Raw genomic sequence first — 142,513 nt, 5'->3', positions numbered from 1 at the left:
ATATTATTTATTATATTATATTTATCTGTTTATTATTTCATATCAACTCGAATAGACAAAAGAATAAAAAAATTATTAATAATAATTCTTAACGGAGCATCTAACTGATCAATTTATTCTTAAATAAAATATTACGAGGAAAATCGAACACAATTTGAAGAGATGGGTCCTACATAAGAAGGTAGAAGAATATTTTGATTCTACTGACACAATCTGAAACTCCCAAGGCGAATTCTCAGCCGTCCAGTCAGCTCCAGTCCCCGAGCAGCCACATTGCAGAAGCTCAACCGTCCGAACGAAGTACAGATGCCCAGACCCCACACCTGGTCAAAGGTTCCTCTCTAGAGTCCGTATTTGTCGCTGCTGTCTCCAGTGAAACCTCAGACTCACACAATAGTCTCACCGGCCCACTTGTCTTTTCAGTGCTACTTTTAGGGTCCCACAACAATCTTTTTTCTGACGTGGCGCACAAATGGCGTTTTATTTACGCCCGCCTCTTATCGTGACATATATTTATCTTGAAATGAACGATCACGATTCAATCATTTTCTAATCTTACAGACTTTACAATTTGAGAAAAAACGCTATATTTAAGTTGCTTTGAATGTTAAGCTCAATTATATTTAATTGAATTCTTTATAAATAATAATGAGTTAAACTATGGAGAGAGTTATGTGAGACTTATTTAAATTAAATTTAAAATGTATTTAGATGTTAAAATAAGTTTAATACTTTTTATGAAAAATTCAAAAAGTTTATACGTCTCAAGTATAAAAATATTTTAAATTGAAAAATATTGTGAGTTTTACCTGTAATAAAATTTTAGATTGGAATGAATTTAGTAATTTGAGAATTGAGTGTTTAGATGTTAGACTTAATTTAAAATTAAACTGAACTCAACTGAGTCTTACTTTCGAGTATTTAAAGGGTTGTAATTCATATATAAATATTACAAGTAGTATTAATTGCTTTCGAGTATTTAATATTGTAGTTATTTTATTTTTCCATCGAATCAAAACTAAATAAATTAATTTTTTTTAAAGATAGAACAAATTTTATTCATTCATAATAGGACATTACAACTTTAACCTGAGACATATAGAATACAAGCCAATTACTTTTTTAAGGCTTTCAATATACAAATTTATTTGTGATTGATATAGTTTAATCTATTACTGTAACTCTCTACAAACAAATAAAATTTGTTCTGCATATAATTATCGTATTTTATGTAATATATATTGTATTATACTTAATATAATTGACCCAAGGGATGCAATCCTTTTGTTTGAAGATGGACTGATGAATATTTTTACGTATCAACATAACAATCTATGTTAGATGATATGTATTGGATTGGATGACATTATGACTCACAAAGTCAGCATGTAAAAATCAACATATAGCAGCAAGCTAGCTAGTAATCTAAGGCCCGCCATGATAATTTCAACCGTCAATGAGTAACAACTACACGCATGCATGTTTAATCCTGCACAAAATTTTCAAAACACGTCAAGAATAGTGATAAATACGACCTTTTCTTAATGCTGATATGAGAAATTTGATCACGATTTTATCAATATGCTTAAGCACCCTCATTATTGGCTAAAAATATTTTGTTTTCCTTTCCTTTAATCAAAGAATTAGGATTTACTGCTGGTTGTCTTGGTTAATGAGCTTTGCTAATCTGACCTCTAAACGGCTACTAGGGCTGCGAGAGGGACCCTCCCGAGTCCCCTGTACAGGTGGTTACTGATACAGGAAATCTTTGTTCATTTTGTCAAAAAGCATTAGGTTGGATAGAGGCTATAAAAGGACGGCTTGGAAACAGATTCCTAGTGAGATTAGCTTTAGACAGAAAGGCAGAGAGAGAGAGAGAGAGAGAGAGAAGGGACTCTGTAGTGTGTTCTCCTTCGTGAACCGTTCTCTTCTGTAAGCACGTCTGAAATTTCAATTTTTATATGCCTGCTCTCGATTTCTGTCCCATCGCCGACTCATCCTCCAAACCCTCTGTTTGCTTCCCCATAAAACGTAGAAAACAGACAAAATTAGAAATCCTTTTTGGCTCATTGGTGCAGATGTGGGCTCTCCGTTATCTTTTTCACGCCCGGTTTTCTTGTTCTCGCTGTAAAAAGTGTTTTAGGATTTCGGTTTATGGTATCCATGCGGTTTTTGTTTCACTTTTTGCCAATCAAACAGTAACTGGACCTGTTTTTTCTTCTTTGGCCCTTTGATTTTATTTATTTTTTTAAATTCAAATTTCAAAAACCTGTTTCCAGTTTCACTACAAATGATGTGCACTGGTTGAACTGTTACTGTTAACATGATTAACTAATTGAAGCTTTTCTTTCTCGTCGTGACAGTGTTATATACAGGGAGAGATGGCTGCGACAGGTACGACATCTGGACAGCCACAGTTCATTGCGAGCACTGGAAGCCGGAGTTTTTCAAATGCGCCGCTGATTGAGAACTCGGATTATGATCAGATTGTTGTTCCTGATGTGAGTTTAATTATATTACTTGTCAAATAATCATCGAGAGCTTGGACTTATACGATACTTTTTTTGCATAATACTGGAAGAAGTATATCCTTGGAAAGTCTCCGGATGAGGCAAGGTCTTGATATAAAGTTATAAACACGTTAAACCATATGCATAAATCTATGGATTTGGGCTCAGATATGTCATATCTACCATTCACACAATCTTCCCTGAAAGCAACCGTTTGACTGTATTAGGCTGTGACGAATTATGCTTACAAGTTATTGACGAATTATGCAATCTTCCCTTGAATTATGCAATATGTTTGGCCAGATAGGTTTTGTTTTTCTCGGAATTATCATCATCAGGAATTTGAAGATATTTCCCACTGATTTCACCAATCTATGGAGCATTTCAATCACTTTTCCAACAGCATTTCGACGACAACTTAGTAGTAAGATAGAGTTATCAAAGAAACCCAATGTGACCGTATTTCAGTTTCACCATCCAGGTCTTTCTAAGGATTTGCTTCGGTTTACTCAATCCTATGATAAAAAATGGACAAAATAAAAACTGAAAATAACTTGTAAGCATAATTCGTCACAGCCTAATACAGTCAATCATGCTGCATCACTTAGGCGGATTATTCAAGGATTGCAAGGATTGTTCCTTTTATGTCAAACAAAGCACTGTAATGAATATACAGATCATCACTATATGATTGGTGCTTGGAGTCCGATTTGGTCTGTGGCTCATCTAAACTAGGAGCTGGCCAATGTACTGCACAGATTGATTATTTACACTTTGTGATGTGAATGAATTAGTGAGTGTTTAGACCTTTAAACCTAATGCACTTCTTCTACATAGCTGCTTGTTGTGAATGTTGCTTGCGAGAAAATCTTTGATTCATTTAGCTTCAAGCAAAATGTGCCTTGAATTCCAGCTGGTGTTCTTTTCTGCAGCACATAAATTGTCCCAGCTGGTGTCCATTTTTTTCTTTCATTGTCGAAGGCTGTTTATGTGTGAATATGCCTGATGATTAGATTGTGGGCTTTACAGTAGGAGGTCCCATTGATGTTAGCACATCTAATGGGAAATTTATTGATTTGTGCCTATTTATATCTCTTTTTGGCAGAGGACAAGCTGGAAAAATTTATTTGCATACATGGGTCCCGGGTTTCTTGTTTCTATTGCATATATTGATCCTGGAAATTGTAAGATTTTAATATCTCATTTCCTTAGGTGCCACCATGAATCACGTGCTTACTAACACATATATCATTCTATATATTTTTTTTCTCACAGTTGAAACAGATCTTCAGGCAGGAGCACAATTCAAGTACGAGGTGCGTATGTCATCTTCTAATGCAGTTATTACCCATTGAAATTCAGTAGAACTTGGTACTTTTTAACATTGTGTGCCAATTACTCTTAGGAGCTCAATCATTTTAGATTTGCCTCCTTATAGATGCCATTCACGAAAAACAATGGGACTTTTTGTCCATATCTTTTTCTGGGAAATAGAAATCAGGACATGAAGTTGGTGATGGTACATTTAATTAAATGACTTATGCATGGCATGAAGAATAGTCACTCTAGCCTTACGTACTTTTGACCATAAGATCACAGCATCTACTCTTTTCCAGGGACCTCCCCTCTCTCTGCGTGTGTATGTGCACGCGTTTTTTTTTAAGTGGGTTGATTTTTCTATTCTTTCATTATCATTTGTTAATCATTCTTATTTTTCTACTCAGCTACTTTGGATCATATTAATGGCTTCTTGTGCTGCTCTCGTTATTCAGTCCCTAGCAGCCAATCTTGGGGTTGTCACAGGCGAGTGATTTGTTTGCATACTTTTTGCTAGATGTGTCCTCCCTGCTTATCTATACTCCCCTGCTATCTGATTTTTTCTTTTCTTCTTCTAAAAGCTGCTTTGTAATTTTAGGAAAGCATTTAGCAGAGCATTGTAGAGCTGAATACCCTAGGGTCCCAAACTTCATCCTCTGGGTTCTTGCTGAAATTGCTGTTGTTGCGTGTGACATTCCTGAAGGTATGAGTGCTTGTTACTTTGAAATTGAATACAGGATGCAGAAAGTGGTGTTGCTATTGAACCATACAAATTAAAAGCAGCTATAGTAGAAGACACTGACTAAGCTGTATGTGTATCAAATAACTAAGGACGATATATTTCTATAGCATCACGAATGCTGTTCGTGACCTCTAACCAGGTCTCTTACAAAGTTTATATATATATATATATATCATGAGCCCGGGCACTTGAATGGCTCATAATGAATGGCTTTGACTTTCACCACCAAATTCGTTTTCTACTATTGGAAGAGCATTCAGCCTCGTGTACTGAACTTTTGAGGACCTAACCTCTGCCATCTGAATATTAACTTCTCTTTTCTGTTATTATTTTTTTAATTCTCATGTCAATATTATGACAATATTTTTGTATTGGTAAGTTTCCCTCCACCTTGTTTCTATAAGGGGAGTTGCTTACAAAATTTTGGCTTTGAAGTTCTTAGGGATGAGGTGACTGGCATAAATGAGGAGCTCCATATCCTTTCCTGTTTTTCGATCAATTTTTTAGCTCTACTGAGAATAATATGCTTCCAATTTTGGTGAAAATAGAAGATTGAACTCGAATTAAGGGATCATGTGGATATTCTAGGATTTTTTTAGTATTGGACAAATTTTAGTTGAAGCATTCATGAGCAAGAGGAATTAGAAGTTTGGAATGAAAGCGTCGGGAAAATGTATAGGTTGGAAGACTGGGTTTAGCAGGTCATTTTATCACGAGGACCGCTTGCTGGCTAAGTTGGGTGCATATATTGTCAAATTGGAAATTTGTCAAAGTTGATGACTCTAAAGGGCAAGGGATGGGCAAAAGGAATGTAGCTTGAACCAGTAAGATTGAAAAGATGTCATACACCTTTTGTGTCTTTTAATAAAATCTTTGAGTACTAATTAAAAAAAAAATGTCATTGTTTACAACTTATGGTAAAGACCCAAAAACAGTAAGATGCTTAAATAAGATTTCAAGGTTTCCTAAGGAGTTAGTAATCATTCTAGACTATTAAGAGTTTTGAGGAATTTCAACTTGGATTAACTGTTATTAAATATTCACCATCCATATATACACTCTTAGTATATGATAATTCTTTTTTGGGTTTTCTTTTTGAGGGAGATAGTAATAGTAAGTGATAATAGAAAAATCTGGCAGTAAGAATTCTGAGACGATAAATTTCTTACTGGTGATTTCTTTGGTTTACAGAGCTGTAGGATTTTTAGAAGAAAGAGAATTCTCTCTTTTGATTATTTTTCTTAGTTGGTTTCCATGCTGTGCATAGTGTTCATATTAGTCTCATGCCATATGTTTTTACCCTAGTGTAACCTATCAATATCAGAACAATTCATGGCACAACACCAACATCAATGCATCTACCTATCCTGAAATTTGGTTGGATAATATTTTTCGTTAGAGATTGACTTTGTGGCAGCAGGCTTCCAATTTATAATTTAATGATTTATACAAATCTTTATGTATGCTTCTTTAGTCATTCACACTTGATTTTTTCTACTCGTCAGAAAACAAAAATACTTTATTTAATCTTTTTAGAAAGCAGAAATGTGTTAATTTTGTTCACTTTATAGATGTACATGTTATTCTGACTCTGCTTCTTCCTATTTCCAGTTATTGGTACAGCCTTTGCATTGAATATGCTCTTCAGTATTCCTCTATGGTGCGGTGTTCTTCTGACAGGGCTTAGTACATTGGTTCTTCTAGCCTTGCAGCAATATGGGGTATCCAGATATATTTTCAATAGTCTTTGATTCCTGTTTGACGACCTTTTTTTTATGCTTTGGAGTATATTTGGAAGACTATTTCTTATCTATTTGATAAAAATAGATTGAGGGTAGTGAACAGTTTTTGATGTAGATAACCTTTAGATAAAAGCTAGTAATGCTTCAAGATTATTACCTCCTTTTTTTCTTTGTTCACAGGTCAGGAAACTTGAATTCTTGATTACCTTTCTTGTACTTACAATTGCTGCATGTTTTTTTGCGGAGCTTGGCTACGCAAAGCCTGCTGCTACTGAGGTTTTAAATGGTCTTTTTGTTCCCCAACTCAAAGGAAATGGTGCTACTGGCCTTGCGATTTCTCTTCTTGGTGCTATGGTTATGCCGTACGTTTTTCGTGTCTTCCAAAGATTACATAAGCTTCCATTGAGTATTTAGCTTATTTTCATTGAATTTTGTTTACTTGCCGCAGACACAATCTCTTCCTCCATTCAGCCTTGGTGCTCTCTAGGAAGATACCACGATCCGTTCGAGGCATCCAAGTAAATATTTTACCTTTGGCGGACAAGTTTTGAACTTTAAACCATGTTCAAAATATCACTGTTCTGCACATTAATTCCAAAATTTAATCGAGCATTTAGCCAAATAAATAAGAGTTCTGTATTTCCTTACCATCTAGTCTCTGTATAAAGAGATTTGATGGTTGGAAAATTTAGGAGGTAAATTTTTCTGTTCTGTTGTGCATGTTCTTATTGTAGTGACTCGAATGATACAGTGGCCACCTGGGTAATATCCTCAAAAAACTTTGTATTGTATAATAAGTATGTGTAATGCTGAAACTGCTCTTCCTTCTTTCAAGTTTTCTACCATTTTACTTTATACAGATAGAAATGTGTTTCAAACCCTAGGGGTCAGGTCAGCTCAAGTGGTAACAGCCTTTGTCTTTTAGGGGTATGCTCCCTCCATATTTAAGGTTCGAACCTTGGGTGCAAATGATTTTTGGAGGCCACATCTCCCATCAGTGCCGATGATTTACTTGATCTGTGTGATGTGTGCACGTTACACGCACCTGGGGTTTAACTGGTTAAAGACATGCTGCATTTATACAGTCGCTGGGAGTCCTCATCATAAAAAGTAAATGTGTTTCAATCACATAATACTCTGCTATAACTTTTTTTTTTTCCCTTCTCTCTGCCTCTTTTGGTTAGAAGGCTAGAAGCCATACAACTTCAATTAGTAAATCATACTTGAATGTTACTTGAATGAAAACAGCTCCTTTATGGCTTGTTTAAAGAACAATTATTTAGTTAATGGTGTTGTTTGCAACAATAGATAATTTTGGTTCCTGCAAGTAGATTCTGGAAATTTTGTAAGAAGAACATCTGATGGCATACTATCTCACAGGAGGCCTGCAGATTCTATCTAATAGAGAGTGCCTTTGCACTAATGGTGGCTTTCCTCATTAATGTGTCCGTTATTTCCGTAAGTGGTGCAGTTTGTAATTCCACAAATTTGAATGCGGAAGATCAGAAGAGCTGTGAGGATTTGGACTTGAATAAGGCCTCATTTTTATTAAGAGTATGCTATTCATCCAAACTTGTTAATGTTCCCATCTTTTTCTTGGCCCTGGCACTTGTTTTCTCACAGAAAATGGCAATGGTTATTAATCCAGATGCTTTGTAATCTTGGTTTTAATTTATTGTTTACAGAATGTCTTAGGTAGTTGGAGTTCAAAACTTTTTGCAATTGCTTTGCTGGCATCAGGTCAGAGTTCTACCATAACAGGAACGTATGCAGGACAATATGTTATGCAGGTACTCTGCTAATTGACCATATATATTTTCAGGTCTTAGCATTTCCCAATTCTTCTTTTTATCCAAAGGGCAGTATTAAACTTCTACCTTTGAAAGCTTTCAGATTTGAAATTTAAAGTTAAGAATAATCTATTATATCTAGCCTTGTCTCCGAATCTCAAAGGATACAGATAAGTTATGTCGGTTTCCTCTTATAGAATGAAAAACCAGGGAATAGAAAAATTATATTTCTAATCATAAAGTATTTGTAAATTAATTTATGGATATTTGCTTCATGACAGCCTTGATCAGTGATTGGGAATTCATATTCTAACTGAATTGTTTTTGTTACTGGTTCAACTTCGCAGTAATGCCTGAATTACTTGGATGCTTTTAAGCAATTACTTTTTGGAAGTCTCATATCATCTTTTGTCTAACTTGGTTGAATTACAAGACCATCACACTAATTATTTTGACCTGACTCATCTTATATTTTTGTTTTTTGGTAGGGATTTCTTGATTTACGACTGAAGCCATGGCTTCGAAACTTTTTAACTCGTTGCTTGGCTATAGTCCCTAGTTTAATTGTTTCACTTATTGGTGGCTCTGCTGGGGCTGGAAAGCTGATCATCATTGCATCAGTAAGATAAAGATATTCTTGCCTGTCAATTACCTTTTTCTTCCAGAATATGTGATCGCTATTCCAAACTTAATTGAATATACTGAGATGCCCTGAGCTTTGTATAGATCTGAACCCTATATTAGTACTAAAATGCATGTTTATATTCACAAATCAATGCAGTTGAATTAGATTTATTTTCAAGTTAGTTTCAAAGGAATAATTCATGATTGCTAGTAAAATAGCCTGATCTGTTATGACTTTATTTTTGCCTTTGAATGGAATGTAAAAGACATTGGATCCCCTACAGCAATAAAACTTCCAAATGTTCCCTAGGTTTTCACATTTTCCCAAATGTTTCAATGATCTTAGTATTGGAAAATTACATTTTGGAAGGGAAAGCAGTCTCTTTCTGCTTGAACAAAACTCTCTGAAGAAAAATAAATTGATTTTACCAATTACCATTGTTTAATTCACCATTATGGTCCCTTGGCTATATCCAAACAGCACCTATACCGCACACCATATAGAAATTCCTCACTGTATGCTAAATGATTATAATATACATCATTGACAGGCTTAATTTGTGGTTTAAAATGAAATTCGTGATCTCATTTTTCAACATGCAATGCTTCGCAAAATTGGATGTTCTTTTCTTTCTCGTTTGTGCTGCAACTTAACTTTGATATGTGTTTTCAGATGATTTTATCATTTGAGCTTCCTTTTGCTCTCATTCCACTCCTCAAATTCACCAGCAGTAAGAATAAGATGGGATTCATGCAAACTCCAGAGCGGTAAGGTTTATTATGAGTAGCAACTCATCTTCCTATTCTATTCCCTTACATATTTGAGTTGTTTAAAAAAATGCATGGCTGCCTAGCTAACCAAATTCACATCAGTGGATTTTCTGCTTGCTATATATATATATATAGGAAAATATTATTTCCACATAAGATTTCTACCGAAATCTTGTACCGAATTTCATTTTATTTTGTTTGAATTGTTTTTAAATGAATTTGTATTTTTTTTTAAAATGTTTAAAGTGTTTAAAAAAATGATAGAAAAAAAGCAAAAAACAAAAACAAAATTGCTTTTCGGTGAGGATTCTCTGTAATAATCTTTTGTGGGTGTAGCATCTTCTATCTATATATATATATATATATATATATATATATATATTAATAATATATATATATATAGTTAAGATGATATAAGATGGGATGAGAGTTAAAAATTGAATAAAATATTGTTAGAATATATTTTTTTTAATATGATTTTTGTTTTAGAATTTGAAAATTTTGAATTGTTTATTTTATTTTGTGTGAAAATTTAAAAAATTTGTAATGATTAAATAAAATGATATGAAATAAATTGAGAAGTGATAAAATGAGTTTAGAAGTATAATGAAAATTTGACTTCTTCATTGGCGTCAGAGGACAAAGTCTCTATCCCTTACTCAGTAAATTACAGACCCCTTCAAATCTTCATTTCGAGAGGGATAATAACTCCGCAAATATCGATCGAAACTTGAACCCTTGTATAGGACTCACTACAGTTAGGCCTGGACGAAGGTTTAATCTTTCTTTTAGCTCAGCTTGGGGTACGTACAACCTGGGCGTACCATATTTACTGGTCTGGAAGTCATGAAATCAATGCGGCTACCAGAAATTTGAAATTATTGGGACATTTGGGTTCTTTGTGAGGGTGCTAACACTTGTGGGCTTTATCTGTGGCGCTTGACAAACATTTTTTATACAACACTAATTCAAAAGTTTGAGTTAGTAGAGTTAGACCTTATAATGCCATATCAAGAACTGAGTGATTGATATGATATTTGTTTACAATAAAATAAATAAGAAAACACAAGACAATATAAATAAATACAAATCCTTAAAAAGAAAAAAAAAATCGGAATAATTTATCGGTAGAGGTAGAAATTGTAGGTGGCCTGAGCATTTTCCAAATAACGCATTGAAAAACGCTAATCTTCGAAATTTGGGTCCGGATTGAGTCTCAATTATTTTATTTATTTATTTTTATTTAGTGATTAAAAATTTATTTTTTAATAATATTGTATTTTTTTTTTTTTTTTTTGAGATTCTTCTCGGCACGGGTCTCGTGCGGTTGATACTGCTTTAATGCATTTGATGATGTTCGGAAAAAGGGCAGAGATTTCTGACCAGTGAGACTGTGACGTGTAGCTAAAGAGTAATTAACAGTGGGAGGGCCTAGGCCTACGATTGTGCGTCTTATCAGTTTTCGCTGGTTGATAACTTGATACTAATGCATTTGATGATGTTCGGAAAAAGGGTAGAAATTTCTGACCAGTGAGACTGTGACGTGTACCTAGAAAGTAATAAAGAGTGGGAGGGCCTAGTCCTACGTTTGTGCGTCTTATCAGTTTTCGGTCCTTGATTAGTGTCATTTTCTATTGCAGATTGCAGCTGTGACTTGGATAATTGGTTCCCTTATTATGGCCATAAATATATACTATCTCCTGACGGGCTTCGTCAAGTTGCTTTTCCATAACCACATGAAACTTGCAGCTGCTGTGTTTCTTGGAATATTTGGATTTTCAGGAATGGCAATTTATTTAGCTGGGATTGCATATCTGGTTTTCCGCAGCAACAAGAAGGCTACGCACCTTCTGGCATTAATGACAACTGAAAATGGACAAACGAGCAATGATACGGGTAGTGGATCAATCATGTATTCTCTACCAAGAGAGGATATAGTCAGCATGCAGTTGCCTCAAAGAAGAGATGCAGGGGGTCTTGACTGATGGTTAGTTGGTAAGCTAGAGTAGTACTAAAAGACAAACTCTAGGACTTGTAGTTTTAAGCTAATTAATGTCTAGAGATGGAGACATGTTAGCTAGAATAGTTTTTGTAATAAATCTGACATTTTTCATATGTTCCTAATTAGCTGCAGCGCCTATTGCTCATGTTGCAGGTGGACGAGTATGCAAACATGGGCACGAGTATGGATTATTTAATGTATAATAATAATAATTTGAAGTCACGTGATCAGTAAGGGTTATAACACTCGAAAATATTCTGCATGTGCGAATCTTTGGGTAGCAATAAGAAACAAAAAATAAAAAACTTAAAATGAGGGAGGTCTTAGACTCTTTTGATGAGAGAGAGAGAGAGAATGCCTAACAAGAAGGTAATTGAGACCTAAAGACGAGGAGAAGATAACGTAAAGAAAGACACCACTTCCAGTCGAGAACATGGAAGGAAAGGTGGCAAGGTGTGAACGACGTCGATATCTCACCTTCTAAGTGAGGAAATATGGTTGAGAAATGGACGGACATCCTAACATTTATCTAAATACAACAAGAATAAGAACAACAATAAAAATCAATTGCCGATCGATCTTTTGTCATTAATGTTGTTATTTTCTTCTTAATTTGAGAGTTTTTGTTTTTTATTTTCGAATCATGTGCTGTTTTCTGTAGCTTTAATTTGGACTCTCCGATACAAAAACCATGCACTGTGATCTAGATATATGATTTCTTTTAACAGGCATGTTTTTAACCCAAATTGTCCATCAGCATTAAAATAAATATTATACAGTCTTCAATATATATATATATATATATATATATGCCAGCACTTCATATTTCGACGATCGAGTAATTAACACCCAAAAGAAAAGACAATCAAGAAGACTGAATTCGAACTGAATCTTGATCCTGCCGTGTAGGGACTGGAAGGACACCCTTCTCCTGCAAGCTGTTGACGGACTCGTAAAGGCATTGCTTCACCGGCGTAAACTCCAAGCCCAAGTCCCTCAGCTTCTGGTTCGAGAACTTGTAGGGTTTTGCCCTTGGGTTCTTTTCATCTGAGCACCTACATCGCAATTCAATTTTGAGACACTTCGTTAGCTTTGAAAACAAGAAAATTTGTATTTTCAAAACAACAAAAAAAAAAAAAAAAAACTAAATTTATCAGCGAATCTATTTGATTTTCCGAAAAAAGAAAGAAAATGTCAAGAAAATTATTAACTATTAATGATTAAGGATATTAAAAAAATACTTCAAAAATAAAAATAATAAAAATAAAAATTTTAAATACATTATAAAATAATAAAGAAATAGTAGAAAGTAGTAAACTTATTATTATCCAATTTTAAACCCTATTTAGCACAGATTTGTTCATGTCTAAGTACACATTCTCAATCCATCTTTAATTTGTCTTAAAAGTCACACGTACGTGCACCAAAAAAGCATCTCAAGTTCTGAACTTTATAAATTTGACAAGTACCCTCCTTAAGATGCAGGTCATGTATCTCAAAACAAAAGGATGTCATCCACTTCGAGGTCCATATCAGACGAAGATATCGTGATACGTAAAGAGATTTTCCAGTTCCACGAGTTTTTTATTTATTTAATCACATATTCAATGAGTAGGGTTCAATCAATCTTACAGGGGAAGGCCTAGTCCGACAGTGACATTGGGTTAGGTAAAGTAGTGGATTCAATCATTCTTACACTCTTTTTCAGCAGTTACGTAAAGAAGTCAAGTTGGTACACCTACTGCCCCGGGGTGGTTTTCACATTAAAAATGATATCCACATTATATACTTTTAACAAAATATTTCATAATCATATGAAATATATTATTATAAAATATCATATAGAAATAACTTAATTTTATAAAAATATCCTCATTTTATATCATGTATTGTAAAAAATATTGTGTGTATTGTATGAAAGATGAATAGAATAATTCAATTAATTTTCAAAAAATAAAAAAAAATGTACTGTGTCGGTGTGAGAATTATGTGCATCAAAATTAAAGATAAGCATGCACTTGATAGCAATACTTATGTCATGTTTCCGTCAGCAACACGTCAGACCTAGGCTCTCATGTTTTTCTTGTTTACTTTTCTGTTTCGTTTCTTCCAGGGACCATGTCTTGGACAGTGATTTGGTGACAAATTTTCTAAAGCAGGTATTTATCTAAAGGAAATGATATACTACAATTCCTTCATTATTATTTTATTTTAAAATAATTAATGTAATTATGACACTTGATTAGAAAAAAAAAATTCCAATCTTACATAACTACTTTATATTTTAAATAAAGTGGTAAAGTAATTGTATGATCATCATTTTTCTTTATCTAATCAACGTGTCGAGAGAATAAAATAGTTTAAAAAAAAAAAAAAAAAAACCAGCAAGAAGCAAAAGTCCAAGAATACACTACAAAATTTTGCAAGCAAATGAACTTGGATCAGGGTTCTTACAAAAAGTTTCAGGCTAGCAAAACTTGTTATTTCTAGAAGATGTCAACGTCAGAAATTAATTTCACTGTAATCAGTCACAAAGCTGCGGCCAATATATGTCTCATGCAATCCTTTAATGATGAGGCCTGCTCATACGAATGCATCGATAACATGATAAGATAAGACCGGATGACATTCGATTGACTTAGTTATACAGCCGTGATTTTTTATTTTTTATTTTTTTAGTTATACAGCCGTGATTATATAGAGGAATATATAATAGAAATCGAAATGATACCTAATAAAGAAATTTTATAAAAAATATATATAAATTAATATAATTTTAAGAAAAATATTACTTTGACCTTTAAACTGCCACTTCATTTTTATACCTCATTTATTTTAATTTTTTTCTTAATAATTAATAATATATTGATTTTTTTTATATTTTTTAAAAATATTTTAAAATAATAAAAAAATATGAATAAAAGGTCAAATTTTAATGAGTTATATTTATTTTATAATAAGTTTTTTTTTATCACATTAAAAAACATTAATTTATAAATTTGTTTTATAACTAAAATATTTCAGATATATAATATATTCATTAATTACGAAACAGTAGGCAACCTGAATTTTTCGCAGGTGAAGAGGGAGGAACATCAACAACAATATTAATGACCATATATAACGATGAATAGTTGGAAAAACTAACTTGGTTGGAATCGGGTACTCCGGGAAGAATTTGGCAAGAATGTCGACCACATCTCCACGGTGAAGCACGCTCTCGGCACAAAGGTAGCGGCCTGACGCAGAGGGGGCCTCGAAAACGAGGATGTGGGCGAGTGCCACGTCCCTCACATGGACATAAGCTTGGACGGAGTTGGCATATGTTTTAGCAGAGCCAGTTAGGTATTTGAGGATATGAACGATGCTGGCATTCACAGAGGGTTGCAACAATGGTCCAAGCACCAGAACTGGGTTCACCACCACTAGATCTACCCCTTTTTCTTTGGACACCTCCCATGCCGCCTGCTCAGCAACAGCCTTTCCATAGCAGTACCAATTCTGCAAGTCAAATTCATATTTTCCATCATATTAATATATTCACCACGATTCCTCTGTAAGTTGACACTAGATCTAGCAAAATTACTACTTTGATACGGTAATTTTTCTCCTTTTTCTATGTGATTCGATTGCGGCATTTTTTTTTATTTTAAGTTCCAACAGCAACATCATATGTAACAGAACAGTCAATATCATGTCACATAAAAAATCATAGTCACTTTTGTTGATGATGTATAATTTAATTTTCTTTAAAATAGTTTTCGTATTTGTTAGGACTTTTGGTTGAAATTTCTAGGCCTCAAAATTTTTTAATTTTTTTTTTTCTCATCTCAAATGTCAACATAGTCGCTCTCCAAACTTTTAAATTTGTTTCAGTACTGTAGGAAACTTGTCCTATACGGTAAACTACTGTTGTGTCTTTGAATATTCAGACATTTTAAAAGAGAGTTTAAACCAATCAGAAGAAATTAAAGAAGCAAGTTTAATTTATGAAATTAAATGGCATATGAAACCTTGGTATTCTTGCAAAAGTCGAGGTCACTCCAACAAGACTCGTCAACCACAACATCTGGACTCCTGTTGGGGTCCATGTATACCGCACCGATTGATGATGTGAACACCACTCGCCGAACTTTGGCCTCTGCCGCTGCAATAATTACGTTCTTCGTTCCATCCACAGCCGGTTTCACCATTTGTTCCTTTATAAATCACAGCCACAAACCATTAATAATTTAATTTCCCTTTTCCTAATAATTAAACAAGCCGTGCTAATTATTTTGCTCCACAAAAACCAACAACAAATCGAATAAAAGGGATTTCTAATAGAATATTGAAAAGATTTTGAGCAATAAAATTGCTAAAGAGTAGTAGATCGAGAATATACCAAACTTTATAATGTTATTATTAAATCACGAAGTACTCTAAAAAGTTAAAAGTTCTCATCTAATTAACATCAGCATCCTAAAATTACATATTTTCCAGCGATCATGTAAAGAAAAATCACGAAATATGATCTCATAAATCAGAAATGGTGATAGATTTCGAAGAGAAATCCATTTCACTCTACTAATTAATTAGTCTTTACGTCATTTCCACTTTCCAATTGAGGGGCCCGTTAATTCCATCATTTTACCATATTTAAAGTTGACGGGGACTCACCACCACAAAATGTTTTTCAATGGAGTGTCACATTCCATGAGAATGTATGGTGCAGTTGAGTCGTTGACTCGTTGAGTCGACCTAACGAATCCTTGCTATTGAGAGTGTATTTTTCTTTAAAATATAAAGAAATTTTCTTAAAAGTGCCTCCAATGAATTTTGTGTTCTATCCTTTATTTTACATTATGCTACACTAACATTCTAGATGTAAAGGAAACTATTAATCATTATTATAAACATTTTAAATTAGTTTCTCTCTTTCCTTTTGTTTAATTTTCCTCATTTTTTCAAAAGTCATTTATTTTTATTTCACATCTCCTCTCTCATTTCTATATTTTATTCTTTACTTGGCACTAGAGACAAAATCTCTATATTTTATTCTTTACTTGGCACTAGAGACAAAATCTGAAACTGAATTGATCTCTTATTTTCATTATATAATCTATTTTTTTATTTTTTAAATTAATTTATATTTTGTTTAGTTTATAAATTTAGATCAATTTAAAATAAATCATAATTATAGGATATTGTATATAAAAAGATATTACAAATATCAAAAGATTTGAAAGTATTATTAATAGTTAGAAAAAATATTTGAAATAAATAAAAAAATATTAAAAAATATAATATTTAAATAATATGAAGAAAAAAATAGATAAGTTGATATTTAATATATTATAAAAATTAGTATGTACAATAAAAGAAATTAGATTTTAATAATGTATTTTAAAAGATAAAATGAAGAATATACCGTGAGTGCTTCTACTTTCAACTTTCTTTTCTTTTCTATTTCTCGAGCGTTCGTTCCAGGCACTTAATTTGTAGATATATAGCAACGAATGAACAGGAAATAATTAATATTGAAAAAGGGGGTGAATATTTAAGGAACTCACGGGATCGTCAGTCACAGGTGAAGCGGTGTGAAAAACTCCATCGCAACCATTAATGGCTGCCTTCAGGCTCTCATAATCAAGAAGATCAGCTTTCCATAGAGTTAACCTCTCCTTCGCTCCTTCCAGCTCTTTCAGATGAGCATTCTTTGGGTCGTCTGTGTACGTATACGTACAGCCAGATCGAGCCAGTCGAATACACACAATTATCAATATGCATCAATCAATATTATAAAAAAATTACATGCTATTTAATGAAAGAACAATTAAGTTAACCGAGGAGATTATCTGGACTTCATATTGCAAGTAAATTTATCTCGACGGGCAGATATGGAGGAGATATCATTCGTTTGATAGAAAACCATTGACGTAAATCCTTTTTCCAACTTAATTAATTACCTGGATTTCTCACAGTCCCTTTGACGGTGTAGCCTCTGTCCAAAAGAAGCTTTACGATCCACGAGGCAATAAAGCCGCCGGCGCCCGTGACGCATATGGTTTGGCCGGAAACTGACGATGAATCAATTGGCATCTTGGGGCTTCTTTGGAGAGAGATTCTTGTGTCGTCCGTTTCGTGTTCAGTACTGTTTTGAGTTGGTTAGAAAAGGGAGAGTACGAAAAACAACTTGCGTTTCGAATGGAAGAGATCACGAGGGCTAGGCACGAGGAAACTATGAACAAGTGTGTTTGCCTTTTATAGGCGAAAAAAAAAATAAAAACCAAAAACAAAACCCTGTAATTAATTACCGTATTCACCTACCACGGATAAACAGCCTACGGGGCAAAAAAAAAAAAACTTCAACTTATAAAGAGAAATGCTTTAAAAAGTGTCGCCAATGAGTTTTTTTTTTTTTACTTAATGATTAAATAAGTATTTGATATTGTGAAGTTTTTATTTTTTTAAAAATATTTATAATAATTAAAAAAATATATAAAAAATAAAATATACTGTTCGGAACAATTATTTGGAACAGTTTTTCGAGAAGTGCAGTGCTGCTCACATCTAAATGACTCTCTCGTCACTATCATCTGCCTCCAGCTGATAGTGCGGCATTTAATTTAATTTCTTTTTGTGTTTTTTTCTATAAATATTGTATATATTTTTTAAAATAAATAAAAATTATTATCAAAAAATTATTTTTTTATACAGATTCTAAATTTATTTAATTTTTTTTAAAAAGAGTAAACGAAATATACATATTTTTAAACTACAAATATAATTTATCTTTGCAATACAACTTGAAAAGGTTGTGGATTTTTTTTTTTAATGAATTGTGAAGTGACCAATCATTTCCAAAAATACAAGGGATTGTAATTTGTGAACTTTATTGGATTGTTAATGATCGAATTAACATGATTATCACACCTTAATTTAATGGTCCAAATAATTAACATGTTTATTATTGCATTGATCTAATTAGTAATAATTAACACAGATTAACTTCAAAGTCCCCAAGAAGAAGAAGAAGAAGAAGCGGAAAACAATCAAGTTATTAATATCATTATGTTTTATCTTTTCGATATATTTAAACAGCAATTAAGTAATTTTAGTAAATTGCTTTTTTCATAGAGATGCTTAAATATGCAGTTCTGCCTCACCGTAGATGGTGACATGAAACGTACACATTATTTTATTCACTGCCCATCCAATCAGTTACTTTTTTACTTTTTGCTTTTAATTATTTATATTAATATTTTTATACCTTATTTTCTCTGTGCTCGTCGATTGGAAATGATTTATATAGTATTTAATTAGGGCTCTTTATATAAACTACGGGTTGAGCACTCTCTTTAATCTCTAATGAGTACTGTTATATCTATAAAAAAAAAATTACATAAAAATAAATTTATAAACTGATATATCTTCATTTAATCTGTTAAATCTATTTTATAATTAAAATAATTTTATAATCTGATAAACTATATCAAGCCACGTTAGTTTATGAAATTATTTTTATGCAATTCCTTTATGGTTAGAGTATTTACCATTTTTTTAAAAAAAATGTCTATTTTTAAAAGATAAAATGTTAAATCTACAAAATGGTGTTATATAAATAAATTTATAAATTAATATATTTTTCTGTAATACATAAAATTGGAAATATTGTTTTATTGTAAAGAAAATCAATTTATTAATTTTACTTTTATAAAACTATTTTATAAACTTAGCACTTACCCTCTTAAAAATCATCTATAAATCGAATACTCTGATAATTTATAAACTTCAAATGTTGTATTGTATCCCTAGCTAAGAAATCTGAGAAAAGTCATGCATGCGTTTGGAAATTTTTGGAAAGCATACAAAAAAATGTTTGAAAACTTTGAAAGACAAATCTTTAAATTAAAAGTGACCTATGCTTAATGACCTAATCGTGTAATTACACCAATAAACTCACACCTGCCAAATTAGTAATTAAACAACGTAGATCATATGATAGCCCGCTGATAAATGACACGAGCATCCGTATTCAGTAATTAATAGACTTATAAACATGCACTGTTCATGTGTCTATAAACCTGTTTGGATTTAGAGTTAATATTATCTTATCTAATTATTATAAATTTTTCAAATTCTAATATAAAATATAATAAATAATTTAATTTTTTCAAATTTTAAAATAATAATAATATTAAAAAATATTATTATAATATTATTTTATTTAAATTTTAATTTTTATCTCAATTTATCTCATTTCAACTCATTATTCAAATTTCATCTTAGTGTGAACAGAGCAAATGTCAGCGCCACGTCACACATGTCATTTCGGTAACATTACCTTCCAAAAGTGTTAATGGGAAGCTGCTGCCTGCGAGTGCCGATTCGCTAATTACGTATATACCTAATATGCATGGTATCATGAGATCAGATGATACACAAGCTTTTCACAAGCTTTTTATAAAAAAGTAGACCTCGATAAAAAAAAAATGTAAATAGAATCCATATTTTAACAAAAAGCTTAATTTGTGCATTTGAAGCTCATGTCTTATTCCTCACAATACTTATTAATTAGTAGAATGCAGCCACCTTAAATTAGGATTTGTTTATTTTTAGAGATGAGATGAGTTGAGATTAAAGTTAAAAAGTTGAATAAAATATTGTTAGAATATATTTTTTAATATTATTTTATTTTGAGATTTAAAAAAGTTAAATTGTTTATTTTATTTTGTATTGAAAGTTGAAAAAATTATAATGATTAGATAAGATGAAATAAGATGTTTTTTAAAAACAAACAAGACCTTAGTGTACACTGGTGACGGGCACGTATTAGTTGTAGGTTGCAAAAGACAAATTAAGCAATTTTATTAAAAGAATTGACAAGGAAGAAAATTAAATAAACAAACAAAGTTAATATGGAATATTCATGATCCATTAATTTATAATAGTAACCCTGATCGATCTCTAGAGTTTTCCTGCATGCAGCCTATATTCAAACACCAAATCTTATCGGAGTTTCTCTTTTCTACTTAATCCGACATGACACGATAAAGAATAATTTATACAACATCCGATATAATTTCTTCCAACATTTACAAATTCAAACCCCGGTCACCTCATATATAGGCCTTATAAGTCTTAATGAATACGACGTTGTCGTATTTTTCCTTCACACGAACAGGGAATTAAGGATAATACTTTAAGCTAGCTGATCAACAATATTTACTACCATCCCCTAATTAGAGATCTGTGAAGTGGGTACGTATCTAGTGGCCGCCGGGATCAGGAGGAATATATCGAAATTAGTTAGCAAGTAGTAGAAAATAGAAAGATTCGTGTTATATATATATATATATATGTATGTATTTAAATAGATAAGAATTAATTAATATTTAATTTAGCGTATATATCTATATATATATATATATATATTATAATAAATGAAAAAGATTGATACGATTTCAAGCAATTACATTTTTCACGTGCATATTAATTTGCGCAATTAAGGATAATGATGCATGCTACCTAACCCACCCTCACATGCAGATCAGATCAGATGGATTGTGATCATAAGCAAAGACGTTGTCAGAAGGAAATAGGTCCCCAACTAACTCCAACATACATATGCTTACCAGTTATTCGTGTAATTAATTAATTAACCTGTTCTTGCACGTCATATAATCTATATATGTGGCTGATCTTTTTCTTCATTTCATGGAAGTTGGGCATATGTCGATCCCAGCTTGACTTTTGCTTAATTTGCCCATTTATCGTCCAAACTAATTTAATTAATTGTATATTAATATTAATATTATTAAGATTGATATCTATATATATATATATATATATATATCTGCATGTTAATTTTGGGTAGGTGAGTGATCAATATCATCATATATGTGACAATATTTACCAACTTTTCTCCCTAAACAAGATATATTTATGTTTCATGTAGAGATCGAAGTCCCAGGAAAACTTCCAATAGTTGGACTATCAATATGCCAGCTCTTAGTGCATGTAATTAAGGTATATAGTTCGATCGACCTAGCTAGAGATCATCAGAATTTCTCTCCACCATATATATGATACATCCAACTAATTAAAGGAATTTCTCGTGGAATCCACTAAATTAACCTTAGACCGAAAAATTCAAATAAATTAAACAGCTTAATTACTTTGTGCCTTTCTAATCATATGATATCATTGCATTGGTTAATGTTATCTTGGCATTAGTTTCAAAGTCAACTTGTCCCACGTACAGATCTGTATATATGTACGTACTTGAAAGGAAACTGACTATATATGCAGCTTACATATTTGGATGGATGACTTGTAAATTTTCTAAGGAATTAATTAATCTATTATTTGCGTTAGTACATGAATGTTTAAAATTTCATAAGCGACAATGAAAATCTTTCATAGATCATCAGAAATTAATTAAACAGAAGTTGTTTTGATTCAGATTACATGAATTATTAGAGATATCCCAATAAAAAAATAAAAAAAATCTGAAGAGCAGCCACTGGGAGCAGCCGCTGCACACCCTACGTGGCATAAGTAAAATGATGAAAAACACACTACAATATTCATTTCCCAAATTCGAAATTACTATGGACTGAGAGAGTGACGATGAGAGAGAGGGCAAAAATGAGAGAGAGAACCGAGATGAGAGAGAGAGCCGAGAAGAGAGAGAGAGAGAGAGAGAGCATGAGGGATGAGAGAGAGAGTCGACGAGAGAGAGAGATTGAGATGAGAGAGAGAGCTGATGAGAGAGAGAGTGACGATGAGAGAGACAAGATGAGTGAGAGAGCTCGAGATGAGAGAGAGAGTCGAGGAAAGAGAGACGATGAGAGAGAGAATCAAGATGAGAGAAACGATGAGACAGAGAGACGATGGGATGAGAGAGAGACGAAGAGAGAAGCCGTCTGGTGTACAAAAAAAAAAAACACATGGACCAGAAGCATCCACGTAGTGTGTGCATTGTGTGCACCACTACAATGGATGCTATATAGAAGAACTCTAAAAAAATAAGCTTAAAAACTTCAACACTAAATTATTTTTGAAGATTCAGATAATATCACGTAACCCTCCATGAAAAATGTATTAATAATAAACAATAAAAACAGGTATTAGCGTATATAAGATGGTTTCCCATAAGTTATAACTATATTAACGTCAAAAATAGGACCTGGACTAGTATAAAAATATTCTTAAGCAATTAAATGACATAAGACCAAACTAGTCTATCTTCAACTACGCCGTTCTGATCAGGCATGCATGCGTAGTTAATGTTTTGAATATTGTACTGGATGACGTATCGGTCAAGGCATTGGAATGAAATATTTCGATACCGGTACTGTTTTATGTATCGTTTCAGGATAGTCGATATATAAATAAATTATATATATAAATATATATATGTAAATTATATTATAAAATAATAGTCTATATTTGAATAAATTATATATAAATATATATGTATATAAATTATAAATAGTTTAGTCTGAATTGGAGGTCAAAAAATAAACTTGTAGTTTGAAAAAATGAAAAAAAAAATTAAAGGCTGAAATATCGGTAAGTACAGGCCGAAATATAGGCCGGTACGAAACATATATGACACCTGTACTGGCCATTGGACCGGTACGAAAAATATCGACCGTACCGGCCAATACAGTATGAAATTAAAAACAATGTGTGTAGTACTACTCTAGAAACACAGAAAATTATAATTAGGGTTTACTTGTCAAAATGCTTATCTAAATACGGACATTAATGAACTTTAAAGTAGTTGACTGCTATGGGTTCAGAAAATCCAAGTATGCATAGACTCTGGAGTCTGGACCATTTCTCTTCAATAATATTATAGGAAAGAGTTCTTCTATATAGCATCTACTGTAGCGGTACATACAGTACGTGGATACTTCTTGTCCTTTGGTTTTTTTTTTTTTGGTGCAAAACGTTCCAGACCCCTCTCTCTCTCTCATCATCTCGACTCTCTCTCCTTAACTCTCTCTCTCTCATCGTCTCTTTCCTCAACTATCTCTCTCATCATCTCTCTCCTCGACTCTCTCTCTCATCCCTCATCTTGGTCTCTCTCACTCATCTCAGTCTCTCTCTTACCTTCTCTCTCTCTCATCTCCACTCTCTCTCTCATCTCCGCTCTCTTTTCTTGTTTCTCTCTCTCATTAGTTCTCTCTCAATCCACTAATTTCGAATTTAAGAGATGTGATGTTTGGATGATACCACATAATATATGTAAAAGTAGCTGCTCCCAAACAGTGACTTCCCTCCATATTATTTCTATAGGAAAAATAAATTCAGAGTGCAATATAATCGCCTATGCAGCCTTGCGAACAAGTTGAATTTTCCATTAATTGAATTTTATCTAAAGGATTTGTTTGCAAGGCTCTTGATTTTATGAACAATACTTTGACTAAATTAATAGGATAGGTCTAGGCGGTCTCTCTCGTCCGGTCAATTGTGAGCAGTACTAGATACAACTCATTAATCTAACTTAGCGGTACTTAAGAGAAAAAAAGGTGCCATTTTAGTTTGTGGGAGAAGCTGGAAAAGATCAAAGTACATGGCATGTGGATTTTGGGGAAGAGTCGTGCTACACCTTTTTTTCTCATCATTTTTTTTTTCTTTATATTCTTAAACATTTAAAAAAAAATCACAACATTATTTAGGACTATTCATTCGGGTTCCGATCCAGAAACTCTGGTATATCCAAATCAGAATCCGAGTTTCAAACCCGGGCCGAAACTCGAAACGGGTTAGTCAGGATCAGACCAGGGGCGAAACCTGGATGAATCCAAATTTTAAATCCAGAACCTGAAACCTGATATTTTTTCCTCAATCCAAACTACATATTATGATATGCTTTGTTAACTCCGTTGTACTTTTTAAATCTAAATACAAAATTCAAAGACAATAAAAGAAAAATGAAACGGAATAAAGACGAGAACATGCTGGTTTGAAGGTAGTCTGTGAGTATGGCAGGAAAGCTTATATGCATGTGGTTCAATACTTTGGCTATGGACCTATGGTGGAGGACCTGCTGGTTTGAAGGTTGTTATCGTATTTATTCTGTTTCATTTTTCTTCTATTGCTTTTGAATTTCGAATTTAGATTTAAAAAGTACAACAGAGTTGGCAAAGTAGATCATAGTACGTAGTCTTAGACTGGATTGAGAAGAAGAAGAAAAAAAATAAAAAAAAAAAATTCCGGGTTTAAAACTCGATACCTTGACCGAGTGTACCAGGATTTTGTAACTCAGGTTCTGGCCCGGATTTGTTCTGAGCCAGAACCAAGAACCTGAATCTCGAGTTCCGGATAGGGCCAGAAAAAAACTCAGTCCAAATGAACAGTCCTAACATAATTAATAAAACACTTTCTTAATCATTAAGTAAAAAAAAAAAAAAATCGGTGAACATCCTCGGGACAATTTATCGGTGGGTTTAGCATTATTGTTTTGGAAAAAAGAAAAAAAATAAGTAATGATATCCACGCAACATATTTAACAATACATATTTTAAAATAAAGATATTTTTATAAAATGATGTTATTTGATAATACATAACATATATGTCACTTTTACAATATCTTATAAAAGTAATATCAATTTAAAAAGATCATTTATTTTAAAATATTGTTGCTTAAAGTGTCGGAAAAAGCTACATGTGTGTATCTTTTCATAGAAAAAAATGACAAATAATATTTGTAATCCTAAAGTGTGTTAACCTTATGTACTTTTTTTAAAAAAAAAATTAAATATAGAATTTATATAAAAAAATTAATTTTTTAATAATAAACTTTTTTTTTTTAAAGAGAGTGGACAGAATATGAACACACACTCTAAGATTGTATATGGCATTGCTCACCAAAAAGTATCCATTAATTTAAGCGATATACGTATCATGTGTGTAGGATAGCCATTCATTTAGGGCAGGCCGATCGATGAGGTGAGTGTGACATGTTATTGTCGTCAGGCATCCAGAAGATCATCAATCAGATCAGGGCAGGAACCAGACAAGCAAACCTTATTACATCAGAATCCACTTGGCATGTCACCAACGTTGAAGGAAAATAAAGTACCGCGCATTCGTCGTTGATTCCGAATCTCAACCTTTCAAAGCCGCTTCCCAAGTCAACGACGGTCAAACTTCAGATCCTTGAAACTCCGTGTTTCCAGCCATACACGCGTCTTTTACCTTTTCTAATATAATTTGGACGCTTTGTTGAGAAATTCTTCGGACATATGTTGAAGACAAACTATAGGGCGTTGACTCCCCCAAAGCTCAAAATGCATGCACTTTTTTTAATCGGAGACTATTGGGCTTAAATTCTGAACACGTTTTTTCAAATTCGTTAAGTTTCCAAAGAGAAATCATCTCAAAGCCCATTTATTTATTCAGCAGTAGACTATTTCCTGGAGGGCAGCTTTTGTGACTTGGGGTTTTCTTTCGTTTGGTAAATAAATAATAATTTATAAGCTCAAAATGTCAGTTTTATCCGAAATTAAAATTTTGAATAATTTTTTAAACCAAGACTGACATTGTCATTGCACAGGACTTGAACCGTGTGGCTTTCAACGACCGCTTTTCAGTCATGGAAGCAAAAGACAGGCAGGCTTCTATGGTGTGATGTAGATCTAACCTTACCGCACCACATGGTCTAAGACGAGCTATTTATCGTTAAATGTCAATCGTTAAACTAACAAAAGTCCGACAAGTCAGGTTTGATGAGACTGAATTTGGAGCAAACTTGAGAATTTCTAACTGGAGATGAGCCGAACCCAGATCGGGGAAATGACTTGAACAAGTTGTAGTCGAGTTCAAATGCATAACCCAGCATTTGAATGCAAAAACCATCCCCATGCTTACTTCTGCAATTACATTAGAAACAAAACAAAAAGAGACTATAACTATTCTTACCCTCTGGCTAAACTCAAAATTATAAGCCTTCGAGCTCGTGTCACTACTCACTCTATACATACCCTTGTCTAAAACAGGTCAAATAACTACCTCCATTTCTTTGGCCACTTTCTAATATTTACCTGTAACTTAGAGGAATCCCTTGGGCAACGTTATGGTCTTAGGCATGTTCTGTTTCAATCTGGTACCGGCCTTTAGCTTCTCAATCCTCAACTTGCCAGTAAATTTTTTATGACCATCATCTGCCTTTGAAGGGTCATCCACAGATTTTGTAGGTTTGACGACTTTGAATATACCATCCGAAGCTTGAATCCTGTAAAGCCATCAGAATTCAATCTAGGGACAAATAAACCAAAGGATACATTCATATGTTTTCGATAGAATGTATATCAACCTTTTTGAAGAAGCATCAACCTTTTGTCGTTTGGCTGACTGCGACTTTACTTTCCCTTTACTCTTTTCAAGTCTGCTCAAAATGCACAACCCAGAGATATATATATATATGAGAGATCTAACGAGTATAATGAAACAACGTACACCTCAATCACCATATCAACAACTCTTGTGGATCAAGGAAAATGATTGATGCGGAATCTTTACACAGCATGCAAATTATGTGTGTTTTTGCATTTTAATTTATCTATTTTCATTTCCATGGCATTCAGGAATGGACTGCACAAGGTTAATAAAGTAAATTAAAGGTAAACTATTCACTTGCTTCGCATTACTATTAAATAATGGCCAAAGGGTGTCAATTTTGCGTGGCAGTATAGTTACAACTTAGAAGCACAAATAACAAATTTGGTTGCCATGTATCCCTATGCAAAATAAGAGACTATTTTGAAAGGAAAAAAGCCATAAGATATTAATACTTACAGATCACAAGAAGCATATAGTTCTGGAAGATCAGTCCCTTGGCCCTGTTAATAATCTCGGCATAATAACAGTATACGAGAATTACTTCATTTTTGTTTTTCTAAAATAAGTTAAGAATGAGAAAAACAAAAGTAAATGCAACCAAAAAAACCCACTCCTCGCAAAACATTATCCCCAACTAGTTCCCAGCGTTCCTTTTTGAGGTTTAAGATTTCTTCATCTCCATCAGCATATAACACCTATGCAGTAGAGAAAAATTTAAGAACTATATCAAGCAGAAAAGAAATGATATGCAGAGAAAAACACATTAAAATGATCCTCTTATCCTTGATCCGGCAGCAAGGACAAGAGGAGCATGAAACAGAGCATGGTCACCCAAGGCTGAGAGAACACAAAAATGGACTGTGATTGCATAAGAGGAGCCAAACACGTAGGTTTGAATACACAGAGCGAAGCCCAAGTAATTGGAAGACATCATGCAACGAGGAGAGAGAGAGAGGCAGAAAATTGCATGTCGGGATTAGTGAGAGATATCCCACCTGGTGCTTCTTTTTCACAGGATCATAAAAATTTACAACACCTTCATAGAACCTGAAAAATAAGAACTATCATGTAAGAAAACAAAAGAAGACCTTTTAATTAAGTGCCAGGAATGTCACTGGTGCATTTTTTTAAGGTCTAAAGGCTCAATGACTACAAAAAATCATGCAGAAAAGATGGTCATAAATTCAACAATCACATATTTAGGGTCCTTGGGACAACGCAGAAAATACCTCTCTCTCAATATATCTCTAGATAGAGAGAGAATGATTTGAAATATAAAGATTATATTAAGGCAGCCCCACAACTTATGGCCTTTACACTGCTACTACTGCGAGTAGTTCAAATAGGTATGATCTTGCTCATTTATCTTGGGAATCCAAATAGGCCCATAAATGCTTCCTATTTGATAGCCTCTGCCCATAGGCAGAAACAGACTCAAAAGTAGCATTAACTTTGATCTCAACCTCATTTTAACAACTCTATAAGGAAACACCAGACTCCAAAATTCTTCCAGACTACCACAGCCCCGCCCCTACAAATGTTTTGGCAAAGTAAAAGTACAAGAGGATCTCTTGACTGCCGGTCTCACCAGTCTCAAAATGTCACCATATCATCATCATATTCCCTCTCTTTCCGCATGCCTAAATACATTTCATAAGTCAACTGCCGAATAGTAAGTTACTAGCTCCTGCATATCTCAATCAAAATCATTCTCCCACTCAATCATTCCTCCACGTACATCTTTACCAAATTCCACATCATGTGCAACAGTGTCTCTTCTTTAGATTCCTTCCCACGATTAGTCATCATCTGATGAATGGCCGATGGTTTCATCTTGTGCTATATCCCTCTTAGGTCCTTATTGTTGCTTATAGCTTTGGTTTTGACTTCTTCAACAATTAATCCCCTCTTGTAGTTGAATTTTTTAGTTGAAACCCATAACAAGGTTCAACAAATACCAGATCACCACCATTTGGAGAACTATTAACTGAAGAGGGTATTATCACTGTTGAACTAACTCAACTAAAGATTAGAATATTAGTAAAGAAATATAAAGCATTGCAACCTGCAGTCTTATTTATCAAAATACACACAACTTATATTTTTTTCTTATAAGTATCTTACAATTGAGCCTGAATTTTTATCAACGTCTAAAAAGACCGGTAATAATTGGAATCCAGTAAACACAACCAACTTGGAAAGATTGAATGATAAAGTTATAACAAGAATATTACAAAGCGGAATGTTCTATTATCAGTCCTTACGTACTTACATCTTGTCCAACGGCCACCAAACTTTTATACTGCTACCAACCAATCGCTCACCAAGATCAGACTTTTTAGAAGACTGCACTAGAAAAATTAACCACAGATAAGTTAAAAAGACCAGAAGTTGTAATATATAACATATAACTTAAATGACAAAGTTGGGGGGGGGGGGGGGGGGAGGAGGAGCATATTAACCTATTGTGTTGCATATCCCTAGGCCTTTCAGTATAACTCCAGAACTTTGACATATGAATAGGGCCTCGTTTGGTTACTCAGATGAGATGAGATGAAAGTTGAATAAAATATTGTTAGAATATTATTTTTGTTTTGGGATTTGAAAAAGTTGAATGATTTATTATATTTTGTGTGGGAGTTTGGGAAAGTTGTAATGATTAAATGGAATATGTCAATGTTTCACTAACCAGACACAAGTTATGTCATAAAGCTGATTACATATTCACACCTTTTCCTTTGTGGCAGTATGCTTCCTCCTGAGTTTTGTTTTTGAGGTTTCTTCCAAGCAACTGGCATCTCTATTGGTTGACTTACTTGCAGACTTAGAAATCGTCTATAAAGTGGTGACAAAAGGGAGTAAAACCAATCGACAAAATACTAAAAGGAAAAGGAGAAAAATAAAGTGTGCGCTTGTGAAAAAGAGAGCTAATAGGGGAGTTGAACATACATCTCAATTGGTAGAATTAGAAAGGAGTAGCAGTACCTTTCTATTAGATGCTTCAGTATTATCTTTTTCATAAGTAGCATTATCCCTCTTTCTTTTCTTGATAAACATTCGGATTGATGACCTACTATTCATAGCTGATGGCCGCGAAACCAGTTTCTCCTCGGGAACATAAGGGACAGCAACTTCCTTCTCCGACACTACATATCCAAGAGCCAGAGTTGTCTCTTCTTTGGTCTTTGTAGCAATTCTAATCTTTCTCGTGTGTCCCTGTGGCTTTGTGTTAGAGTTATGCAAAACTTCAGATTCCTTTTTCAAACTGAGATCTGCAGATTGTGGTGCTTTCTCCCCAACCCGAGAATTCAAAAACCTTCCCTTTGACCTTGATAGGGAATTAGGGTTGGCATCTTGATTAACCGTGTTCCCTTTTTTCTTTGGCCGGTCCCTTTTAGGCTGGTTGGCATCAGGAAGCGAATGATCTGTGAATGGTGCAGCAGCAATCACTATCTTGTTAATTTTAGGTTGAAAATCAGAAAGTTCAGTCACATCTTCAAGTGATGAAGTGACCTTCCCTGGATCTAGGTTTTCAGAAGGTGAATCATCAACTCCCCCATCATGAGACTTTCTGCGATGCACATTTGTAGTTTTTCTTCCTGTAGAAATCAAAATATGGTCGTAGCCTTCCTCAGGATTCATTACAAAATTCGGTTTCCTACCCCTTTTCTTTGGAAGAGAGACTCGCTGAATTTCTGATTTGGTTGTCTTCTTAGAGTCTACGCTGCCAGGTTCAGCATTGCTTCTTGCACTGATGCTTTTGGAATGTCTAGTAAGAAGACGCTGTAATGATTTTGAAATTTTTTCTTTTTTGAAATTATTATCATTCTTAGCGAAATTACTCATCATTGACTTCAAATTACTATCCACAGATTGGCCAATTTTGGTACAGCACACAGTATCTGGAGCAAGACCCTTGATCACCTGGTTGACAAAAATCTAAATTTTGTAAAGTATTAAGTAATCAAATCAAATAACAGGAAACACAAAACAAAACTCAATAGAAAATGAACTGGGGATGTGAAAAATTACATACCTGGGGTGGCTCACTTGATCCTGGCTGTTTCCCTAACTTATTCTCATGGGCCTGAAGCACATAAATGCAATTAATCAGAACTACCACTCTAAGATCTTAATAATATTTACAGACAAAAAACTCATTCAGCTTGATCCCAATACCAAATTATAGACCACATACAATTGGAAGAAGAATGTTGCATGAACATGCATAAAAAAAAGGGCTGACAGCATTTCAGTCAATACACCCAGGACGAGAAAGAGTGAAAAAAGAAGAAGAATTCATAACTAGATTGGACATAAATATGGCCGACCACTCAATCGTCTGTCAAATCTGCAAAATTTTCAAGGCAGCTTTGTAGTACAACTCACAATCCAATATAGATCATTTTCATGCAGAAATTTGAACAGGAGAATAAACTCATGCTTACAATGCCAGATAAAAGAAAAATACAATAAAATAATTCACCTTGTTACAGTAATGGTGATGTGGAATACTACCGGTTGATGTTTTGTCTATATTTTTTTCTAGATTTTTGTAAGCACATTACTGGGTGCGAGATATTTTCCTCTTCCAAGAAATATGACCAAAGGTTTTTTGCGCATTTTTATGCATTAGAGGCATAGAAGATGTTAATCATTAGTACAATAGAGCTGGCATGTGATTTTCTCTTGAATATATTGTTCTTCATACAATTGTGTGTTTTCATTTGTTTTTGATCCTCACTTTGGTGGAATCTTTCGCTGCTAGCCAATTTCTAACTCCATGCATGCCGTTAAAGACACCTATCCACACCGTTTACAGAATAGTCATGAACTTACTGCAGGTAAAAACTGCAAGGAAAGTGAGCTCTAGCAGTTGAGTCAAAATTCAAAAGGACTATCACTATAGATTAACTAGGTGACGAATTAATGGCCAGCTTGAGATCATATCATAAATGAGAATTTTGAAACACACCGAATGCTCCCTGTAGCCATTGACTTGTTCATGTTCGAGGAGGTTGGGTCCACTTTGGCATATAGAAGTGACAATTTGAGAATAGTCATCCAAAGCAATACCCATAGACTGCACTGTTTCCTTAAGATAATGTTTAAGCTTAACAGCACAATTAGTAATAACTTTCTCTCCCAATTGCCATGCAATAGGCGAATCAGTCTGAAACAAATGAATAAAAGATACATAAGATCCCATTTGATAAGGAAAATTATATGAAGCAAATGTTAAGCAGACGAGGTTACCTGATTTTCCTTTTTTACACTAGATAGGAGTGGAATGAGAAGATCTAAGGAAATTTCTTCGCTTTCCTCTATGACCATGGTCATAATTGTTTCCATGGCTGAAAATATAGAGAGTGGATGGTTGGACCTTGAGTTGCACGAGAACAAACCCACAGTTATTAGTTACTTGCAGAAGGTGAATGAAGTTACACAAAAATGTAAACATTCTAAGGCATCAAAAAGTAATCTCTTGCGGCATCGAGAAAAAAAACAAAGATCAACACTTACAGGACCTAAGCACAATAATATACCAAAACATACAAGGAAAACAATATGATTGTTCATGTAATGCTCGACGAGTAAATATGTTATAAGATAACTTCTATGCAATTAAGTTTACACATCACCATTATTTGCATGCTAAACTTATTTCTTTCCATAAGTTCGTGCAAGTTTAAGTTAGTTATGTGTGAAAAGAAACTCTACTCAAATTAAATCACTCTGGACATGATATGACATTACAAGAGTTTGTGGAAGTTCAAGATATTTTCAAGCGTCAAGACAAACAAAAATCTTCTTTCCACCTAAGTATTAGCAAGTGTGGAGGGTTAGGAGAATAATAAACACCATTGATATTGCTCTTACCTGGTGCGTTTTAAGAAATTTTGAAACATTTCAACAATCAATGTATCACATTCAAGGTCCAGCATCACCAAGCATGACCTGACCCTTGCAACAGTCTCAAGAATTGAAATCGTCTTTGTATAACAGCGAGTGGACGCATGAGACAAATTTTCAAATGCTGCAACAGTCAGCTGAAAGATTTCCTGCGCATCAATGAATTGGATAAGCAGTCGATTTAAGATCCCAGAAAAAATAAACCAAGTATTTATGAGATTTTATTGCCTTCAACGCTGTTTTAATAATAAAACTTGAGTTTGATTTGAGAATGTTTTGAACTGTTATGAGTACCTTCATTTGCTCGTCATTGTAAGGGGCATCTGGCGCTGTTATCCTTGTAATCTCGGTAATGCAAGATGCAACTGAAACCTTCACGTCCATTTCAGAATGCCTCAAAAGCTCAACAGTGATCAGTGCCTTCATCGAGGGTAAAAGTGCATCTTTCATAGATTCTGACGGCGCTTGTTCCACGTTTGCTAACAAATTCTCAACTTTCTAAAAGCAATTGAGGGAAAACCAATGACTATTACCAGAAAAATCTTCAGAACCAGAAGGAATAAAATGTCAAGACAAAGGCTGAACATTTCCAAGTTAACACATTAACAATTTTGTTGCATGCATTAGAAGCTCAAATTAGCACTCAACAGATTTATAAAGTCAAGAAAAAGAACTATAAAGAAACAGAATTTTATTTATACTCATTGATGAAATAGGCGTAGCCCCAAGCACACAGGACAGAAAAAATCCATAATTAAATTGAAAAAGAAAAGAAATAGAAAATTGAATAGCTTTATGTCCATCATCAACAAAGAAAATTGAATCAATGTTCTTTTCTTTTCTTTTTTTGTATATGTACTCATTTAGAACATTACAATAAGCAATTGAGAAAAAGAAAACCCGTACCAACGCCAATAGGCACCTAACCGAGAAAACCATAATATTGATTAGACAAGCCATAATTAAACCATGTCAAGTCATCACTTACTCGATATTGCAATGATGAAACTCTTCCTCCTTCACTACAAATTAGCAAAAATAGATCTTTATCCAGGTTTGCATATGCCCAGTTGAAAGAGTAAATAATAAGATGGACACTTGTGAAGCGAAAACCAATCTAACACCACCCACAAATTGACGAAGCAACTGCTTCTAAACCCATACTACTACTCATAATCAGACCAGCATTCCAATAAATTAATTTACTCATAAGAACCCAAAAGGTAAATGCATTATATACGTATAAGGGAAAGGGTCATTACATCAAGAAGATTGAGGAGCTCATCAATGGAGGAAGGAGGGTTAATGAGCTCATTCCCAGCCTCCTTAAGCTGCTCCTCGAGGTCTCCCTCAAAGGAAGTCATTTTCAGCTCAGAACCCCAGAAAGAACCCCAGAAGGCTCTTGCAGAATTTCACTAAAACTGACACCATATAAAGCCCTAGAGGGGAATTGAATGACCAGAGGAAATGGCCAAGAGTGCTAACAACTCAGTACTGCGAGTTTAGGGGCTTTAAGCTAAGTGTTGATCATGCAAGCAGTCAAGCAGAGCCTTACGAATGGGGCAGTTTCGTATTCCGCCCATCTTATAAATTCTGGCTGAATTTTGGGTCTCAGTTCCGGCACAGGATTTTCCCTTTTTTCGCATTTTGATTTCATTTTGTTGCTCTCTCATTGGCGCTTTATTGCTGTTTTGAGACTGCCCAAGTTGTCATGGGTGCTACCTGCCCCCGCCTCCCCCTCCAACATGGACAAGGGTCAATTTGGTAATCCACCCCTGTCTCGGGCGGGGGCGGAAGACCCTGTCCCGAATGACAGGGTGCGGGTGGAGGGGGTCTTTCATCCGCCCCCCCCCCCCCCCCCCGGCATCCTACTGGGCCAAATGGCTCAGAAACCGTTGAAATGGGTTTGAAATGGCCCAGAAACAGCTTCTGGGCCATTTTGGGCCCATAAAAATAGAAATTTTTCTTTTTTTTTTTAGAAAAAAAAAAAAAGTTTAAAAAAAAAAGTTACATGAATCATGAATGAAAATAATAAATACATACACAATTTTATATAATTAAGACTAATGAAATATTACTATAGACTACAAGTCTACTATCTAATAAACTAATAAATAATAATAATAACTAAGCTATTACAAAAATAAAATGGAAAGTCTAAACAATTACAAAATTACAAAGAAAAAAGTGTCCAAGGGACATTGTATCAACATTACAAAATTACAAATCAAATACATAATACATACATCTGATTCAAAATTCAATATTCTAAGAAATTAATAATCTAAAAAAAAGAGGCGAGCTGTTTGGGTCTTTGACTGTGACATTTGGGGCGGCCGGATGGGTAGTTTTTTATTCTTTTGAGGCTTGAGCACATATTCATATTGCAGTGGAGGTAGACATCGTCTGAGTCTTCTCATGTGTTGCTACAACAATTAATACTAAAATTAATATTTATGAAATTAAAATGAATATAAATAAATCAAAATAATAAAATAAAAACAATAATTACCAGATGTTCCAGATCCAGACTGATCACCACCCTCTTCGTCGGTCTCTTTAAAATCTAAAACATTCGGAACATAAATATCATTTCCCATCGTCCAACTCTGTGTGCATATCAACCATATTAGTTTATGGACCTTTAAATAGTAAAATAATTATAAAAAAGCTGTAGGTGTATTATTATGTTTAAATAATAAAATAATTATGTAAGATTGAAAATACTTTTTAATGAAGTGCTACAATCATATTAGTTTTTTTTTTTTTTTTTTTATAAGTAATCAATCATATTAGTTTATAGATCTTTTAATGTGAATTTCAAATTTATCTATTTGTTTTTTAAAAAAAAAAACATAAGGGTTTCAATTGAAACCCCTAAATTGAAAATTAAGGGGTTTCAATTGAAACCCCTAACTCAATTTAGGGTTTCGGATTGAACCCCTAAATCAATTTAGGGATTGATTTAGGGGTTCAATCCGAAACCCTAAAATTTTAGGGGTTTCTAACTCAATTTAGGGTTTCAGATTGAACCCCTAAATTGATTTAGGGGTTCAATCCAAACCCTAAAATTTAATTGAAACCCCTAAATTTCAATAATGGGTTTCGGATTGAACCCCTAAATTGATTTAGGGTTCCAATCTACAAACAAAAACAAACAAACAAACACATAAAGTACAAACAAACACACGAATCAAACACATGCAAAAATTTCTCCACAGCACACAAATTCACAATTTTTCCATCCTCCATCTCCGATTCAACCCAACCTTCATCCAATCTCCAATCCAAAACTAAAAAAAAAAAAAAAAAGAATGGGTTTCGGATTTCTTACCTTTGAGTGACGGCGAATTCGAAGCGAGAGACGGAGACGGAGAAGTGGTGGCGGTGGTGCTGCTCGTGCAGTCGTGGACTCGTGCGAGACGGAGATTCGAATGAGAGAGAGAGGCTGGCACTGCGAGACTAAGAAGTGAGAGAGCGCGAGAGACTCAAAGAGAGTGAGAGAGGAGAGTGAGAGAAGGTATGGAATGGGAAGGGAAACAGACGCGGGAGGGGGAAAACCTTAACTAAAAGTGAAACGGCATTGTTTCACTTTTAGTTGAGGCTTACCAAGTCCTTAAGTGAAACGACACATGACAAAACGGCGCCGTTTCACTTTACTTATGGATTTTATATATATATATATATATATATATATTATATAATTTGCTTTTCTCCCGCCTCGCATGGGCGGGGGCGGGTCAGCAGGGTGCGGGGCCCCTCTGCCCACCCCCTACAAGTTGTTATGTTTGTGCTTGTCTTCTCTACGAATTACAGTGCTGCCCTTCCTTTTTCTTTTTTTGAATGCGTCATCCAACTTTTAAATCCTATTTACTACATTGAATAAATTTTCGTAATTCCCTTTCAACACATACTTTCCGTCTCGTGTATGTAAGAATTCCGATGCTTTTTAATTTCAAATAATAATAATAATAATAATTTAGACATTTTTATTTAATAATTTTTGTGGAATAAAAGGACGTATTTAACCATAAATTTGATAAAGGTTTGGCATTCTGGATTTTAAGATAAAAGCATTTTTACAACTTTTTTTACATTTCTATTTCAAACGGGTACATTTTTATTAATAATAATATTTTATAATTATGTAATAAAATAGAAAGTTCATTTAAAATAAATTTATAAAAATTTTCTGTTTTATTTTCTTTTAAACTAATATATAACTAAGATGAATGTTATACACCAGTTACTATTCACTCCCACATCCCATGTCTACAGTTTTTTATCATATGGTGTGGAGATATTTTTCATAGAGTTTGAGGTATAAGGTAGTAAATAATAACTGACAAAGAGAATTTTTCTATACTAAAACTCCTATAAAAATGTGGTTGATTGGACCATCAACTGACAACTAAATAGTGAAACCATGGTCCAATTTCCTCTAGAAGCAATTTTTAAAGCAATAATTACTAGTTCAACGCCAAGTTTGCAAACCCATCTCATACATAAATAGGGAGGGGACTGAGGGAGGAGGTATTCAATTTTCAACCTATTGCTTCTTATCAGATATACAGAATTTTGAACAGAATCATAGCAAATAATAATCTAACATATCTTGATGTCATTTTTCCATCGCAATAGTCAGTGATGATTGGATGGCTCGGAGGTGGAAGGTGGAAAAAATAGAAAGTGAATATTGTAAATTCAAGAGAATAGGGAGAGTTAAATGAGATTGTGTTGGTTGTGGTTTTGCACCAAAGTCACGTTTATAGACAGTCCAGAAATGATAGATCTATTTAAAACGAGAAGATTGCAAATAGAGCTCTCAAGTCCTCCCTCTACAATGGAGTTTCTCCCAAACATCTACTAAATTTGACGGAGGCTCTTATCTTTCAAAAAACAATAAAAATTATGATAATATCACATTCTTTATAAGAGCATTTTCATCCGATTCTCTAAAACATATTTTTTCCTAAATTATAGGGTTTGTATTTGAGATTTTTTCCAAATACACGCTCTATCCGGTTCCCCATTTTAAGTAAAAGTCTTAGGATGTGAACAGTAGCTTACTATATTTAGAAAGTTACTATTCACCCTAAATCACTTTTTATACATGTATATATTTTATAAGGAATAATTAAATATATAGAAATAAAATAGTAGAAAGAATAATAAATAAAGAATAAAAAAAGATTATTTTAATATAATAGAGAAATGATAAGGAATGTGATATAGGAGGTTTTTTAAAATGAATAAAATTTGGAAGAAAATTATAGAAAGTGTGATTTCCAACTAAAATTTAGAGAAAATTATAAGAAATCGGACAGAATGCTATAACTATTGTATGCAATTGATTCGGAAAATGTGCCAACTAAATAGTGCATCGTGCATTTTTAGTGGTGTTCATTGGCAGGGCATTGATCTCGAGCACAGTGAAAGCAATAATGCTTAAAACTGCTGTGACTTTTTCCATGACGCTTTTAAAGGGTTGAATCTTTCACGCGAGGAATCCTCAACCTCAACACCTCATATCATCTTTCTCACGAGAAACCTTTATGTTTTCCAAGATAAAATGCACTCAACGACACAATTTAACCTATACCTGAACACATTAATTTAGTATTTCGATGTAAAATGCAATCAAAATACAAATGTTTTTTTCATCTTAATTGGTGTGACAAGTTTTCAAATCAAACATATCCTCTATCCTCTCATTAAAAAGAAATGATGCCAAAAGCTGAAAATAAAAAAACTTTCCAATAGCAAAGACCCATTATTTAGAATTTTAGATTGTCCATCGCCATCCCTCTCTCTTGGGTTGCTTAATTTGAATTCTTGCATCATATACGAATACGAATATATTTCTCGAGTATCATGAAATAAAACAAAACGAGAGCAAAATCCTGTTAAAGAGGCATGGATTAAAATACAATTTCAAAAGAACGAACAAGGAGAGAACCATAGAGCTTGTTATAGTAACTACTAAATACTCGATTCCGCCAAAAGAAGAAAAGGGTCGGTCTCCAGGGGCAAAACATCACCATTGGATCAGATCCCATTAAATCTAGATCCATTACCACTCAGTTAGACTTGACATGCTCCCTAACAATATGAAGAGCTTCATGATCCTCGCCAAAATCCTGCAAGGCAGTAGGAAAAATTAATTGACGCCATTTGATAGACAGCTAAGCTTGTGTGACACCGATAAATGTAAAACTACTTGGATTCTTACCTTCACAACAACACAGGAGCAACCAACTACCTTTCTGGCTTTCCCCTCAGAATCAATCTTGCACAACTAGATGAGAAACCAATCCACAGTAGAGAGCACATAGAACGACAATAGAGTTAGCTGATCAATGAACCAATCAGATCTAGTGATCACTTCAAGATAACGTACAATAATTTAAAATAAAAGCCAAAATCCAAAGCGATGAGCATTTTGTTACAAGTAAAAACTAAAAGCGAGTACTAAGGGTCGTTTGAATCCTAAGAATATCTCAGAATATCTATGAATGTCAGTGAAGTAGTTTGTAAATAATAGTGAAATAATATCGGAATATCTTTGAACAGTTTTGTTCTCAAACGTAGCCTTAAATATCATCTTGGTGTTAACCACCAGAGAGTTGGTGGGTTAAACAGTGAAAAGTAGAAACCAAATGCATGAACAGCTATTACTACTTCACTAGCTATTAATTATTACTTATACACCTATAGTGGGACCATTACCTGGTGCAACCTAATGGTCAAAGGATGAGCCTGAGATGAACTGTAGGTTCAGGCATCTTAGGTTCGACTCCACACTAGGAGTTCCCTTGGATAACCTGATACATAATACATGGTTCTAGTGGGCGAGGTTGCATATCCAGGGCTTACTTCCTCAGGGGTGGGTCCGAAGGGTTCCAACTTGACGAGGTTCCGTGTCTGATAAGTGAAGTTTCTTTATTCAATCGTACAAGATGTAAAATTTTTCATAATAATAATTTTTTTTTCTTTTTTTCTCCCTTAGATACGTTCTCTTACAAAATTGGAGCATTTCAATTACAGGCGTATGTCAGGAAAATGAAGTCGGAACATGCTGCAACAACACTTATACAGCTTTGCTACCCATGGTGATTTAATGCTTAAAGAAGGGGGTACTCTCTATGTTAAACTCTACAAGAACAATTAGCAGAATATATTGTTTGTTTTTCAATGTCCAGCTAAGATAAACTTTGATCATAGCTATAAATTTCTTGGAAAATCTTAAATAAGGAAAACAATAAACAATCTTTTAACTTTCTAAATAAATAAAGGCAAAAAAATTTTTGAAATGGAATATACTTACACCAGCCCACTCGCCTAGGGACTTTGCATTAGGAACTGTCATCAAATTTACATTGTGGTCAGCGCAGAGAGCTTTAACCAGTTTAACATAATCGGGCTGGTCACAGTCCTCTGCCAGAACACAAAGCTGGGCGGCGTGCTTCTCAATTACTTTCGCACCTTCGTGAAGGCCACGGGCAAGCCCACCATGAGCAAGCGATTTTCTCAGCACGAGCTGCAAGGCTGTCATGATGTCCATGGCCTCCCCTAGAAGAGGGGCAGGTGTCTCCACCACAACAGCAGCCTCTTCACTGTACAAGATATAGATTGATACCAGTGTGTAAGCCACAGAGCATATAACCCGGTACTACCCATCTCAAATATGGGTTCATTTCCAAACCAGACAACTATAAACAAAATTAACTGCAAGTTATTTCATGTGGATCTCTGGGTATAAATAAATTGAATCCACAACCATCTGTAGAAAAAAAAAATCCAGATTTCTAACACTGACTTCACTTTGAAATTATAAATTCTTATCAACCAGTAGTCTAATGCAAATCTTTAAATCCTCCCCTACACTTCAGTTGTCTGTTACCCCTTTTCAATTTCTGGTGCACTGATCTCCAAAGATTGAACCGCCCCCAAATTACTCATCACTGGCGAAATTTATTAAAGAAATAAAAAAAATATTAACTCTTTTCAGATGTTTATGATGCAAGCAAATCCCAATAGAGAACCAGCTCAAAATTATAACGAAAAAAAAATAAACATTATCATTAACCATTACGTATCTGAAACTATTATTTTTACAAAAATCACATTCAAAGCGAATTTGCTTTCTTATCATACAAGCATATGAGCAAACCAGGTAAAGGAAAATCCGTCTTAGTAATCATTCTTAACAGAAAATGATTACTTACCCCGACATTCTTGATGCTTGAAAATTACTTCCTTTCTCGTTCCTGAAAAAGATAAAGGTATAAATTGATTAAAGAAAAACATATTCCAAATAATAACAGCTAATTGTTGGTACCTCTTTTGATTAAGTTCCAAAAATAAAAAAACAAATAAGAACAATCTATAATGCCAAATATAAAGAAGACCTGGAAGATGAGCGGCCGAAGCGCACAAAGGTGTCTGCGTTAAGCGAAGCTAAACGAAATGACGAACGAAACAACGGGTTTTATGATGCAAACCCTAAAACCCTACTCATTGATCCTAATTTACGAATCTGTCCCTAGTTTTAGAATATCAAGAGTACGTTGGGTCGTGTTATGATCCAGCCCAGATAATGGGCTCGCCACATTTTATATTCTGGACACTACAACTTAAACCCAATATTGAGCTCTTCTTCAGATTTTCCAACCCAAGACCAAATAATAATAATAATCCATAGCTCATTAGTTTTATTTTTACTTGAAGAAGGGCATAAGTCTACTAACAAAATTTAAAAAATAATTTGATTATTTAAATTTTATAATTTAAATTCATATATGAAGCTCAAGATATAATAGGATATAATCTAATGTATTCTAACGGATAAGTTCCAACTTCCAATAAACTATAATATGCCAAGATTTTTTGGATGTTTGAGAGGTCACGGACTAATTTGCAGTGATTTTTGTTTATCTATTAGAAATAAAACTTTGTCAAGAACCTGATAGTCTGATGACATATAATCCAGTTATCCAAATAAAAAATCTGGATTCGAAACCCTCCATTCCCTTTATCCCAAAAAAAAGAAAAAAAAAAAGGATATATTAAGAAAAAGATGTTAATACGAGGATGTTCTGTTATGGTCTCAATACAGTTAATAACCGTCATTTTCTGGTATTTGGAACAACGACCTGTTCCTATGGGCCGAACAGTTGATTTGATATGATATCCTTTCCGGGCTTTGAAGTTTGGACAGTTTGTTAGGTCCATCTCTTTCTTGTATTTTATTTTTATGCTATTTATTATCTTTCTTAAACAAAAATAAAATAAAAGCCGGAAAAGAAGGAAGTTGGAACCACCGTTTCTAACCTAATAAACATCTCTGTCTCGTTCCTTCTCCGCCGCCTTCATCATCCATACATTGCAAACAAACTCGACACCGAGAGAGAGAGGCCAAATTCAATAATACCAAAACAGGCCGAAAAAGGCCATTTGGTCTTCTTTCTCTCCCTCGAATCTGCATCTCAATCCCTCAAGTTTCCTTATTCGAGGGTCAGATCCAATATATAGCCAGCCATTCCTCTGAATCGTTCGTACGATCTTGCGTAACTTCATTAATTTTGCGCTTAACTTCACTTTGACCTGTAGAAATTATGAGCTGATTCGATCGTTGTCGCTTGGAGCTGAGAAGTGCACTACTTCTTATCGGGTATAGCTATTCATCTTACTTGAATTTTTTTGTGGAATCGAGATATCGGCGGTTCCGATCGAAGTTTAGGATTTCTTCTGAAAAGGAATGCCGCTGTTACCCAAGAGCGAGACGATCCAGATCCGCGAGGTATGGGCCGATAATCTCGAATCGGAGTTTTCCCTGATCCGTGAGATCGTCGACGACTTCCCGTATGTTGCGATGGACACGGAGTTCCCCGGGATCGTTCTACGGCCCGTCGGGAACTTCGGGTCCAGCTACGAGTACCATTACCAGACCCTAAAAGCCAACGTGGATGTGCTCAAGCTGATCCAGCTGGGGCTCACCTTCTCCGACGAGCGAGGCAACCTCCCCACCTGCGGGACCGGGCAGCACTTCATCTGGCAGTTCAATTTTCGTGAGTTCGATCCCAACTCGGACGTCTTCGCCAACGAGTCGATCGAGCTCCTGCGCCAGAGCGACATAGATTTCCGGAAGAACAACGAGAGAGGCGTCGATGCGGTGCGCTTCGGGGAGTTGCTCATGTCCTCTGGTGTCGTTTTGAACAACAGCGTCCACTGGGTGACCTTCCACAGCGGCTACGACTTCGGGTACTTGCTCAAGCTTCTGACGTGTCAGAATCTACCGGATACCCAGGTGGAGTTCTTTAATTTGATCAACACGTATTTTCCGACGGTGTATGATATCAAGCATTTGATGAAGTTTTGCAATAGTTTGCACGGTGGGTTGAACAAGTTGGCGGAATTGTTGGAGGTGGAGCGAGTTGGGGTTTGCCACCAGGCTGGATCAGATAGTTTGCTCACGTCGTGTGCCTTCAGGAAGTTGAAGGAAAATTTCTTTAGTGGCTCGTTGGAGAAGTATGCCGGCGTGCTGTACGGTTTAGGTGTTGACAGTGGACAGAGTACAAATTGAAAAGAGAGAGTTTAAATACAAAAAGAAGAAGAAGAAGATAAAGAGATAAGAAATCATGTTGTTCTAGCTGTATGTTTGTGCCTCGTATACCCACATTTCTATTGTACACTTCTTTGGATATATTTTTGTGGATATTTCTCTTGTATTCTCCACTGCTTTAGATTATAGCAATTACTGAGTTTTGTGCTTCGGAACATTATAGATGCAGCACATTCTAGTGGTGTTATTGGGGTTTTCCTTCATGCATTCTGACTTTTTTCTGTAATTGGAGGCGGACTTTTTTGTGAGTGTACTTATTTCAACGTTTTATTTTGGTTTTACACTCTTGTTTACCATTCTCATTTATGTTTGCTCAACATGGATATGGATTCTGATTTTACATATATCATGGGATGTGCAGACCCAGCTAACCAGCTGCTGTCGTGCTTTGGTTTTTGTTGTTACTTTGAACGGGGCATGTTTCAGCAAGTGCAACATGATTGTTGGGACATGGCGATCTCCAATTGTTATGTATCATGATATCTATAATTAAATGCTTTCTTAATAGCTTCACGAACTTTTGCTTTTAACTTTACCTCTTGATCCTTTGTAATATCAAGCATGAAGTATCTAATGAGGTTGTGCAATTGCTTTGACGGTGAATTGAACAAGCTTCTGCAATTGTTGGAAGTGGAGAAAGCAGGTATTGCTTATATTGAGCTATGAATAGTTTGCTCATATTCTATAATTAAGGAAAAATTAAAAAGAGAGAACAAGTGGAATTAACATGCTACTGTTCTCGGAAACCAGGCATTGAGTATGGACAGAATATCCACTCAATATGACAAATTAAGAAATAACTCGAGGATTTGACCAAAAAGAGAGAAATAACTTGAGGAGGTTTTGAAATGAGAGTTGTTTAATTGTCCATATCTATCGGTATCATGTATATTTCTATGCGGGCTATGTTTAAGAAGTTGTTTTGCAAGATATCCATTTATTCATGTTTCTTCTTGGTTTCTTTTATGAAAAAGTCTGTAGGCAACCGGTTAGGGGAACCGCTAGGACACCGCGTCCCAACTAGCAAAATTTAAACTATGATTACTTTTTCTATGACATCTAAACAATTGAAATTGTTCGACATTATTATCTAAGCAAATATTGTGTATTTCTCATTACTCTGTTTGTTCCCATATTGCTTGATCTACGAGCTAAAACTAAAAACACAAGGGGACATACATGGGAGGGACACGTGAGATGCATACTATTAGATTCAGTCTTTCGAAAAAAATCTTAAAATACATCACTGACGAAAACATATTGTAATTGAGCCGGACCAAATCTGGAACTAATTGAGAGAGTAGGACCAAATCCATTAGTGCTAAAGTCACTAATAACACAAACACTGTAACTTCAAATAACCAAAATATTTGTCACCACAACCTCTCAAACGTCAATAACAAAGTCTATAATAACAAATCTGGAGCTTCAATGACAACAAAAATACACCAAATCTTAAAGAAAATAACAACAAAAATACCTAATAACACCAAATCTAGAATTTCAATAACCAAACAACACCAACAGTAATCAACCCAATTTAACAAAGTCCCCAATACCAAATCTGAACCACTTTACTAACAAAGTTCAAGCATTACAACAAAGCTTCTCAAGTGCTTCAACAACAAGACTGTAACACCAAGTCCGGAACTACAATAAGCGCTTTGGCTGTGTCCCATTTGCGCCCTCCAATTGTGTCCTACCTAGGTCAAGTTGCATATGTGACAATAGTAGACCATAAAATGTTAAATAACATCACGCGAAGTAAAACAAAGTCAATATTTCAGCTTGACATAGTTAACATCAGACTGTACACTTTCTTGAGTCTCAATTACTGGTTAACCAAATAGGGTTCCACTAAACTCCCAAATCAGATGGGGAAGGCAATACAAAAAAGCTGAAAATGAGATAATATTGATGGGATACTTGGTATGACTATTCATCCAGGCCCATTTTTTCCTGGTCCTGTCCAGAACCCGGATAACCGAATTTCGGTTACGAGTTATGCCCGAATTTTAATCCGAACCGGATGACCAAACCTGTATATTACCAGGCTTAAAATCTGGGTTGTACCCAGTTTCTTTTTTATCTCATAACCTAAAGTTTCAAGTTGCTAGCCTCCCTCCCTCAGTGCCGATGAAGAAACCCCATCATCCTCGTGAACCCATCATCGTCGTTGCAGACTCACCTCATCCTCGTGACCCAATGTTTGTTCTCTGCAATTTGGGTCCATTTTATTTTGATTTGGGTATGTTTTGTTACACGATAAGATAATGATATCTGCTGATTTTTCTTCTCACCCTCGATCTCTCTCTCTTCTCACCCTCTCTATCTCGCGTCGTCAGATACTTTGGAATGACGATGATGAAATGCTACGGCTTGTGTAGCTTTTGTTCAGGCAAGATATGTGCTACGACATTTTGTGCTAGCGTCCTTTTTCTTCTGCTATGGCTATGACATTCTATACTAGATCTGGGTTTTTTTGTTATTTTGTTAAACATGGGTATAAAATATATGCTGTTAGTTTGATATATCTGGATTTTTTTTTTGGTTATTTTGCTAGTAAAATGGCCTCTTTTCAACTGAGTTTTTTTTTTCTCTCTGTTGATTTTAGGTTTATTTTGATGTGAATGTTTGAATGGAGTAATCTTTGTGTAGTGTTTTTATGGGTTAGATCTGGATTTGTCTCTGTTTTCTTTTATATTTCTTTGTCTCTGTTTTCTCTATTCTAATTATTCACAATAATTAAAGAGTTTAAGAGAGTGCTAACAATTTATATCTGGGGATTCTTTATGTTTACATTAATTGAAAAGGTATTAAGGAATGAGCCATTGACTGTCTACGGCGATGGGAAGAAACCAGGAACTTCTAATAATTTTCGGATATGGTAAGTGGTAATGCCTTAACTTTTGTAGATAAGAGTCTAAATTTCCAAATTAGTGGTTTGCATTTCATAACATAGCATGAACGATAGGATAGTACATATCATTTTTGTAATGTGCATCATAAATTACTGAGAAATTTGAATATGCACCAAAAATTACAAAGTTGAGACGTCATACTGCAACTTTTTATAGTTTAGGATCAGTATGTATATTGCAAAAGGCAGTCTTAAATGATACGGCTTCATTGAACTGGAAATTATCCTCTCTCATGCCTGCCCCCATGAGACAATTTTCTTTGCACATATAGATTACCAGATTTAGAATTTTCAAATTAAAGTTGTTATTCTTTTGATAGAAACAATAACGATGCCACTTCTCACCTATATGACATTTTTATTTCTGATTTTTGTAGTTTTGATTTTTGATTTCATTATGTTTGTAATTAGGTAACATTTAAGGATCCCGATTCAGCCAAGAGAGCTTGTCAAGACTCAAAACCACTATCCTGTGATTGTTGAAAGAAGAGCTAATCGATGGAAAAATTTCTATTTTTTGCATACAATTTGTTGTGTATTAGAGTTTGATTAAAACAATGTATGTGTTTTGTAATATTTTTAGCAAATTAGTTCAAACAATGTAATATATAGTGGATTGCATTGTGTATGTCGCGTGCATTTTACATGATGAATATTGATTTTTTTTATACATGCATTTAGTTATAAAATTAATTAATTTTTTATAGGCTTATGCTGAGTTGAGTTTTCTCTGTTCCTTTAAAGGCCATTAACTGATTTTAATTCTCAGGTAAATGGAGACAAAATCTTTGAAGTCTAACTAACGATAAATTAGCTTTTGAAAAGAAAAAAAAAAACCGGGTACAACCTGGATTTCTGAGTTTTAAAAACTCGGATCCATCTGGGTTCTGGCCTGGGCCTGACCCGGGATAACTGATTTGGGTTCTGGCCCGGGTTTGAAACCCTGGTTCCGATCCAGGTATACCCGGGTTCTCGAGTCGGAACCTGAATGAACAGTCCTAAATTACTTGAGGCATGAGAGTCTTGCAAAAAATCCAGTGTTGTAGAAAATCTAGTCCAATGAATGCAACAACCCATTTTACCATAAATCTTGTCTTGCAAAAAACTCATTTTGTAATATGTATAGACAATAAATCTAGTATGAATGTAGCAACCTAGTAGAGAAATTATATTTGGATGTTAAATATGACTTAACAAATCAACCTCATTGTGCAAATCCAAATGATAGTTTCAGATCGGAAGAATAGGGTCATAAACAAATCCAAGGAGAAATTAACCCATATGTTTTAAAAACAAAATTCAGCTCGATCTCCCTCTCCGCGTCTTGACTTTCACATTTACATTTGTTCACTGCAACAAGCTTCAACGATTTTTTTCATTTAAAGTCATTTCTCATTTACAATAGTAATCTTGTGTAGAAAATTATTTGAAGGATGATGCTACAGTGGGGGAAAACTTCTTACCCACCAGAACTGCCAAATTTGACACCGAGGAGTAGGGAGCTTCTAACTAAGGTGACGACGGAACTCAACAAGCTAATAAAGCGGTGAGAGAGAGACGAAGGAACCTCTAAGAAGGAGGCGGAGGGGAGAGAGAGAGAGAGAGGAACTTCATTTTTTAAAAATAAAGCTCATTCTATGTCATCTTCATGCACTGATTGGTATGCCAAAACACCTGTATCTAGAAGAACTGAAACGATTTTATTAAATAATGATAGGCATTGCCCAAGTACACAATAATTCTTACTTAAAAAAAAAATAACTCATGAGTAAAAAGAAAGCATGTGGCATAAACATTTGTTGTTGAGAAGAGTTTTCTTCCGGTTACACTCAAGTACTTGGTTGGTTCTCACGATATAAGTCAATTATTGCATATAACTTATTAGTTGTATCCTCAGTATACTCTTTTGAACCCGCTGTATGAGTAATCATCTGATAATAGATATTCAATAGACTTGAATATCTGTTAGCATCTGCCTGCTGATCCCCTACATCATAGTTGTTGTGGATTAACGTGTATCTCCTTTGATGTCATTTCTCCATCGATCTAAAATGTACCTATCTAACAATGATTTTATTCCGTTACACTTAAATACGACCAAAATGTGCCTACAGTCCTCTAAAGTCCACATAATGTGTAACCAGCTTAGTGAGCTGTTTCACATGAACTTCATCCTCTACCAGATGGGTCTTTACTGCACCATCCATCTTGAGTAAAGTCGGATCCATATTGATAATGCCAATAAATTGTTGCTGAACTTCCCAGAATTTTGTATTCATGTACAAATCTTGAAATCTTTTTTCAATTGGAGATCTAAATATGTAATGAATTGTGACGTTGAATGAGTAGAAGTCTGCACTATTTTCATTTTCAGTTTTCTTTTTCAACGTGTTGTCAAATTGGTCGACAAACTCTTTCAAGTTTGTCTTAGAATGCCCATAACCGTCAAAAAAGGCATTTATGCTCTCGCTCTGCTAGGTTGTACTCATTCCAGCTGAAAAAAATTCTTTCAAGAATGTCGGAACCCAATGCTCACGCTTAATGAATAAACTTTGCAGCCAAGCATTCTCATGCCAGTTATATGTGGTGATTAACTAGTCCTAACATTTCTCAAACTCTTCAACAATTTGGGTATCTTACACACATTTCATCAATACATTTTTCAGACCACTTTCATAGGAACCTGGGGAGCCAAATTTTTTAGAAACTTTCTTCAGTATATGTCATAGACAAAATCTATGTTGATTTTTTGGAAAGCCAATAACAATTGCATTTTTCATTGCTTTGTCCTGATATGTGATAATAGCTTTTAAAGCTATACCATCCATACACTGCAACCAGGTCTGAAATAACCACACAAAGGTCTCTGTATCCTCACTGAAAATCAATCCTACTCCCAATAAAATTGACTGCCCATGGTAGTTTACACTAACAAATAGTGTAAAGGGCATCCCATATATATTCATCAGGTATGTGGTATCGAATGTGACCATATCATCGAAACATTGGTAGGCTGCCCTGCATCCTAACAAAATACTCTCGAAGAGCTCCAGCACCACCTTTCCCAAGTCGTAGATGTTTTGTCTTATTGATGTAATTACGACAATCATTTTTTGAATACGGGAGGTTCTTGAATCCACTTGTCCCAATGACAAGAGATCCAAAACTTTTATTCATTCAGATGCCAGCCAAATTGTTCGTATCTAGAACTCTTTTTACGGTCTTACTCACTTCTCAATTACATCGAAAGAAGCGAGATTTCTGTAGACTAAGGTCGTGATTATAGATATTATGAACTGTTGTCAACCGCACATGTCCCTTAACTTTTAAGGCATTAATCTTTGCCTTACATTTCATTTTTCCTGTCGGACGTGGTTTGACGACATTCAAAGTCCTATTCCAGGCCTTCCCACCACGGGCATAATCAAGAGTGACATATCTAACAATCTCATCATCTCCCCTCTCACTCCTTTTTGTCATCACCCCAAAGCCGCATTTCTTAGCATATTGCTTGTAAGAGCTCATTAATTCTTCAAAAGAATTCAACTTCATTCCCGATTTTGGCTCATCAATCATGTCACCACCATCCATTTGGACACACTCAAGTATCCTAGCACTGTCATCCTCGGTTTCCCGTGAATCTGGTCTATTCTCTTTACTTTCCTCATCGACTCTAGAGGAAGTACATGGCGCTTCAGTTTCCCTACAATTGGGTGTATTCTCTGTATGAATTTTTGACCTAGTTACAGAGCTTGTAGTGATGAGAGGAATCGGAGATCCCATCCCATACTGAAATTGGTAACTAACATTCTGCTTAAAGCACAAAAATGAAAGCAATTAAACTTCTAGAAAAAGCAAAGTTATATATATATATATATATATATATATATATAAAGACACGAACAAAGTTGCATCACCACCTGAATGTTGTTTGGATATTGGTTACCATCTAGATATGACATAAAAGTCGGTGAGCATGCAAGCACTGGTCCATGACAACTGTGCATGTAATTTGAAAGGTTTGGAGCAGTTTTTGGTATGTCCTAATATAAAAAATAATAATGATAATTAGCAAGCACAAGGTTAATGTATTCAGCCAATAAACATCAACTCAACATATTTCAACAAAATTTTAAAATAATATAACATACCATGTTTGGAGGATTTGAATTAGGTCGTGTTAGCGGAGATGAGTGTTCTTCTCCTTTTTTCATGCTGACAATTCCAATGATAGCTATATATACACGCTTCAGTAAAACAACCCATGTTATTCAATTTCTGAATACTTTGGTGTTAATCTTGCAATGGAGAAGATATGGAACTAGGTGGGGATGATTCTTAGAATGATTCCTAGAATGACCAGCAATCAATTAGTGATTTGATGTAAAAATTAGATCTCAAAATGATTACTTTTTTCAAGAAAACTCTACGGACAAAATATTTAATGTTAAATGTTTGAAAAATGTATGCTAGTGCCCAAATTATCGTTCGCCAAAACAAAATTATTGGAGGTTGTTTTGGAATACGTGCACACTTTGGGCAGGCAATAGCTTAATGCACATTAAGATGTCTTTTAGATGTGCAACCAAGCATGAATGGATTTCAATGCATGTACTTGCAATATTGGGAAAGACAATGAATAAGAAAGGTTGAAGTATAAAAAACAAAATCATAACACAATAGCAATCTCACATTTAGAATCTAAATGGGTCAATAACATTCCCACATTTGCTAAAGTGTAAATAAAACCAAATCATGCAATGGGTTTCAAGTGTGAATTACCGCTTAAAACAAAACCCCAAAATTCCAACAAGCTGACTGATTTTTTAACCTCATCATTTTTTCCTATATAATTAAGTTCAAGAGCCTTTAATTACGAAGCTTCTTTCCTGCCCAACTGTTGTTTTCAAAAGTCAAATTACGAACACAAATCTATGCAAATGCACTGCTCTCAGTTTCATTTCTCTTGGCAAGATGTTAACATCTGCAAGGTTGCATAGGTGGATGGATCCCTTGAAAAGCATGCCCCGACTGATGATCGACAAAACTCAGCAAAGCTAATCACTTTTGTGCCAAACAGCAACCTTTTTTTTTTTTTTCCTTTTATGGCCTGCTAGATAATTCTTTGATAGTTGCATTGATACCAAGATTGTGATCAAGATTAAAGTACTTCTCCCCCCCTCCCTCCCCCATTATAATGCGGTCTATAATAATTGCAAGTTATTAAAATCTGCTTCAATAAAGGCCCAAAATAAACATATTTCATCCAAGGAACGTAAAAATCCCAGATCCCAACTAGCCACATGCACCACCACAACACATAATGTATTATTAACAGTCAAGATCTTGCCTGAAGCTAGCCACAAAGATACCCACATGAAGCAGACAAACAAAGATGGACGAGATCTACCAGTTGTTTATGCAAAGACAAGCAGAGATGAATGAGACACCCACACGAAGACGACGACGCAAAGCTCTTCTAGACTCGAAGATGATGACGTCGACGATCTCTTCTTTCTTCTAGACCCAAAATCACATACTTTTCTTCTAGATCTAGACGTGATCTCTTCTTATTTGGCTTTTGAAATTTGAATCCTTCCTTCCTTCCCATTTCGTCTGTGTTATGTTTTCTCTTCTTTTTTTCTTTTTTTAATATATCGGCAGACGATTCCCTGACAATTTGGCAGCTCAGTTGCCTATAGCAGAACTGTTCTTTTTATATGCAGGACAACCAGTTCGATTGTTTCCTTAACATTCTGCGACTCGATAGCTATAAGCTCTGATTGGTTCCCTTGACTAGATAGGACATCCCGACCAACTCCATTTGGTTGGAACAACATTTTATAGAGGTTAACATACTTTGTTTGATGATTTATTTTTGGTTTTCCTGATTGAAAGAGGTTAAGTGACTTTGTTGATTACTTTTAAGTTGAGCCTCTCTTCTCCCTCTCTCTTATCAATTACCTATGCGAGTTGATGAAAAGATGGAAGTTACTTCTCCCAGCTATCCTGGATTAAAAAAATTAAAAATTGAAAATTAAGCTACTTAGCCCTTTTCTCGTACAAAACCCACTGCAAGAAATCGTACAGAAGCCCCATTCGTTATTTTGTTCGCCCTTCTTCCTTTTTACAAATAGAGCATACTCTCATTTTCCTCCGTCAGCAAAGCACATTCCTCCCTCGCAACGAAGGTAATCTCCTTTCTCTCTTTGTTCTCTCTCTCTCTCAACACAAAACCAGAGCAACAACACTATGGAATTGGATTGTTTCACAAACTAGCTCTAAAACACAACCCCAATTCATTATAATAACAGACCCAATTTTTTTTTATAAGTAAAAATATTATATATATATATATATATGAATATCAATAGTAGTAACCAAGTACACTAAATGTATACAAGAAAATACCTTGCCCATATTAGAAAGCCCCTAATGACCCAAGAAACCCATGAAAAACAACCCAAAATATATCAAGCCCAACCACAACCCCTTCTGTTTCCCTTAAAACTCAAACTCTACCCAAAAACCCAACCCCAACCCCTTGTTTCCCGCCTTCACAATGCCCTCCATTTAGATTTCTCTCTATTTGAGCTACCACTCTTAGCGTCGTAGTTAATTGCCTAAGAAAAACGTTGTAATTTCCTGCTTTTCTGGAAACTTGATTTGGTTTCAAGTGCGTGGCTTGCCTTAAGCGCAGTGATGAGTTCTTTAAATTGGTCTTCACATCCTCCATGTAAAGTTCTCACAAGCTGCTAAATTTCGTTAACTTTAGGCAGAATTCAATCTGCTATCAAAGGAAGAGAGACCAGGGGCAACATTATCCCCAAACACAGTATCCAATTGCACTCCCAACTCTAGACATTCCTCTACACAAGACACCAACTTCACAGACCCGATTCATAATAATCTACTAAAAATTCATAATCATAGACCCAAACAAAAATTAGCTATAAATCACACCACCATTGGCATCCAACACAAAACTAGAGCATCGACACTATGGACTGGGAATTTTTCACAAACCAACTCTAAAACACAGCCCCAATTCATAATAATCTACCAAAAATTCATTATCACATACCTAAACAAAAACCAACTTTAAATCACATCACCATTGGCCTTCATAATCATAAGCCTGATTTCAGACAAAAAAAAAAAGAACAGAGAGACAAGCTATGAGAGAGAGATAGTGTGGTGAGAGAGAATCCCTAGGTGAAGATTCTGAAACTAGTTTTCGTTGAATGTGAAGAACCCCAGGTGAATAATTGGTTAGCAAAGTTTCCATCGAGTTGGCTACCGTTGACCTTGAAGAGGTGGTTTCCGTCGAGCCCTAGGAATGCATTTGGAAGCCTCACATTCTCTCTCTAGGAGCTTTGGTTTTCGTTGGAGAAAGAATGAACTAGAGAGCAAAGGGGATTCCATTTAAATGAGGGCAAAATAAACATTTTATATATGCTTTCATCTAGGGTGTGCGGGGATGTGTTAATATAAGGGCTTCCAAATAGCATTTTTCTAAAAATTAAGTTAGCTCCAAACTATAGGGAAATTTTTAGATGAAAATGGATATATTCAGTGGTTAATTTACAGAGACCCTTCCAAACATTAAACCTAAATATATGTTCCTTTTTCCTTCTAGAGTATTGGAGAAAGGAGTAAATCAAGGAAATACAAGAGTGACCTAATCTGTTTCAAGAAATGCTCAAAAAGATTGAAATGAAATCCACTTAAACCCAAATCGTCGATTTAAGGGAGCAAATATGGTTAAGCCGACGCCAAAGCAGAAGAGGTGCAGAGGTGAAGCTTACCTGGTGAATGTCGCAGCAGATCGATAGATTAACGGTTCCCGTCTATGAAGGGTAGAAGAGAGAGGAGGTTGGTTCATAGAAGGGAAAAGCTCCCAACAGGACGGGTGAAAAATTATTTTTAACACAGGTCAATAAAATTCAGTCATGTAAGACATCTAATAAATTTCTATATACACTCAGGTATACTAGATTACTTGATTCTCTTCCCTCTCCTCCCTTTTCTCTTTTCTCCCTCCCTACCTAACTACAACTTCCCCTCTCTCTCTCTCTAAAATATTCTCTCTCTACAATACACTATTCTCTCTCTAAATTAAACAAATTAAGCACAAAATTCATTTTCAACCCATTTTTAATGCGTTCTTTCTCCCTCCCCCACCCAACTGCAACCTCCCCTCTATCTTGCTTTTAAATACATTCTCTCTAGCTACCTGTTCGTTCTTTCTCACTTTGAACGAGTCTGAAAGTGATTTCATTTTGTCGAGGAGTTCCTTGCAGTAGTTTATTCAATTCCTCTTTCGCCTGGGAATGATATTAAGGTAGGTGAGTGGTTATTAATTTTATTATTTCTCAACCCCTATGCTGAATTTTGTTCTTAATTTGTTTAATTTAGAGAGAGGGGTATATTTTACATAGAGAGAGGGGAAGTTACAATTGGGTGGGGGAGGGAGAAAAATAGAGGAGAGGGAAGAGAAGTAAGTAATCTTGGTATACCTGAGTAATCTTGGTATACCCGAGTGTAAATAGAAATTTATTGTATGTCTTCCGTAATGAATTTTATTGGCCTATGTTAAAAGTGATTTTACACCCGTCCTATTGGGAGCTTTTACCTTTGGGGAAAGGGAGAGAAAATGACAAGAGAAGACTTAGACAGAGGATGTATGCGTTGAAGCCCTAGAGAATTGAGCAAAGGTTGTTAATGGGCCACAAAAGACCCAAAGATCATCTTAGGTTGGGCTCTTGGGTTTAGATTTGGGCGGTGTCCTAAGAGACCACACACAGGCTTTTTGTATGATTAACTAGACTGTAATGATTGGATTTAAAACTTTAATAATTGCAAGCAGAACGGTTGGAAATTTAGATTTCGTTTGGTTACGTAATTTAGATGAAATGAGATGAGATGTTTTGTTGAAAGTTGAATAAAATATTATTAGAATATAATTTTTTAATATAATTTTTATTTTAGGATTTAAAAAAAATTGAATTGTTTATTATATTTTACGTGAGAGTTTGAAAAAATTATAATGATGAGATGAGATGATTTTGTATATCCAAACCGGGCTTGATAAGTTTGGAAAATGAGATGAGATGATAATTTTGTGAATAGTAGTAAGATTTTTGTAAATAATAATGAGATAGTTTGAGTGTTTTATAGGATTTGAAAAATGAGAGAGAAAATATTGAATAAAAAATATTATAAAATTAAAATATTGTTAGAATATAATTTTTTAATATTATTTTTGTTTAGGAATTTAGAAAAGTTGAATTATTTTTTGTTTGAAAGTTTGAAAAAATTGTAATGATTAATTTGAAAATATTTGTATTTGAGTGATGTTTGAGAAGAAGATGGAAAGAAATGAAAATTTTGAGATGAAATATTTTTCCAAACAAGCCTCGAAATCTAACTTCGACGTGGATCCAATAAAATAAAAATTAGCAACATGACATATTAGAACGGATAAGTTTTAGTTACAACTCCTGATCAGTCATATATACAAAATAATACGAAATTAATGAGTTAAAGTTAAAAGATCTGAATTGTTAATTAAATGAGTTAGATTAAGTTTAATTTATATACTACACAAATTTAACTTAATATGACCTGAATCCGTCCCAAGTCTAACATCCAATTTTATCATTTGCTTACGTACAATATTCAGTCGGAAAAAGCTCGCATACTTCACAATAATGGTTCTCCACTTTATTACCTATCATGGCAGTACTTATGATTTTTGGTCACTAATCCAAGCTGAAATATTCAAAATGGAAAGTGATTGCAGAGATCTTAACATTGGATCGCTGCTCCGATCAACAAACATATACATCATGGAGCCGAAGAGAGATTTGCAAAAAAAAAAAAATATATATATATATAAATATATATATATATATAATGTAAAATATGAAACATGCAATATGGAGTACTCAAAGAAGAAAATGTAGCTACATTAATTCTTCCAAGCATGCATATAATATATATATATATATGTATATGAGTCGTGGGAGCATTGCTGGCCCGGGCAACATGGGCGGACAGCCTAATGCCAGTATTTACCCTTTGGGTATGTGAGTGGAAATTAAAGTTTTGTCATGCTTTCTCTAAGCTTCGAACTCATAATAATTAAAGTTATGACATGATATATACTTTTAATTTTATTCGTTTCCATTAATTTTAAAGGGACTTGCATTAATTAATTTGGAAAATAAAATTTAATGATGAGCTAGGTTGCATGTTCGTATATATAATATATATAGGCATTATTCACGAAAGTTTATGTTTCTCTCACAAAGTATTCATCATGGCCATGAAATTGGTTTTAGTAATTATATACGAATAATGCTATTTTGACACCTTATTTTGACACTTCATTTTGATACCTCATGTATTTTAATTTTTTTAATATTTTTTTTATTTACTTGATAGTTTATAAAGAAGTGATTATTAGTATATTAATATATTTTTTATTTTTTTTAAAATGAGAAAAAAATTGAAAAAAAAAATTAAAATATGATTTTGGCCTACTAGTAACTTGCAGTGAGCTACTCTGACCGGCAGAGTAATACCACTCGTTATATATTGTTCTACTGCGTTGGAATCTGAAAATAATTTATTTAATCCAACTTAAAACATGGATAACTCTTTTTTCTAGGATTAGAAAAGATAGATGGAGAACAGAAACATCAAAACAATGTACATGGGAACTTCTGGAGTCGAATCCAGATTCTTCCATTGAGTTGAACAGTTTTATATCATGTGGCATGCAGTGCAAGCTCAGTGCTGGACAAAATGATACAAAACTCCACCGAAGGTTTGACCCGGCCGAGAGCTTCATCATTTGGCAGCTGGTTAATCTAATTTGCTTTGAAACATCCAGATGCATAGCATCCAGTTCTTGTCCTTCTTCATTTGTTTCAAGTCACAAACCATTTGCGTTGGCGCATGAAAAATCGCACAACATACCGGAATAGAAAAAAGAGTCATTCTTGACTTGCTGAGATGATTTGGACCTCGATCGGTATTATTTGAAGCCCCTGACAGTAGTCTGGTGTGGTAGTACAATATTAATGCGTACATCCATGACGGTGAATGGAAAACAAGTGTAGAGAAAATAAAAAGAAATGAACACAGATTTATATAGTTCGGTATATTGCTTACATCCACAGGTGTTTGGAAAGGAAAAATCTATTATAATATGATTGTTTAGAGTCTCTTATAGCCTCTAATTTCTCACCATACAATGGGAGCTAGAGATCTATTTGTTGGAGATAGGGGTGTAACCAGTCCGGTCCGGTTCGATTTTGGACAAAATCTAGGACCGAACCGGTATGTATCGGTTTTATATTTTTCAAAACCAATTACGCACCGGTTACCCTCCTAAAGCAGTACTTCCGGTTTTCGGTCTGGTCCAGTCCCCTTTTTTTGAAATGTAAATTTCATAATTTGTCATTAAAAATTTGTTTAAAAAAATGATTTAAAAAAATATGTTTTATACTTTTATTAATATATTAGACTATATAACAGTATTAATATTAGACTATTGGAATAGTTATAAGTTATATATTAGTATTAGTTATAAACTATATATTTAATATTAGTATTAGTTATAAACTTTTAGTAAAAACTTGTAGTATTAATTATAAGTATAACTATAGTCATTAGTCTATATTAGACTATTAGTATTAGTTATAAATTTTTAGTGATTTACTATTAACATTTTACGTAATAATTTATAAATTATAATAAGAAATTATTTCATATATGAATATATATAATTATATATATTATATATAAAAATTTCACAGAAAAATTTATAATTATAAATAATATATATAATATTTTGTATAAAACTTATATATACAATAATACAAATATTATTTTATATATATATATTTTTTATCAACCGGTCCGGTCCAGTCTGAAAAATCCTAAAACTGGAACCAGCCCGTTTTCACATTCTAAGAACCGGTTCTGGACCGGACCGGTTCAAAACCAGTAAAACCGGTCCTGTCCGGTCCGATTTTTCGGTTTGAATTTACACCCCTAGTTTGAGAAGATGTTCTCGCTATAGCTCTTTCTTGAGAGGTTGAAGAAGAAATTAAAGAAAAACTGTTTGAAGTCGTCTGGACCTTCTATTTTATCTTATCATCATCCCACGTGCGCTTTGGTAGTGGTGATGGATATCCGCTTTGAGTGTCTGACCCCTTCTCCCTTTTCCACCTTCTCCTGACACCGGCATCATCCCATTATCCCTTTTTGTCCTCTCTTATGTTGTCTACTAGTGGCGGCTTAGTGGGCTGGGCTTAGTGTTGGACTTGGTGTATTTTACTCCGGCCTTCACAATTTCCTTTTTTTCTTCACAATAAAAGCATGCAAGATTATACAACGTACAGCAACTCTAATTCCGATCCCTAGCTTTTTGATATTCCCTTCAAATTGTGAATTTGTGAGGCAAATTAAGAGCAGTAACTTCGATGATAATGATCGATGTACGTACTTAATTATATAATCTAGTAATCGCTGCTGTTTGATTAATACCTATAATATATTGCATATATGCCGTGCTGAATGATCGATATATAATTATATTAAACACTAAAGACTGCATCGAATTAGTATTTATCTCTCTAATTAAAAACCTTTTTCTTATTATTTAGAACTAGTAGTACTTTATGGGGGCAATATTGAAATATAGTACTGATGATCTTCTTGGCATGGTGATTGCATGGCCTAGACTATATATCAAAGATTTGTCAAGTACATGCATGAGCTCCTTATAAATTATTAATTAACAGATCAAGTACTCTTTGAGCATCTATATTGCAGTAATTTAAGACTCTGATGGATTCCTAACTTCCCAAAGTAGAAGTACGTAGTCTCAAAGAAGCTATACTGATTACAATGTTTGTCATGACCTATCGAAATCAAATGATCCATCAAGCTGCAGTAGTATCGATCAAGCAAAAGGAAAGAAACGAATCTGAAATGGGAGGCCAAAAAGGAGAGGAGGAGGGAGAGGACATTGGGATATTTTTAAAAGAAAAAACATTCGGACATTAAAAGAAGTACTAGCACTAGCAGTATATATGCCATGCACCTATATATAATATTTAATATTCTTCTTTGACGGAACCTTTAGGGTGTTTTATTTTTTTTGTTATTTTTTCTAAATTAGAATTCGGCCTAGCTAGCTTATACGTACGTTATTCTGAAATTGTTCAAAGGTATCCAACCAAAAGCAGTTCGTTCTTGAATCCAAAAAGCATGCAGTGCAAAGCCATAACCTTACCATATTCGCACCACCAACTTTGATTCGATCTATAACCACTGTTACCCTCAGCACATCATGATACATGGGCAACCATTGATCCTAATTAATTTGCAGGTACCCACCACTGTACATACATCCACGATCGATCGCTAGTGTAAGTTATATTCTTTTGTTTTTTTTTTTTTATTATTCATTAATCTTTTCGATTATATATATATATATATATATATATATATCGATCTATAGTACTGCTACGCGTCCTTAACAACTACATATTTCTCGTTGTACGTTGTACTAGACTTGCAGCTCGCTAGCTTAGCTAGGTTTCATTTACTCGAAGAAAATATTTGAAACGATCCACGAATTTTTCGCCACTAACCAAATATAACCTCCACAGTGAAGAACATATTCTAGCTAGGAGAAGGTGAGGATGAGTATTCCCAACAAGTCCATCAATATCCATTTGCTGAAAAGAATAAGTACCGTCTTTTAATTAGCTCTCATTTATATATAAAGCTGTAAATAGTGCAATATTATAATATAATATATATAATGATGAAAAAGCAAACATATAACAAGACGCGCGTTTGGCAATAATAAGAAACTTAATTTTTTTAATAAAACATGATTTGCATGCTTGCAGTAAGAATTAATAATGAGCACTTCCCTATATATATATAAAATTACATTTTCCACTAATTACATGCTGCATGCATGCAGCTTGTATGCAGTATATATGATCGATGCATGCATGAGCGCAAGATAATATCAGCTAGCTAGCTGTTAATTAATTTTGGAGTAGTTTGAAAGTTTCACCAAGAAGTAGATCAACAGCGTTAATTAATATTATGAGACAAACAAGCTAGCTGCCACTTTGAAGCACGTTTAACATGTCTAGAATTATGATTGAAGCAGTACTGCATGCAGATGGGCATATATACATGACTTCCAAATTTATACGTATTTTATTGTCCAACATCACAGATTCCCTGCATGCATCAATATTATATATACGATACATATATAATTAACCAAGTACGTACTAGTATATATTATTCATGTAATGATCATGTAATTATCTGACATACGACCATGCTACATAGTGCTGATCATTTACTAATGGACTGAGCCAACGAAGCATGTCAATTAATTATAAGCTGTTTTATAAACGATCGATGACTCATCCAAGTTTGCCGGACCCAAAATTTCCCTCTCCAACTGCATGCATATTGTGTCTCTAAATTAATTATAGAGAGATGCTGCATGTGAGAGCTATATGTGTGTGTGTGTGTGTCGTGGTTTACATATGTCATCATAATCTATGAAGTTGTGTAATAAAATTGATAATGATCATACCATTGTTCAATCAGAATGATATTGAGGTTAGAGAAATGTTTTAGCCACAAAGATAGAGATCCCACAAAATTAAATCTATAAATTGATGGTATGATTTGATGTTGTATGTTAAATTGTAAAATTAATTTTATTATAAATTAGATCTAACGTATGATATAATTAATGTTAGTTTGTGTGATTATTTTTGTATTATCTTTTTGTAGGTATAGTTGTACTTCTCTTTAGGTTATTCGACTAAAAAACTTTTTAAAAAAACAAAAGACGCGTGGAGTGCACAACTAATACCCCGGAAATTAAGTGAAGGTAAAACATCCATCTATACATGATCTATATAATATGCATGATCAGTCACAAAAGGTATGGCCTTTCTTCCTCCTTAAATCAATTTAAGAACCACACGATAAACGCTCATCCAAAGATTGCATTTACATCTAGAAGAAAAGGTTAAAAATGTTATAACTAATTTACCTACCTACCATGCAGATTGCATGCACGCGATCTATCTCGCGCTTTAATGAGGCCGGGCTCTATTATTTGTGTGTAGAAATTGAATAGTAGAAAAGACGAAAATAAGAAAATAAGAATCCTTCTGTGTCAGAGACAGGAAATCCACAATTCATGTCCCATGTTCAAAGCGGCCTCTTTCCAAAGTCCCAAATTCATGACTCCATGCAATGTCCCACCATCCACTTCCACAGGTACAGCCACTTCCTCTCCCCATCTCCAGCACTTGCAACCACTAATTTCTGTTCTCTTTTTCTATTTTTTTGTTTTCTTGGGATTCCCCAAGTCAACTCCCCTCCCACTATAAATATCATACGCTCGGTACGCTCTTCAAAACCAAGGGTACTGAGAGGCAAACTTTTTCCTCCCTCGCTCCGAGATCTCTCTCTCTCTCTCTCTCTCTCTAGCTTTGGTTGTTAGTATTAATTTAACTATTTTTTGTTTTGTTTTGGAGTGATGGATAATGAGGAAGTTCCATCGGCACCTTCAACGCCTGCGACACCAGGGACTCCAGGTGCTCCGCTCTTTGGCGGGTTTAAGTCAGAGAGAAGTGGGAATGGAAGGAGATCCCTTCTCAAGGGCTGCAAGTGCTTCAACGTTGAGCAATGGGGCATGGAAGAAGGCACCTTACCCAAAGTTTCTTGCTCATTGCCACCCCCTTCTATCCCACTTGCAAAAAAGGTACGCACGTAGTATTTGCAGAAAAGGCAGTATATCACACACACACGCAGAACTTTCTATATATGTCGAGCTCAAAATCAAAACTGCTCTACAAGTTCATATCGCGTTTATTTTCATAGGTTAGTGAGAGACAAACTAGCCCGTATTTCAATTGCGCGTTATTGTTGGTGTGTTGATGCCAAAACCTGCAGATTGGAGCAGAGTTCATAGGCACTCTCATACTAATCCTTGCTTCGACAGCCACGCCCATTGTGAACCAAAAGACACAAGGCTCAGAAACCCTGCTTGGCTGCGCTGTTTCCGCCGGCCTTGCGGTTATGATTGTCATTCTCTCAACGGGACACATCTCAGGAGCTCATCTCAACCCAGCCGTCACCATTGCCTTTGCTGCCCTAAAACACTTCCCTTGGAAACAAGTAGTGACAAAATTCCTTTCAAAGCTAGCCAATGCGCTTTCATTGCATCTCTAAAAAGTCTCTTTGACTAACACTAGGTTTTATTACTTTGGCAGGTGCCCATATACATTGGAGCGCAGTTAGTGGCATCTATATGTGCTGCATTTGCACTAAAAGGGATTTTCCACCCCACAATGGGAGGGGGAGTCACTGTTCCTTCAGGGACATATGGTCAAGCTTTTGCCTTGGAGTTCGTAATCAGCTTCAACCTCATGTTCGTTATTACCGCCGTAGCCACCGACACAAGAGCTGTAAGAAACTCCTTTCTATATTATACAAATTTCTTCTGCCATGAAGTAATATTAATGGAATTACCTTTTCTAAATCATCATTTTTGGTACACTTCTATAAGTTTATACATATATATGTGCAAGAAAAGCATCTTGAGGCGCACAAATAGTTAATTTCTGTATGTGGCGTTTCATTGATTATCATGTGTACATATGTTTGGCAATTCAAATTTATTTTCCTTGAAATAATTTCAGATATTTTCTACAGAAATTAGAAACCTCCCATTTTTTTTCACCACGACAAACGTCCGTGTATCGAGAAGTGGAGGGATTAACGACAAAATAAAGTCATTTCTTCTCACCAGCTACGATTATTGAAATGTATTTGCAAAATAAATAAATAAAAAAAATCTTTCAATCAAACGTACGATTGTGATGCTGTAATTTAAAAACCATAATTATTTCTACTTTTTTTTAATTATTTTCAGCTCACTGCCTAGACGGATCCTGCTTGCTAGCTAGGCTGCTGAGAAAACTTCCAATAGACGCAAGCCTCTCCTTTAAAATATGTTTTTCTGAATAGCCCAAAAGACAAGAGTCAATATATAATGGTAGGCACCATGCAAGTTCCACCTCCCAATAAATATAATATCCTAGTACTAGTTGTCGATTTCACTAAAATCAAGGCCAAGATAGAACACGTTCCGAGACATGACAAGATAAGGTACTATATATATATATAGTCATATTCACATCTGATATTTCAATTATATATATGTATATGTATGTGTGTAAAAGTTCACACTAGCTCATAGCTCTTAATTAAGCAGATAACTCATCATATACCTTTGCAAGATCCCCGCACCACTTCACTTGCGAAATTCATGAGGTGTCACTGTAAATCATCCAACATGTTTTGTGGATTCAGCTATTTCTTTTCGTATCGAAACAAGTTTGCGAGAGAAAAAAAAAAAACTTAATTAAATGCTTCCAGGATCTGTTCTTTCAGGAATTTGCTAGTTTGAATATTTATATCTTCAACAATTGTTTCTTTTTTGGGGTTTATCTTCAAGCTCAGGATAAGGAGAGGTAAAAAGAAATTAACTTTAGCCAACTTGTTGGGGGTGACAATATTGATCAAATATACTTATTCTGCATCATGATTCAACAGGTGGGAGAGTTGGCGGGAATCGCGGCAGGAGCTACTGTCATGCTCAACATACTCGTGGCCGGGTATGTCAGATCTCTAGCTCTTTGAACTAAGCTGGACGATTTCCTTGCAACAAATCATAATTAACAACCCCGACTGCATTGCATGTGTCTTTTGGACTCATAGGTTTAACAGAAATTCAACGGCTAAAAAATTGTGCTATTTAGCTCTGACTCAAATGATACTTTCTTCCCTTCCTATAAAAATGGCATAAAGGACGACCCGTGTGTCCATTCATTAAAGAAAATGCCTAAAAGACTTGGCAATGAAGGAAAAACACCATCATTATTACGTAAGAGGAAAACATCTTATTTAGCTACCCTCAATGTCACAAACACAAGATCCTTTTTTTTTTCTTTTTTTTTTTTCTGATCTAAAATAAAAACAGGATTCAGTAATGCAATTTAAAGGGATGTTGATTGCCTAAAAATTTCAAGCACAATACTTCGGATGATCTATTGAGATCTTTTCTTTTGTGGTATCAAAATTTCAAGCACAATACTTCGGATGATCTATTGAGATCTTTTCTTTCGTGGTATCTTATAGGCCAACAACAGGAGGTTCGATGAATCCAGTGAGAACGCTAGGGCCAGCGATTGCGGCAAACAACTACAAAGCCATATGGGTGTACCTCAGTGCTCCTATCCTCGGGGCGCTGTGTGGGGCAGGGACCTACTCTGCTGTCAAGCTGCCAGAAGAAGATGGGGATAATCATGAAAAGCCTTCCACAACAAGGAGCTTCAGAAGGTGACTAATCAACAATACAGTCATCAGACCTGCATTAATAATGTAGAAACTCCAATCAGATACAGATGGGCATATACAAATTAAAACATTAAAATTTCATAAATCAGCTTCGAATCAATGATACATATGTATAAATAAATTTCCCTTATAATGGGAAAGACAATTACAGAGTATGAGAAGATAGAGAACTCACTTTCATGAACAGGTACATATTGGAACTGGTTAGTGGAGATATAGCAGTCTAAAACAGCGGAAAACAAAGTTCAGGGCTTTTAAGCATCTTCTCTTTACACACGGTTTATAGCTCTTTCTGATCATGTAAAGCGCATAGACAATTCTGATCTTATCTATCTTATTGTAATATTTCTTCCTCTATGAATCTTGAGTCATTGAGTAAAAGTACGACAATCCAAAGATGGTTTAGCAATAATATTACAGAAATTTTCCTTTTTGCTTGGTAATTTACAAATGCACCCGGTAAGTCATAAACCTACGAATTCACCGATCTCATGGCTCATACTTATTGGCAGATGCCAATTGATTTAGGCTTTTGAAATCTCATAATTTGAGGCTTTAGGAAGTCTGACATTGAGTTCCTACATAACAATTTCAAAATCTTAGGGGCATTGGTATCTAATTTAGACTCAGTTAAGCCTCTACACGTTAAAAGTTTGATCTGCAAATGAAAATTCCTATTCTTTTAACTAGCATCCGTAGCCAATAGTTTCCTCTCCCGCTTGAAAAGGGTGACATGTGGGGTTTAGCCCATAGGAGAGGAGGGATTCGAGACACCGAGGGCTATCCACATTGAGTACCCCAAGAAACACAAACCAAAAAGGGCTAATTAGTAGATAGTCCTAGAATCCGGATGAGGTGATACTTTCACATTATCATTAGATGACAACTCATTGAAATTGCTCACATAATCACCATATTCGGACTACGCTGACAAATATTACAAATACATACCAAATCTATATTTATTTACATCTTCACAAACTATCAAAAGACAAGTTATGTAATAACTTACTCGGAGATTAAAGTTCTTACGTTACAGTACTGAATCAGCAACAAAACCCCACATTTCAATAAGCATCATTAGTTCATCACGACGGTATCAAAATATCATCACACGATTATTAGCCCATTAGGCAGTGCTAAGCAGATTTCACAAAATCAAACAAACGGACAGGGAAAGGCAGAAAGAGGCCATCAAAATTATTACTATCAGCTTGGTATATGAGCAAATGTGGAAAGGCTAAAGAAATGATATTGCTGGATTTCGAATACAACAAAAGAATCGGAATATACTGGAAAAAAAAAAAAAATACCTCAATTAATCCCAATAGCTGCATTTTTCTCATTGCTCTCTATCATGTCCCAAATTATGCAAAATCCAAAAATTATTCTTTTTTAGTATTTCTGCGTCTCTCAGCAACCAAACATAGCAAAAACAGAAACTTGGAATCTGAATTATGTCCAACACTCGTAAATCCTTCACTTAAAAATGAAGCCTTTTGTTCTATCTAAATTTCAAATATACGGACATCGCGAAAGTCCAAATTCAACTCTCTCATATTTTTCCTCTCCTTTTCCCAGACTTAGTCGCAACCAAACAAGTCTTCATCTCTTCAATAACCCGAACAACCTCTACAAAATACCCGCGTCTCGGACCAGACGCGGGTTGTGATCGGATTGAACGAGAAGCCGAGCAGCAAAAGCACGAACAAAACCAAACTCACCGTTCAAACACATTCGGAAAAAATACTCCACCACACGAACTATCTGGACCCAAAAACCCACTCAAACAATCGAGACTTCTCGGACCTTGACTGTATCGTGTTCGGGTCGACCCGAAAACCCGAGCACCAATAGCATGAGATAAGCGATCAAAACGCCGATTAGATCAGCGACAGCGTCCTTGACTGAGGCTCCTGAGGACTGGAAGAAGCCGAGGTGATCAGCTGCCTCCTTGGCGACACCGGCGAGTAGGGAGAGTATGGATCCGACAGAGATGGAGTGGCGGCGGAGGAACGGGTAGCGGGAACGGGCCGAAAGGGAGGAGAAGAGGATGGTGAGGGAGAAGCAGAAGAGAAGGTGGTAAAGCTTGTCAGGAGCCCACCAGGGGTCTTCATCGTTGTTCGGCATTTTTGGCGTCCTTGGATATGGGAGAAAGGGGGAAAACGAAGGAGTGCCGTGTGGGATCGAGCGTTCTCTGCGACTCCACGTATCACACGCCACGTTATTTTTTTTTAAATTAATTAAATTCTTTTACTCTACATTTATATAACACAAAATATATATATAAAAATACACAATTAATAAGAAAAAAATAAAAAATAATGTGGTGTGTAATATATAAATATAATTAATAAGAATTTTCTAATTTTTAATATCAAACATAATCGTATCACAGCTTTTAGAAAGAAAGGAAAAAACATTCACCTTGTGTTACTATAGAAAACATTAACCAAAATATCAGCTGATTCGATTTATGGCACCGTGAGAGTACAAAGGAAGGAAAAAAAAAAAAAAACACAGAAATGTTATATACAACTGCAGTATCATATACGATGTAGCATTATTGGAATGTCGTCGTTTGCCACGAGCTTGAAGACAGAAGGGATCGTACTCTCTTTCTTCGATCTTTTCTTTTCTTCTTCTTCACTATCTCTTTCGTCCTCCTCTTCTTCTTCGTCTTCATGTTCCTCCAAAAATTCGTGGATCAAATCTGAATAATTCATCACCTTGCCTGCCATTTCCCTTCTCCCCTTCGCCTCGACCCGTCCATCCCCACCGCGGCATCATCTCCCACCATGAAGACCCACGTCTCACGACTTTGCATCGTTGGAAGCTAAAAACCATAGAAACCACTCCTCCTCAGCCCACGTGAAAACTGTCTTGGAGCTGCCATACCTCCTCAAGGTCATCACCGCCTCTATGTGGAGTCCAGCAATCCACGTTCAGGGGCTCCAGAAACCAAGTCGCAACCTAGCTCCTCCACACCTTTGCCACCTTGCACCAAGCTCCCGATTCTGTTAGGTGCCACCAACCTCGGCACGGTGAAGTCCAGCTCACCGGTGTATTCACCTCAACCGCCCAGCTCCACCTGAGTGCCCCTGCACGCCTCCTTCCCTCTCGATAAGCCCACACCAAACTCCCCCATTGTCGCTCTTCGTCTCTCTCCTTCACGCAGTGCTCTCTCTCTAATCACTCTCTCTCTCTGAGTGCTCCACTGTCGCAAGCACCATCGTCCACCACACCTAGCCTGTCGTGGCTCCTTCGCTCTTGGTGAGTGGTGGAGTTTTGCCCCGGGTCGCACGATGGCTCCTCCCGTAAGCCACATCAAATGGGAAAGGGGAGAATGAATGAAGGAAAATGAAGCAAAAATAAAACAACGCCGTTTTTATTGCCACGTGGGAGACGATGCCACAGGGGTTTCCCTGCGCGGTTGTATATAGCATTTTTGAAAAAATAAAAAAACACCTCGAACTATCTTGCCTGTGTCATGGTCTTTTGTTTAGCTTGGCTTTCCATCATAGTAACTTAAAAGACCCTTGGTTTCAATATTATTTTGAAAGACAGAGAGCAATGTATATAGTACGAGATGAATCACTCTTGGACCTCTTCGGTTGTCCAGATCAGAGAGATCACAACACTCGTACACCAATCCATCTCAGCTGGTATTCTTAAAAGAAAATGCTAATATGAGTTTCTTTCTTATTTTGACTGCTCATATATTTAAATTTTTTTACAATATATTGGTATATTTTTTTATTTTTTAAAAATACTTAAATATATTTTAAAAAATGTAAAAAATAAAAGATGATAAAAATAAAAAAAATAACTTTGTGCTAGCAAGCACTCCCAGCGGTCAAAGCTGAGCAGCACGCTATCACGACTCATTCTTAAAAGAACATGATATAAACCGGTGAGCCTGCGCAATGAATGGCGATTAAATCAACAGAGAACACGAAACAGGCAGACATCAATTCTTATCAAGATTCAGTTACCAGGAACACAGTAGCCTCACTCAGATGTGTGAGGTCTCGGAAATCATAATCAAACAAGCATGCCGTCATCAAGAAAAATTCTCGTCATCAATCCTAATACATGCATTTCCAGAACTCCCTTCCCAGCAAGTTCATTAGAAGTTGGAATGAAGAAAAAAGATTAATACTGTTCACCAAAGGAACAACTGAAAGTTGCGTAAACGATAAATATCAATCGGCAGACCAAATTAACAGCTTCAAAATTGTATCAGTCCAACAGCAGGACATTGAGGGGCAGTTGATAAACTACATTACTGATGTTTTAGAGTATGTAGTGCATGCTTTCTTAAAGCTAATTCATCTTACTGATTAGTTCATTGATGTGATCTTCACGATTCCCAGTGTCTCCCCCTTGCTTGTATAACATTTTGCTTCCTTGCAATCCTTCTGGCTTATTGAGTTTAAAAGGATATAAAAAGCTAGTAACCTCCTTGAAATGTGGACCAACATTAGCGATTTCATGCACAATATCTTCGATGCATATGATGCCAAACTTCCCCAATGCCTGCAGCAAAAGACAGGCAGAAAGAGGATTAGAAACTTAAGGCCGAAAAGATGTTTAAACTCCAGGATTCAGCAACTATATCTACACCTGTTCAATGATGTTATTGTCGGTGAGGGGAACCCGCTGCTTGTCTATCATTGCATAACCCTTCTTGTAAATCAGCTCCTTAATGTTCTTTAGATTTGGGTATCTTTACAATCAAGCAATCTCATTAGAATAACAAAACACTATAAGGGGCACAGCAAGCAAGAGCATCATAAGAATAATCTTCCTCAGTTGAATTTCAAAATCCAAGGAAATTCACGTATAAAAGGAGAAAATCAACTTAAAAGAGCCTGATACTCGGATTTCTGTGGCTTATTAGCATCCCTGATCCAAGAAGTTGGTCACATAGAGCTTAAATAAACAAAGTAGAAACCCCAAGACAATGTTGATGGTTTGATCCAAAATTATAAACAAAAAGTTGTCCACGCTGCCTGGAAAAGGATTAGTTACTTTGGGAAGAGTATTAAGGAATAATAGTCTATAAAAAGAACCCAAGATATAGAAAAACAAGCAAACACCAACAGAAACGCAAAGCTAAAAGCTAGTTACTCCTAGTCTTTTTTTATTTTTTTTTATAAGTAGTTACTCCTAGTCCTTAATGTAAGGTAAAAGCTTTATTTGCATTTTTGTTCAAGTGCCCTCTAGATATTGTACATTTATCCTACAGCTTATTCGGTATATTATATTTATTGCATCGGAATTAGAAAAGGAAGCTTGTGTATCCTACCCATATGTGACGTATGGCTCCACTCTTTGCAGCTTTTCCATAATCCCTTCATTTGCCTTCACAAATATACCACTGAACGTTGACCTCAATCTCATATTGTACAAGACCTTCCTTGTTTTTTGATGCATTTCTCTTTTCCTGGGAAACAAATGCAGATACATTAGGGGAAAACAAGGTGCACAGGCCACACAAAATCACCACAAAACAATAGTAATCTCACCCATGGATGCGAATGACAAAAAGCAGTTTTGATTTTGTTGTCACTGATGTCAGTCTTTTCCTCTTTACCCTATGTTTCATCTTGATGAGGTCCAGTTCCTGCATGAAAACAAATGATAAGACTTATCAACAGTTTTCAATATGAACCGTACCAGAGTTTCGACAGGCAACTAGGTAAGTGAATGTATTATTAAATAGCAGAAAACGACATTAAGCTTAAAATGAATCTCACACATGACTATCTTTCCAGTCTGATAAACTGACCACCTGGATGAGCATACACATTTTAATGAATATTGCATGCTTCTCACTCAGTTACCATAAAAAACTCCATCACATCTACTATCGGGATATTGCACAACATGCCTGTCTAACATACCAAACTTTGGAAGAAAAGTACAGGGAAAGCGCCTATATAGTATTCAGACATGGTAGATACCTAAACACCTCATTATTCTTGAGGGTGTAAGCATCACAATTTCAACAATCAAGATGCGTTTCCATTTCTTGATACAACAGAACTAAATTTTTTTTTTATCCATTATAGAACTAAACGAACACGATCTGAGTCCATTTAACATAGTTTTATATACTCCAGTCCTTCCTGACATTTTAGTCATCTAACAACATAGTCTCATAAACTCCAGTCCATCCTTATATTTTAGCCACGGAGCATTTCCAACTAATCACTAACTCATGCCATATTCTCATTTACTACTTTTCTAAGTTTTTTATATACTGCCTAACCCAAGAACTCACGCCTCAAATAAATGAAACCCTGGTTTTCACTCTTCCAAAGAACACTACAAAGAGAGCTTCAAATTCCCTTATTCCAACTTTTCTAACATACCAATCTCCTAACAGATAGTCTGTAAAGAAAAAACAGTCCCAACTCTCTCAAACCCCATGATGGGTACATAATAATGGCCCCCCATCAAAATAATGCCCAATTCTAAAACTTTTACATTCTGGCGTATGGAACAAAAAGTTACAGCAACCAACAAAAATCTTAGAAAAACATTCTACCAATTCCCACTGCTTAAAAGGAAATAAAGAAACATTACATCAGTTTTTTTTTTTTACTTATAAAAAAAACATCAGTATTTCCCAATAACAATACAATCTTAAACCTTGTGATAAATTAAAATAAAGGGCACGCAAGCAAACGGATATACAGGAACGCAAGCATATACAGATAGAAACAGTTACCCTAGTGCGGTACTCTTTGATGAAGTCCTCGGGCATTCTGATGAAGTCATGCTTGGCTTTCTTCCTGATAGAGTTTCTCTCCTCATATTGGGCTTTCCTCTTGAGTGCCCATTCTTCATTGCTCTTTCTTTTCTTTAATATTATCTCTGGTATGTAAGCCAACGGCTTCGACTCCTCTTCCGCCATCGTGTTTTTTTTTTTTTTTTTTTTCCTGTCCTGTATACGATTTATTCGAAGTTGTTCAATTCTTCTCTGCTTAGTTTTTTCAAACTTTCCTAATAACAAAATGAAAAACAACCCAAATTGAAATCCCATATAAGAAGAATACGAAGGCTTACCGACAACTGGATAAGAAGATATCTCAAGAGCGTTGCGGCGGAACTTTGGTCGGTGTCCACGGGAAATGCTAAGCAAAACTGAAACGAAACCCACTAAAACCCAAATCTTCGGTTCAGGGAAGCAAAGATGAATAGGCCGACGCCGAAGTAGAAGAGGTGCAGATGCGAAGCTTACCTGGTGAATGTCGCAGCAGCCAGCAGATTGGTAGATGAGAGGAGGCAGATTAGAGGAAGGGAGAGAAAATGACGAGAAAAGAGGAACGGAGGACGTGTGCGTCAAAGCCCTAGACAATTGAGGAGAGGCTGCTTATGCGCCACAAAAGACCCGAAGATCATCTCAGGTTGGGCTCTTGGCTTACATATAGACCCAAAGAGACCACATATGGGCCTTTTGTACGATTAACTAGACCGTAATGATCGGGTTTATTAATTGCAGGCAGAAAGGTTGAAATTTTTTACAAAAAAATGATAAATACATAACCTTTTACAATATTTTACCTAATTATATTTGAGAAGATATATTTGTAATTGTGAATTATACAATCGTCGTGTAATCATTTTAAAAAAAATTAATAAAATATGAAACTGACATAAAAAAAAATTAATTTTTTAATAGTAGATCTCTCTCTTTTTCAAAACGATTACACGATGTTTACGTATTTTACAGTTGTATGTATAATTATTGATTATATTTTAAAATAGTGATTATTTTTATAAAATATCTTACAAAAATAACATCACTTTATAAAATTACCTTTATTTTAAAACATATAATGTGAAATATTTTGTAAAATATATTACGTAAATATCATTACTCTTTTTTTTTTATTTGCGTGAATCTAAAAAACAAAAATGTCTATTAGTGTTGAGCGAGTTGACTCAACATGTGATATTCACAACTATAATTTTTTGACACGACTCATAAGTCTTAATAGTTACAGGATGGACTGTTTAATTAAATGGGTTGGCTTAAGTTTGACTCATAAGAAACACAAATTTAATTTGACATGCTTAGTACGTTCCATCGGAAAAGAGTTTGCAGAGATCACTATAAAATACTTGTGCAAAATGGTTCTCCACTTTATTACCTATCATCGCACTTATGATTATGGGCACTACTTCAAGTTGAAATAGTCAAGATCAAGATGGAAAGTGGAGGCATAGATCTTAACTAAGTATTCATCAGGGTCAAGTTGGTTTTAGTAATTATTGTTCTTCAGCGTTTTACTCTGAAAATAATTCATTTTAGTCCAACTTAAAACATGGATATCTCTTTTTCTCTAGGATTAAAGAGGATAAGGTTGTGTTTGGGTAGGATTAGAGAGGACAAGGTCGTGTTTGGATATCTATTCAATATTTTGTTATTATTTTTTACTATTATTCACATACGCTATATTAATATTCAAGTAGGTATTTAATTTTAGAGCAATGCCATGTACAATCTCCAAATGGAGACTACATTGTAAGTCTAGTTAATTTTATCTTTAATTTTTTTAAAAATTACAATAATATCCTTATCAAAATGACATTTTTTTCCATTTAATGAAAGGCTTGCACATACCATCCTTATTTGGGGATTGTAAATAAAATTTATCTTAATATTATATTGTTTTCGTATGCATCTTAAATTGTCTCTAATGTATCATATTTGTTAAGTAAATCTTTTTATTTAAATGATTTATTTGTAAAATAATTTAAAAAGTGTAATACAAGTCATTGTGAATATAAATGATGAAGTAAAGATTAATTGTAATATTTTATATTATAAGTTGAATAATTAAATGAAAAAAGCAATCGATCTCTATCTTTATAATTTGAATTTGTCCCAAGTGAGCTATCATGAAATTCTCATATTTCTCTTTCCTTCCCAACAATAAGGGCTGAGCAAAAATTTGACAATTTGACTCCGAATCCGGCTCCGCACTGCCTCCGCTCTAGTCGGAGTCGGAGTCACAGTTTTTTTTCTCTTGGAAGTCGGAGTCGGAGTCATTGATGAACTGACTCCGACTCCGCTCCGATCCGACTCTGACCCTCTGACTTGGCCCTCCGACTCCGCCTCCGCCTCCGATTTTATACATATTTTATAAAAAAAAATGTGTTTTTCTATATATTAATCATTTAAATTTTATACAACTGTATCTTATATAGTTAGTTAAACTCAATAATATACTAGTTAAATAATATATTTATACTATAATATATCGACTAAATTGACTAATAATAGTTTAGTATATGACTATATGTAAATATCATACTTTTACAAATTTACAATATTACTAATTTACTACCATGTAACACTAAATTACTAACGTACAAATATAATAGCATGTAATACTAATGTATATATAATATACTATAAACACTAAGATGCATAATAACATCAACATGTAATACTAATGGATAAACACTAATCTATAAATTTATAATAACATATAATACTAATGTATAAATTATAATAACTAAAGTATTATTCATATAAATTTTATATAACAATATCTTGTATTAATTATTTTTTTGACCTAATAAATTCTCAATATATTCCTTTTGATAAATATATTAGTAATACTATATTAGTAATACTAATATTCATATAAATTTTATATAACAATATATTGTATTAATTATTTTTTTGACCTAATAAATTCTCAATATATTCCTTTTGATAAATATATTAGTAATACTATATTAGTAATACTAATACACACTATACATTAGTATAATAATTAGATTTATGGCCTAATACTAATACTATTAGTAATCCACTTTAAGTCTATATATAAACTACTATATAAATCACTATAGTATTAATTACTAATACTATATTACTATATGATACTATTAACTATAGTGAATCAGTGATATACTAGTATTAGACTACTAGTATACTAATAATATCAGTGATATAGTTAGTATAATATTTATATTAATACTATTATATAGTTATACTAAATTAAAATCACTATAGCAAATACTAATATACAATTATGCTAATCACTATAACTAATACTAATACTAATATGGACTATAGTTATAACTTATAGTATGATACCTATACTAAATCACTATAACTTATATTAATAACCTATATTAAATTTATATAGTTATACTAAATCACTAGAACTAATACTAATATAGTTATACTAATCACTATAACTATATATAGTATTAATATCACTATTAGTATAATATATAGTATTAATATATATTACTTGTTTTATTTAGTTGTATTTTTTGTTATAATCAAAAGTTTAATAAGTTTAGATTGTAATTTTGAGAAAATTGAAATTTGAAAGCCCACAATTTTTTATTTTTTATTTTTAAAAAGTGGGTCAAATATGAAGTTAGAAAAGACAAAAAAAAAAGTCCAAAAATCCGACTCCGCTCCGACAAGTCGGAGTCGGAGTCGGAGTCGGAGTCGGAGCGGATTCAGCACAGTTTGGAGTCGAAGTCGGAGGTCGAATTCGACCTCCAATATAGTCGGAGTCAGAGTCGGAGGATGGGCCCTCCAACTCCGAAAGGATCAGTGCTCAGCCCTACCAACAACAGCCTCATAATTCACATTATCTGTTTTTAAAGTTTAAAGTCGAACTAAATTTGTTTTGTACATAATCCAGTATAAATAGGTTAGTAGAATTATCAAAATTAATTTGGAAAAATATTTATTTTTCATTCACACACTACCATTTTTTTAAAAGTACAAAAATTTATAATTTACACTTTAATCCATCAATATATTCCATATATTTTCACCCTCAATATTGAATCTATATTGAATCATGTACATTAAAAAAATGCGATGATTTATACTGATAAATTAAATTCGAATAGAAGTTTCATGGGCTTTGTATTTGTATATTTAAACCAACCAATAGGAAGAACAAAAGCCCATGACTAGCCCACATTCTCAATGGTTACAGAGAATAGAACTAGCAGGCTGAGTTAGAATATACTTACCGTACAAATAATGAAATAACCAATGTGCTGGCACCAGCCTTACTCGTACTACGGTGGTAACTGGCACGTATTTGCGTAGCTTCTTCCACTAGAACCGTGGTTCGAAGGCTGGTAAGGAGGAGAAGAAGTGAAGAAGAAGAATTAAAAACATGAGGTATTTCAAAATACCTCTCCTTTTTTGGAAGCTGGGAGACAAAATTCATAAAGTTTCGTTTTTAATAAATTAAGAATGTAATCTATAAATTTTAATACTTTGGATATAAAATGCAATAACGTTGTAATTTGTAACTTTGCCAATTTTACGGGCAGACACAGACATGCATAAATAATCAAATATTTTATGCTCAACATTAACGTAACACTATATATTTACTGGTTTGACAGTGTCAGAAGGAACATTACCAACATTTATTAGAATGAATATTACTTTGACAATTGAAAGAGCATACTACTTTGATGCTGTTAACTCTAATATAGATGATAGTTCTGGATTTTTGGGAGGGGGGAGGGGAATAGATGATATAAGATGATATAAAACAGACGATGGATTTGTTTCCTCGACGGCGGCTTTCTTTTATCTATAAATCTAATAATAAGGCTGCTCATATGGTAGCATAGTTAGCTATGAAAATAGATTGGGAGAGAGTGTAGTTAGAGGAGGGTCCTTTCGAGATTATTTCTATTATCTTGAAAGAAAAGTTATGTAAAAGTTTTTATGAAATGAAGTTTTGGTTCCAAAAAAATTTAATCAATATCTAAGTGCCAAATTGCCATTAAAATTTAAAATTATAACTATTAGAAAAATTATATTTACGATTTTAAAATTTACAAGATCAATACATTTAAGAAAAACAGAATAAATTTACGAACAAAATTAAATACTATTTGCAATTTTAATTTTAATTTTTTAAATGATACTGTTTGTTCGTTGCCAGGCGTCCGTGAAATCACCCGTGTCGTGAGCATTTTCGTTTGTTATATTGCATTTTTCTGGATTAGCTATCCGATTAGAAAACGACGAAGTCACGAAACTATAACGATTAAAAGGGAAATAGTATTTATTCTGAAAATTTAGGAACACGCAATCACTCTGTTGGTTAGGATCTGCCGATCTGAGTGCCAAATTGCCGTTAAGAAAAGCAGAGGATCTGTCCTTGTCAATTGTCGCCAAACAACCCCTTCAAGACCAAATCCCTCCGGAGAAGAAAGAGGACGAGGAGGAGGAACCGGAGTACGTTCCAGAATTTTCCACAGATAAGAGAATTTGGAGGAATGATGGATGTGCCGAGCTCATGGGATGCCCTTCGCAAACAGGTCCGATCGGTTCTCATCCTTTCAAATTTCTCTTAAAATCATGTTTGCTTGTTGAAAGATCATCGTAGACGATAAGAAAAATCGGAATTATGTGATGATAAGAAAAATTTATCTTAAAACGTTTGCTTTTGTTTCCTTCGGTTTGTCGGCAGCCGGAATTGGAGGTTCTTCTGATCGGGAAATATGCATGTTTGAAACCAACTTGTTATACCTTATTTTACGACTCATTTTTTTTTATTATTTATTTTTAAGTTTGTGAGATGAAGCATATAACGAAGAAATTATATATTTTTCTTCAAGGGATGATGTAGTTATTTTAATAAAATCGCGAGGCAGATAATTTATGAGTCGCATTAGTTTTAGTTATTTGCAGGGAATGAAGCGTCTAGAGCTCCGATTCAAAATTATCTTGGTCCATCCCCCGTGAGGAATTGCCAAAACATCATTCCAATATAAGGATTAGTCAATCAAATAATACATAGTAAATGGGTCGGTTTGAAAATAAATGAATTGCTAGTTGCAGATGTATTAGAAATTTATAGGTAACGGTTAGGTTTAGATGGTGCGTAGAAGATTGTCTTTGATGGTTGAATATGTAGACCATGAGAGATGGTATCTGATTCCAATATGAAATGCAATCGATTATAAAAAAAAAAAAAATGCAATCACAGAACATGCAAACTTCAGAAGACGCTTTGTTTTGATTGCATAAGCTTATGGAGGGGTTTCTGCGAGCACTTTTCTGTACAACTGTTCCTTCAGCCTGTTCTCCATTTGTCATTGGACATGCCATTTAAAATATTTACATCTATTGAACAGGGAATACTTTACGGTTTTTTTGTGTACACTTTCCGGTCTCACCTAATTCATGCTAGGTAGTAAATGCAATTTCCTCCACTGAATATTTTATTCATATGTAATTGTAGGCTCGGAAGCTTGAAGCTCAGTTGGATGAGCAAATGAATTCATATCGTAAAGCAGTTTCTACAAAGGTCCCTGCAAAAAATGATACTTCAGAGAATGATCTTGAATCTGGGATAGATCGACTGTTAAAACAGCTACAGCAAGTTAATTCACAGATGCAAGCTTGGGTATCATCAGGGGGAACAGAAATGGTTTCTCACACGTTGACTAGGCATCAGGAGATTCTGCAAGATCTCACTCAGGTAGCGTGGCTTCTTATTTGATGTTTAGCTGGATCATTTAAAATGAATTTGAATCAAACTTTGTAGTAGGGGCTTTTGCTGTTGTGTAAGGGGTCTTGAAGTTTTTTTGCATTGCTTCAAAAAGGTTACACTATCTTTTTCTTTTGTCCTTTTTGTCTTTCATGTGCTTTCTGCTGTCTTGAGGGGTAAATCATAGGGCTATAAGCACCCTCCTCACCAAAATCAACAGCAAGAGGATTAAGAACTCGTAGGGCCTGTTCTTATGTTGTTGTAACACATGCATCTATTCTGCCCTGGATCTCTGTTTGAAAGAAGGAGAGAGAATAACTTAAACAGTATTTGTTCTGAGTTTACTGGAAAGTGAAGATTGGTGGCTATTTAATTTAACTATTATGGTTGACCAATTGCACCTTCTTAAGCTTCATAAAACCCCCTATATTAAGAAGAATTTTGTTTTTGAGCTTGGCCTCATGCTGTAGGGGACACAGAAGCAGCTTATCTATTTCTCATTATTAGTTTTTCTGTAAATGTTATTAATCAATTGGGAATTCTGTTTGCTATACGTTATAGTGTTTATTTACTTAGATTTAACCTATCAGACACCAACTTTTAGTTAGACATGATTGAAGTGCAGGAGTTTTATCGTCTTCGCTCCAGCCTTAGAGCTAAGAAGGAACACGCTTCACTTCTTGAGGATTTTAGAGAGTTTGATCGCACAAGACTAGACTTGGAAGAGGGTGTTGGTTCTGGTGAGCAAGCACTCCTAAAAGAGCATGCATCTATTAGCCGAAATACAGGACAGGTATTGTTAACTTCAAATGGTACCTCTCTCTTATTTGTGTGTGTGCTTGTCCTCTATTGGATGAATTTTAAGTTTTGTATGAAGTGTGAGATTAGATTTAATCAATTTTGTAATTTAGTAGTTCTCTGAGAATGAGAAATTAACAAAGCAATTAATGATTGCATTCATTCCTTTGAATGGATTCACACTAGAATTTACACGTATATTCTTTATTTTAGACTTTAGTGTTGCAGCTCATGTATGTGTGGATGGGTTCCTGAATTTGTAATGAAGTGATTTTATTTTAGTTTTGCCTATGCTTGTAAGGGAATATATATATATATATATATATATAAATATTTTTAAGTAATCAAGAAGTTTTATTCATAATGATAGGCAAAGCCCAAGTACACAGGAAGTATACATGAGAAATACCTATCTATAATGTACAATTGAAAGAAGAAAGTCATGGACATTGAGTCCATTACAAACAATAGCCCCCACCCAAGAAAACAATGTTTTAAAAAAAAAAAAACTTTCAGCTCCTCTATTGTTCTCTCTTGGTTTTCAAAGCTTCTGTCATTTCGCTCCCGCCAAATACACCAACAAATACATATAGAGACCATTTTCCATATTGCTGCAACTTGTGTATTTCCTCGAAGGCCTCTATAGCATGCTAGAAAGTCCAACAATCTGCCGGGCATAACCCATGATAAACCAAGTCCTGTAAAAAAATCATCCCACAGGGTCCTAGCCACCTCGTAATGTAGAAACAAATGATCAATAGATTTACCATCTTTCTTACACATATAACACCAATCTAATACCATTAATCGACGTCTCCTGAGATTATTCATGGTGAGAATTTTGTCCAAAGCTGTTGTCCAAACAAAAAAAACTGCTTTTGAAGGAGTTTTGGTCTACCAGATGCTCTTCCATGGGAATGAGAGCCTACCTCGGTTCAATCAAACTTTGTGAAATGATCGGACCGTAAATTTACCTTTTTTGGAAGGGCTCCAAAACATCCTATCCATCATACCCTCGGTCATACGTACTGAATACAAAGCTGCGTAGAAGTCTGAAATAACCTCCAACTCCCAATCTTGGGCTGCCCTAGTGAAGTCCACATTCCATTGAGGGGGAGCCATTAGAAAAAGCCAAAAGGTCTGCTTTCGCTGCATCCTTTACTCGTGCTAACTCAAAAATAGCGGGAAAGGTGTCTTTGAGACAACGTTCACCACACTATTTATCATGCCAAAATCTGATGCGAGAGCTATCACCCACAACAGTATTTGTCTGTCTCCTAAAAGTCTCCCAACCCTTCCTAATGTTTTTCCACAACCCTACCCCATGGGAACCACGTACCTCATTCGAGCACTAACCACCCCATGCTTCCCCAACCTGTGCATCAATGACAAACTTCCACAAAACCCCCGGTTCTTGTTGGTACCGCCACAACCATTTATCCAATAAAGCTTGGTTGAATTTCGTCATATTATGAATACCCAAACCACCCCCAGAAACTGGAATGCATACCGTGTTCCAATTGACTAGATGGAACTTGAACTCATCCTCCAAACCACTCCACAAGAAATTACGTTGTAACTTCTCAATACGGTTGGCAATCTTTGCTGGGAGTGGGAACAACGACAAAAAATAGGTGGGTAGGTTAGAGAGAGTACTTTTAATCAATGTAAGCCTACCACCTTTCGATAAATACAACTTCTTCCAAGATGCCAACCTACGCTCCACCTTTTCAACCACAGGATTCCAAATTTGCTTTGATTTGAAGGAGACACCCAATTGTAATCCAAGATATTGAAGGGGTAGAGAAGATACCTTACATCCCAAGAGAGAAGCTAGAGTTGCCACATCAGGAACATTACCCACTGGCACCATCTCAAATTTTGACAGATTAACTTTCAAACCTGAAACGACTTCGAAATAAAGAAGTAGAGCCCTCAAAGATTGAATATGCCCTAAATTTGCTCCACAGAATATAAGAGTGTCATCAACAAACAACAAATGAGAAATATTAAGAGAACCATTCCCCATCGGGAAACCGTGGAGAGAGTCGCCTTCCACAAGACCTACAATCATCATACTGAGAGCTTCCATGACAAATAGGAAGAGTAATGGCGATAGCGGATCTCCCTGTCTCAACCCACGAGAGGAGTTAAAGAAGCCCGCTGGAGAACCGTTCACCAAGATAGAGAATCGAGCTGTTGAGATACAAAACTCTATCCATTTCATCCATCTCTCCCCAAAACCGCACCTTTTAATTAAATAGAGCAGAAATTTCCAGTTTACATGATCATATGCTTTTTTCATGTCTAATTTGCAGATTAACCCAGGTTCCCGAGATTTGAGACGTCCATCCAACACCTCATTTGCAATTAGAATCGAGTTTAAGATTTGTCTACATTTATCAAATGCCTTTTGTGGCTTCGAGATTAACTTCTCCATCACCGTACTCAATCGGTTTGCTAGCACTTTAGAAAGAATCTTATAGACGCCGGTCACAAGGCTAATATGACGATAATCACGAACATCCACTGACCCCACCTTTTTTGGTATAAGTGCCAAGAAGGTGGCATTGAGGCTTCTTTCGAAACTAGCATAATAATGGAACTCTTGAAAAACTCGCATTAAGATCACCCTTGATCACTTCCCAACAAGTTTGGAAGAAACCCATGGTAAAACCATCAGGGCCAAGGGCCTTATCACTAGCCATGCCACGGACAACTTTGCATACTTATTCATCTTCAAATGGCCTCTCCAAACACCCTGCACCCTGTTGATCTAAAGCTGAGAAAGTCAACCCATCTGCTAACAGTCTCCAAGATTGTTGTTCGGTTAGGAGATGTTCATAAAATTGTCCCATGTGCTCCTCAATACTTGGCTGATCCGAAAAAACTACACCATCAACCATTAAAGTATCTATAACATTGATCCTCTGACGCGAATTAGCCACCCTGTGAAAGAATTTTTATCTCCCTCCTTAAGCCATAAAGCCCTAGATCTCTGTTTCCAAGAGGCCTTTTCCATTAGTAATACTCGTTCAAGATCTTGTAAGGGAATATGGAAATGATCTAGCGATCCGTGCCCTAGTTTAGGTTTGACATAATCTTTCTTTGGTAAGAAATTTGATGGGACATGTCATAACGACCCATGGAAATCACATCTGGGTTTATATTTTAAAAGGACTAGTCAAAATTATAATTCGAGGCCCTTGGAATCATTATAAAGGGCGACAAACTAATCAACGAGGTATCTCATTCACCACCTCCTATAGTCAGCGTGGAGTATTTATTTTTCTTAAATTTCTAATATCCTCTTCAGGTCATTCTATTGTAAGTATCATGGTTCAAGTCTCACACTTATGTCTGGGATTAGGTTTTATAATAGTTGTAATGATTCAAGGAAAGTCTAAGCCATATCTGGCCTATACTCCCAAAGGACTAGTCATGGTTACAATTCGAGCTCCTTGAAATTATTGTAAAAGGCAAAAACTTCTCCGTTCCCGACAATGCAGGGTCTCATTCACCACCTTCTATACTCAATATGGGGGGTATTGAATAGGTGTAGGATGGGTTGATTTTTATTATGGTGAACCTGCCTTGTGCCTATTTGGACCTAACCATATATCTGGCTTATTACCAATGAAGCGGGGTTGTTACTCTGATTACTTCAATAATGCAATATTTGTTTTCCTGTTTGTAGCAGTTGTTATTTGTATGCGTCAAACTCACACCCGATGTTTATGTGTTGATTAAGTTGTAGCCTTAAATCTTAATCTAACAATATATATCTTGTTCTTTTCTTGTCAAAGACTAGACAGAAGGATGGTCACCTGATTGCTTTTGCAATTTCTGTTTTCCCCCTGTTTGTAACAAATGAATATTTGTAATGTCTAAATTTGATATTTTGGCATATTAAGCATTTTAAACACATCATAAGTCAGTAGTAGGCTTGGTGAAGTACGAATCCCACAAAAAATAATCCATGTGTTAAAAAACAGAAACTTCCACACCTGCTTGGATCTTAAACATATGGGAGTGGTTGTGTGAAGAGTTTGACTATACTGACTGCCATCCTTCTCCCTACGGCATCCATGCTATTAAATAAAGGCACTTCTGATGGAATGAGTTTCTTGTTGTTTGAAGTAAAAAAATTAAAAACAAAGAATTGGAAGGGAGGGGGTGGATTCATTGCTACTTCTGTTCTAGCGTGGGAACTGAAAAGTCTCTTCCCCCCCCCCCCCCCTTTTTTTTTTTCACCGGGTGTCCAGGAACAGCATCCCAACTAATCCCGGGAGTGAAAAGTTTCTTTCCTATTATCCTGGCCAGTACTGCTTAATCAAATTCGATGGTCAAGATTTATTGGTCAAGTATGTCGTTCTGAAAATGTTATGTTGGAGTGGTGACAATCTTAGTCTGGCTCTCTGACCTTGTAGCCTTGTGGTTTAAGTGGCTGAATAATATGAACCCTTGAGTTGAAGGTTGTTTGTATTTTAATGGTTTCTGTTGTGTGGATTATATATCATGGACACATTTACCAAGTTTTTCATGAAGTGATTCTATATTGGTGAGTACTTTTACTTGAGGGGAAAAACATATACGAAGAACTGTTAGTTTTCGACTTCTGCTTTTAATGAATTGCCTGCTCTCAGCTCTTGCTATGATTCTGCAGGTGGATACTGTGATTTCGCAAGCTCAAGCAACACTTGGTGCACTTGTCATCCAACGTTCCACTTTTGGTGGCATCAATTCAAAGCTCAGCAATGTTAGCAGCCGCCTCCCAACGGTAGGTGGATTTTGTTGTCCTCATAGATACTTCTACTATGTTCTGTTAATAACATAAAATCTTGAAAGTCTTCCAGCTGGTATTGCTGAGCTGAGATAGAATTCTTCTACTGTCCTACGAATAGTAGTAGGATTTTTTCATCTCATGCACAATTTGAAACATGTTGGGATCAAAATTCATATTTCATGGGATACTTGAATCTCCATCAGCTTCTGGCTAATATTACACCCACGCGTGCCATGGAAAACCTGAGAAAAAAAAGAAAAAAGATATAAACTGTTTATACTCGTCTGGTTGATTGACATTCTACTTTGACATGATGATGCAGGTTAATAGCATACTCTCATCAATAAAGAGGAAAAAGTCTATGGATACCATTATACTTTCACTTGTTGCATCCGTGTGCACATTTCTCATTTTTATCTACTGGTTGAGTAAATGAGGATAATATTAGTGTTCTTTTTCCTGGCCGGTGCTTGTGGTGAACAGTGTATTCTTACATTGATACTCTTTTTTCTGGTTGAGGGCATCCTCTTCTGTTTTTGAGATGGGGTTTTTGTTTTTTGGTGGGCAGTGCATTATATTCTCTTTGTATCTGTAACAAATTGCATGCTGCAGTGAAGTTCATAATTTCGTCGTTACTCAATCCTCTCTTTTTTTTTTTTCAATTTATTTGTGCCATAAATAAATTAAATGAGAACAACTCCCCCATGAAAAAAAAAAAAAAGCCAAAAAACCTTAAGAAAAATTACGGGAAGCAATTTCTCAAGGAAACTTCTTTCTCAAGTAACCATTCAATTATGGTATTTATAGGTAACTTTGTCGATCACCCAAATAGACAGCATTTGTTAATTCTCACTAGAGAGAGAGGGGTGGGGGTGAAAGTGGGATGAAAGTGAGATAAAGCCGGGCTATTCTGCCGCTCTATTTGACCGCACCTATATTTGAGTTTTTTTTTTTTTTTTTTAATTTTTTATTTACATTTTTTAATATACTTAAATATTTTTAAAAAATAAAAAAATATATCAATACTCTTAAAATCACTTCCTTAATTATTAAATAAAAAAAAAATTTTTCCGGGCGGTACCATTAGGGGGCCGAATAGCTTTCCTCACGAGAGATAATGGTTATAACCATAAACTCTCTCTAATTTAAATTACTAAATGGTCCATAATTTCAACAGTCTTGTTAATTGAGATTATTCTTATTAATTAGTGAGTTTTTTTTATATAAAAAAATGGTAATAATATTATTATTTGTATTTTTGTTATGATTGTTATATAAGACAGTACAAGAATGGAGGTTCTGCGCAAGTTTGCTCGACCTATAGATATGTAAAATGAAATTATGATACTACGTTTATATATCCTGATAATATTTCTAGTACTACTGCTAGCCGTAGGAATGGCAGTGCAGGTTTGAAAATGGATTTAAACCAATAGCTGGTAAATAATGTTAAATTTTGGAAAGGTAGGAGTAGCCTCAGAATATTGTTGAAACTTTAAGATATGATGTATTTAATTAAGAGATATATATACACAGACATATACACACTCCAGAGCTCGACCACAAATAAAAAATAAAAAACGTGTAGATGGGAATTTGGGTCAGAGAATCTGGCCAGAAATGTTCATACCATGATTACTCTACTGATATGATGTCTCAATTCCCTTGCTTGCGTAACAATGGAGGGCAGCCAAACCTAGCTACCTATATATAGAGAGAGAGAGAGGCAGAGAGAGAGAGAGAGAGAGAGAGAGGTGTTCATGAGTTCTACTGTGACTTTTGAAGAAGAGATCAGAAGACTACAATTGTCCTTTTTGAGTAGTAATGCATATCCTCAGATCTTTCTTATGCGGATGAGACAGTGATGGGAAGTCCCTAACTTTCTCTCCAAACTACTCATTCACACCCACATACGTAGCCAGACAGAAAATCTCTACCTTTGATTTTGGGTCCAGATTGATTGGACAAAGCAAGCAAAAGACAACACAAGGAATCATATTTGGTATTCACTGACTAGGACAAGCAAAAAATACATTTTCAAAAGTAAGTGCACTCAAAAGCCAATGACTTTCTATTAATCTTGCTAGATCTTCATCTATCATCAGTATCTCTTTCTTTTTGTGTTTCACTAATTTATTTAGAGAAAAAAACAAAAACATAAAAAAAAAAAAAAAAAAAAAAAAAAAAAAAAAAAAAGACCTGATGCTTATCTCGATTGGGGGAGAGAGGGGTGTGGGGGTGGTGGGGGTCTGGGCTCCTTTTTACTTTGGTAGTTTTTGTTTTATGAAAAAGATGCAGAGTTGTTTTAGCAAATAGAATGGGACGGCACCCATAAGAAAGCAATTTAGAGGCTCCATAAATCAACTTCTTGAATCCTTACCCCCATCTACTTGTCGGCCATTTGTCATGCTGGCCGTCCCCACGTACGCCTTTTATCAACATGTAACGACAAAACTGCCTCTCCTATTGACATGTGGGAATGTCCCGTTGGCTTCTTGCCTGAGTTTCATTTCTGCACGTGGGACTACATTTGGACTCATCCCTAAGTCTGTTCTGTTCTGTTCTGTACAGGCACATCCAGACCTTGTTTGTGGAGAGGGAAACTGTACTTTCTCAACTTCCATTTCATTTCCCTGAAAGAATGAAAGAGAAAGCTAGCATGATCAACTTCATACGGTGGAAAGAGCAAATTTGAGGAAAGGGCGTGCTCAGTCTTTCTTTATTTTCTATTCTATCCCGTCCATACGTACGTGAATGCGAGAGGTTAAAAATATGTGATTTGATTGACATAATTTTCAGTATTTAAAATGGAGGTCTGGAGTTTAAAATCCCCTCTCCCAACTCAAAAAAAAAAAAAAAATACGTGTTTGCAAGAAATTAAAATGTTATCCGCACTATAAACAGTGTGGGGAACCCCCTCCCCACCCCCCGTCCTGCATGGGATGGGAGTGAGGTTTTCTCCCCCAATACTTGTCCTCATGGTGCGGAGGCAGGGTATCTCATCTGGATATCAGGGTGCGGGTGCAGATATCCTATCCGTTCGCTTCCTGTATCCCCAAATAGGTCATGGGCTCAGAAGCTATTTTTGGATCATTTTAGACCCAGCAATAAAAATATATATAATTTTTTAAATAGCAATAAATTGAATTTATAATTAAAAAAATATAAATTAAGAGAAAAAAAATATTAAAGAAGTACTACTAATACTCTAGTCCTAACTCCTAACTCCTAAGTTAATATAATTTACAATGATAGAATTTATAATAAAACTATAATAACTAAACTATTAGAATAATACAAATTAAGATAAAACAATTATAAAATTACAAACATAAAATGGACATTATGATTGTATCAACATTATGAAGAATTGAATATGTAAAATCTAAATACAATTATCAATTAAACATAAATGATACGAGTGACAATGAAGAACTTTGAACTTTGATTTTCACATTTGGGGCGGGTGGCCAATGATGGAAATAGAATTTAGTGTTGCCTGAGTCATGGGATCAAAAAATCTGAAACATTAACAATTTAATAAGAAGATAAATTAGAATTATAAACAAGAAACAAATGAAAAAATTAAAATTAAAATCTGACTAATCAAGATGAGATGGGGATCAAGATACGACATTGAGAATATATCATTTGAATTTCGACTTGGAATTAAGATTGATGCTTGAGGTGTGCATATGATAGTAAAATTATAAAAACAATTAGATACCAAAAAATTATATAAATACGAAAAAAAAAAATAAGGGACAATACAAATTGTACAAACCTATGAAATAATGGCAATGGTGGGTCGGGGTCCAATATGGTGAAATACCGCAGTGGAGGTAGACGTCATATCATGTATGGCTACAACAATTATATTTGAAATTAATACCGATGAAATGAATATAAATAAAATAAATAAAAATAATAAAATGAAATCAACGATTGCCAGATCCAGATTGATCACCACTCTCCTCCTCGTTGGCCTCATTAAAGTCAAGAACATTCGAAACATGAATTTGAATCATTTTGATCTAATTTTACGTGCAAATCAATGCCTCAAATGTGGCAAGGGACAAAGAACTTCATAATGGATCCAATATGCGCCCTCTGGTACTAAAGGCTGACTTTGAAGCTATGGTGCTAATAAGGATGACCAAAATATTGTGGGCTCTCTTTCTAAGAATGAGATACTTCATGGCATTGATCTTCCAACAAACTAATATATCAAACCCTTCCGTATATGGGAGAAGATCCCCTGCCAAATATCAGTCTACCTCTAACTTCGCCTCTATAGATTGACGGACTAGTTAGGAGTTCTGTGAGAGGTTTTGGGCCCATACCAACCTACGTTTTTTCCCCGCCCCAACTTGTGGAGGAGGTACTAGGGTAGGTATAAGTGTACGTGCGCTACCACTCCTGATCACAATAAACTCATCAAATAATCTATCGATGGTGTCTCTAACCACGCCCCCAATAAGTTCAGCCCATGCGGCCTCGTGCACAAGTCTCAAACCATATATCATGCCATCAATCTTGAGCTGGGGTAAAAAATAACAACCAAATATAACAAAATATTTTGCCTACTCAAATCCCTCCAATACTTGATATATTTGACCCTTATCATCAATGTCATCTCCCACATCCTAGTATGGTCACTCATACACATGTTATCCAATTCTTTTTTCACCTTACATAGTTGTTGAGTAAACTCATTGGATGTAGGGTACAAAAAACCATATATTTTCAATGTTACCTCATAGAAAAGTCTTAACAAATCTTCAAAGATATCAACCACCTCCCAATCATCATTAATAGGTTCTCTTAATTCCCCGTGCTTATCAAAATATTAGATATATTGGATGTCTTTATTACCCAATAATTCAAAAGTTGTCTTATATTCTTGGGCAGCTTCCAACATCAAGAATGTTGAGTTCCATCTTGTAAGAACATCAGTACAAAGACTCTTCTTAGATATTATGCCTGCATTCCTTGCAACGGTTTTAAATTTCTCCAATCTAGTAGGAGAATATCTCACAAATCTCACAACCATTCTAACTCGTGCAACTGAGTCATCAACATCTCTCAAGCCATCAGACACAATTAAATTCAAAATATGTGTAGCGCATCTAACATGTAAACAATCACCACTCAAGATTGTCTTATTTACCTCTCCAATATAGGTCTTAAGATATCTCAATGCGACATCATTAGACGAGACATTATCAACTGTAACTGTTGAAACACCAGTGCCAACCCCCGCTCCTTTATTGCGGTCTCCAAGACCTTCCCAATCGTCTCGCCCTTGTGATAAAAAATTAGACAAACTTAGGTTCCGAGTAATTGGAATATTCTTGGAACCATCTCCCCTCCACAAACTGAAAAGGTAGTTCATCCATGATAACCATACGAACTAACTTTCTTCTACACTCATCAGGGGGTCATACTTAGTATACCCTTTCAACATAGAATCCCTACTACTCCCAACCACAATTTGTTTTAGTCTAATCTCTAGTCTAAATTAACTCTTCTCTTGTAAGGATTTCAATATTTGACTATTCTTGCATTGTTCTTCTAAGTGCACATTTAACTATGATGTACCATATTTCTTATAGTGACATCCATAGAGTTTATCATAGTTGTTACACTTTACTTGGAGGTTATTGGGTTCACCACTCTCTAGTTTGATAAAGTGAGATCAAACTATGAAAACATGTTTCTTGCTTTGTGTGGGTTTGGAGGCAGGGAAAAGTTCTGTGGGGTTAGGACTAGGGTTCGTAGGGTTAGTGCTGGGTATATAGGTGTTGGGGTAGGCCCGGTATGGGTAAGACAACTATCACTGAAATCTGATGGAGTAGAGGAAGTCATTCTCCAAAACAAGCAACAAGTATGAAATTAAAACAAAAATATGCCACTAATATCAACAATCAACACATAGGGATCAACAATCAAAACATGCCACTAACATTTTTGTTATTATAATTTGTTTTATAAAATAAGCATGCATAGTCAAATTTCAACATGCTACTAACCTTTTCATTATTATAATTCATTTTATAAAATAAGCATACAAAATCAAAATAGACATCATATTATAAGCCTGCACTATCAACTCTGAATTTTTAAGAATTTTTTTTCTATATTTCTATATGCATCACAAGGAGCACAACTCTCTAACATTTCTTCTTTGGAACTTGGATCTCACGTTCTCTGTAGGTCCAGATTTATATGCAGACCCCTGATGCATTGATATACCAGAGAATATTTAAGGACCAATACCAATTTAAATGTTGTCAAACTATATTTTATATGTTATTTTGTTTTAATTTTTCTAGCTCTCAGTTCATAGGAGTTGTTTGAGTTTTTATCCTTTTATGTTTCTAGGGGTGGCTACAACGTAAAAAAAAAAAAAAAAGGAATAAAAATGTATACCCGATGGCATTGCCTCGTGGGTTGATGAATATACCTCGAAATTGTGATGTTTCAGTCAACAAAACACTGACGTTTCATTTGGATTGAAAATAGTGAAAAATAACATTAATTTTAATACTCAATTAGAATATAAATTTGTATATAATCATTTAATGTAACGAAAAGTTTATAATCATATCTCTAGTAAACCAATATTTTTTTCTAGTAAGATATTGTCCATTTGTTGTTATTTTTTTTTCTTGTATGGATAGTCTCACTACAAAACTCAAATATATAATGGCCGGCCAATATTGTAAGGAGTATCATATATAAAAACAATGCTGCCCAAAATCAATAACATGATTAATTCCATATTATTAGTCTCATTTCTAATTAGTGCAAATTTTTGAAATATTTTTTAACTGATTAATTAGTAAATATATTTATTTCCAATAGTAGCACGCACGAGCCCAAAAGCACAATTAAAAGATATTAAAAGACATTATAACCCTTGTACAAGAAAAAATAAAATAAAAACTATTACACAATCTATGGAAAACCAATAATTAATAAGCCCAACAAAACTTTAGTAACAAATGCATCTTCAAATCTATGGTTATGATGCTGATTTCTTTATTAAGTAACTAAAATCAACTATAATCCGTCAATATTTACGTTTAATTAGCTTTAATGGTGGGAAAAAAGCCAGATTAACATGAATTAATAGACAACATTAGAATAAAAAGACATACCATATAAAAGAGGCGCCTGTATTTATTTGGATTGGAATCCTAAATTAGTAAATTAATTTAGGGTTCTAATCTAAAACCCATGCATAAAATCACAGATTCACGAATCACGATAGTTTACATTCACAAATCACATGCACAATAAAGATTCTCCATAACACAGTTCACAAATCTCATCCTCCATCTCCATTTAATCTTAATCTTCCTCCAATCTCCATAACTCAACAAAAATAAAATAAAATAAAATAAAATACTAAAACTAAGAGGTTCGGATTTGGAGCTTACCTTCGACAACGATGATGCGACAGACACAGAGAGAGATGATGACGGTGATGGACACAGATAGCGATGAAGATGAGCAGAGGCCGGACACAGTGCAGAGACGAGCGACAGAGAGAGAACTGAAAGAAAGTGATTCGATTTTGAGAATGGGAAGGGGGAAGGGGAGTCGTGGGGGATAAATTAACTCATACCAAACGATGTCGTTTTTCTATAATGACAAAACGACGTGGTTTCGTCTAGGTTTTTTTTAAATATATATATATAGCGGGGCTAGGCTCCCTCCGTCCCCCTGCCTCCGCTAGGAGCCGAAATTCAAGGTTATTGCAATCAAATGAAGCCAACGTACGTACTACAGTTTGAAGTTGTACTTGTCTAGGTACGTGATTCCTTGCATGGTGATCATCACTATAAGAAAATTACTTATTTGTAACCAGTCAGAATATTTGTGCACCAGCTCTTATAAGTCATTACTTTTATTTCTAAATTTATAAATAATTATATGATCAATTAAAAGTAATAGTACTCCTCCACAGTTTGATTCTTAAACTCATTTCAATTCATCATTACAACTTTTTAAAATTTCAATATAAAATATAATAAATAATTTAATTTTTTTAAATTTTAAAATAATAATAATACTAAAAAATAATATTCTAACAATATTTTATCATCTTATCTCAACTCAACTCAATTTATGAATTCAACATTCAAACACAACTTCCGACCTGGAGATCGAGTTCACACATCTAAATCAGAACAAATAATATTTTTCCCTACATATGTTGGGTCTTTTTTTAATGCAATAATATATAATATTGCTACCTTCCACCCTATGACTTTTTTAAATTATACCATACCGACAGAACTTGCTTTTTCCTTGTCATTTTCCTTGCTCATGAAGAAAAAAATAACCCCAGAAAACACGAACAAAAGATTATCAGCCTTGTGTGATCTTGAAAGATGGTTCTCACTTATCCATCAAATGTCAAAGAATTACTTCCTAAGGCAACGTGAATATTTTTCTTTTAAAAAAAAAAAAAGAGAGAGAAAGAAATTAAAAGCAAGCTCCTGTTGAAACTTTTGTTCTGTTCGACTTCGTGTTATTGATGATTAGATATTGACTATATAAGTCTATAGTCCATCGCTTAACAGATTCCTAAACTTATGTAAATTAGATGAGTAATAGGCATTGCAAAGTCATGTGGAGGCTTACCTAACATTTTACCAAACATTCAACTATATCTGATCACTTAAATCAACTTGATATGACACTCTGATCTGAATATAATGTCACTCGATCGATGATCTGGGTGGCAGAGAGAGAGAGAGAGAGCTGATTAGAGAGTATGGGTGTTTAAGGAATTGGATAATTATTGAAATGACTGCAAAATTTGACCTGATCAGACAGAATGTATAATTTAAGGATTAACATAAATATATATTAGTGGCTGATTGGTCTATATATATATAGAATCCTCACGGGGATAATTCTAGCTCGTCATGCTAGCTTTTGACGTTAAAAATGATCTACGTACGTTGCCTTTTAGGATTTCTTTAGATTCGGCCTCAATTATTTTATTTTATTTTATTTTCTGACGTACGTGAGATCATATAATCAAGACAATACTTGTCTTGAAGAAAAAAAAAGGAGCTAAAAGAGGTAGAAGGTGGGAAAAGAGATCACTCGAGGATGGAAAAGACAAACGATCGATCAAGAAATAACTCATGTGTTATATATCTCTCGAAAAAAACATGGCATATACATTAAGACAATTGGACATTCATGAATACATGATAGCCTCATGAAGACTATTAATATTAGTGCGTACTGATCATGACATTGTCATGACAATATTCATGAATATATTGTTCATTCGAGAAATTAAATAATCGACAGTACTATACTATATATATATATATATTCTTGTTGCTCTTCTCAAATTATATATCATTTTTATAAAATAACAAACTATAAATAAACAATTTTCAGCTTGTTGTCATGTCATGATCTTATCATCAATCCAGGTATATATATATATCTGCAGGCCTTGATCATGAACTACTAACATTTTACCTAATCTTCTTAGCTAACGTTCGCATGCAGTCTGATGATCTCACTGATCAGTCCCTAAGATGGATCTAAATTAGGATGGTGTGTGAGAGGTTCCCGTCTCCAAACCTATAATATGAAAGTAGTACTGCCTAGATATAGCTAAGCTATCGTGGTGAAGATGTACCAAATTAGTAAAACAGGAATAAAATAATTACATTCTAACTTCCTGCAGATGAGAGAAAGTGATCAGCTCAATGATGAATGTGAAGAAAAAAAACCCATTGAACAAATTTAAAAGAATATTAGACATGCAACGTCGTCAATGAAGTTTTACTTGTCCTAAAGTTTCAAATTCCCCATAATTTGCAACATCAAGTAGTGCACTAATATTCAACATGCAAGCTTATGAGATCACGCCGCCCGCCCGCCCGCCCGCCAGATTTAATGAATCTTATAATTAAAGTAAATTATTATTATTATATTATATATAACCTCAAATTCAAAGACCAAAGTCAAATAAAAAGCAAAGTAGCTAGGTTATCATCATGTTCATACGTAGTAATTAAATAAACAAACAATTTTTCATAATCAACCAATTGACATATGTGTATATATAAATATATATATATATATATATATATATGTGTGTGTGTTTCATGATGCTTAATTTACTTTTTGGATTTTTGCACCACTACTGCATGCGTATATTAATGCTATCTATCTATCTGTATATATATATATATATATATACACACTGTATTTTAACAGGTCATGAGTTCTAGTCACTAGCTTTTGCTGCCGGGAAAAAAAATAGTATTTATGATGAGTTATTTAAAATGAGAATTGATTTGTCTTAATAAAAAATATCATTTTGTAGTAAATAACTAATCGAGTATTTTAATAGATCTTGAGTTCTAGTCACTAGCTTGTTGGACTCATGTACGTGCAAATCCTCTTTCCTTTTTTGGGTGAACAGCCGGCCGGGAGGGAGGTCTGATTGCAGGTTCTAATATTAATTAATTGATCAAAGTGTTAAAAAAGCTAGCTCATGTGTTCTCTGATCTAGCTGGATGAGATAGAGCAAGAAAAGGTAGATATTTCGTCCGTATATATAATAGCTGATTCCATCCATCAGATGAAAGTGAAGATCAAGCTGAACAGAAAGTACCCCACTTCAAATAATTCCCATGAGGCCAGATGATCCTTCCAAGCATTAACTTCAATCATCATGCATTCTCTCATTGTCATATTTTAATCATAATATATATATATATATATATATATATATATTAATGCTGCTATATATCGTCATGATGATATATATGGTACTGATCATCATACATTATACTTTGATATTAATGCATCCGCGCTTCATAATCAGTTTGGCATTTATAGACAAACCTAGATTGATCATCAAAATTTACACAAAGTTCTCTGATGGAGTTGCAATAATGTGGAGATGATGACGACTGATCATGAACGACGCTGCATGTAGTACTACTCTTATATATATATATATATATATATATATTCACTAAATATTGTACGTGATGATCAGGTATATATATATGCCATTAATTAAGTATATAACAAAATACTGCCATATCAAGGGACGATTCATTAGAGATGTCATTGTTTGTTTGACGGATATAAGCCATTATGCAGGATAAGGACAGAATAGTCTGTGGGAAGATTTTGAAAATCCTCCAACCCTGTTGAAACTATACAAAAACCACACCTTTTTTAAGACACGTCCATTCTATACACCTACATATATAATTCTGGATGGAATCCAGAAAAGCAGATTATTATATGTCGTACCTTGGATTTTTAGTCTGTCATGAGTTATACTACCCTTTACTATATCCAAAAAAGGGGACCGAAAGACAAGAAAATGTAAGGAGACAAGAGTGGGAAGACAACAGAAGATTAAAAAAACACTGAATGGGGTATATGGCTAGGAAAGGTGGTACATGGGTGTTCCTCATCAGTGTCGATCAAAAGGTTGCTTTATGGCACACAAACTCTCTCTCTCTCTCTCTCTCTCAAATGCGCACGCGCCCACACACTCACGATTACTCCAAGTGTTGGGATATATTAAGACCTTGTAACTGTAAAACAGTGATACATCGTCCTTCTTTACATAGTACAGAACATCTATCGATCTCTACAACAATAAATATTTCACCTTCCTTGCTTGAAAACCCAAACTTTCATCACGCCCAGTACAAGGAGGAAGCTGTTCTCACGCACCACTTTCTCCATATGGGCCTTCCAATTACAGAACCACGTTCCCCTGATACTTCAACCATCATCTCATTTTCAGATGCTCAACCATGCCAAAAACCCTTTTCGGGAATCCCAAAGGGGGGAGGACAACAAGAACAAGATCAGAAAAACCCGCCAGGCTCAAATCCTGATCTTGTGTTGGATCTAAGCCTCTTCAGCAAGGATCCCAATCACGGTTCGAAGCCAGAACTCAATCTCATCGATTCAGTCGATGTAAACTCATCGAGAACCTCTTCGGACACTCCTCCAGGTCAAGGTTATGAAACCGAGCCCCGGGTTTTCTCATGCAACTATTGCCAAAGAAAATTCTATAGCTCACAGGCACTCGGAGGGCATCAAAATGCGCATAAACGAGAGCGGACACTGGCAAAAAGAAGTCAGAAAATAGGTGCAGCTTTTGGAAACCGATATCCTATCATGGCTTCTTTACCTTTGCATGGTTCTTTCAATAGGTCTCTTGGCATTCAGGTACACTCCATGATTCATAAGCCCTCCTACCAGTCATCTAACTTTGGCTCCCCTAATCTGTACGGACAAAATGGGTGGTCAAGACAGTCTATTGATCAACAACCAGCCATTGGGCGGCTTGCACCGGAGAATTTTCACACGGGAATGGCAGTGGCGTCGTCCGGGACTGGTGGGGCTGTAAGATTCGATAGCAGCCGGAAGTTCACTCCGGCTACTGACGGAGGGTTTTGGTGGGATAGGGTTGGCCGTTTGAGGACTAAACAAGATGAGTTGCAGAAGCTCGACTTGTCCCTTAAACTCTAACTACATACATGACCACTCTCTCTCTGATCTTGTTAGTTGGTTTTTTTTTTTTTTTTTTTTAGAGGTGATTTTTCAATTTTATGTTCAGTTTCAACTTTTATAAATGCTTTTTGGCTAAAGAACAAGAGATCATTCTGTGTAGCTTTGGCTTCGCAATTCATAACTTGGAAATTAATGATCATGCCCATGGTCTATGGAACTTTTGTAAATGCTTTTTGTCTAAAGAACAAGTGATTTGGTAGCCTTAATTACCAGGTCTATATATATATATATAGAGAGAGAGAGAGTGGAATTATTTTGGAAGTTGCTGATCTCATGTGATACCACACGCATTAAATATTAACAGCTGTTATAGCTGTAAAATTAAAACTCGATCGACCTGTAAAATGATCAGCTAACATTCTTTAATTTTGGGGGGCAATAATTCCTCAATGCTTTTAGCCATTAATGAATTAGCATTTGATTTCTCAACAATACATGCAAGAAAAAGTCTATAATCTCATGGCCTGAGATTAAATTCTATCTTTTCCTAATTTAAATAAAAAAGAAATTAAATTTTATGATCTCTTCGAATACTAGTCTTGCCTTTGCCATTTTTTTCATATGAAGGATTCGAATGTGAATTAATTGGGGCTTGGAGGAAGGTGGGGTTGATCCTAATGGCCAGGTATGAATATCATGGGATGTACGGCGCCTGAACCAGGTGACGTTCTGTGACTGACTCTTTGATCAAAGGCTGGCTAGCTAGCTCATCGATCCATATTCTAATTACTATCATGTGAGGAATGGTCCAAGAGATGTGCTCGTGTTTGGAAGCTTACGGTTGTCATTCATTTTTCTAAAAAGAAATTGTGATTTAATAAGATGGCCCACCAAAATTATACTAATCGAAGGGTTGTGGTTTCTCTGTGTGACAACATCTTTGACCCACTTGCAGTTGAATTAATAGACCATCCCTATTGGGATCAAAGAGGTAGGTGTAGCAAGCCATGTGAAAATAAGGCACATTAATGACCCTCAGCTATCCTATCACATCAGGATATATGCATATATATATATATATATTTTTTTTTTAATATAAGATAGATCATGTTATATGGGTAAATCTTTATTTTTTCCTAAGCTAGCTAGCTAGCTTTGGGTTAATCTTGATTGTCTTAATTAATTTCTTACCTAGAAGAATATTTCTGGGTGGAGCCCACCTAATGGTGGGTCCAGATCCTTGTGATTTGTACAAACCTAATATGATATTAGCAATCATAATTCAACGTTAATATCTCCTAAAATTAAGATGTAAAGTAACCGAAATCTTGTTATGTGACGGTTAATTATCATAATAATCTCACACTAAGATGGGGCTGTGAGGAAGGAAAGTCGCAAGCACAAGTCTTGTCATATATATGAAGAAGTTGTGGTACTGCATCATGCTTTTGCTTTGCCAGTAGCACTTACTGTGAATCAGTTGGGCTGTCAACTTTTTTCGTGTTATACTGCCTTAGTCCTTACCATATTTCAATTAAAATATTCCGTGCCTTCCATTTTGCCTTTGAATTAAGAAACAACTCAAAATTTCCAGTTGGAAAGAGACGCTCCAAAGATGCATGTGGAGCTATCACTTTGCGAGGATTAGGTGGGAAATTAAACCAACAAGGGATCTTCTCACTTTACCATCCTATGATAATTAAAGACGAGATTTATTTATTATTATTTTTGTCCCCAGCTCTCATATTTTTATGAAAACTTTCTTAAAATAAATACACTGCTGCATTTGAACTTTGAAAACTTCTTTTTGTGTATTGGATTATGTTATTTGCTATACATCAGCCACTACTCACCTCTACATTTTATACTGGTAATTTTTTTTTTTTTATATAGGATGTGAAGTATGAGGTAGTAAATAGTAGTTGATGAGAAAAATTATTCTTGGATCATATATGTGTGATAGGGTTTTGTTATATATCCATCACTATTCACTTTCACACCCCACACTTGACAGTTTTATTTTTTTTATAGAGAAATATTTTTCATAGAGTATGAAATATAGGGTAGTAAATAGTGACTGACGAAAATAATTATTCATGCATGATAATGCATGGTCATCCAATAATAAGAATCCACAACATCGATCGAGGGAGAGAAATTAGAGAGATTAATTAGGCAAATAATTCGAGAAGCAAATAATTCAAAATACCTGAGTTTTAGATTTAACAATTAATGATTATAGCATTAGTTTCAAAGACTGAAATAAAAATTTAGAAAATGATAAACATACAATTCTTTTTATAATTTTTTATACAATTATGTTTTAAATAAGAAAAATTTTTGTAAATTAACTTATAATTTTAGTTATATAAAGGGTGGTGTATATATCATTACTCTATAAATTTTTTAATAATTAAAAATGGAATAATACTTTGTTTTGAAAAATGCTTGGTATATATATAGTATATAGTACATTTTTATTCCACTTAATTGATGTGGCATTAGATCTCCATCAATTTGTGTATATATGAATTTTAAAAAAAAATAAAGATTGATACAATAAAATATGAAAACTATCATGTAAGATATACAAGTAGATGACTCAATTTAAATAATTAATTATTGTACGTTTACATGATTGTTACGTGCCTTTCCTTTTCTAATGATCACTAGAACTCCAAACAAGGTGATCCATATATCCCAGTAGTGATAAGCGTGCTCTCAGCTAAAAGATGCAGTACTAATCTGTTTAATATATTTCTACGGGATAAATAATGATCTACACACAATACATTATATAATAATATTATAAAATGAGAATATTTTTATAAAATAATATTATTTTTATAAGATATTTTATAAAAATATCTCTTATTTAAAATATAATTATATATATAAAATATTATAAAAAATATTATATGCAAATCATTTTCGATCGTGATAAACATAAAAAGCTTAGAGACATGAGTCTTTTGGCACAATCGGGCAACGTAAGTCCACTCGTTAATTTCATGGCACAAATGCTTTTATTGCTCGAAGACCAATCCATTTACTCAAAAAGTCTCTTTACATATCAACTCAATTTGCTTCAAACAAAAGGGGGACCCCTACTGCTCAATTACTTTCCTCGTATGTTCCTGTACGTTCTTTGCTCAGCCATCATATATAGAAAAGAAAAAGAAAGTGTAGTAGCCTTTGCAAATCCTAGTACTAGCTAGAGGTGGCAGAACCTGATGCAGAGCGGCCAAAAAAATGCTCAAAATAAAGAGGACCCCATGCAAGTTTTGACCAATTGACACCATTCACAATAATGATCATATAATATGGTGGAGATTTACTGAGATTTTAAACATCTTTTCACTTGCAAAACGCTGGACCACCCTTTGGAAAAATCTCTGTATCAGATTAAAAAAAAAAAAAAAAAGCCTTGCTAATTGCTCCAACATGGGCAGCAAACGTTGTCCTACTTAGATGTTGATTTGATTTGATCGATGACAGATCACTAATTTCATGAACTAAGTTGTCATAATTATTTGGTTTGATGATGAACAACAGAAGCGGTCAAGACTCCCAACAGTTTGCTGCATAATAAGACAGTAATAATGGAGGACCTCACATCACTGAGTTCTTCTGAAGAAATGGATACAATAGCCAATATGCATGCAATGTCATCTCATTTAATAGAATTGCAATATTTCCATGATATTCGTAGGTAAAAACTTGAATGCAATTTATGTAACAAATATATAATTAAATGCAATAGGCTTCCGGTCGTTAAAAGAAGATAGCTCAATTTGTCATTTTCCTTTGCGTTTTCTCTCTTTCCAAACACAAAACTTTCTGCGTTTCTTAGCATGGAAATTACCATCAGAATTGGGAAATTATAAGAGGGAGGACGAACCAAAACATTACGCCCCTGCCCTACAAACTTCGTCACATAAAAAACATCGAGAGTGATTCTTGCATAAAGTTTAGATTTTTAAGGCCTTTACCCGGTTTGTCGTCAATTTGCAGGGAGCACCTGTCTAGCCGAGTGATCTTATTTTGAAATAAAAGCAGAGATCATGGATCAAATTCACCAAGATTTAAAAGGCACGCTTCCGAATATAAAGGAAATCAAGTGAAACCTTAAAGAGTTCTTAGTTAAGAAAAAATTAATAAATCAAGTAAATACTTCCATGGAGACAATTGTTACTCAAAGAATTCATATACAAAGCTTAGCCAAACAAAATGGGCATTGGGAAATGCAAATGATCCTAATAATATCATCCACAACACTAAAAAACCAATCACTTCCCTTGACATTCAGTGAAAGATTTCACAGTTCCCATCCATCTAATAAATTCAGTTATATCTTTGTTCTTCATGTATTCATGTAAGAAAGCAGCAAGTTCATCATTTATACCCCTTGCTTCCAAAAATCATAAAGCGAGTCTTGTAACTCATCATCCAATTCCCTGCAACAAACCAATCACAAAAATAGCATTATCAGACCAAAGCTCAATAATCCAACTTTTAGATGATGTGAAAACAAAGAATAAAGTATATAATATTTAATGATCATAAGCGTGGCAGTGTTCTGGTCATTTTGTTCAATTCAATTGAGTAGGTCATTCTGTTCTACCCAGCTAGTATGATTCAAAACTCTTCTTTTACTGCCCTCCATTTCCTTAATAATTAAATGAACTGAAAGATTCATATACTTGAATTCAGGGTCTGAATAAGGCTGAACTGGCATCTTATCAACTTGACTTGATAAAGCCTGTTAATCTCTATACTATCTGACCAAGCCGAGCACACGATCTCCAATACATCACCACCTTCCCATTTAGTGATATTGACAATCAAGGTAATGTGAAGCTGGACCCCCAACCACAGTGCTGCCACCACCACCTGATTTTGAAGCAGGAATGGCTTCATCAAACATGGCGACCTCGACTTTAAAGTCTTCATCTCCAAATTTTATTTTCAATACAATCCACTACTCTCCAGGCCGGTCATCAACTGTGAATCAATAAAATTTTGCCACAGGCTGTAACATGAGAATATATTTAACTACTACAGTCTAGATAATGAAATGACTATTGACTTAGGTGGAACTGTTCAGGGACAAAATTTTTGAAAAACAAAGACTAGTTACAGGAGATAGAAAAGAGATAAATATATATATATATATATTAACTCCCTGTATGGACGCTAAGAAGAACTAGTAGATAGGGGTGTAGAACCAGGCCAGATTTTTTTCTGATCTGGTCTGAAACCTGGAAACCGGATGCATTTGGGCGGTTATCCGCCCAGATTACATCCGGGCGGGTGAAATATATCCGGATCCGGTTTTGTAACCCCGTTATTTGTAACATTTTTTTTTTTTCTGACTCATTATATTTCGTCTCTTTTGGCTTCTACTCTCTAGTCTCTCGAGTCCAAAATGGGCAAATCCTCTCATCTTCTCTTACCCATTCGATTTCATCATTTTGTTTTTCTTACCCAGTTGAGCCATATTTTGGAGAGGTATTACTGAGTTAATTTGCTCAGGGACCTTACTTCGATTTCCTGCCCCACTCCCGAGAATTATCATCACTACTGCTCGTGGAGGATGGGTTGAGCCCATATTTGCTTGTGGCTCCATATTCACTACTTTCATATTCCTGGCTATCCAATGACATCCTCTTCAATTCCAGACTTAAGATGTGAAGAGTAGTAGATTGTATTAGTTTAATTAGTTATGATGTATTATTATTTATTTTATTTTTTGTAAATTAATATTTTGCATTGTGAATTTGTGATGTAACAATAATATTATTTATATTGCATTAATATTTATTTTGTCCTTTATTTTATTTTTTAAAAAAATACGGGCAATTTAAATATGATATCATATTTTTTTTTTAAAAAGTGCTATAAAAATATTTTTAAAGTTTTAAATATATATATATTTTTTAAAAAAAGAGTACTAATAAATCCGGTTAAAATCTAGATATCTAAATCTAGATTTATAGCCGAAAAAGGAAAAAAATCCGGATATCTAGTTACAACCCGGATATCCAGATTGAATCCGGTTATCCGCTCGGATCATTTCCGGATAAATCCAAGCGGATAACCGCCCGGCTTTAAGAATCCGGATCCAGTTGCAAACCCCTACTAGTAGAGAGAAAAATAGCAGAAAACACGACTAAATAGTAAAATACGACTATATTCAATTTTTGTTGCTTTTGAAGAACATAACTTAACTCGTGGAATTCAGGTAATAAGGGTGTTTCTGGACTCAGTTGGGCAAGGGATTTTGCTTAGTCCCTCCCAGGCCCATCAATCAAAAGGTTTTTTTTTTTCCAAGAAAGATCTCATTAACCAACCAAAGCACAACCTTAGTAACGAAATTTCAAACTACATAAATGGATTCTTATATTCTATTTGATTGCTGAAACAAAGACAGACCAAATAAATATGACTGTTATGGTAATGTGAGTTTAGATTCTAACAAGCAACAATTCAGCTAAGTCCATAAGTCTAGAATTTTTCATCGATTGCACACTTTCCAAACTGATAATAGAAACAAGATTCGGTTAAAAATATTATTCGAGACTATCATTCCAGAGAACCAAACAAAACAATTGCAGTTTTTTTACTTTTTCTTCAGAACCATTTACATTCTGGAAAGAAGAGAACAATAAAAAAGAGAATGTAAAAAGACCTGTGCGGCAGGGCAACGTTCAAGCTCGTACTGGATCTCGTTGCGGAGGAGTTTGAGGATGCGCATTTCGGAGATGTAAACTCTTTTTTGGGTTGTTTGAAAGCGAGAGTTTCGTGTGATTTTGAAAACGGGTTCTTGTAGTTGCTGTTGGAGAAGGTGGATTGGGAGGATTCTGGAACATGAGGAAAAAGAAGACGAAGAATAAAGGATATTTCTGAAAAGGGGTTGGATTAGGCGCGCCATTGGAGGATTCTTTTTGGTGTGACAAAGGGAATGAAATGGTGGGAGATGGAGTGTTCACAGGTTAGGGTTTATGTACCTGTCATTTCAGGTTGAATATGGCCCAGATGAATTTTGGACAAAAGAAAATAAAAAGTACATACAACAGGGATAGAACAACCGCCATCAAGCAAAGGTATCGCGAATGACTTTCTCTTGATCAATCTAATCTGACCGAGTTTTTGGAATTCAAGATGACCTAAAATCTGGGAATTAAATGTCAAAATAGGATGGAACGAATATAGATTACACTAATCAGAGAGAGAGAGAGAGATGCGAAACAAGAATTAAAAACAAACTCACAGTGGATTTCGAGGCAAGGAAGGCAAAACACAAATGGGACAGAGCGAGGTGGGCATAGACAGTGACGAAATCTGGAACTATTGAGTATAGTTTTCCTCTTTTTACCGCGGATTCCTAAGATCTCGTGTTTCTTCTGTCCCAGGTGTTTCTCTCCATGTGTGTAAATATAGATCGATAAGGTGAATTGAGATAAGTTGAGATGAGTTGTAAATAATAGTAAGATTTGTGAGTTAAAATTGATGAATTGTAATGAGATGAGTTGAAATGAGTTGAGATGAATTGAGATGGGTTGCGAATATAAACCGGATTGTAGTTTGGTGGCTTGTAGTTTGTAGTGTAACTTACTTGGATTTCCCTCCTATTGATCTCCCCATCTTCATCCGAACCCCGGGCGCCGACAAAGGAGGTGCTCGATGCCGTATGCACATCATCGGATCTCCCACTAGATGGATCAACGGGCTCAAGTTTCAAGATCATTTATTTAAAGATGACATTTTTAGAATTTGCATGGGTTTTGTTTTCACCACTTAAAGATTTGTTTTTCAATTTTTGTGTACGGATTGCATGGATACTCCAATCTGATTGAAACTATACGGGTAAGGGTTGAAAGATAGTCTTCCGTCCACCTGGAATCAGAGAATAAAATAAAATAAAAATTGCGCTTTTAACTTTATATATTGGACGTGATCTTGTATGCAAATAATTATCACATTGTGCCCTCGCCATTCCATCCAAGTGCGGGCGCCCACCCATATTCCCACACAAGCTAAGTGATACCAGTGATGTTGAAGCCACAGGTGGAATCTGATATCGGTGACCCTCCTGTATAAGAAGTTGGTTAGTGTGTGCCTCTCCTTTTGCGCTATGTATGACATATCAGAGCTAATACTTTCGATACCAAATTTAACTTGGCATGGACAAAGATGGATTAGAAGATCGGTGGAACAACACTCAGTTTGTCGTATAAGTCACCGAAAACAATCACGGTGCGATGAGAAATGCAAACGAAGCAAATAGATACCACACTCTGAAAACAAGAAGACACATTTGTAGGCAATGTAATGCATCTAAATTGAACTCCCCATGGCATTCACAAATCAAATATTTCTTCCATATTGCCAGCAGAGAAAGCCCCCAACAAGAGAACATTCAGCCGCCTACAAATTTCAACTAACAAGCAATTGAATTTGTTGATCAACATACCTCTGTGTCACCCATCAGTCCTGATCCTCATCCCACTTTCATGCCAATAAATTAGTGGCTTTTCAAGAATATACTCATACTGAGTCAGGTGCATGCTATGTCTAAGACACAACAAAACCTCTGCGCTTTTATATCTACACTAGCTGAAGAAGCTTTTTTATTCATGTCCAAGCATCTTGAGAAGGTCCTCCATTAATTTTGGGTCTTGCCCTTCTGATCCTGCAAGGAAGCATCAGGAACTGGTGCTGACCCACTCACCCTCTCTCGGCCCAACCAAGGTCGATCCTGTTTATTGAGATGATCGCTCTCTACAATCTTGCTTGGTTCTGATCCACTTTTGGTGTCAGGTGGCCCAGTTGTCGCAAGATTCCTTTCCTCACTACCGTCTCCCCCGTTTTTGGATACGCTGCTGATGGTCTGTTTCTTTGTTTCAACAGCAATTCCTTTTACTGCCTCCTCAAGTTTGTCCAGTCTCACTTTCATCTCCAAAAGCTCTGGATCAGATATCGGTTCTTTTCCTTCTATAACACTTAATTCCATTTCTTTTTCCTTCTCTTCTTCTTGCTTTTTTTTTTTGCTCCAATTCCTAAAATTTTGGTGGAAAAACCGATCATAACAAGAAAACCAAAAAAAAGCCAAGCAAAACATAACTATCCTTTACAAAGTTTTCGCATTTCTATCAAACTACAGACATGTCATACATCTATGAGATCTCGTACTTAATTAAGTTATATCATTGCCAATAACAAAGTATGATGCATGAGACAATATGTATGCTTTTTAGATATTCCACATGTCAGTTGAAGTGAATATAGATTCACCATGAGAATCCTTGAGTTATTGAAAGTAAATTCCATCCCTCAAACAAAGTATTGAGGAAATAAAGTGAAGAAAGAAAGAAAGATCAACAGTCTCTAAATGAAGAGAGAAGAAATGACAAAACAATCTGACAAACATTAATATCTAATATACTTCATTGCAGGCTTATAAAGAAGAAGGAAATTTACTTACAGCTTCCATTCTTCTCATTTCATAGCGAGCATATTGAGCCACCAAATATACAGCTGTCACAGGAAGCAAGCTTTTTAGATAGTAGCATCAAACCTAGGAACATTTCAAAAGAAAAAACATGATGTGTAAATTAACATACCCAAGGAAGGCATACAGGCAAAGAAGAGTTGTACCAGATGGAAATCAACCCTGACCATGGAAGAGGGGCAAGTAAGAATATGAATTGATATTGGAGATGATGAACATGAAAAGAGGATAACCAGATATAGTCTTATAGATGGCGTGAATAGTACATAATTCCTTTGAGAATGGTTCGCAATATACAAACATCGACACAAACGTGACAAACATGACATGAGTAGTGATAGGCTAACAACCTATTCACAACTTATAGACAACTTTAAATAAAATAATATATTTTATTAGATTTAATCACATTAAATCAAAAGTAAAAGTCAAAATAAAATTTAAAAAAATATTATTCTATTACATAGTTGTATACGAGTTGTTATTTAGTTGGAAGGCTATCATTATTCAACGTGACATTCCTGTTAGGCATAAATTGGGCAGTTTCCTCAATAAACATTCTCGATTTATTTCTCAATTGCACGAATACCCCAAAATGAGTAGATTACCCATCATAACCATGTTAGATTTATTTTATTTCACCCCTGATAAAAACTCACATGAATGCTAGGCTGCAATCTGAATGTACCATATATATAACACAAATATACTTGTATGAATTAGCTATAAACCATTAGACGCATGGAAATAAAACCCCATATGAAGAGATGTGGACACTAGGATGCAAAGGTGGATTCTATTATACAAGCATGAGGTCGGTTGAAAATATCAAACAAGCATATGAATTTATTCCTCAATTTAATGGTACCCATAATACCCTCTCTAATTTCACTACCTTTTCTTTCACTTGTCCAGCATATTATCCCCGTTCCTTCTCAATTGCCCAGCGCCAAAAATCAAACAAAAAGGAAACCCACATTCCTGCTCAGCTGTACGCTACCTACATTCTCTTGCATTGTATTAAAGACTATCGCAGTGCTTAAATTTATGCAGAAAATAACCGCGATCCACTTCATACATGCCGAAGACCAATGAAGCAGACATGTTTGACGAAATACCAATAAGAAGTCACGAAACGAAACGAAACGACTAACAATGCAAAAAGAGCCTGAATTTGCAAGCAAAGTAATACCCAAATTTCTTTCTCTTGGGAGGATCGGTGAAGAGGATCTTAGAGGCAGTCGCGAAGTCGAGCTTGTCCAGCTGTTTATACGCTTCGTCATAATTACCTGGACTCGATTCAACAGCATTGTTTTCACTGATACTGCTGTTGTTATTGCTTGGGGGTTTGGTGGTGTTGCTGCCGCTGGTGGTGGGGGTGCAAAATGGTCTGGCTGGGACGGGTTTCGAATCTTTCGATCGCGTAGCGAATCGGACCCAAGAGGCACTGGCGCGAAACATTGTGTTTTCGCATTGTAAGTACACGTCTAGGCTCGTGTAACTTTCAAGGTTCAGGCGCAATTGAACCCAATTAAAAAAATAAGAAAAATAATTATCATACAGGTCCCTAAAGTTTCATGATTTTAAAATTGAATTTAAATTTGAAAATTTTCCACAAAAATTTATTGTTTAGAATTCTATAACAAAGTTCTCTCTCAACGTAACAATTTGCCTTCCGTAGAAAGCACGAAAATCCATTTTATTTAAAGAGGTGAAATATAAAATAGGCAAATTTAGGTTCCATTTAAATATAGAAATTGTTTCATCTTATCTCATCTTATTATTATAATTTTTTTAATTTTTTACATAAAATATAATAAACAATTCAATTTTTTCAAATTATAAAATAATAACAATATTAAAAAATAATATTTTAATAATATTTTATTCAATTTCAATTTTTATCTAAAAACCTTCACATCTCATCCCATCACACTATTTAAACCGGACCTAAGAAGCTCAAATAGCCAATGGGTTATTGAAAAGAAAAATTCTATTCCTAAGTCTCATACACCACATACCATCTTTTTTATGATTTTTTTAATTTTATTCTCTTACAAAATGTGTGGTATATGGATTATAAGTAAAATAATTCAATTATTTTAAGAGTAATAAAACCAAAAAAAACTTCAAAAAAAATTAAAAAAAATTAAAAAAATTATGGTGTGTGATGTATGGGCTTATGAATAGCAAGGCTCATAAATTCTAGACAATTATAAAATGTTACGGGCACATTTTATCGTTCAAGTAAAAACACAATAATTTAGAGTTGAAATAAAAACTTTAAGAAATTTGAATCTAGAAAGAGAAGATAGGAACTAATATTATTGAACGATGGTATACACGCAACCATTTTCATAATTATGTTTTAAAATGACGACATTTATGTAAAATTATATAATTTTTATAAATTCTTTTATAGTAATATTCTTAATTTAAAATATAGTTGTATAAAGAGTTGTAAAAATAATTGTATGCTCGTTGTAATACATTTAGGTCTTGTTTGACTTTAAAGATGAGTTAAGATGATTTGTAAATAATAGTGAGATTTGTGAGTTAAGATAGGATGAGATGGTTTTTGAAAATTTTGTGTGTTTGGATTGGAAGTGAGATGAGATGCTTTAAGTTGTTAGAGAGGAAATAGTCTTGGGTCCCACAAATAATTACATAGTATTTTTAATATTTTGTTTTATTTATAAATATATTTATTTGTTGTGAAAGCTGAAGACATGAGCTATGTTTTTATATTGTTATTGATTTGAAAGAAAGGCTAAACGTTTTTCTCTTTCTCTGTTGGCCTTATGAAAAGTTACTATTTGAAATTTTCTCGTCTTGCAAAGACATCAAAAACCATTTTCAAATCAACATGCGATGACCATCTAGATAAAAATTAGTTTCTCGGTACAAAGTGAGATGAAACCACATCATATTCTCACATCCTCATTGACTTGGTTAAATGAGAATATTGGCTAAAATTTGCATAATTGATGTAAAAAATATCCTCCATTGAATTGGATAAATCTAAAATAATTTAGATTCTTGCTATAGTTGTTGGTCAAAGATGGAAAACTACAATTGATTCACCAAATATTAAAATACTAATTTTTCACTCTAAGTAAACATTAAAATATTAATTTCTCACTCAAAGTAAAAATACTATTTGGTTTGTAATTAATAAATTTAGATGAGTTTAATCAGCTATTTTTTGTTATGAACATTAAATAACTTTTGAAAATATGTTTTTTTAATATTAATTTAATTATAATATAATTATTATTAATATTTAATTGGTAGAGTTACAAAATGTGATAAAAATAAATTAAATTAAATTAAAAAATATTAAATTAAAAATATTTTTTTATTATATAGAGAGTGAATGGATAATTCAATGTGGAGATTGAATTTAAATAGAATAAATAAATATAAAAAAATGTGATATTAACTAAATTTTAAAGATAAATTTGATCAAGCAATAGAGAAGCTATCCGAATCGCACCTTAAAGTCTTTCGAAAGGACTTAGTAGCGTTACAATTTTTTCTTCGTTTGAACAGAAAGTATCCAAGTGGATGACCTATATATTTCAAGCAATATAGACTCCGAGTCTCTGAAGAACATTCACGTTTAATGGTATGAAGCTGCTTAGGTTTAAGATAAATTGCAGATGTCATAAGCATAGCTATCATTGTCACCACCTGAAACAAACGAGGCAGTCTTAACCCCTTCAAAACGTCGACCAACTTCACTCACCTCTTACCTAAATCCTTCTCAGGTCAAGTTTCAGTCTTAACCGTGCGATGTTTTGACTTTGGGCAACAGCATTTTAGACTTGTTTTAGATTTAATCATGGAATTCTGAAGACCCATTATGATAATATAATATAGGAGTTTGATTTATTCCAAAATTAAATAAAATTGAATTATCTTCCATCTGGAAGTCCCCACACCCCTTTTCCGTGCAGTCTTCACCCTACAATGATGAATCATGATATTCCTTTCCTTTAAAAAATAACAATAAAATAAAATAAAATAAAACTAAAACACCACTAATCAGAGATCAGAATATAATTATAATTATAAAAGACAGCCCACTTGGCAACATAATGAGTAAACCACTAAACGTTACTTTCTCCCATGATTTCAAACTTTTTTAAATTGAATCAGACCCAGCTCACTGTTTGTTCAACCCCATCCATTCACGTAATTTCAACCCAACATCAAGGCCATTTATTTCCGAACTCAGTTTTATATATCAACAACCATTTTGTAAGATTTAATTCACGGGGTTCGGCACTATTTGCCGCCGGTGGTACCATCAGCAGAAAGTTCTGATTCCCCTAGAAAAGAAAAGATTTTGTATTGTTGGTAGAATTTATAGATATGAGGTTGATATGTAACTGAGAGAGGGGGAAGAAGAAAAGTGGGGTGCATCAGAAGATGAATGTTGATGCAGTGAGATCCTGAAAACCATGTTGTGTAGGAAAGGTTCGAGGAATAGTGAAGCGGGAACGGTGCCGGTCTACCTTAATGTGTACGATCTGACACCCATTAATGGGTATGCCTATTGGTTTGGCCTCGGAGTTTACCATTCTGGCGTACAAGGTTAGTGGTGGTTGTGTTTTTGTTTCTCCTCATCCGTTGTTGGGTCTTCTTTGAGTTTGTTTTTCATGATTTTGAATTTTGGATGAAGTTGGTGCTGGGCATTGTATATTAGATCTATGCTTCGGTTAGCTTCCCCAGTTCAGATTGCCTCTCTGATCAAATCTGCAAGGGACTTTTATCTTTACCTTATGTCTTTGTGCAATGTTTTTGGTTATTTAGTTCATTATCTGTTGCTGATTGGATTTATAGCTTTGAGGATAGAGGGGGAAGTCTGCTGTGTTTTGTTTGGATGACGAGAAAGTTCAAGAAAATCGAAGGTGTTACAGAGTTGAGTACACATTAAAATGTCTACTCAACAAGGATAAAACATATGACATGGTTGATGTGACTTCTGTGATTTGCTTAATCTGCAACAACATAACGAATAAAGTCACTTCTTTTTTACTTTTCTTTGTATAGATCTCTCGGGGGAAAAAAAAAAAAAAACAGAGAATTTATTTTCTCTTCTTGTTAATGTTTTGCGCATTCTTTACATATTTCCTCGGTTTTCTTTTATGGGTTTTTGCTGGGCTAAAATATTGTATCTTCTATCTATCAATTAAGGCTTTTATGTTGGATATATTTCAGTCCATGGTATTGAGTATGCATTCGGAGCTCATGAGTACCCAACAACTGGAATATTTGAAGGGGAGCCAAAACAATGTGATGGATTTACATTTAGGAAGACAATTTTGATTGGGAAGACGGATATGGGGCAGACGGAAGTGAGGGCAGTCATGGAGGAGTTGGCAGGGGAGTACCGAGGGAATGCATATAATTTGATTACCAAAAACTGCAACCATTTTTGCAATGATGCTTGTCTTAGACTCACTGGAAATCCAATCCCGAGTTGGGTTAATCGGCTTGCTAGAATCGGTAAGAGCCATTTTTTGTTTTGGATTTTTGTCTCTGTCAATAAATTTTTGGATCTGGATTTGGGTTCTCTTGGATAGCATTCCATATTTTTAGCGTTTAAATTTAATACCATTCCTGCAGAAGCAAACTGATTTTAAGAGGAACATGCTTTGAGTTTATTCTTATTTTCAGGTCCAGAAATTAATGAGATTTGTCTTTGTAGGATTTCTATGCAATTGTGTCCTTCCGGTGACTCTAAATACAACCAAAGTTGGGCATCATCGAATCGAAGATAAGCCATGTGAAGAAGAAAAGAAGAAAATCACTAGTGACTCAAACAGACTCACTTGTTCTAATTCATCTTCTTCTTCATCTTCTCCTTCTAGCTCTACAATTCGCAGGGGTAGAAGCAGAAGCAGACGTACCCTTCCTCCAACTTCGCCTTTGATTATGGGTTCTTCATCCTGATGGTCAATGTTTGAAAACTGATGTTTTTTTTTTAAAATTAAAAAAAAAAAAAAAAACTCAATGAAAGGAAGCAAAATCAAAATTTTATATTTTTCGTCCATTCTTTTCATGAGGTCTTCCCCCGAGGGAAACCCTGGAGGCATGCAGCAAATTACTGTACGAGTGCATGCTTTTTGGGGGCAAGTTATGAAATGTCTCTGCAACATTACAACCTCATTTTGTATGTTTTTTTGGATAACTTCATAACAATTGCCTTGTGGGCATATTCTCCTCTGGTGCAGTCCCAAACTCTGAAAAGTACGCTAACGAAATGATTTTGAAAGAGTAAACAGGTTCAACATCTAAGGAATAGTTTTCTATTAAAAAAAAAAAGGAATGGAAAAGGGGAAAGTAAAGGCTGTCTGGTTTTTTGTCAACTTGAACTCAATTGAATAAAGAAACAAACCTTCGTTTTAACGATTCAGATTGCAGTAAAACAGATGTTGGACTTGATGACGTGGTGATGGTCCTGGGCTCGTTTGGTTATTTGACTACACTCAGTTCAATTGAGTTCGATTCAGATTTATACCGTTTCCAATATTTAAATAATTAACTCTCAAATCACTAAACTCATCTAAAATCTATTTCAAGTCAACAACTATTTACACATGGATTTCATAACTTTTTTCAACTTCTTATAAATACATCTAAATTCATATTAATATTCAAATACATATAAATTCATCTTAGGTCCACAAAACTTAATGTACAATCTCAACTCACTACTATTTATAAAGAACTCAACTCAACATCCAATACAGTTTAAGTAAGTTTGGAAAGAAATATGTATGTCGCAGGGATTTTGCCTTTATGATCTTCTTTATGTATTGGTAAGTAATGTGGGGGAGCATCATGTGCATTTTTTTTTTTTTGGCAAAAATATAGAAATCTAGTGCTAATCATGGAGCCACGATTTAAGGAAAGATATAGCTGTCATTTTCCACGAAGGCTGTCGATTTTCTCATCTTCTCCAAATCTTTTACTTTTATTCACTGTATTACTCTTTTCTGTCAACAGATTTGGAACTACTACCTTGACCTTTGGCAAAGCACGAGGTCCTTAAAACATGTTACATAAAATAATAATGATAATAATATGGGTGGATCCCGCTATTACTCCACTAGGTGATAGGGGTTCCGGGTTCCTTAGAAAGTTTAAGCTGAATATATTAATTCAAAATTTCCAATGATAACAGGAAAAAGAAAAACAAGAACAAAGAATTCAAGATGTCTCTTGTAAAGAGGTGAGAATGATTCCGGATCTCCCATAATTAGGGTAGCCCGAGAGAGGGCGCTTGCGGAGTCACGACAGCTTACATTAAAGGTAGACATTAGGATAGTCGTCCAACTGAAACAACTGCCAGGAAACAGTACTAACAATTGCAGAAAGTGCTTAAAAAATTGCTGTCCAACTGCCAGGATCACATCCATAATTTGGTTACTTGAACATAAAAAGAGCATAATATAAGCAGGCTTAAAAGATCAGCAACTTGCAACAACTACTTGGGTGGTATCTGAGTATCGAAAAAAAATGATGGAACCGCATAAACAGTGAACAATACACTTTCTTAAGCATCATACCTAATACAAACAAGTAACTTCTAAATGTAAGGACCTTGGGCACGAATTTCATGTCTAAAAGGAAATGGCGAGACAGAAAAGAAGAAAGAAATCCTGGGGCATTTGACTTGTGTAGTCTAAGGGGCCCTGCAAACAGATAAATAACAGTGAACTTGATAAAAAAAATGACACACTTTGAAATATTAATGAATAGACCATTACGGAAGGGGATTTCAAGTTTACATACTTCAAAAAATAATTGTGGTTTACAGCAGAGAGCCAAGCTGGACAGAAATAGATCAATTAGCTCTGCTTTGCTTCCAGCCATTCAACAAAATTGTCCAGGATCAAGGGCCAAGCAAGGTTAGGATCATAATTACTAAGGTCTGGAAAACTTATCTGCATGAAAGTATCACTGCTAGTTAAGAGTTTAAAATGATAAGTCAAAATGGGGAGGCCCCATGGGGAACTAACATCGATGGATAGACCTTCAAGCAATTTCACCCATATGTTGCGACTGATATGGTTTCAAGTGAATATAAAATTTCTCCCCCTATGAGAACAAACCCCCCACCCCTATGGGGCAGGCTCCCTTCAGAGAAAAGTCCTTCTCATAGCATTAATCCTAGGGTTCTAATGCCAAAGTGAAAAAAGACAGACACCTAAAGAAGTAACATAAGACGTGGAATTTCTCCCCCTCCCCCCTCTCAGAAACAATGTAATAAAGTGTCCAATGCAGCATAAATAATTGGTAAAAGAACAGTGAAGCCATCCATCGATCCATGTTTATGACCTTGTAAACAGTAACCAAACTGTAATAGTACCTCATTGCAAAACCGGTAGAAGCCCATCCATTGATCCATATTTATGACCTTGTAATCATTCTGAGCCTGCATTTGGAACACAAACATATAAGCAACGAGTCATTGGTTTTTTTTTTTTTTTACTTTTTGGCTTGTCTGAGAGAGAGAGAGAGAGAGAGGAGAAGGTTATGTACGATCAGTAATTACAAAAGATATTAGCTTTCTAGTAGCAACACAATCCCTTTTTCACAGAATATGGCAGAGTTCATTGGTACAACAATGCTAAGCACTGTGTCACTAAGCTGGCAAACTAGGGTGGGGCTGGGACAATACATATTTAGCAGCTTAAATTGACACGAAACCTTCCTTCACAGTGATACATGAGAGATGCAGGGCTATCAACTGCACCCGTTAAAAATAACATAACTGAACAACTATAATAGTGAGAGAGAGAGAGAGAGAGAGAGCAATACATGCTCACTCACCTTTAAATACTCAACAAACAAGTCAACCTGTGCCCGGAATTGGGTGCCTGGAACAAGATCCAATAATTCGCATATGCTCTCTATATCTATGCTCTTTTGTTTCTCCTCTGACAGAATAAGTAACAGATGGTTGAAAGTAAAAGCAATATGAAACTAAAATAAGAAAAGAGAAGACAATACTATGTTCCAAGATTGAGTTGCAAGGCACGCTAAACTATTTGTACCTGTTAAACAATATTGGAATGCATAGGAATAGAACTCCACAAAGGTCGATGGCCTCCTAACCTTCTCAGTGTATATTTGAAAAAATGCAGAAATAAGTACACTTTCAACCTTTTTTCCATCATCGGTAGCATCTTATGCATGTTAAAAACATATCTAATTACCAGCATGTTTTCCGAAAGAAAGCCTATTCAAATATTTTACCTCTTTCTCCAGCTCCGGGAGTGCCTTTTTTATTTTATGTACAGTGTCTGCCCTTAGTGCTTTGAGGCCTCTTCGCCACTCTTCCTGTAAGAGTAGTAGTGTCATCTCAGCATAGGAATGGGCTTTTAGAGTAAGAGCGACCAAAAACTACAGCCCTTAAATCATTAGGCAACATGATTTCTTGAGCTTAAGAGTGGGACAAACATGAAGAATTGAACAGGAATAAGAAGAAGAATGCAATTTTTTTTTTTACTATGTTCATATGACAAAATATAATTAGAAAACAATGATAAAACAGAACATAAAGGAAAATAATGTGGATAAAATTTCCTTACCAGGCTAAAATACCCCTGTTTTTCTGATTTCATTCTCCTGGAATGCGTAGCCATCAGTTTTAGCCAATGAGCTAGAGAGTGAAATCTAAGAACTGAAATATCCAATAATGCTAAACAGAACTTACCAAGCAAGCATTAAGATCCTCACATCAGTATGATCCACTTCCATGTCTGAACAAAGAGTTTCAATTCCCTCTGGGCTGTTTACAAAATACCAAGTATATTACAATTATACTTAGATTTTCCACGTGAAAGGATAACTTCTCACATGAGAATTAGCATGGCAGAGTTTGGCGCAAAAGTTGGTTATCATAAAATTCAGGTGAAATATATTACATTTCAATTATATATAAGTAGCACATAGGATGAACATGCTACATCTTCAAGATCAAAACTGAAAATTCAAAAGAATAGTGGAATCCAATAAAGAATTGCAAAATATACAGGCCAAAGTGAAGCCAGACAAACAATGAATGAAGAAAAATTATTTTCAGCAACTTCCCAGATGCAATATATACAGCACAAAGTGCAGCCATAAAAATGGACGGAGGAATATGCTTTTCAGCAAGTTTCACTAGTTGGCTCTAGTGACCTCTACATTGTAAAATTTATGATATTCTCTTCCGGACAAATTATCAACAAGAATTTCCCCCATCTTCTACTACATTGTGAGGTAGCTCGAGGGTTATGGAACGGGTATTTAGTAGACTAGACTTGGGTTGGGTCATGCCTAAGACAGTAGTGGCGATGTTGGCTAGTTGGACAGATCTAAGAGGCAATCAACAGATCAAGGCTTTATGGAAGATGCTGCCTATTTGCATCATGTGGTGCGTGTGGCAGGAGCGCAATGAACGGACGTTTGAGGACAAAGAGAGATCGTTGGAGGAACTAAAAGCTTTCTTTTTTCGAACTCTTTGTACTTGGGCCATGGCCGTTAATTTTAATGGCCAAGATTTTCATGAGTTCCTTGTATCTTTCGCCCCTACGTAGTTTAGGGCTTTCTTTGTACTGAACATGGCTTTGCCTATTCTTTTATTAATATACTTTTACTTATAAAAAAGAAAAAGAATTTCCCCCAATTCAAGCCATGATAACCAAAACTACCTTTAAGCATAGCAAACATCAGCCTAGCATGCCTTTGAATGCAAACATCAGCCTTGGAGAACTCAGAATTGATATCAACATGGGGTGATGCAAGTTGTACACACAAAATTGACACAGTTGGATTGAAAAAAGGAAAGCTTACATTATCAGTAGAAAAATGCACAATTTAATTAAGCCAAATAATCAAAGAAAGCTTACATTACACAATTCAAAAGGCAAATACCAAAGACTATAGCCACATATTTCTTATCTGAATTGTGATAGAGTAGACTTACTCAATCATACCAGAAGACCCATTTGCATAAGAATAAAATAGGTTATCAACTCGTTCCAACTCTTTTGAAGTTGCTTTACTTGAGGCTGAACAAATGAGATTCATATCATTATATTAACTGACAACAGAGTGTTAAAATCCATAAATGACTAATGAAAGAATTTGGAAACCATATGCACAAATTATTACATAATAATTTTTATTTCAACATATGCATAATGGATGTTAGTCAGCTCAACTCAGCCATAATTGGGCTCTGTCGATCTTTATCCATTAATCGGGCCTTAAGACGGAGCAACCACATCTAAATTTTAACTGCCTACCATATAAAAGTAAGCTGTTTGCAAGCCTTCTCATTTGCTCAATAATTTAACCCATTATTTTCACGATGAAATCTCCAAATGAATTATCAGAAAAATGAAAATTTGAAATTCCCCCAGCATATCACTGAATAATGGACACTTATCACTTCATTTTTGGTTATATTGAAGAAGTGGAGTGAGAAGAAAAGTGAAAAAAAAAAAAAAAAAAGCTTTCGAAGGTTCTCTTCCTTGCACTTGACATTCTCTCCAAACTTCATTTATTTCAGAGGGAATTTTGGTTGGCAGAGAGGAATTGCCAAGCACTCGCGACGCCCCGTTTGGATTCAGAGATGAGTTGAAATGGTTTTAGATGAGTTGAATAAAATATTGTTAGAATATTATTTTTAATATTATTATTATTTTGGAATTTGAAAAAGTTGAATTGTTTATTATATTTTGTATGAAAATTTGGAAAAGTTATAATGATGAGATAAGATGAGTTGAGGTAAGTCTCGCAGAATTGCAATGTTTTATTGTCTTCTCTGCGCTCTGTTTTTCTGTTTTCCGTAATAACTCTACTTCCTTTTTCGTTGAATCCATTAATCCCTAGCCAGAGAGGACTTTTGCAAGATATTTGAAATTTAGAAATCCAAATTCTCTTTGGAAAATGAGGTTTGATCACCCTCTGGTTTTTTCAAAGTCAAATCCTTCTTGCGGATCTTGCCTTGCGCCAGGAAAACAGGACTCCTGACAAATGAGCTTTTGGTTTTGCATGGCCATAAATTCAGTAGAATACATGACATCGCTCAGTTATTTATACCATCAAAAACCCGGATTGGGCATTATTATACCATCTTGCCTTGCAACTCTAGCTTTGCTACTCATCATCCCCATATACCACACACACCACATTTATTTTTATTTTTATTATTATTATTTTAGTTTTATTCTCCTAAACTGATTTCTTCTACTTTTTATCTATTCACCACAAATTTGGTAAGAGAAAAAAATAAAAAAAATTATGTGTGATGTTTAATGTAAGGATGATTAATCGAATTTTTCTTTGCAACTGTAGCCTGAGTACACGGAAAGTTTTTATTTTATATTTGCACAATTATTCCACTTGAGCTTTTCTATAGGATGAAGTATTCATTAAAACTTACAAAAAAAAAAAAAACTAAAAAAAAAAAAAGAGTTGTCCTCAATATTATACAGATAATGCATTTAACAAAGAAGATTAAACTAAATTCCAGAAGAACAAAATACTTAAAAACGGAATTCAACGAAACAAAGTCGAGCCAGAGGAAAGCTTTCACAGAGAGAGAGAGAGAGAGATCAAATACCGGAGCGGAAGAAATCCGCGGGCGAAGAATTGACAGACGATGTTGAATTTGGTTGACCCGTTTTCCTGGATGCAGAGCGGCGCATCTTCAGGAATTCCAGCGGCAAAGAATGGGAGAATCAAGACCAACCTCGAGTGAACTCGGAAGCTCTGCTACGCCAAGAGCCAGATAATGAGAGAGAGAGAGATTGATTAGGAGTTACTTGTGAATGGAAACTTGAAACTTGAAAGATAATAAAATTTATAATAAAGTTTTATAATAAAATTTTTATTTTATAATTTAAAAGAATTTAATTGTACATTATTTATATAAAAATTTATAAAATATATAAGGATTAAATGAGATGATCAAATAATTTATTCTATATAATTGAATTTTGTTTGGATTTAGAATTTACTTCAATTCATTTTAATTTATCTTATATCATCATTATAAATTTTTTTAAATTTTTATATAAAATATAATAAATAATTCAAATTTTTTAAATTTTTAAATAATAATAATATTAAAAATAATATTTTATTTAACTCATCTAAAATTATTTTAATTTACCTTTAAATTGACGTTAAAATTATGTTAAAAAATAATTTACGCATAACACTATTCACAATATTTTATACAACTATGTAAAAATATCCTTGTCTGTCGGAGAGATGGGAAGGAGATGGGGGTGCGTAGTGTTTCAGCGGGCACCGTGCGTCAGAAACGCGAAGACGGCTGCTGGGTTTTGACTGACTGATGGGTGGATGGATTGGTTCGTTAGATTCGAAGGTTTCAGTCAATTCAGATCTACACGCGCGGTCCTTAAAAAAAAAATTACACGCGCTCGTCTATGTTTTATTAAATATTATAAAATTTAAAAAATTTAAAAATTCGTTTAAAAATAATTTCTTAACAATTAAAGAAAAAAATATAAAAAAATAAAATAAAATATGAATTGATGACTTTTGTCGCATTTTCCACAAAAAATTACTTGCGAAACCCCAAATGAAAGGCCTTACTCTAATTACTCCCAAGATAAGATTTAAAAAAAAAAAAAAAGAAAAAACTGTTCGCCCGTTTTTCCAGATTAGTAAAGTTAGAAATTGAAAAATTTAGAGAAATGACATTTGTATTTGTAAAGTGCGGTACAATTCTTTTTGAAAAAAAATATGTAAATATGAAATACACGTGAAAAAAATTAATTTGTTAATAGTAAAATATATGCAAAAAAATTAATTCTTTGTTGGGTTTTAACAAAGATAATGGTACAAAATCTTTCCAGAACACATATATATATTATATATATATGATATTTCAATCATTTTCAAAACTTTAGTAAAATCATCTTTTAATGCAAAAACATCCATGATCCACGCGCCTTGCATGATGCATCTCAAAGGTCCATCCACCAATGCTACATAATACGACTCTCAAATCAAAGATTATAGGGTCAGAGCTTTTTTTGTGAGGGTGGGGGAGGCGAAGAGAGCATTGGCCCAATTTCCTTTTCAGAATGTAAAGAGGAGACAAGTTTACATATACTATGAGGGCACCTCCGAAAGAAAGCATGTAAAAACAGACACTGCACCCTGCAAATAACTTGAGCGAAGGTCTTCAGGGATCGGAGCTCTAAAAACAGTGTCAAAGCAGCTTAACTGACCATCGTATGTTGAGCCTTCACCAATGTCAGAAAGAAGCAAGCCACATATCTCCTCTGCCATTTTTGAATAAGCTACCCTGCAAACCCACAGTAAACAACATTCAAACTCAATAGTTCAGACCTACAAGCACAAAGATTGGTAACAAAAAATTAATAGAAAAGAAATATGCAATACACAATCAAAATTGTTTCGACCGGGTAATTGAGTCAAGGAATTTTGGTTTTCTGAGTAATTGAGCCGAAGTATTGGTATTCATACCTTGCATCAACTTGTAATCTACCACCAAAAACTGCTAGAGACTCATTTAACCGACCCAGAAAGTCTCTACAAGCAGCATTTTTGCTCTCAAGAGAACCCTACAAGGACATTACAGTTTACTTAAGTGCCCATTAGAGAAAGAAAGACAAGTCATTATTACAATGCATTTTGAGCATATATAAATTAGGGCCTATAGTTTGAGCTTCCACTCTCCTTTGAATGAATCCATACATCATAACATCCCCATATTTATATAACCATCATTCTCACATTTTCATCATTATTCAGCAGGAATTTTACAATAATTTTTTTTTTATCGGTAAACAAATTTTTATTGATCAAAAGAGAGTACACAAGAGCACAAGTATACAGGACATATACAAGAGCAATGCCTAAGCGTGCTAGTTTAGTGATACAAGAATAATTTCTGGAAACAAGTTCCCAGAAATATTAATGTTGACCTTATCTTTTTCTTATAGTGATAGGGTTTAAGTTATTCCTTGCCATCATTTATTTCCGTTCTATTGGCCTACTAGCAACAGGTTCTGGGACATGGCTGTTTTGCCCTTTGAGGGTAAGGATAAGTTCTAATATTAGCCCAGCAAGGCGAAAAGCAACAAAATGAAAGAGGACCTTGTCCAATAATACATGTCATGTAACCCGGAATGTCATCCGGCATTCATGGCAACGCCTACACAGGACATATGCATTACGAATATGCATGTCTTTAAACTGCTTTATGATAATAACCTCACAATTTAAGCAAGCTTGCTTTGGTGTTTTACACACAGAGACTCGTGCAGAAAGCAAGTTGTACTATTCAAATTAACCACCTCAGTATTTAGGGTAAGCTTCATACCAGTTCACTCATAGCATTGTTATCTTCTTGCAGTGAACTTCTCAATAGATAAAATGAAATATAAATTCCAGCTCCCAAGTCCCAATTCTCAATTTCTGACTTATGGTCCTCCATACAAGTAGCAAGCCTCCATATCTCCGAGTGTTTGGCTGCAAAAAATGAGAAAAATGTTCAAAAGGTGACCTTAACTGAAGCATGCTGCTGACTATAGAATACAAGTTCACCCATTCTCTCTGCTAATAGAAGAGTAGTTAAAGATATTAACAAAGTTCAGCCAAAACAAGAAAAAAAATCAGCAGTACAATATCCAAAGGCAGGAACCTTTTTCATATGCATTTGCCAGATCTCAAGCAATCGAACATTACTCAAAACCAGATATCTTTCTTGTATTGACAACTGCAAATACAAGTACGGGCATGAGAATGGAGAGAACTATTAACCACTAATTTTCTGAATACATACTTGTGGTTTTCTTTAGTGGATGACCAATGATTTGATTCACGAATAGTTATGAATTCATTCTCCATAAGAAAAAAAATGCAAAAATACATATAGGTACCATATGAACATCGGGCTGTATCACAAGAGTATAAGCTACTTATGCAAAATGGCCACACCAAATATACTTTTGAGTGTCAACCCTTTGTCTAATTATGTGAACATCAAACAAGAATTACTTATATAAAAAGAAAAACAAACAAGAACGTTGCCTGCTATTTTCCCTTTTCTTTTAAGTGAGAACATAACGTCCACCGTAGCCATACAATTCTAGTATTAGTCAGTTCTGCAAAACAAAGCATGGCTGTCGCAAAGGAATTCTTCACATGATTGACTACCTTCTGAGCACTCCCAGCAATGGCTATAGATATTAGATAATGAACTAATGTTTTTTTTTATAACTAGATATAATGAACTAATGTAGCACAGTAATATCTCAAACCAAGCAAAGATAAATTTTACCTGACAAGAACAATTTATGAGCAACCGTCGTTATCAAAATAGTATGAGCTTTTTGCCAATGTTCACATTGAAGAAAGTTCTCAAGTGCATTTGAGAAATCTCCATAGTAACCACAGTAAATAGCCTGCATTGATCAGGAATGATATAATTCAAACAAAGATACTAAAAAAAAAAAAAAAAAAACCAGAAAAAATGTTTAATATAATAGTATCCAAGCCTTTTGTAGTGGAAGCAACTGCAAACCAGGACAACACAATCTTCCAAAAACCTTTCACAATTGAAATCCCATGGTAGTCTCAAACACCACCACCAGCTAGGCAAGAATTTCAATCAAGGTGCCAAAATCATTGCTACCTTAGTTTGCAGTATCGGAAACTTGAGTACTAGTTACACCATCAAATAAAGGGCAGGGTGAAATGGTTTGAGAAATGTTAGGTCAACCAAATTTAAAATAATGGCATACCATAGCCTCATGAAGCCACACGACTGGAACCCCCAAGTTTTCAATAAACTGGCGTTGCGACTCATCTGAACTCCAACATTCACAGTACTGGAACAAGATTTCTCGAATGAGACTTGCATGTAGATATGGAAAATCTTCATGGTAGGGCATATGAAGGACCACATAGATGGCCCAATGACATTTCCCAAGACATAACAGCTGCGAGACAAGTCCCATGTCAAGAACATGAAGATCATTAGAAGTGATAGCACCAATTGCCTCCAACACTGCACGCTGATGCCAAATCATATGGTAATCAAGTGGATCATTTGTTGAAGATAATGCAGTGAACATTGCCTTCAAAAGGTCAAACTCTCCCTCTCCACTTGCATGAAGAAGCATAAGATAATACGAGAAGTCAAAACGTTCCTCTGTACTCCATTTAACAGCCTCTTCTACTGGTCCTTCATCAATGTATACTGGAACAGGATATGGAGCTTTTCCATCATCAACAAGTTGTTGATAAGTGTGGAAAACAATGGGCAAGGAAGTGTCAGGTGGTAGTTGATACCACATCAATAAACCTAGAAATCGCTTCCAATCAACTTTCATACCATGCAAAGAACCATGAATATTACCAGCAAGCAATTCATAAAGCCTTAACCGGTCCTCCTCAATGAAACTGAAATCCAGGCTATTGATTCTCCAAAGATAAAGTTGCTGTGCAACATCAGCACGATTCACCATCGACCCACCAGCCTGGCTTAATAAGCAAGCCAGTCTCACATCCCCAGTAGAAGCAGCGAGCTCCACAGCTGCATCAAGCTGTCGCCCCGTCAAGAGTAAGAATACATGTTCCAGATAACTTGATTCGTTCAAGGAGCTTATTGTATCTTGTACCCGAGGACAGACACTCTCTTGCAACCATAAGCTGAACTCTGCCCTTCGAATAAGAGGAAGTGCTTCTATGTCTACATCTGAAGAAGCTTCCTTCATATCCTGCATCATGTCTTCCTCATTGTCAGCAACCAAGGACTTCAACTGTGAACTATTTTCCCTATCAGAAAAAAGAACTTTTATCAATTCCCACACCATTACTTGATGAGACAAAACCACACGACTAGAGGAAGATAGCCCAGGAACTTCCAACCTCCTCTCAATAATATCTCCATAACTCCTACAAATCTCTGAAAGCATTAAGCGATCTGAGACAAGTTTCCGAAGTCTCAGCTTGAAGGAACCAACTTCAACTTCTTTTGTTTCATGACTTATCTCCTTGTGGAGATTTAATGGAGAATCAAATGCAAGGTCAAAAAGTTCTTCTCTGACCTTGTTATTTTCATCTCTAACCACTTCATCTGTAGCAACCTTTGCTAAAGTGACGACAGATGATAACACCCTCTGAGAATCGTTACTGCCTACTGGTGTCCCAGTGTGAACAAGAATCCCATTTGGGCCCCACCCAACCCGAAATGACCTACCCATGAACAAGCCTGCATCCACTATGTTGCGAGAATGGCTTCCAGTTACTGGTGTTTCTTTCTTGAGGTCCAGCTTAAAACCTGAACCTTCAGGTTTTAAAGGCCTCAGAGACAGACCCTTATTTTGTTGGGCCATCAGAATGGCTCCAGGAGAGTTTGAGTCAAAACTACCATGGTCGTACTCGAGCAACGGTAATGGGGCTTTTCGAGCAACGGGTGGACTAGATCTATGGCTCATCATTTGAGCAGAGTTGCGGAAGGGAGATCTTACGCTATCTTTACCAAAGGATGGCTTCTGGTATGTTGGTATTTCACTGGTATCCTCTGCCTCCTCTTCCTCATCAGGAAACATTAACATTTTCATCTCTCTCATTCTTACAGGGTCAAGCCCAAGATGGGCAGGAAGAGAGTGAGAGAGCACAACACTAGTGGCTCCCATGTGTGTTTCTTCATCAATATCAGCAGCCTCACCACCATTCATACCCATGGGATTCTGAACTACAGTTGCATCATCCATTACAATATCTTCCTCATCATCTTCATTCAATCCAAATCTGCTGAAATGTTGAACCAAGAATTTCCATTCACCATTTGCTGGGTCAAACGAAATGAAGCAAGCCCCCTGTCTTTCTGCAATGATTCTTAATTTGTCCACGATCATCTCTAGTTTTCCCTCTTCAAAACCCAGAGATCTCACTTGTAGCACCAAAGTCACCTCAGCAGCCTTGTTAAGTCCCTGTCCAACTCCAGGCTTAGCATTTTCATCTTCATAAACAACTATCTCATGCCTATGGAACTTCAAAATGTCATCTAGATCCAACCATCTAATGTCAGTCTTCCCAAGAAACTTGACCGACCCATAACCCACCCTCCCAATTGTGAAGTCCAAAACTCGGCTACAATAACCAGGGTCCTCAAGTTCCCAGGTAGCCAATTCCTTCAAACAGGGTCTCATGTAATAATCAGCTGACCTTAAAGTAGGTAAGATAGCTTCAACCTCACTCAAATTCCCGCACGAAGAAAAATCATTGTTTTGAGATGTCCTTCTTTTCTTGTAATGAGATACAACTTCTGAACTACTTCCCACATCAGAGTCCACTTCACAAGAACTACTAAATGATACATTTCTTCTAGTCTGAAGTTCACTGGAAATCCCTAGTAGCATAAAAATACTGAATTAGTTCGCTGAAAACACACTACACTAATTTTCATACGTGGAGTAACAGAATCGTAATTTCCAAGCAACTAAACTAGAACAAACAGAATTTCTCCGATTGAAACCATGACGACAGAACACACTTTTTCACTTGCATTTAGGGGAAAAAAAAAAAAAAAAAGGTCTTGAATCATTCAAAAGCAACCTTCATCTGCGTTGATTAATTACCTAAATTCCACATTTTATAAACATCAAGCAACAAACACTAAAAATTAACCCCTAAAAGAAGCTAGATCTCCTCATATCTAACCCGAAAATGACAACCTTCGACCCTTCGACACCCAGAAAGCTGTGCTTTCATATTGCTCTCCTAGTTGTCGCATCTTAAAACTACAGAACGTCGCTGGCTGATTAGCTAGTAATTTTATCGTTCGCAGGTCCCAAATAATGAAGAAGGCTGAAAATTAAGTAGTAATTTTCTTTTCTTTTCTTATCCTAAATTTTCAGAGCAAACAAACAGAATCAAAGAGAACTTGACAGTGGCGACCACAGACTTGACTACTTACCGGAAACCGGGAGCAGAGAAGGGGATGCCATGGTCGCGGGAGGAGGAGCAACGAAAGTTTGAGTGACTGGGGTTTTTAGGGTTTTGCTAGAACAGATCCACCGGTTCTTCCGGTTGGTCAGACTATATTACATTATTGCCCTTTAAAAATAGTAAGGGAAAAAAAAGTCCGTTTCCGTGCAGCGTCATTCTGACGCTACGCTCCGGGTGCCATGCCTTCTTAACCTATGCCTGCGCCTTTCACTGTTTCACAGCTTATATCTGGCTCCAACTTTGAAGCAAAATTCCCTCTCTCTCTCTCTCTCTCTCACGGATTTGGAGTTTCTGGAGGCCTCTCTCTCTCTCTCTCTCTCTCTCTCTCAAACCTACTAGTAGTTGTAGTTTCTGAGGGTAACTTTCATATTCATTCCTAGTGTTGCATATCCTTGTTCTAGTTCTAATTTTGTGTTTCTTGCGAACTTTAACTCTTATGAGATTTGGTCTTCCATTTTGTGGTGTTAGAATTTTGCAGTTCCAATGTCTGCTTTCGGAACCCCTACGGCCCCGAACCCTAATCCGAATAAATCCTTTGAGGTAGGCGTTGTGATTTGAGTGTTTAGTTTTTTTGTTTTTGTAACTTTTTGTTTATTCTTTAGCTTAATGCCATGATTAAAACCCTACTTATGTGGCCGAATGTCCGACTTCTACTATTGCATCTGAGTTCTTATCTGAATTCCTGTATTTCTACTATTATCGAGCTTGAATTGTGTTGTCATGGACGATATTAATGGCAACGTTTTGTTTTTCCCTTTGTTTCTTTAATTGTTTCTCAAAGTATTTTGCGTACAAATTTTGACAATAAATATCTTTTTATTTATTTTTTATTCTTGAGTTATTCCCTGGAGTTATCTTGTTCTTGGAAAAGTATCTGTGATTTTTTTCTTTGAATTGATCATGATTATGCAGAATCCTTAATGGCTTTTGACATATCCAGTTGCTGTACCATTTTGTATCAAATGGCGTTTTCAAAAATGATAGATACAACCGCCTAGTGGAACCGGCGTACAATCGGCGTGTCCACGTCACCCACTTTATTTTTTCCCTCCCTCTCCCTCTCCATTTCGTTCTCTCTCTCCCGCTCGAAATTTCATTTCTTCCTCCCTCCATCTCCTTCTCCATCGGACCACTCCCTCTCCTGAAGACGCCTAGTGCCCCATGCACGTCCGTCTCCTTTAGGAAACCAAACAGGTATGCCCCCCTTTTTGAGCAAAGAAACCACCACTACTGCAAATCTTTAGGCTTTAGTGAAGCATCTCCACCTCGTAGCTGCCGTCACCACTCGTGAATCCCTTCAAGCAAGGCAACTCCAACCATCTCGCAAGGCATTACTTTACGTCGGAGACTACATGAAAACAGCCTAGAAAACCTCCCCGTTGCCATTACTCCTCTGTTTTAAAGCACCAAAACAGAGTAATTTTGTGCTCTCAGTCCAGATACCTCCCATGCACGACCACCCACTTAAAACCGACGCCAACTGCACCCAAGCCACCATAAGCCTTTGTTTCCTGCACCAAAACACAGAGCACCCACACTCTATCGCACCATAACACCATAATATGATATTAAAAGACGTTTTTTTTTTTTTGCCAAAAAAACAGTAAAAGTATCTCCCGGAAGACAAGCTCTGAGTTCATGACACTTTTATCAAGTAAAACACACAAAAATGTTCTTACATTACTGCGGAGAACCAAGAAAAAGGCGTGGGCCTACGGTTTGCATGTTTTACGTGGAGGTAGGGTGCGACGGCAGCAGCTAACCTGAGGGAGTGGGTGCGATGGCCGGTGTTTTCTGGGCAGGTAACGACGACGGGGAGAGAGAGAGCTGGCGCTGTGGCTGGTTGGCTGTGGCTCACGAAAATCCTCTGTTTTTGGGGGGCTGAAACAGGGGCTTACCGTGATGAGTTTGCGAAGAGAGTGGCGAACGGTGGTGGCGTTGGTGGCTTCTGCTGTATGAGGGAAGTTTCTTCATGTTGCTCGGCTGTTGTGCCGTGAGGTGGAGGCCGTATGTGTGTGTTGATGGTGCAGGAGTGATGGCGTGGAGGTGCTTGGTTCACGGTTTGCTAGGTTCACGTGCAGCGGTGAGGACACGGCCTGGAGGTGGGACTGGTTGAGCTGTCGTGCATGGGGTTCCATGGGCTGCAGCTTGAAGAAACTTAGATATTACTCGTGTTTGCGAGTGGCGCGATGCACTGAAGGAAGTTCTCGCTGCTGGCTTTGACGTGGGATTCGTAGGAAGTTCCAATGAACCCAAAAACATATCAACTCGGCCTGGGAAGTCGATAAATCTTCTTCGGGTTTGTTGTGAGGATCGTGGTTGGGTTGATGCTGCAACAGAAGCTGCTGGGATGGCAACAAGAAGAGGAGGCCTGGGGTACAGTGAAACTGATAGAGAAATAAATGGAGGTATAGAGAACAGTTTCTGAGTTTTTCATTGAACAGAAAAATGAAGGGGAAACAAAGAGGGAGGAAGAAAGACGGGAAAAAAGAAAAAGAAAAATGGGACCAACTGTGTCAGTCGGTTGCACCACGGTTGCAAATGACGGTTGTACATAGCAAAGTTGTTCTCTCATTCTTGAATTCAGCTTCACTTGATGTGGAGCATAGCTTTTCCCATTATGTATTCAACGTACTTACGATTCTTGCTTTCTGGGCTTGTTTGCTTCCAGAATTTTCTCTGCAGTAATGTAATTTTGTTTTTTCGTTTTTGTTTTTGTTTTTAAAACGTTCCTTGAGTTGAAATGACTTGGAAATATAATTCTAGGTGGCTCAACCTCCCAGCGATTCAGTTTCAAGCCTTAGTTTTAGTCCCAAGGCCAATTACCTGGTTGCTACTTCGTGGGATAACCAGGTTTGTTCGGTTGTTTTTTATTTTCTTGTTTACTAAACTAAATTTTTTATTCTCGTGCTAACTTGTCTTTCCTTTTATCCTTTCTTCAATCCTATTGGCTTTTTTTTTTTTGTAGGTAAGATGTTGGGAGATAATGCATAGTGGGGCTGTTGTAGGCAGTACACCCAAGGCTTCAATATCTCATGACCAACCGGTAAAACTGAAGTTCATGACTTATACAAATTTTCTTGCTGTTGCTGAATCTACAAATTTTCTTGGTTGACCTTTTTTCAAAAACTTTTTTTTTTAAGGTGTTGTGCTCGACTTGGAAAGATGACGGAACAACTGTATTTTCTGGAGGTTGTGATAAGCAAGCTAAAATGTGGCCTTTGTCTGGTGGGCAGCCAATGACTGTGGCCATGCATGATGCACCTATCAAAGAGATTGCGTGGATCCCAGAGATGAACCTCTTAGTTACAGGAAGTTGGGACAAGACCCTCAAGTAAAACATTGATTCATATCTTCATCTACATTCCTTAGATATCCTCATTATTGTGTAGTTATGTTGTTTTTGTCTACTAGTTCAATTGGAATACTTAACTGAAAGTTATGACCAGTAGCGTTATTGTGGATTCTGTTTTCATGATTTGTATCTGATGCTAACATTTTAGTGTTTCAAGAGTATTATGGAAGCTATCATACTTAATCTTTGTGGCCAGTGCGTACGTTGCAAAAGAAATACTGTTTGGCTTAGAGTTTGATACTATTGATCCTTTGAGTGCTCAATGGGTTGAGCAACCTTTCGATGAGAATGAAGTTCTTACTGTGGTGAGAGGGATGGTCAGAGATAAGGTTCCTGGTCCGGATGGTTTTACCATAGCTTTCTTTCAGGATTGTTGGGACATTGTGAGGGAGGATGTGATGAAAGTGTTTCTTGAATTATTCTACTGGACAATATTTCTTTTGCATTGTGGAAGAATTTTTATAAACACGGTGTTCTCTTATGTTATGGGATATAAGTATGACGTTTTTATCTGCAATTTTTACAAATTGGATCACTGATTGAGGCTTTGTAATTTTATATCCTTCTTCATGTTTGGGCACTCGCTATTTATAGCATTTTCGTCCATCGGATGGTTAATTGTGCACTACTAATTGTTTTACATGCTCTACCATGCTTTGCAGTCTGGTCTTCTTGTGCACTTGACTACTAAGATTCTTATATTTGATTAAATATTTCTATTGTTTCCTAACATTTCTTAGGTATTGGGATACTAGACAGTCAAATCCAGTGCATACTCAACAACTCCCTGATCGTTGTTATGCGCTGACAGTGAGGCATCCTTTGATGGTTGTTGGCACTGCAGATCGAAATCTGATAGTCTTCAACTTGCAGAACCCCCAGGTAATGTTCTGAAAGAAATTAATGAAATATGCCTCTGACATGATTTTGTAGTCTTTCAACAAATAGATCTTCAATATCTCAAAACAATATACGGTAACTGTCTGGTAGTTGGGCTTTGCCTATTATTATGAATAAAACTTATTGATTACCAATAATAATAAAAAAAAAAAAAAAAACTCTGGGTGATATTTCAAACTTAGTTTCATAAAATCGAAGCTACTCATTATGCCATTTTTTATATTAATTATCTCGTCTAGACTTCTAACAATTGAGCATATATTATCTCATCTGGACCTCTAGCAATTGAGCATATATTATCACATCTAGACTTCTAACAATTGAGCATGTGAGGCTATCTTCAAGTTTAATTTATACAGCAATATATGGACATCTATCTTTAGTTGATTGGGTAAGATTGTCTGGGTATTTGAAAGACGGTTTGCTATTTCTTTGAAAATTTCCACTTATGGATTTCCTGAAAATTTCATTAACTTATTTTTCCAAAATATTCTTTACTGAAGCTTAACAGCTTCAGTGCTTCCTCATTTTTATTATTTTGGAGGGTCCTTATGAGGCCTTCAGATAGAGGGTCGTTCCATTGTTTAGGTTAGTGTTTTTCTTTGTTTGCTTGTACGGTTTAATAAATGCGGGGTCTATTATTTAATCTGTGGATGAACTTGATTGTGAAAACCTTAGTATATGCTGTTGCTCTATATACTTTCACTTGATATTGGTTTGTCTTTATTAAGTTTTCTTGTATGTTTCCCTTTTAGTAATTGAAGTTTTTGTGTGTGTGTGTGTGTTGGGGGGGGGGGGGGGGGGGGGGGGGGGGGGGGGGGGGGGGGGGGGGGGGGGGTGTTGTGGGGGTTAAAGGTGAGGAAAGGAAGTTTCACTTGGTGAGTTGGGATAAGGTATGTCAACCGGTTTCAAGTGGAGGTGTGGGAGTGCGAAATTTGAGGCTCTTTAACAAAGCTCTTCTTGGGAAATGGTTATGGAGATATCATATAGAGAGGGATGCATTATGGAAAAATGTGATAGATGTTAAGTTGGGATTGTGGAAGTCCATTCGAATGGGTTGGGGGGAGTTTGTTAATCATGTCAAATTTAAGGTGGGGGATGGATCAAGGATTCATTTTTGGCATGACATTTGGTGTGGCAATTCAGCACTTAAAAATGTCATCCCTTCACTTTTTAGGATCACAAGGCACCAAGAGCAGCAGTGGCTGATTGCTTTTCTTTTTTGAATAATAGTCCTCAATGGAATATTGATTTTGTGAGAAATGTGCATGACAGGGAAGTGAATGTATCTCTGATTTTTTTTGGTAGATTATATGAGTTGAAGATTGTTCAGGAGGATAGCTTGCTGTGGATTCATGAAGGAAATTTCAGATTTTCGGTTTGTTCCTATTACAAGGTGTTAACCTGTCAAGGTGTTTGTGACTACCCTTGGAAAAGCATTTGAAAAGTTAAGGTGGCTTTCTTCTGTTGGCTGGTGTCTCTTGATAAAATTCTGACCACGGAAAATTTACGTAAGCGTGGACTTTGCGTCGTAGATTGGTGTTCCATGTGCAAGAAAGATGGTGAATTAGTAAACCACCTGTTTCTTCATTGCGAGGTGGCTAAGAGTTTGTGGAACGAGATTTTTGGTAGGATGGGTATAGCTTGGGTGATGCCTAAGCAGGTGGTGGATCTACTTGCTTGTTGGAGAGGTGTAGAGGGGAGACGATGTATTGCTGCCATTTGGAAAATGATTCCTTTGTGTTTGATGTGGTGTTTATGGCTGGAGAGGAATGGGAGGTGTTTTGAAGATAGAGAACGTTCAATGGGAGAAATTAGGGAATTTTTCTTTAATACTTTATGTTTGTGGGCTAAGGCTATTGTAATGAATGGTGAAGAATTTCTGGATATACTTTAGTCTTTTCTGTCATTTTTAGTTAGTGTATGTAGGTATTTCCTCTTGTATACCTTCTGTATACTTGGGCTATGCCTATTCTTGGTATTAAATCTCTTATAGAAGTTTTTGTGCTTTTTGAAGCAATAGTATGCGGTTGCTGTCATGGAGGAGTTAAATTTAAAAATATAACCTCTAATGCCTCTCCATGGGAGTTAAAGCTTTTCTATGTACGTGGTTATGCCTACTGATATCAATAAATTTTTACTTATGAAGAAAAAGCTTTTTCTGTACGTGTATTGTTATTTGATAGCATATATTTCCACAATAATGAAAAAATGCCTGAGATGCATTGATGTTTCAGTTATAAATTGAGTCTGAGAATTAGATATCCATATTTAGCTTTATTTTCCTTTAAATTTTTTAGATGTGGTGTTTATGCTGGAGAGGAATGGGAGGAGTTTTGAAGATAGAGAACCTTCAATGGGAGAAATTAGGGAATTTTTCTTTATTACTTTATGTTTGTGGGCTAAGGCTATTGTAATGAATGGTGAAGAATTTCTGGATATACTTTAGTCTTTTCTGTCATTTTTAGTTAGTGTATGTAGGTATTTCCTCTTGTATACCTTCTGTATACTTGGGCTATGCCTATTCTTGGTATTAAATCTCTTATAGAAGTTTTTGTGCTTTTTGAAGCAATAGTATGCGGTTGCTGTCATGGAGGAGTTAAATTTAAAAATATAACCTCTAATGCCTCTCCATGGGAGTTAAAGCTTTTTCTATGTACGTGGTTATGCCTACTGATATCAATAAATTTTTACTTATGAAGAAAAAGCTTTTTCTGTACGTGTATTGTTATTTGATAGCATATATTTCCACAATAATGAAAAAATGCCTGAGATGCATTGATGTTTCAGTTATAAATTGAGTCTGAGAATTAGATATCCATATTTAGCTTTATTTTCCTTTAAATTTTTTAGATGTGGTGTTTATGCTGGAGAGGAATGGGAGGAGTTTTGAAGATAGAGAACCTTCAATGGGAGAAATTAGGGAATTTTTCTTTATTACTTTATGTTTGTGGGCTAAGGCTATTGTAATGAATGGTGAAGAATTTCTGGATATACTTTAGTCTTTTCTGTCATTTTTAGTTAGTGTATGTAGGTATTTCCTCTTGAATACCTCCTGTATACTTGGGCTATGCCTATTCCTGGTATTAAATCTCTTATTAATTATCAAAAAAGAAGTTTTTGTGCTTTTTTTTTTATAAGAGATAAATATTATATATATGAATGAAATAGGCATAGCCCATGTACACAGAATGTATACAGAAGAACACCTAAATACAATCTACATGCGATAATTTAAGAACAAGAAATCATGAGCATTGCCCCCTTGCAATACAATAGCTGAAAGCCAAGACAAAACAACGTGCATTCCTTTCTGTCCAAATACACCACATGATGCACAACGGAATCATCTTCCACACCGCTGTCACTTGTTGACAGCCTTGCATCTTCCTCCAACAACCCAACAGATCCACCACCCTCATAGGCATAACCCAAGCAACCTTAACCCTTTGAAAGATCTCATCCCACAACACCCTTGTTACCTCACAGTGTAGTAAGAGATGGTCCACCAATTCTCCATTCTTTTTACACATGTAACACTAATCCATGATTACACATTCTCTCTTCCTCAAATTGTCTGTGGTCAAGATCTTCCCAAGAGCGGCACTCCAAACAAAAAAGGCTACTTTAGAAGGCACACGAGACCTCCAAATATTCTTCTAGGGAAACGGAGTATGCTCGTGTTTTCAAGATGTTATAGTACGCCTTCATTGTGCATAACTTATGATTATTAGCCCTCCACTTCAATCGATCTCCCTGGGCTGTAGGGTCCCCGTAGAGTATAGTGAGCTGAAAAATTCTGCAACAATAGATAATTTCCAGTCATGAAAATCCCTACTAAAGAGAATGTTCCACTGATACGAGCCATGAGTAAATAACCGCACATCCGCCAATAACCGCACATCCGCAACTGACGCCTCCCTGTTAACTGCAATACGATATAGAGCCGGAAAAGCCCTTTCCAAAGCTTGATCTCCACACCACATGTCCAAAACTTATTCGATTGCCCTCACCAACTACAAAACGGATTTGATTTGCAAAGTATGGCCACCCCTTCTTTATAAACTTCCATAAACCCACACCATACCCCCCTCTCACTTCGTTGGAACACCAACCACCCTTAGCGACACCATATCTAGCGTCAATAATTTCCTTCCACAATGATCTCTCTTCCAAGTGATATCTCCAAAGCCATTTTCCCAATAGAGCTTTATTAAAAGTTCTCAAGTTACACACTCCCAATCCCCCATTCACAACTAAGGCACAAACTGTTTTCCATCTAACCAAATGAAATTTCTTCTCCTCCCCCATGCCTCCCCATAAGAAAGCCCTAAATAATTTCTCCATCCTGTTTACCACCTATGCTGGCATAGAAAACAAAGATAAAAAGTATGTGGGGAGGTTAGTGAGAGTACTCTTAATAAGAGTGAGACGGCCCCCTTTTGATAAATACACCCGTTTCCAACCAGTCAACCTTTTCTCTATCTTCTCCACCACCCCATCCCAAATAGCTCTATTATTAAAAGTTGCTCCCAATGGAAGGCCCAGATATTCCATAGGGAAAGAAGACACCTTACAATCCAGAAGGTTTGCTAACCTAAGAATATTAGGAACCGCACCCATAGGAACCATCTCAGACTTGCCAAGGTTCACCTTGAGCCCTGACACTGCTTCAAAGCAAAGTAGCAATGCTCGTAGAGTTTGGATTTGGCTATTATCTGCTTCGCAAAAGGCTAAAGTATCATCTGCAAAAAGAAGATGTGAGATGATTAGTAGGGCCACCAGAGCTATTGTCCACCTGAAAACCAGCTAAAAACCCTCCCCCAACAGCAGTCTGCACCATCCTACTTAGAGCCTCCATGACTATAACAAATAAAAGTGGAGATAGAGGATCTCCCTGCCGCAATCCCCGCGAACTATCAAAAAATCCAGCAGGTGTGCCGTTGACTAGAACTGAGAACCGGGCTGTTGAAATACAATAACGCATCCATGAAATCCACCTAACCCCAAAGCCACACCTCTTAAGTTTGTATAAGAGGAATTTCCAGTTCACATGATCATACGCCTTCTCCATGTCAAGCTTGCAAAGAACACTTGAGCCTCCCTCCCGAAGTTTGTGGTCCAAGCACTCATTTGCAATGAGTACCGAATCAAGAATTTGTCTACCCCGAATAAAGGCGTTCTGGGACTTGGAAATAATATGCTCCAACACCGGGCTAAGCCGGTTGGCAAGGATCTTAGCAATAATCTTGTACACGCTACTAACCAGGCTTATTGGACGAAAGTCCTCAATAGTCGAAGCCCCGTGTTACTTAGGAATGAGAGCAATAAAGGTCGCATTAAGGGATCTTTCAAACTTTTGGAAAGAGTGAAATTCACTAAAAACTTGCATTACAGCAACTTTCACAATGTCCTAAAAAGTTTGAAAGAAACCCATAGAGAAACAATCCGGACCCGGTGCTTTATCCTTAGCCATACCAGAGATGACCTTGTAAATCTCTTCTTCAGCAAAAGGTCTTTCCAGAACACTCGCACTCTGCGAGTCAATTGCCTCAAAAGGCAAGGCATCAAGCTTCGGCCTCCAAGAAGCCGATTCTATGAGAAGGGTCTCATAATAGCGTACTATATGGTTTTCTAGCTCGAGAGGAGAAGAAATCACCTGAGAGCCTAATTGAAGTGCCTCAATAGCATTATTACGCCGATGTGAATTAGCCACTTTGTGAAAGAACTTAGTGCACCTATCTCCTTCTTTCGGCTTTTTGAAGCAACAGTATGTGCGGTTGCTGTCATGGAGGAGTTAAATTTAAAAATATAACCTCTAATGCCTCTCCATGGGAGTTAAAGCTTTTTCTGTGTACGTGGTTATGCCTACTAATATCAATAAATTTTTACTTCTAAAGAAAAAGCTTTTTCTGTACGTGTATTGTTATTTGATATTATATATTTCCGCAATAATGAAAAAATGCCTGAGATGCATTGATGTTTCAGTTTTAAATTGTGTGTGAGAATTTAGATATCCATATTTAGCTTTATTTTCCTTTAAATTTTTTAAGTCTACTCATGTTCCACATGCCAACAGACCGAGTTCAAGAGAATCACTTCACCTTTAAAGTATCAGACAAGATGCGTCACTGCCTTCCCTGATCAGCAAGGTTTCTTGGTATGAATCTGCTTCTTGATACATTATTTCACATCATTTATCTATGATTATTCTCTAGATTTTTTTATTGTTGACTTTTGGCAGTGCTGCCCCTGCCCACTTTTTTTGGGTTGCCTCTGTTGGCATGCTCCTTACTTTTTCAAATTTCTCCAATGGTTGATAAACAAAGTATTTTATATTCATATGTTCATGAGAAAATTTATTGGGACTTCCATGTCTTATTACTGTATCATCTGTAGACGTTTAGATCTTCATTCCAACTATGTTCTGTCAGCTGGTGGAAAATATTAAGGAAGACGACCTTTTAAATAGTGCAGCACGTCCTATATTATTAAACATAATACAAAACAATAATTCTCAAATGATAACTGCTCATCTATTTGTTCTGCACTAAAGTATACATATATCTGTTATTAATTTCCCTTGATAAGCTCTAGCAAAAGCTTTTTCACAACGTTCAGTATGTTTAGTCTCCAAGGTTACCCTAGAAACAGGTGAGGAACCCAAAGCAATGATAAAGCACAAGATATAGAAACCACCGACATGGTTTTCATACTAGTGAGTGATTAGAACAAAATCCACTTTCTTGATGGAAGAAAGTTATCCCTAAGACACAGCTATTTGGTCACAGACTGCACGAGGAAGAACAGATGGCAAATAATCTTTTTCATTTCACATATTTTTTTGGTTTTTACCAGTTATATATCTCTTGGTCAAGTGTTTTGCTTGAATTTGCCGTCACTTCATGTTTTTTACTGTAATGGGTGGTTGTGATCGTTGAATTTGTTGTTTTTTATCCAGGTTGGCTCAATAGAGGGAAGGGTTGGTGTGCACCACCTTGACGATTCACAGCAAAGTAAAAACTTCACTTTTAAATGCCACCGGGATGGCAATGAGATATACTCTGTCAACTCTCTAAATTTCCACCCTGTAAGATTCTGTATTGCCATTTGATCTCTTTATAAGTTATTTGTTTGATAGCTTACGCTTTTATAGTAGACTCAAATCTTTCACTAGTAGTAGCTTTATTTCCTCAAGTTACGTGAAGATACAAGTATTTGAACTCAGAATGTGAACTGTTCAGTGCTTTATGTTTTTTGATCTGTTACTGCATAAGATCCCATCTGCTTACCCTCTGTGTCAGGTGCATCACACTTTTGCAACTGCGGGGTCTGATGGTGCTTTTAACTTCTGGGACAAAGACAGCAAGCAGAGACTCAAGGTGTGCACAGATGTCTTTTTTAAGCTCAAATCATATTCAATTAATTTTATTGCTTCATCTTTCCACAATTAAAATGCCTGGGTTGGTATTAGACACATGCACACATTCTTGCTGGCTCATTATATCTCAAATCTAATATGCAATATTCAGCCAAACCCCAAAGGGTTCCTAGTATGCGAGATATCTTTTGTCTATTGTCATTAGAGTAGTTATATTTTCTGGCTGAAGTACACGTGTAACACCATTTTTTGGTTCAGGCCATGGCTAGGTGCAGTCAACCAATACCATGCAGTACATTCAACAACGATGGTTCACTCTTCGCCTACTCGGTATGACTTGTTTCATTTTTTTTTTTTCCCACCAGTATGATTCCTGTTTTTAGAATAGGAAATCAGTTCCTTGGAGTGAACTATTCAGCTAACCATACCATGATATGTTTGCGAACCTTTCCAAGTCCAGACGTGATCAAATCAATCAGATCTGGCTGCTAGGGTTGCTTCTTGCTCCATATTTTCGTAGCTACAATATTTTATTCAACTAAAGGAGGGACGCTTAATTTAAGGCTAAATCTGTCTTGTTTGAAATTATCTTGGACATATATTTATGTGGGCACGAAATTTTTACTTTTAACTGGCTTTAGTCATGCTACGACTGGAGTAAGGGTGCCGAGAATCACAATCCAGCAACTGCAAAGTCCCACATTTTCCTGCATCTGCCACAGGTACATTCCTTTGTATGGTTTGAAGCATAGATAAAATTATTAAATGAAATGCCAATCTGTCCTTCAGAACACCCTGGTGAAAGGTGAAACATCTATTTTATTTTTCTATGGTTCAGGAGTCTGAGGTTAAAAGCAAGCCACGCAATACAACTGGTAGAAAGTGAAGGTGCTCATTTACTTGAATCACTACAGCTGATTGGAGATTTGATCGTCTGATCTCTTTTTGCTCCTCCCTCCCCTTCCTCAATTACTGCTGTATGCAGGCAGCTTACTGTCGTAGGTTATAATGAGGTTCACCAGGTGGTGGTTTTCTGTATCCTGAGAGGGCATTTAGTTTTTTTAGTTTTGCGTTTTCTGTGTGTTGTAGGTTAGAACTTTGTTCCTCAGCTGTTGATTCTCTATCATGAAAGGGTATGTATGATGCTTTATGCCTTGTTTTGCATTACCTATTTTACAAGATTCCGGGGTGTTTGGTTCTGGTCGTGTGGGAAGGATACTTGGAAGGATATTTTATCGATTGTCCTTCTTAGAGTGGTAGTTTGTCGTCCAAGATCCGTGTGAGATCACTTTTAGATGGTTCAGATGTATGGTTACCTGAGCCTAACCTGATTACTTTCTTCATTTTCTTTAGGGATGTAATGGTTCCCATTTTGGACGTATTTTAGAATTAAACTAGTATACATCGGTTTTGAGAATTAAAGAAGCGATATCGGACCAATTTATCTTCGAAACCAATACTTCGATTTTACCGACATTCTGGTCCAATTCAGTATGGTTTTACCAGCTTTTCTGTTTTATTAACAAGGTCAGGCATTTAGGAAGTCAAGCCTGGAACAAACCGATAAATTAAAAACAAAATTGTCTACATATAAAAATGATATGCAATAAAAAATAAGAATTATAGTAAAACTATTATAGTTGTGTACAATATTTATAAGAATCATATTATCATATATGTTGGTGATATTATGATAGTTATATATATATATTAAACTATTTATATTGTAGTATACCTATGTTATTTTATAATAATTATATTAATCAACATATACTAGTATAATAGTGAATCTAACTATATTATTATACTCTATATAAGTTACACTTTAAACTTTTATATGAGTACATATGATCAAATATGTAGAAATGTATTTATATAAAAATTTTATTATAATTTATTATGCCATAAAATATATTTATTCTTGATATAATATATATATACATATCAAAAGTAGGATTATATTAATAATCTAATATTATTGTTCATGTTTAAGATTAAGATTTTATGTTATATTAATTTTATGTTATAAAATTAAAATTTCTATGTTATATCAAATGTTATATTAAGATTTATAAGATTAATTTTATATTATTAGATTATTATATATGAATAATAAGATTTGAAAATTTCATATTATATTAATTAACAATTTAGCATAATATATATAATATAATATATAAAAAATCATATGTAGTATAAAAAATAATATATATTTATATATAAATCGGGTCCAAGCTCTGCCACCACTAGTTTTGAGTAGTAGTGTGTTTTGCATCCGAGCAGACGCGAATGGGAAGGGGCATTATCACCACCAGGTACAAGCTCTGCCACAAGTCGTTGTCAGTATTGCATAGGCAAGATCATGTATCTTTTCACAATATATCACATAACTATATTTTAAAATGAATGATAGGTTAGTAAAATATTATATAAAAATAACATTATTTTACAAATATACACATTTTAAAACATGTATTTGTAAAATATATTGTGAAATATATTATATAGATATCATTGCTCATTTAGAAATAGATTCTCTTTTTGTGTCTTTAATTGACTTGTAAGTTGGAAACGTTAAGTTTTCATACTTTAGAGTCGTATAGTCAAATTCTTATAGTCAACTTTAGAGGTTAAGTTTATATTTAGAAATACTCTCAATCCATCTCATCTTATTTTATCTCATCATTATAATTTTTACAAATTTTTACATAATATACAATAAACAATTCAACTTTTTTAAATTTCAAAATAATAATAATATTAAAATATAATATTTTAACAACATTTTATTCAACTTTTAACTTTCATTTCAGCTCACTATTCAAACCTAACAATTCCATTGATCTTACCCATATTTCATTTCATTGTTAAAATTTGAAGAGTTTCTGCACTTGATCGCTTGCATTATTAGTTTTTAATTTTTATCAGTGAAAGATGCCCAAAATTAAAGTCTTACCCATGTCATCCGTTAATTGACATGGACAAAAATTCTGACGGATGGATTTGATCCAAATGATTTTATATCACAAGATCAGGCTAATTCTGAAAAGCACGCCTAAAGAAAAAGCGATATTAAAAGAGTGATTATTGAAACATGCATGCATATAATCTAGGCTAATAATGTCCCTGACAAACCGTGCATGCCCTTCAACAAGCTCTAGCTTTTTTAGAACATAGATCTCTCTAATTGTATGATCGAATTAAATTAGATGTTTTAATATTCTTGTAGAAAGACATATATATCATTTATAATATCTTAGGAACATTTTAATGTTACGCTTGGATTCTCAAAATAGTATGAGGCCCGTATAAACATTTAATGCTTTGTCAATCTCCTTCTACATTAAATTATCTAATTAGAAATAATCTAATTCAATCTTTTTATCCAAAAAATAGTACCTAAAGCGCCCATTAATCATTTGTACGCCATATTTGTGATTTGATAATTAATAAAGTGCATGAGAAATATTACAATAATGGTTTTTAATTTTTTTTTTCATTAGATTTATTTATTTATTTATGTTTTGAAAAAATTTCATCCACATGTTTATCTATTTAATTATATATTATTTTTGTATACAAGTTCCAATATCACATTTCAGAATTGTAACGAACGCCCGCCCTTTTCTTCTCGAAGTTCAAACTAGATTAATTGGCATCACACTGGAAGATTTTATATGGTGATGCCAGTGGAACCTGATTGTCAATTTGTCCCTATACATATATATATATATCACATTAGAAGTTAATTATAAATGTAATGTATGAGAATGAAACTCTTTTCATATTTTATCAAATGTTAGTAACTACATGTTTAACTGTACATATACATACATATATATATATGTATATATATATATATATACACATACTAGTAGTGGCTACATACATATATATATATATATATATATATATATAAAAGCACGTTTGCCACATCTGCCTAATTGAAGAAAAAAATAAAGTGTGACTTCAAATATTAAAATAGTCTAATGCATAAGAGTGAATTACTATTTATTCATGTTCATAATTTATTATGGAATTTAAATTATATTAAAAATTCAAATTAATTAGATAGTTTTATTCTCTTAAAAATGTTCAGTAAAACTTCATCATTTATTTAATGATGAAAAATCAGTATTTTATAAATTAAAGTTGATTTTAAATGTATGATATAATATTTATATTTTAATTATATATTTTATGTTAGTTTAAATCAATATTTAAATTTTTACCGTTAAATTAAATCTGAATATTCAAGATGAAAGGTTGAGATTTAAAACTTCAAACTCAACATTTTTTCTCACTTTTCTTCTCTCTCTCTCTCTCTCTCCTCTCCATGCACGTCTTCCATCTTTCTCACCCGATCTCCCCCCTCAAGCAGCCCAACGCCGCCGTGTGTGTGCCACCCTGCAACGTAATGGATCATCTCACTGGCTTCCCCTCACGCCGGTGAGCAAATCCCATCATCGAAGCCCCTTGGCAGGTCGTCCCTCAACTGCATGCGAGCAACCCGAAATCGGTCTCAACGCACAAGTTCTCCACCCTTCACGGCTCAGCCCCAGCTCCACCAAGCAACACCATCGAGTTCCCCTCAAGTCGTGGAGCACTTCCGTGAAACCCACCACTTATAGCTCTTCTCTAGACCCACGCACGCAGCCTCTCTACACGTATGGGTTTCTTCCCATAGCGCCGTCATTAGCCACCCCTACAGTACACCACCACCACCACTCTCGTCTTTCGCCGACGACTCCTTAACTTCTTCCTTTCCTCCAGCTGACAATTCTTGATTTGTGATTTGTGTGAAAATTTATGTGGTGATTTTGTAATTTTACTGTGAGGATGTAGAGAAGGACGTAAGAGAGAAGAAAAAAAATGTAAAATAAATATATTATTTATAGTATTT

The 142,513-nt window shown here is 35.1% G+C and overlaps 15 protein-coding genes and 1 pseudogene across 29 annotated transcripts; 7 read left to right on the top strand and 9 right to left on the bottom strand.

Moving 5' to 3' along the window:
- Positions 1-1,958: 1,958 nt before the first annotated feature.
- Positions 1,959-11,721, top strand: LOC121262319 (metal transporter Nramp6). The gene is given in 15 exon segments (XM_041164753.1): positions 1,959-2,080; positions 2,364-2,501; positions 3,616-3,694; positions 3,786-3,826; positions 4,235-4,313; positions 4,426-4,530; positions 6,181-6,290; positions 6,492-6,673; positions 6,760-6,829; positions 7,692-7,865; positions 7,997-8,101; positions 8,590-8,721; positions 9,399-9,471; positions 9,474-9,493; positions 11,137-11,721. Coding segments are annotated over 14 exon segments (1,635 nt in total). The 5' UTR covers positions 1,959-2,080; positions 2,364-2,381; the 3' UTR covers positions 11,482-11,721.
- Positions 11,722-12,205: 484 nt separating this feature from the next.
- Positions 12,206-17,728, bottom strand: LOC121262326 (cinnamoyl-CoA reductase 1-like). The gene is made up of 5 exons (XM_041164763.1): positions 17,447-17,728; positions 17,051-17,205; positions 15,512-15,697; positions 14,647-14,999; positions 12,206-12,553 (listed from the first exon to the last, which is right to left on the bottom strand). The coding sequence occupies exons 1-5, from the start codon at positions 17,577-17,579 to the stop codon at positions 12,364-12,366; spliced, it is 1,017 nt and encodes a 338-aa protein (XP_041020697.1). The 5' UTR covers positions 17,580-17,728; the 3' UTR covers positions 12,206-12,363.
- Positions 17,729-26,237: 8,509 nt separating this feature from the next.
- Positions 26,238-34,415, bottom strand: LOC121262297. 5 transcript variants are annotated; one of them, XM_041164705.1, is made up of 15 exons: positions 34,015-34,414; positions 33,047-33,250; positions 32,720-32,901; positions 32,096-32,222; positions 31,815-32,012; positions 30,876-30,926; positions 29,825-30,778; positions 29,570-29,674; positions 29,112-29,185; positions 27,835-27,886; positions 27,451-27,534; positions 27,296-27,339; positions 26,814-26,930; positions 26,542-26,732; positions 26,238-26,370 (listed from the first exon to the last, which is right to left on the bottom strand). In XM_041164705.1, exons 1-14 carry the CDS (start codon positions 34,114-34,116, stop codon positions 26,549-26,551), a joined length of 2,478 nt encoding a protein of 825 aa, XP_041020639.1. In that variant the 5' UTR covers positions 34,117-34,414; the 3' UTR covers positions 26,238-26,370; positions 26,542-26,548. The 5 variants fall into 5 exon arrangements, with proteins under 5 accessions (XP_041020639.1, XP_041020647.1, XP_041020653.1 ...); XM_041164713.1 differs by having other exon boundaries at positions 26,238-26,732; positions 29,825-30,763; positions 34,015-34,413; XM_041164719.1 differs by having other exon boundaries at positions 26,238-26,732; positions 26,814-26,885; positions 34,015-34,412.
- Positions 34,416-38,595: 4,180 nt separating this feature from the next.
- LOC121262334 (40S ribosomal protein S12-like) lies at positions 38,596-41,285 on the bottom strand. 2 transcript variants are annotated; one of them, XM_041164774.1, is made up of 5 exons: positions 41,164-41,281; positions 40,981-41,022; positions 40,080-40,368; positions 38,985-39,050; positions 38,596-38,892 (listed from the first exon to the last, which is right to left on the bottom strand). In XM_041164774.1, exons 2-5 carry the CDS (start codon positions 40,986-40,988, stop codon positions 38,833-38,835), a joined length of 423 nt encoding a protein of 140 aa, XP_041020708.1. In that variant the 5' UTR covers positions 40,989-41,022; positions 41,164-41,281; the 3' UTR covers positions 38,596-38,832. The 2 variants fall into 2 exon arrangements, with proteins under 2 accessions (XP_041020708.1, XP_041020716.1); XM_041164782.1 differs by lacking the exon at positions 38,596-38,892 and having other exon boundaries at positions 39,012-39,104; positions 41,164-41,285.
- A 766-nt stretch (positions 41,286-42,051) lies between these two features.
- Positions 42,052-43,526, top strand: LOC121262287 (probable CCR4-associated factor 1 homolog 7). The gene has a single exon (XM_041164694.1). The coding sequence runs from the start codon at positions 42,513-42,515 to the stop codon at positions 43,335-43,337; it is 825 nt and encodes a 274-aa protein (XP_041020628.1). The 5' UTR covers positions 42,052-42,512; the 3' UTR covers positions 43,338-43,526.
- An 18,248-nt stretch (positions 43,527-61,774) lies between these two features.
- On the top strand, positions 61,775-65,148 carry LOC121262269 (aquaporin NIP6-1). Its single transcript, XM_041164670.1, has 5 exons — positions 61,775-62,131; positions 62,323-62,547; positions 62,643-62,837; positions 63,988-64,049; positions 64,573-65,148. Exons 1-5 carry the CDS (start codon positions 61,907-61,909, stop codon positions 64,775-64,777), a joined length of 912 nt encoding a protein of 303 aa, XP_041020604.1. The 5' UTR covers positions 61,775-61,906; the 3' UTR covers positions 64,778-65,148.
- A 1,010-nt stretch (positions 65,149-66,158) lies between these two features.
- Positions 66,159-67,012, bottom strand: LOC121262279. Its single transcript, XM_041164683.1, has one exon. It carries the CDS (start codon positions 66,919-66,921, stop codon positions 66,577-66,579), a length of 345 nt encoding a protein of 114 aa, XP_041020617.1. The 5' UTR covers positions 66,922-67,012; the 3' UTR covers positions 66,159-66,576.
- Positions 67,013-68,851: 1,839 nt separating this feature from the next.
- On the bottom strand, positions 68,852-72,183 carry LOC121262248 (60S ribosomal protein L7-1). Of its 3 annotated transcripts, none has more exons than XM_041164647.1 (7): positions 72,044-72,183; positions 71,869-71,961; positions 71,531-71,746; positions 70,323-70,420; positions 70,103-70,240; positions 69,418-69,520; positions 68,852-69,330 (listed from the first exon to the last, which is right to left on the bottom strand). In XM_041164647.1, exons 3-7 carry the CDS (start codon positions 71,714-71,716, stop codon positions 69,118-69,120), a joined length of 738 nt encoding a protein of 245 aa, XP_041020581.1. In that variant the 5' UTR covers positions 71,717-71,746; positions 71,869-71,961; positions 72,044-72,183; the 3' UTR covers positions 68,852-69,117. The 3 variants fall into 3 exon arrangements, with proteins under 3 accessions (XP_041020581.1, XP_041020588.1, XP_041020594.1); XM_041164654.1 differs by having other exon boundaries at positions 71,531-71,741; XM_041164660.1 differs by lacking the exon at positions 72,044-72,183 and having other exon boundaries at positions 71,531-71,741; positions 71,869-72,037.
- A 4,646-nt stretch (positions 72,184-76,829) lies between these two features.
- Positions 76,830-84,526, top strand: LOC121260995 (Golgi SNAP receptor complex member 1-1). Of its 2 annotated transcripts, none has more exons than XM_041163136.1 (5): positions 76,830-77,136; positions 78,063-78,302; positions 78,937-79,104; positions 83,776-83,919; positions 83,972-83,998. In XM_041163136.1, exons 1-5 carry the CDS (start codon positions 77,095-77,097, stop codon positions 83,981-83,983), a joined length of 606 nt encoding a protein of 201 aa, XP_041019070.1. In that variant the 5' UTR covers positions 76,830-77,094; the 3' UTR covers positions 83,984-83,998. The 2 variants fall into 2 exon arrangements, with proteins under 2 accessions (XP_041019070.1, XP_041019063.1); XM_041163129.1 differs by lacking the exon at positions 83,972-83,998 and adding an exon at positions 84,218-84,526 and having other exon boundaries at positions 76,831-77,136; positions 83,776-83,889.
- Positions 84,527-95,267: 10,741 nt separating this feature from the next.
- On the top strand, positions 95,268-96,659 carry LOC121260132 (zinc finger protein 1-like). Its single transcript, XM_041161979.1, has one exon. It carries the CDS (start codon positions 95,335-95,337, stop codon positions 96,448-96,450), a length of 1,116 nt encoding a protein of 371 aa, XP_041017913.1. The 5' UTR covers positions 95,268-95,334; the 3' UTR covers positions 96,451-96,659.
- Positions 96,660-100,575: 3,916 nt separating this feature from the next.
- On the bottom strand, positions 100,576-103,874 carry LOC121262070 (annotated as a pseudogene).
- Positions 103,875-104,699: 825 nt separating this feature from the next.
- Positions 104,700-107,467, bottom strand: LOC121260827. Its single transcript, XM_041162866.1, is given in 5 exon segments — positions 104,700-105,488; positions 105,490-105,494; positions 105,920-105,972; positions 106,059-106,108; positions 107,139-107,467. Coding segments are annotated over 5 exon segments (765 nt in total). The 5' UTR covers positions 107,408-107,467; the 3' UTR covers positions 104,700-105,100.
- Positions 107,468-110,095: 2,628 nt separating this feature from the next.
- LOC121261038 (deSI-like protein At4g17486) lies at positions 110,096-112,177 on the top strand. The gene is made up of 3 exons (XM_041163179.1): positions 110,096-110,545; positions 111,173-111,460; positions 111,663-112,177. Exons 1-3 carry the CDS (start codon positions 110,413-110,415, stop codon positions 111,905-111,907), a joined length of 666 nt encoding a protein of 221 aa, XP_041019113.1. The 5' UTR covers positions 110,096-110,412; the 3' UTR covers positions 111,908-112,177.
- LOC121260953 (DCN1-like protein 4) lies at positions 111,785-118,785 on the bottom strand. Of its 3 annotated transcripts, none has more exons than XM_041163062.1 (10): positions 118,578-118,785; positions 116,934-117,018; positions 115,680-115,754; positions 115,555-115,591; positions 115,220-115,303; positions 115,018-115,078; positions 114,794-114,900; positions 114,330-114,395; positions 112,880-112,984; positions 111,785-111,906 (listed from the first exon to the last, which is right to left on the bottom strand). In XM_041163062.1, the coding sequence occupies exons 1-9, from the start codon at positions 118,660-118,662 to the stop codon at positions 112,880-112,882; spliced, it is 705 nt and encodes a 234-aa protein (XP_041018996.1). In that variant the 5' UTR covers positions 118,663-118,785; the 3' UTR covers positions 111,785-111,906. The 3 variants fall into 3 exon arrangements, with proteins under 3 accessions (XP_041018996.1, XP_041019005.1, XP_041019014.1); XM_041163071.1 differs by lacking the exons at positions 111,785-111,906; positions 112,880-112,984 and adding exons at positions 113,391-113,652; positions 113,753-113,904 and having other exon boundaries at positions 118,578-118,784; XM_041163080.1 differs by lacking the exons at positions 111,785-111,906; positions 112,880-112,984 and adding an exon at positions 113,391-113,652.
- A 1,120-nt stretch (positions 118,786-119,905) lies between these two features.
- Positions 119,906-126,099, bottom strand: LOC121257850 (nuclear pore complex protein NUP96). 4 transcript variants are annotated; one of them, XM_041159101.1, is made up of 6 exons: positions 125,943-126,098; positions 122,761-125,375; positions 122,298-122,421; positions 121,338-121,486; positions 120,479-120,576; positions 119,906-120,296 (listed from the first exon to the last, which is right to left on the bottom strand). In XM_041159101.1, exons 1-6 carry the CDS (start codon positions 125,971-125,973, stop codon positions 120,101-120,103), a joined length of 3,213 nt encoding a protein of 1,070 aa, XP_041015035.1. In that variant the 5' UTR covers positions 125,974-126,098; the 3' UTR covers positions 119,906-120,100. The 4 variants fall into 4 exon arrangements, with proteins under 4 accessions (XP_041015035.1, XP_041015042.1, XP_041015049.1 ...); XM_041159108.1 differs by lacking the exons at positions 119,906-120,296; positions 120,479-120,576 and adding an exon at positions 122,048-122,196 and having other exon boundaries at positions 121,353-121,486; positions 125,943-126,099; XM_041159115.1 differs by lacking the exons at positions 119,906-120,296; positions 120,479-120,576 and adding an exon at positions 122,048-122,121 and having other exon boundaries at positions 121,353-121,486; positions 125,943-126,099.
- Positions 126,100-126,111: 12 nt separating this feature from the next.
- On the top strand, positions 126,112-138,953 carry LOC121259881 (protein RAE1). Of its 2 annotated transcripts, none has more exons than XM_041161686.1 (12): positions 126,112-126,331; positions 126,453-126,514; positions 128,741-128,827; positions 128,943-129,020; positions 129,118-129,308; positions 130,070-130,211; positions 136,309-136,389; positions 137,191-137,319; positions 137,534-137,611; positions 137,869-137,940; positions 138,252-138,332; positions 138,449-138,953. In XM_041161686.1, exons 1-12 carry the CDS (start codon positions 126,169-126,171, stop codon positions 138,494-138,496), a joined length of 1,212 nt encoding a protein of 403 aa, XP_041017620.1. In that variant the 5' UTR covers positions 126,112-126,168; the 3' UTR covers positions 138,497-138,953. The 2 variants fall into 2 exon arrangements, with proteins under 2 accessions (XP_041017620.1, XP_041017628.1); XM_041161694.1 differs by having other exon boundaries at positions 126,182-126,331; positions 126,443-126,514.
- The last annotated feature ends 3,560 nt before the right edge of the window (positions 138,954-142,513 follow it).

Source organism: Juglans microcarpa x Juglans regia, chromosome 1D, assembly GCF_004785595.1.
Source record: "Juglans microcarpa x Juglans regia isolate MS1-56 chromosome 1D, Jm3101_v1.0, whole genome shotgun sequence".
NCBI classification, from domain to species: domain Eukaryota; kingdom Viridiplantae; phylum Streptophyta; class Magnoliopsida; order Fagales; family Juglandaceae; genus Juglans; species Juglans microcarpa x Juglans regia.
This window is presented reverse-complemented; position numbering and strand designations above follow the sequence as displayed.

Bases quoted from the DNA above. Each gene is read 5' to 3' on its own strand.
- LOC121262326 (XM_041164763.1), bottom strand. From the start codon at position 17,579: ATGCCAATTGATTCATCGTCAGTTTCCGGCCAAACCATATGCGTCACG. The intron at 17,206-17,446 runs GTAATTAATTAA...ATACGTACACAG, and splicing joins AGGGACTGTGAGAAATCCAG to ACGACCCAAAGAATGCTCAT. The intron at 15,000-15,511 runs GTTTCATATGCC...TTTGACTTGCAG, and splicing joins ACTTTTGCAAGAATACCAAG to AATTGGTACTGCTATGGAAA.
- LOC121262297 (XM_041164705.1), bottom strand. From the start codon at position 34,116: ATGACTTCCTTTGAGGGAGACCTCGAGGAGCAGCTTAAGGAGGCTGGG. The intron at 27,535-27,834 runs GTGGGATATCTC...TCTACTGCATAG, and splicing joins CTGTGAAAAAGAAGCACCAG to GTGTTATATGCTGATGGAGA. The intron at 27,340-27,450 runs GTGGGTTTTTTT...GATTATTAACAG, and splicing joins GGGATAATGTTTTGCGAGGA to GGCCAAGGGACTGATCTTCC.
- LOC121262334 (XM_041164774.1), bottom strand. The intron at 39,051-40,079 runs GTAAGTATATTC...TTTCTCATCTAG, and splicing joins CCCTAGGCGAGTGGGCTGGT to TTGTGCAAGATTGATTCTGA. The intron at 38,893-38,984 runs GTAAGAATCCAA...ACTGCCTTGCAG, and splicing joins GCTCCTGTGTTGTTGTGAAG to GATTTTGGCGAGGATCATGA.
- LOC121262287 (XM_041164694.1), top strand. From the start codon at position 42,513: ATGCCGCTGTTACCCAAGAGCGAGACGATCCAGATCCGCGAGGTATGG.
- LOC121262269 (XM_041164670.1), top strand. From the start codon at position 61,907: ATGGATAATGAGGAAGTTCCATCGGCACCTTCAACGCCTGCGACACCA. The intron at 62,838-63,987 runs GTAAGAAACTCC...ATGATTCAACAG, and splicing joins TAGCCACCGACACAAGAGCT to GTGGGAGAGTTGGCGGGAAT. The intron at 64,050-64,572 runs GTATGTCAGATC...GGTATCTTATAG, and splicing joins CTCAACATACTCGTGGCCGG to GCCAACAACAGGAGGTTCGA.
- LOC121262279 (XM_041164683.1), bottom strand. From the start codon at position 66,921: ATGCCGAACAACGATGAAGACCCCTGGTGGGCTCCTGACAAGCTTTAC.
- LOC121262248 (XM_041164647.1), bottom strand. From the start codon at position 71,716: ATGGCGGAAGAGGAGTCGAAGCCGTTGGCTTACATACCAGAGATAATA. The intron at 70,421-71,530 runs GTAACTGTTTCT...GTTTTCATGCAG, and splicing joins TCAAAGAGTACCGCACTAGG to GAACTGGACCTCATCAAGAT. The intron at 70,241-70,322 runs GTGAGATTACTA...TTTGTTTCCCAG, and splicing joins TTTGTCATTCGCATCCATGG to GAAAAGAGAAATGCATCAAA.
- LOC121260995 (XM_041163129.1), top strand. From the start codon at position 77,095: ATGATGGATGTGCCGAGCTCATGGGATGCCCTTCGCAAACAG. The intron at 78,303-78,936 runs GTAGCGTGGCTT...ATTGAAGTGCAG, and splicing joins TTCTGCAAGATCTCACTCAG to GAGTTTTATCGTCTTCGCTC. The intron at 79,105-83,775 runs GTATTGTTAACT...ATGATTCTGCAG, and splicing joins TTAGCCGAAATACAGGACAG to GTGGATACTGTGATTTCGCA.
- LOC121260132 (XM_041161979.1), top strand. From the start codon at position 95,335: ATGGGGTATATGGCTAGGAAAGGTGGTACATGGGTGTTCCTCATCAGT.
- LOC121261038 (XM_041163179.1), top strand. From the start codon at position 110,413: ATGTTGTGTAGGAAAGGTTCGAGGAATAGTGAAGCGGGAACGGTGCCG. The intron at 110,546-111,172 runs GTTAGTGGTGGT...GATATATTTCAG, and splicing joins TTACCATTCTGGCGTACAAG to TCCATGGTATTGAGTATGCA. The intron at 111,461-111,662 runs GTAAGAGCCATT...TTGTCTTTGTAG, and splicing joins TAATCGGCTTGCTAGAATCG to GATTTCTATGCAATTGTGTC.
- LOC121260953 (XM_041163062.1), bottom strand. From the start codon at position 118,662: ATGCGCCGCTCTGCATCCAGGAAAACGGGTCAACCAAATTCAACATCG. The intron at 115,592-115,679 runs GTAAGTTCTGTT...TACGCATTCCAG, and splicing joins AGGATCTTAATGCTTGCTTG to GAGAATGAAATCAGAAAAAC. The intron at 115,079-115,219 runs GTAAAATATTTG...TACACTGAGAAG, and splicing joins TCCCGGAGCTGGAGAAAGAG to GTTAGGAGGCCATCGACCTT.
- LOC121257850 (XM_041159101.1), bottom strand. From the start codon at position 125,973: ATGGCATCCCCTTCTCTGCTCCCGGTTTCCG. The intron at 121,487-122,297 runs GTAAAATTTATC...CATTTTTTGCAG, and splicing joins TCATAAATTGTTCTTGTCAG to CCAAACACTCGGAGATATGG. The intron at 120,297-120,478 runs GTATGAATACCA...GTGGGTTTGCAG, and splicing joins AGATTACAAGTTGATGCAAG to GGTAGCTTATTCAAAAATGG.
- LOC121259881 (XM_041161686.1), top strand. From the start codon at position 126,169: ATGCCTGCGCCTTTCACTGTTTCACAGCTTATATCTGGCTCCAACTTT. The intron at 137,320-137,533 runs GTAAGATTCTGT...CCTCTGTGTCAG, and splicing joins ACTCTCTAAATTTCCACCCT to GTGCATCACACTTTTGCAAC. The intron at 137,612-137,868 runs GTGTGCACAGAT...TTTTTGGTTCAG, and splicing joins ACAGCAAGCAGAGACTCAAG to GCCATGGCTAGGTGCAGTCA.